This window comes from Bos indicus, chromosome 3 (assembly GCF_029378745.1).
Source record: "Bos indicus isolate NIAB-ARS_2022 breed Sahiwal x Tharparkar chromosome 3, NIAB-ARS_B.indTharparkar_mat_pri_1.0, whole genome shotgun sequence".
Classification (NCBI taxonomy): domain Eukaryota; kingdom Metazoa; phylum Chordata; class Mammalia; order Artiodactyla; family Bovidae; genus Bos; species Bos indicus.
Window position 1 is genome coordinate 108386595 of NC_091762.1, and position 120567 is coordinate 108507161.

The 120567-nt window shown below is 48.8% G+C and overlaps 3 protein-coding genes and 1 non-coding gene across 6 annotated transcripts; 3 read left to right on the forward strand and 1 right to left on the reverse strand.

Moving 5' to 3' along the window:
- Window positions 1-237: 237 nt before the first annotated feature.
- On the forward strand, window positions 238-340 carry LOC139182345 (U6 spliceosomal RNA). The gene has a single exon (XR_011566016.1). It is a non-coding gene; the product is annotated as a U6 spliceosomal RNA (small nuclear RNA).
- A 15974-nt stretch (window positions 341-16314) lies between these two features.
- Window positions 16315-59310, forward strand: EPHA10 (EPH receptor A10). Its single transcript, XM_019957807.2, has 17 exons — window positions 16315-16491; window positions 18623-18687; window positions 19396-20074; window positions 26292-26447; window positions 27055-27405; window positions 42053-42186; window positions 44564-44735; window positions 48558-48666; window positions 52234-52295; window positions 52861-52986; window positions 54002-54187; window positions 54645-54706; window positions 54942-55145; window positions 55373-55522; window positions 55769-55962; window positions 56592-56747; window positions 56896-59310. Exons 1-17 carry the CDS (start codon window positions 16386-16388, stop codon window positions 57008-57010), a joined length of 3027 nt encoding a protein of 1008 aa, XP_019813366.2. The 5' UTR covers window positions 16315-16385; the 3' UTR covers window positions 57011-59310.
- A 5467-nt stretch (window positions 59311-64777) lies between these two features.
- CDCA8 (cell division cycle associated 8) lies at window positions 64778-79881 on the reverse strand. Its single transcript, XM_019957808.2, has 11 exons — window positions 79768-79881; window positions 79479-79591; window positions 79211-79339; window positions 77349-77389; window positions 75251-75323; window positions 72936-73018; window positions 70270-70334; window positions 69303-69398; window positions 68122-68248; window positions 67271-67357; window positions 64778-66085 (listed from the first exon to the last, which is right to left on the reverse strand). The coding sequence occupies exons 2-11, from the start codon at window positions 79573-79575 to the stop codon at window positions 66041-66043; spliced, it is 843 nt and encodes a 280-aa protein (XP_019813367.1). The 5' UTR covers window positions 79576-79591; window positions 79768-79881; the 3' UTR covers window positions 64778-66040.
- Window positions 79882-80007: 126 nt separating this feature from the next.
- AIRIM (AFG2 interacting ribosome maturation factor) lies at window positions 80008-88312 on the forward strand. 3 transcript variants are annotated; one of them, XM_019957809.2, is made up of 5 exons: window positions 80013-80290; window positions 80477-80757; window positions 82661-82840; window positions 84902-85020; window positions 85190-88312. In XM_019957809.2, the coding sequence occupies exons 2-5, from the start codon at window positions 80483-80485 to the stop codon at window positions 85225-85227; spliced, it is 612 nt and encodes a 203-aa protein (XP_019813368.2). In that variant the 5' UTR covers window positions 80013-80290; window positions 80477-80482; the 3' UTR covers window positions 85228-88312. The 3 variants fall into 3 exon arrangements, with proteins under 3 accessions (XP_070642926.1, XP_070642925.1, XP_019813368.2); XM_070786825.1 differs by having other exon boundaries at window positions 80008-80290; window positions 80480-80757; window positions 84902-88312; XM_070786824.1 differs by having other exon boundaries at window positions 80012-80290; window positions 84902-88312.
- The last annotated feature ends 32255 nt before the right edge of the window (window positions 88313-120567 follow it).

The following is a 120567-nucleotide window of genomic DNA, read 5'->3' on the forward strand; positions in this document are numbered from 1 at the left end:
GCACAAAAAAAAAAAGTAAGAAAAGGGAAGGAGAATGAAAGAGCGAGGGGGCAAGAACAACTAGATTGGAGGAATCAGAAATAATTCAGCTAGCCAAATAAACAGGCAAAATGCCACCATCTAATACCTCAGAGATGTTTAATTCATAAAACAAGAACAGGATGGTTTATAAAGTGGGGGTAGGGGTGGGTTACAGAGCAAGAAAGAATCTCAGAAAATTAAAAACAGGAGAGCTGTGCTTGCCTCAGCAGCATATACCAAAACTGGAACGGTACAGAGAAGATTAGCATGGCCCATACGCAAGGATGACATGCAAATTCAAGAAGTGTTCCATATTTTTTTGATGTATGGCAGACACCAACACAACATTATAAAGCAATTCTCCTCCAGTTAAAAATAAATACATTTTAAAATAATAAAAATCACACACTAACTGAAGGAAAAAAAAAAGTTGAACTGAAATTTAAACTGTGAATAAAAAATTTGGAAGATAAAGTCAAAAAAATCTCCCAAGAAGTAGAAAGAGAAAACAAACTTGTGGGTGGAGTTTGGAAGGGAAAATGGGAAAATTAGAGGACCAGTCGTGGAGTTCTGTGTCTAATCCAAATTCCACAAGGAAAATATAGATAACATTGAAAGGAGAAATGATCAACTAATGCAAGAAAATTTCCTAGACAATGACTTTCTGGATTTCAGTAGCCCTCCCACTGAGAGAGAGTGAAAAGAGATCCACGTAGGATAAATCATTATGAGATTTGGGGGTACTGAAAGCAAATAAAAGATCCAAGTGCTTTTGGGATTAAAAAAAAAGGACTTGGAATTAGAATGGCACTGGAAACCAACAAGATGGAAGAATTGCCTCCAAAATTCTGAGGAAAAGTACTATTGAATCAAGAATTCTATAACCAGCTTTTAAAGTGTGAGGAGCGAATAAAGACACTCTTAGATAAACAAGGTCGCCATTTTTTTCTTTCTCCTATGCCCTCCTTCTCAAGAAGCCACCAAAGGATATAATAAGAGGATAACTTTAATAGGTGAGGGGGAACTTGGAATCTGGTAAAAAGGAAATCCAACAGAAGGAAAGCTCTAGTGGGCCCCAGGATAACAGGCCAGCTGACCTGCCTCCTGAGAAACCTGTCTGCAGGTCAAGTAGCAACAGTTAGAACCGGACATGGAACAACTAACTGGTTCAAAATTGGGAAAGGAATGCATCCAGGCTGTATAATGTCACCTGACTTATTTAACTCCTATGCAGAGTACATCATGTGAGATGCCATGGGTAAATCACAAGCTGGAATCGACACTGGTGGGAGAAATATCAACAACCTCAGATATGCATATGACACCACTTTAATGGCAGAAAGTAAAGAAGAACTGAGGAGCCTTTTCATTGGAAGGACTGGTGCTGAAATTGAAATTCCAGTACTTTGGCCACCTGATGTGAAGAGCTGACTCATTGAAAAAGCCCCTGATGCTGGGAAAGATTGAGGGCAGGAGGAGAAGAGGGTAAAAATGGATGAGATGGTTGGATGGCATCACGGACTCAATGGACATGAGTTTGAGCAAACTCTGGGAGATAGTGAAGGACACGGAGGCCTGGTGTGCTGGAGTCTATGGGGTCACAAAGAGTTGGACATGACTGAGCAACTGAATGATGAGGATGACAGCTGTGGAAGTCCAAAGAGCAGTCTGCCCCCAGAGGAGCAGGAAGACACCCAGGATGGGCATCTCCAGGAATGACTGAAATTACTCCTTTCACAGTTCTCCTCTTTGCTTGCTCCATGTAGTGATATTATTATTTTAGGTTGAGTCTCCAGTAAACTTCATATTTCATATAGTATTTTTCACTATTGTGACAAGTGTGAACTATGATTATACTTCCTTTCTTGTACAATTTTCATTTCTTCTGGTGTTAACAATTCTTCCTTTTTTCACCATTTGATTTGTTTTCCATATCTTTATTCATCATTGTTTTCCCCAAACTCTCCAACCCAAGATACCTTTGAATACTGTTTCTACACAGTTCCCATATTAGGCTATCAATCAATGAATTAAATGAAGTGGCCAGGTGATGCTCAGTGCTACAGAGAAAAGCAAAGCAGGAGTAGGGGAAGAGGGAGTGTTAGATTGGGGAAGGTTTGTAATTTTTAGTAGGTTAGTCAGGGAAGACCTCACTGTGAGCCTGACCTGAAGGGAGACATCAAGGACACAAGGCAGACATTTGAAGGATGAGTTTCAAGCAGAGGTGATAGTGAGTTCAAAGTCCTAGAGACAGGAACGTGCCTCATCTATTCTTCGTGCATCTACTAGCATTTTCCCTTGCATGTTTTACAGTCACTTCCATTACCCACTTCCCCACTGAAGGGCTCTCCAATCTCAAAGACACCCGTATTTAAACTTTAGTCACTCTTAGTGCACTTTTTAATCCTCAGTGTTCAAATGGAGACAAGTCACATCGACTCTGTTTGCCAGTTAGATTCCTTCTTTTTCTGTATTTCCACTGTCACTACATAAATTCTATAAGAGAATTATAGAGCATTAGGACTGAAAGGGTTCTTAGAGACTATCTAGGATAATTCTCGGAGAAGGCAGTGGCACCCCACTCCAGTACTCTTGCCTGGCAAATCCCATGGACGGAGGAGCCTGGTAGGCTGCAGTCCATGGCGTCTCTAGGAGTCAGACACGACTGAGCAACTTCATTTTCACTTTTCACTTTCATGCCTTGGAGAAGGAAATGGCAACCCACTCCAGTGTTCTTGCCTGGAGAATCCCAGGGACGGGGGAGCCTGGTGGGCTGCCTTCTCTGGGGTCGTACAGAGTTGGACACGACTGAAGCGACTTAGCAGCAGCAGCAGCAGGATAATTCTATGCTATGAGGTGCAAACTAAACTGCCTCTCTGAGAACTCTCTCAACCAGGTCTCTGGAGAGCCAGGCAAAGCTTGGTTACACCACAGCTGAGTCTGCCCGTTGCCTGAATTCAGTCCATTTGGCTGCTGCTCAGCAAGTGCTCTTTGCCCTCTGCCTCATTCCTGCCCATCCACCCTAAGGAATAACCTGTGGTCTACCCTGGCAGAGCTTTCCTCAGCTGCCTGTCTGACATGACCTCCTACTCCTGAAGAAATCCAACATTCAGTTACATCAGTCGACTTTCACTATTCCTCCAACACAATATCTTCATCTCTACCTTTAAGTCTGCTCTTCAATTCTTCTCTTTTCTGGAATAACCTTTCTTTTTCCTTCCTATTCAAATTCACCCATCTTTAAAGACCTCTTCCAGACCTAGTTTCTCTGTCTGATGGAATGGAGCAGAAGCTAAGTGTTAGGATACTTGGTTGCCCACACCCCCTTGTCTCTGCATCAGTCTTGCATCATGAGTATTGTCTTCCCATTTTACAGGTGAAGAAGTAAAGGCTTACAGAGGTAGAGAGTGGGGTAGGATTTGAGCCTATGTCTGCCTGTGCTCTTAATCATTGTGCAATACTGTCTCCTGAACTAGTGACTGTTAGCTGAATTGTTCATGAACTGCTTCATATATATTAATGGACTCATCACCCCCAATTGACCATGATCCGAAGTTTGTAGAGCAGAGTAGGAAGAAGAAAGAACCCCACTTGCTAAAGGGTCCACTTTGTGTCAGACTCAGGACCTTCTGCAGCAAATGTGAGGTAATACCAGGAGATACAACCAGAAATGTTGAAAATGGTTGACTCTGGGGGAGGAGACTCAGGGAGAGGGGAGGAGAGAGGCTGGGGCTTTCTATTTTAATAATAAGTTGACTTTTAACATTACATATAACTTTGATTAAAAACTGAGAGTGAATTTAAAGAAATTAAATGGATAAGTGAATGTAAATAACCCTTTTAGAATCTTGGATGGGAAGGGAAGAAGGAAATGTAGAGCAGTAGCCATTATATACAATTATACTGGGGCTTCCCTGGAAAACGGAATGGCAACTCACTCCAGTATTCATGCCTGGGAAATCAGAGGAGCCTGGCGGGCTACAGTCCATGGGGTTGCAAAAGAGTCAGACACAACTCAGAGACTAAACAAATACATTTGTACTGAGGATTAAATGAAAACAAGGTATTTAGCATATATTTGACATAGAACCAGTGACAAGTTTTGTTTTGTTTTTTTCTCCATCATCTCCTTTATTTTTTTTATTGGAGTATAGTTGCTTTGCAATGTTGTACTGGTTTCTGCTGTGCAATGAAGTGACTCAGCTATATGTTCACATATCTCCTCTCCCTCTTGGACCTCTCTCCCACCCCTCTCAGTCCAGTTCAGTTCAGTCGCTCAGTCATGTCCAACTCTTTGCGACCCCATGGGCTGCAGCATGCCAGGCCTCCCTGTCCATCGCCAACTCCCAGAATTTACTCAAACTCGTGTCCATTGAGTCAGTGATGCCATCCAATAATCTCATCCTCTGTCATCCCCTTCTCCTCCTGCCCTCAATCTTTCCCAGCATCAGGGTCTTTCCCAATGAGTCAGTTCTTCCCATCAGGTGGTGAAAGTATTGGAGTTTCAGCCTCAGCATCGGTCCTTCCAATGAATATTCAGGACTGATTTCCTTTAGGATGGACAGGTTGGATCTCCTTGCAGTCCATGGGACTCTCAAGAGTCTTCTCCAACACCACAGTTCAAAAGCATCAATTCTTTGGTGCTCAGCTTTCTTTATAGTCCAACTCTCATATCCATGCATGACTACTGGAAAAACCATACCTTTGACAGACAGACATTTGTCAGCAAAGTAATGTCTCTGCTTTTTAATATGCTGTCTAGTTTGGTCATAGCTTTTCTTCCAAAGAGCAAGTGTGTTTTAATTTCATGGCTGCAGTCACCATCTGCAGTGATTTTGAGCCCCCCAAAATAAAGTCTGTTGCTGTTTCCATTGTTTCCCCATCTATTTACCATGAAGCGATGGGACTGGATGCCATGATCTTAGTTTTCTGAATGTTGAGTTTTAAGCCAACTTTTTCACTCTCCTCTTTCGCTTTCATCAAAAGCTCTTTAGTTCTTCACTTTCTGCCATAAGGGTGGTGTCATCTGCATATCTGAGGTTATTGCTATTTCTCCTGGCAATCTTGATTCCAGCTGATTCACTTGAGTAGGTTTAAATATTTCTGATTGGGGATTTCCCAGGTAGTCGAGTGGTTAAGAATCTGCCTTGCAACACAGGGGATTCAGGTTCTATCTCTGGTCAGGGAACCAAGATCCCCCCTGTATCAGAGCAACAAAGCCCATACACCACAACTCCTGAAGCCTGTGAGCACTGGAGCCGTAACACCATTATCAGAGAGGCCGCAGGCTGCAATGAAAGATCTTAAATGATGCAAGGAAGATTCCATAAGCCACAACTGAGACCCAATGCAGCCAAACAATTAATTTTTTAAATAGCTAAAAATATATTTCTGTCTCTGGCAGACGGATCCTAGAGCAGTCCCCATGATTCCTGTTTCCTGGTGTCCATGTCCTTTTGAAATTCCCTCCCCCTGAGTGTGGGTGGGATCTGTGGCTTACTAGCCAATAGCCAAGACATTCTGGAGATGTAATTAAAGTCCCAAATCACTTGATTCTGTGTTAACTGAAAGGGAAATTATTCTTTATTAATTATGAAAAATCCCTTAAGAGAGGGACTAGATGCCCCCTGAGAGGAGAGACTCTCCTGTGGACATGAGGAAGTGAGCAGCTGTGTTGAGAATCTGACAGGGTAAAGAAATCCAGGCTTACAGTCAGGCTTCCCTGGTTGCTCAGCAGTAAAGAATCCGCCTGCCAATGTAGGAGCTGCAGATTCTATCCCTGGGTCAGGAAGATCCCCTGGAGAAGGAAATGGCAACCCACTCCAGTACTCTTGCCTGAGAAATCCCATGGGCAGAGGAGCCTGGCGGGCTATAATCAATAGGTTCACACGGAATCGGACACGACTGAGAATGCACGCACACGTGCATCGTTGTTTACAATGTTGTGTTAGTTTCAGGGGTGCAGCCAAGTGATTATATATCTAATATATATATACACTATTTTCAGAATATTTTCCTTTATAGGTTATCATAAGATACTGAATATAGTTCCCTGTGCTATACAGTAGGTCCTTGTTATCTGTTTTATATATAGCAGTGTATATCTGTAATTCCAGATTTCTAATTTATCCTCCCCCATCTCCTAGGAGTTTTGAATAAGCTAAAGGAAGATGCCATGTGGGAGAAAAGGGAAAGAAAAAGGGAGTGAAGGAGAGAGAGGGAGAGAGAGGTTGAAAATGGATATTTTAAAGACACTGCGAGATAACTGGGAAAGTAGAAAACATGATTTTTTTAAACATAATTTTCAAATAATGTCATATACCAAGAGAGAATATATTTTCCTCTAAAGATTTAAGGAATCTGTGTGATATAGAGAGCACTCACTAAATATTCCGTGGGCTTCCCTACATTTTCCATTCTCCTTATGTAATAGGTAAGAACCTTCATGTTCTATTACAAGTTAATCACTAAAGGGATGTTGCCTATAAGCTTAAATTATACTTAATAGCCCATCTCTGGGAACCCTGCCTCTCGAGTAATGAGTGTTAAGCTAAATTACCTTTATTTAGCTCACAGGAAACATCCTGACCAGGACCACATGTGAATGGCTGCAGGAAGGAAGAAAAGAACACACTCACTCTGGAATCTGGCTGGAACCAGGACTAAACTCTTTCCCTTTTAGAAGCCTGAATTCTAACTCAAGGGAGATGATTCTTTGAGACACTGGTCCACCATTTTCTCTATCTGTTGGCTTTCCAAATAAAGCTGCTATTCTTCACCCCAACAATATTTTGGCCTGTCCTGCGATAGGCAGTAAGAGCTTAGACTCAGTATCATTTGCAGTTAGGATGGGTCTATGTGGCTGGATCTAGCCAATGATCCATGAGCAGACATGACTTTCGCTACTTCTGAGCATTCACTAGTTAAGAGTTTGTGTGTCTCATCCATCACCTTCTTTTCCTGTCACATGTGCCCAGTGGTGCCGGGTCAAGGTGTCAAAGCTTCTGTCAGCCTCTTTCCCTGAGGACTAAATAAACAGAGTCCCTACCTTACCAGACACATAATGAAAGCTAAAAATAAATTTACTAAGTCACTGAAATTTGGAGGTTTGTCTGTTGCAGCAGTTGGCAGTTAAATTACATGGATACTCTTAGGCTATGTTCACATCCCCGGAGGCCCTCTGTCTTCCAGTCATTCCTCTGCACAAGTTCTTTTTTTTCCAGATTCCCAGGACTCTTAGTCCGCTGCTCTTCATATTGCAGACCTGGAGATGTGATATGTATGGCATGCTTTTATATTCTTTGAGGATATTGTGTTAGTCGCATACAAATTTAGAGTTGTTTTCTTCCTAGTTTATTGGCGTTTTAGTCATTATGCAGTATCTGCTGATGCTTCTTGCCTTGAAGTCTAATTTGTTGTATATTAGTTTAGCTTCGCTGATTTTCTTTGAGCTACTCCTTGTATAGTATGTCTTTTACAACCTTTAAGGTACCTGTATCCTTATATTTCAGATTTTTTAAAGCAATAAAAAGTTGCTTTGCGGGACTTCCCTAGTGGTTCCATGGCTAAGACTGCACTCCCAATGTAGGGAGACCGGGTTCAATCCCTGGTCAGAAAACTAGATCCTGCTTGCTACAACTAAGACCCAGCACAGCCAAATAAGTTAAAAAAATAATTAAAACACTAATTGGACACTTTTGTTCTTTAAGTTTATTCCACTCAAGTTTAAAATATGTACTTATACATTTGAGTTTCAAAACATCATCGTACTTGTTTTCTACTTGTCCCATATGTTCAGTGTTCCTTTTTTCCCTCTCTTCTTTTAAATCTTTTTAAGATTGTTTTTATTATTCCATATTTTCCTACATTCACTTGTTTCATATACAGGTATAGTTTTTTAAACTATTTTTCCATGATTGCCACTGTGATTACACCAGGCATCCTTAATTTGTTAAAGTTTAAGATAAATTAATTCTTGTACTACTTCTTGAACAATGAAAGAATCTTGAAATACTTTAATTCCATTTATCAGTTCCCACACTGTGTGCCATTTTAAATTTTCCATATGTTTAAAGCTCTGCCAGACACTTTTTGCATTATATACTCAGTGTTCATTTATTTTTACCCATAGGTTTACCTTTTATCTTGTTCTATATTTCTTCCTTCATAGTCATACTTCCTTTTGGGTTTATTTTCATTCTGCTTGAAAAATTCTCTTTAGCATTTCTTTTCGTGTGGGCCTGTTGATGAGCAAATTTTTTTTTCAGATTTTGATAGTCTGAAAACACACATTTTTCTTTCATTTTTGAATGATATATTCACTGGGTATGAAAGTTTATATTAACTATTATTTTCTTTCCACACTTCAAAGATATCGTTTCAGAGACTTCTCTGGAGGTCCAGTGGTTAAGACTCCACATTCCCAATGTAGGCGGCACAGGTTTAATTCCTGGTTAGGGAACAAAGATCCTGCATGCTGCTTGGTGTGGCCAAAAACAAACAAACAAAAAATTCCATCATCTTCTGAATTTTATCATTTATATTATAGAGTCAGTTGTTAGTCTTAATGTTGTTCTTTTGGAGGTAATATATCTCCCCCCAGGCCAACTGCTTTTAATACTTCGTTTTTGGTTTTCAGCAGTTTTACTATGAAGTGTTTAAAGTTTTCTTTGCATTTTTTCTGTGTGGGACTGAGTATATGTTTTTCGTCAATCAGAAAATTTTCAGCTACTCTCTCTTCAAATATTGCTTTTCTCACTCTCTCTCTCATATCTTTCCAGGACTCTAATTTATTCTATTTAGGCTTTTTCACCATGTCCCACATGTCTGTTACTCTCTATTTTATATATTTTTAAAATTTATTTCTCTTTCTATATACTTCAGTAAGGATGTTAGTTGAGAGAAGGCAATGGCACCCCACTCCAGTACTCTTGCCTGGAAAATCCTATGGACGGCAGAGCCTGATAGGCTGCAGTCCATGGGGTCGCTAAGAGTCGGACACGACTGAGTGACTTCACTTTCACTTTTCCCTTTCACGCATTGGAGAAGGAAATGGTGACCCACTCCAGTGTTCTTGCCTAAAGAATCCCAGGGATGGGGGAGCCTGGTGGGCTTCCATCTATGGGGTCGCACAGAGTCGGACACGACTGAAGTGACTTAGCAGCAGCAGCAGTAGCAAGGATGTTAGTTACTGATTTATCTTCTAGCTCTTTAGTCCTAAAATGAGCCATGTCTAATCTGATGTTAGGTCCATTTATTGCATTAAATTCATTGTTGTATGTTTGAGTCTTAGGATTGCAATTGTACTTTGGAGATCACCTAGCACTCTACCACAATCCCAGTGGAAATGCTTGCTGTTCCACACAGATCTGTCACATGAGCCAAAACAAAATTCTCATTTTTGTTTAAGCCAGTTTTACTCAGTTTTCCAGTTACATACAACTGAAAGTTCTTAAAGTGTTGAGATATTTCTCTTGATGATGTCAAGATGGTTGCCGCAGCAGCAGCAGATGCAGATGCAGATGTCAGATGCAGATATGATATAGAGAAGAAGTGGGATATTGCTGGTCATACATCTCTTTTTTATTAGGAGGGAAAACCTTTTCAAGAACCCCCATCAGAATATCTGGGTTGTGTCACATATCCATGTCTAAGCTAACCATGACACATGGAATGGGATGAAAATGATTAGCCAATAACAATCTTTACTCTTCCCTGAATTTAGTGAGAGGGTTGGTCATCTTCTCTGAGCAAAGGACTATAGAAGATGACCATCCAAACAAACCTGGGCCTCTCTCAACAATTGAAAACATGAGAGGAGCAAGGTCTTGGGCAGATAATCAATGCTGTTTACCTGACTAACAGATGTATTAGTGTGTGTGTGTACAGAAAATACCAGAGGATCTTCAATGGAGGTCCAGTGGTTAAGAGTCCACCTTCCAATGTGAGGGACTCAGGTTCAATCCCTTGTTGGGGAACTAAGATCCCACATGCTGCAGGGCAACTGAGTCCTCCCTTTGCAATGAAGAGCCCTCGCACTGCAAACAAAGACCCATTGCAGCCAAAATAAGATAATTTTTTTAAAAAAGAAAATACCAGGTAGAGTACATATTAATCTCTTAGCATGGTTTAAATTTTGAAATGGGACTCTATGGGATGGAATGAATGGATATTTTCACTTTTTACTTACAGCATTTTTATTAGTTTTTGTTATCTTGGTTATTTAAATTTAAAAGGACTGGAATTCCCTGGTGGTCCAGTGGTTAGGACTAAGTGTTTTCTAAGTGTTTGCTTGAGGCCCAGGTTCAATCCCTGGTCTAGTAACTAAGATCCCACAAGTCACGCAGCAAAAGAGAAAATGAAATAATAAACAAATAAATACATGTAAAAGGATTGCTTTGATCTTAAAATGGGCTCTAAGAAATGGAACAAGGATTTAAACAAAAAACAAACAAACAAACAAAAAGAGAGACAGAGAGAAGCATATGTTAGTGGATCCCATCCCTGGCTCTGGCCCCTGTAGAGTCACCAGGTGCCAGCAGCAGGATTATTCTTATCAGGGATTTGGAAGCACAAGGTTCTCAGAGCCTGATGCCATCAAATATTTGAACTATCCAACTCCCTTCTCACACACTCTCAAAGCAGCATAAATTGGCTTCCCATGCACATTTTCTACAGGAGAAGAATTTGCTGGACATGGCAATGTGAGCATTCTGACCCCCTTGGCAGTTCCATTTTTCATCATATATTAATAAATTGTTTGTTTTTTAATTTCTCAAATAGTGGGCTAAGAGCTGAGCTAGTATTATCAATCCCCCCCCCCCACACCCCCCACCCCCACCCAATATATGGGCTCTCTCTTAGCGCTGTTAAAGTCAAGTTTATGAGCTCATACCATGATGAATTCAGCAAGGTAAATGTCACCTCTGAGGCCACTTGGCAGCTGGCTAGCCAGTCTGCTCTGATGACACTCCTGTCTCTTCAAGCACATTTCCTTCAGACTCCTATGCTTTCTAGCCACATTCATCCCAGCCAACTCTCTGTTTATTTATCTTTCATTCTGTCTTTTCCTTTATGACTATCTCTCTCTTCCTACCTCACACCTAACCTTCCTTTACCCTTTCATTTTTTCTTTCTGTTTTTTTACTTTAATTAACCATGGAGTTGAATCATAAAATATACTAGAAAAATGTGCCAAGCCCTGAGCTGGGCCATGCATGTAAAATGTATTTTGACCTCACAATAAGTCTGAAAAGTGTTTTTATCCCTATTTCACAGGGAAAGTAGAGGCACATAAAAGCTAAGCACTTGTGTTTGATAATTTAAAGTTTTACTGCTTAATTTTCAAAGTCAATAAATTTAGTGCGTTATATTCTCTTTGTCTTAGACAATAAAATTTAAACATTATGTTTGCCTGGGTGTCCTAAGAATTCAACCTTTAGGTATGTTTATTTCTGGTCCCATCACTTCATGGGGAATAGATGGGGAAACAGTGGCTGACTTTATTTTGGGGGGCTCCAAAATCACTGCAGATGGTGATTGCAGCCATGAAATTAAAAGATGCTTACTCCTTGGAAGGAAAGTTATGACCAACCTAGATAGCATATTCAAAAGCAGAGACATTACTTTGCCAACAAAGGTGTGTCTAGTTAAGGCTATGGTTTTTCCAGTAGTCATGTATGGATGTGAGAGTTGGACTATAAAGAAAGCTGAGCACTGAAGAATTGATGCTTTGAACTGTGGTGTTGGAGAAGTCTCTTGAGAGCCCCTTGAACAGCAAGGAGATCCAGCCAGTCCATTCTAAAGGAGATCAGTCCTGGATGTTCAATGGAAGGACTGATGCTGAAGCTGAAGCTCCAATACTTTGGCCACCTGATGCGAAGAGCTGACTTATTTGAAAAGACCCTGATGTTGGAAAAGGTTGAGGGCAGGAGGAGAAGAGGATGACAGAGGATGAGATGGTTGGATGGCGTCACCAACTCAATGGACATGAGTTTGGGTAGGCTCCTGGAGTTGGTGATGGACAGGGAGGCCTGGTGTGCTGCAGTTCATGGGGTCACAAAGAGTCGGAGATGACTGAGCGACTGAACTGAACTGATTTCTTTCTTAGGCTGGAGAGTGGGAGATGGAACAGAAGAGGAAAGAGACAAACTGGAAATGTTTCCTTGAGCAGTAGGGGCCCCCACTGCTTTTTGCTCCTTCCCTGTCCTTTTTCTTGAGAGCAGGGCTTAACCCTGACTTCTCTGGAGCACTCTTGGTCCTCTTCATGAAGGAGATGATCTTCTGTGTTTAGCCAGGACAAATGTACTTTCTGCATCTGTGTAAAAGGAAGAGATAAAAATTTCAGCCCCTAGATGTGTAACTTTCAACCACTTGGAGGTGGAGGTTGCAGGGAAGTTGGATCTGCTCCCTGGAAGACCACTTCTCTATATTTGGATGTTGAATTAAACTTCTCAGCTCCACCATGTATTCTCTCAGCATCCTGGAGACAGTGAGGTAGAAGTAGAGAGAAGCATCCTTGCCATCATTACCTCAGATGGGATTTGAGAGGAGTAGCAGAGAAAACTGCCTCTTGAGAAATCTGTATGCAGGTCAGGAAGCAACAGTTAGAACTGGACATGGAACAATGGACTGGTTCCAAATAGGAAAAGGAGTAGTCAAGGCTGTATATTTTCATCCTGCTTATTTAACTAATATGCAGAGTACATCATGAGAAATGCTGGAATGGAAGAAACACAAGCTGGAATCAAGATTGCAGGGAGAAATATCAATAACCTCAGATATGCAGATGACACCACCCTTATGGCAGAAAGTGAAGAGGAACTAAAAAGCCTCTTGATGAAGGTGAAAGCAAAGAGTGAAAAAGTTGGCTTAAAGCTCAACATTCAGAAAACAAAGATCATGGCATCCGGTCCCATCACTTCATGGGAAATAGATGGGGAAACAGTGTCAGACTTTATTTTTGGGGGGCTCCAAAATCACTGCAGATGGTGATTGCAGCCATGAAATTAAAAGATGCTTACTCCTTGGAAGGAAAGTTATGACCAACCTAGATAGCATATTCAAAAGCAGAGACATTACTTTGCCAACAAAGGTCCGTCTTGCCAACAAAGGTCAAGGCTATGGTTTTTCCTATGGTCATGTATGGATGTGAGAGTTGGACTGTGAAGAAGGCTGAGCGCTGAGGAATTGATGCTTTTGAACTGTGGTGTTGGAAAAGACGTTTGAGAGTCCCTTGGACTGCAAGGAGATCCAACCAGTTCATTTCTGAAGGAGATCAGCCCTGGGATTTCTTTGGAAGGAATGATGCTAAAGCTGAAACTCCAGTACTTTGGCCACCTCATGTGAAGAGTTGACTCATTGGAAAAGACTCTGATGCTGGGAGGGATTGGGGGCAGGAGGAGAAGGGGACAACAGAGGATGAGATGGCTGGATGGCATCACTGACTCGATGGAAGTGAGTCTGAGTGAACTCCTGGAGTTGGTGATGGACAGGGAGGCCTGGCATGCTGCGATTCATGGGGTCACAAAAAGTCAGACACGACTGAGTGACTGAACTGAACTGGAAGGGTTCCAGGACCCTCCACTCTTATTCCAGGGAGTAAGGCTGATTGTCTTCTAGAGACTTGAATATTTGGATCTTGGTTATAGGCCGAAAGGGCAGGCAGAGAGACTTGGGCTGAGAATCAGTGCAGCAGCAGAAAAGTCCTATGTCCAGTTGAAAATAGAGGGTCCTGACCGTGGTAGGTTCAGCACCATGGAAAGAAACAAGACTGCCCTTAACCCTTGGTCTCATAATTAAGTACCATGGACAGAACCTACTGAAGCACCGCACCCTTCCACCGCCCCACCCCGCCAACAGCGTGCAGGCTTGCTGTTCTATGGAGGGATCTAACCCGGTTCCTGGTTGACTGCCTCTAGCACTTAAAGCTCACAATAAACCACAGTTCAGTTTCCATCTGAAGCCCTCCTGAATTTCTTTACTGAGGTGTCTATTCCACAGCCTCCTGGTGAGAGTGGAGTCGCCTTAGAGCGACTCTTATTAAGATCCAGCTGATTTGCATATATCTGCATACACAGGGGGCTTCTCCATTCTGCTTTTATTATAGATGAATTGTTCAGATGAAGAAAGACAAGGTATATTTCACTTCTTCTTTTCCTCTTCTTTCCCTTTTCTTAGGGTCTTGATCTGGTGATTTCCCCGAGAAGCCTGCAGGGGTGTGTGATAGGAGAGGTGGGAAACAGACTCCAGACAACCAGGGATTTGTTGGGTCATTCTGTGTGGTTTTCCTCGGATAATTTCCTCCATCTTCTTGACTTCTGAATGATCCTTGTGAGGATCACAGAAGGCTGCATTTTGTTTTAGCACATGGGGTCAGAACCTCTGGGTTGAAGTTCCTGGAGTTCAGGGAAGAAGCTGTGGCTGGAGCCTTAGAGACTGCAAAAAGGATGGGACCCCGTTTTGAAGAGAGGGATGAGGAGTGGTTGAGTGAGGACTCATTTTGAAATGAAAGGAGTCCTGGGTCTCTAAGCAGCTTCTAAAAATACCATCTCCCAGCGCTGGGGAAAGGGGGAGGGGAAAATCGAGCGTGTAGAGAATAAAGATGGGAAGGAGGTGGGGGTGTAAGAGCCCTTCTTCAGGTAGATCTGATTTCAGAGCCTCCGCCTGCATCCAAGGGCCGGCAGGGATGCCACACCTCCGTATGCTTCCTCAGAGAGCTTCGGTCTTCTTCTGTCTCCGAGCCTCAGCCTCTCCTGATGACCTTTCTTTGTGCGGGCTAAGGAACTCAATTTCTCCCAGCCTCTCTTCCTACTGTTGCTGTCCAGCAAGTATGTCTGTGAGTAAGCTTGTACACATACCACACACATACACACACGAAGTGACACATGAAAGTGGCTTGTAAATGACCAATGCTTTATGATGTCAGAAATTTTAATTCCGTTTGGTGCTCATGGAAGTATGGACTGTGCAGAGACAGGGCGATTCACTCAGGTATTCTCAGCACAGAACATGGCACCCGGTGAGTGTTGGCTGAAGGGTGTGGAGTACATATATAAAAAATGCACAGACATCCAGGCCATGCAGGACTCACATTCATTCTCAAGGCTTCTCTAGCTAATATAGCCTCCAAAGGAGAGGGGTTAGGCCCCCAAGAAAAGAGCTCTGAAAAGCCACAGGGTGGGTGGAGCTTTCTCTGCTCACGTTCAGTCCAGACGGTGGCGCTCAGTAGCCGCCTCCCTCATCCTGGAGGGCTCCAGCCCTTCCCACCATCAACGCCTTAAACCCTCAGCCAGCACATAAATGACCTTCACAAGACAGAGGTCGTGCTCCACGTTTCCTTTCGACTCCTTCAGGGCTGGGTGAACTCTGTGAGGATTACTCCTCCTCTCTCGCTGATGCCTGGGAGTCTGGCCGCTGCTTTCCTCACGAGTCCCCGAGGTGGGCGGAGAGCGTTTATAAAGGGGGGAACTCCAGGCTCTGAGCAGACTGGGGAAAGGGGTGGTCGCGGAGAGGGCTGCCTGTGTCCTGGCTGCAGAAGCAAGAACCTGGGGAACCACTCGTTCATGCAAAATCTATCAATCGCCCATCCCGGCGTCCACATGATTCCCCAGCCTCGGAAGAGCTGCTGGTAGTGTGGCACTGTGTCTTCCACTTTACTCTCCTTTCTCGTGTAGCTCTCGGGGTCGTGCTTGGCCTCTTCCTCCCCGGTGTGTGTGTGTGTGTGTGTGAGAGAGAGAGAGAGAGAGAGAGAGAGAGATGAAGGCGGGGAGAAAGGGGGCGGGGTGGAGCCACGAGATACCAAAAGCTGCAGATACAAGAAGAAGACAAGGGCTAGAAGATAGAGGAGCTTCCCAGAGCTTCGGGTCGGGACACCAGTCTTCAAAACCTCCTGCAAGTCCTGGGTACTAGGGGTCTTCCAGGTTAGCTCAGAGGCTGTTTAAGTGTCGCTGCCTCGCCGCGGTTTGCTCCTCCTTAAGCCACGCCCACATTGCCTGTTTCTCAGGAATGAGAGGCTAAGGTTCAGCGCTCTGGGCCACCTACGGCAGGTCATCCCTCTCCCCATGAACCGAACCAGGTCTCAGCGCTGCCCCACCCTCCATGGTTTGGAGACTGGCGGGACCCCTTCCTTTTCCCCCTCCAATTTGCTGTTCCGCCCCTGGCCTGTGAAACTCCACCTCTCCACCTTCTCCTGGCGGGGATTGGTGGACTTCCCGCGGTGGTACATAGGGATTGGTGCCCATGGATGATGGTCACAGGCGAGATCCCGCCCCACAGCCAGCGCTAGGGTCTGGGGGCACTGCTCAGCGGTGCTGGGGCTGGCGCGGCTTGAGCCGCCGCCGCACTGACAGCTCGGTCTGCGGACCATGGAGACCGGCGCCGGCCCACATCCACTGCGCCTGTTCATCTGCCTGATGCCGCTGTGTCTCGCCTTGCTTTTGGGGCCGGGGAGGCCAGGGACCGCAGAGGAAGGTGAGGAGACTGGTGGCTGTTTTGGAGGCTTGGATGCCAAAAGATAGGAAGCTGAAGAACCGGGGTGCTTGAGGAAGGAGTCGTACGAAGAGACTGGAGTCTGTATTGGGGTTTGAAGCAAGCGGACAGCGAGAAGCAAAGAACTGGAGAGAGAGGAAAAGGTGGCTAAGCAACGAAGAAGAGAGGAGCACTGAGGAGCTCGGGGGCTGGAGACCTGGGAGGCTGGGGAAGAAAGAGACCAGGAAGCCAGACGTGGGAGCCAGAGGCGACGGTTCAGGGGCCGGTGAGACGGACAGGCTGAGCAACTGGAGGTGGAAGGTGTGGGGGCAGGGAGATGCGGAGGTGAAATCTGAGTATAAGGAGATGGGATGGAGCCGGAACAGTGGGGAGTCTAGGGGACCACTGCGTGGCAAACAGAAGGTAGAGCGCTGGTGGGGCGACGAGGGCGGGCGGTCTGGTGGCAAATGTGGGTGAGAGGGCGTGGGGTGGGGGATTGGGGGAAAGAGTCTGGGAGCTGTCCGACGTGCTGACCAGAGGGAGCTGTCCGCAGTGCTGAATTTGGAGTGTAGCCTAACCAGCGCAATCTGCCTTGCCGGGTTCGGTGGTGCTCGCTGTACCAGAGACTGCGTTTTGCGTCTGACCCTGAATTTGAGGGAGCTGTACACTCAGTTAAATCCAGAGGCGTAATATCCAGGTGCAGGAACTGGAGGAGCTGGAATCTGAGGCGTTGGCCTCGGGGTTGTTCTGGGCGCTAGATCTCTGATGCTTTCCAATATGCAATTCCGATGTGCTGTCGGTTACACCGAAATCGGGAAGCTGTCAGTGGTCCTGCTCATTGTCACTGACACCTCTGGGGCCAACCCCTTTAAAGGGCTCACCTTGGAGCCACACCCCCTTGCTTAAGCTCCAGATGAGTAATCTTCAAAGATTTGGGGATGGCCTGGGCTTCTGGCTCTGAGCTGCTGCTGTGCTATTCTAACCAGTGTTTCTCTGGAACCCATATTGACAGCAGAATTCAGACTGCAGGTCAGATGCCTCATGGGGGAAGAAAGTGACCACATGCATCTCTGGTTTAGAAGGGGTCATGGCTTTATATATTAAAGGAATCCTGATAATCTTTCAAAAGCAGTGGAGATGACAGCCCCTGGGAAAGGGGCTGGTTGAGGAGGTAAAGATTTTTACTTTTTTTTGCTGCTGGCAGGGTCTCTCTACTTCATTTTCCCCAGAGGCTCTGGGAGTCAAACTAAAAAGTTCAAGTCTCCCCTATCCCTGGTGACCCCAGACCTCAGAAGAACCCATGAGTATGAGTGAATTCAGGAATGTGTACAAGAATTCTCGGATATGATCACTTTCTCCCTCTTCTTGACACTCAGTTATAATTTGGGAGATCTGGGAAGGTGGGGGGGGGTCACTGATCCCCCCATTTTAGAGCCAATCTTAGAGCACATGTCATGGATTCCATGCAAGGCTGAATAATGACTCTCCAAATATTTCCATACCTGAATCCCCAAAACCTGTGAATATTATCATAAATGGCAATAGACGTTGCAGGTATGGCTAAGGGTCTTGAGATGGAGAGGTTACACTGGATTATATGGGTGACCCGATTACAATCACAATGGCCCTTAGAGCCACAGAAGTCAGAGTTAGAGAAGGAAACAGGCTGGAATGATGTGTTTTGAAGATGGAGGAGGGGGCCACAAGCCAAGGAATCCAGGTGGCCACTAGAAGCTAAAGGAGGCAAGGAAATGGATTCTCCCATTTGAGCCTCCGGAAGGGACCAGTCTTTCCAACACCCTGACTTTAGACCAGTGAAACTGATTTTCAACTGCTGACCTCCAGAACTGTAATATAATAAAGTTTTGTTGTTTTAAGCCACTAAATTTGTGGTAATTTGTTACAGCAGTCATAGAAAACTAATACAGGCTCCTTCCCTAATCATTGTGGCTACCTTTCTTTAGACTAGACCTACTCATGCCTTATCATGGGGATATATGAAGTGGGAAAAACTTGTCTGTATCCTTCACCACATTCTCTGTTTTCTCAGTCAGCAAATTTCAAGTGAACTCACCAAAGGTTCTCACCCCGCCACCCCGAACTTTCTGACATTTCTGTTCTTCCCTCTCTCTAGTCATCCTTTTGGATTCCAAAGCTTCCCAAGCTGAGCTGGGCTGGACTGCACTGCCAAGTAATGGGGTAAGTGTAAACCTTTCCCTCTCTGTCCCAAGGAGCTCCTGGTGGTCCAGGACTCAGCCCCTTTATCTCTCCGTGGCTACATCAGATCAAAATGCTCCTGAGAGCATGTAGTCTCCAGCAGCCCTGGCTTCAAGCCAGAGTGGCCTATTAGAAAAAGGTTGACTCTTCAGTCAGACCGCAAAAAAAAAAAAAAAAAAAAAAAAAAACTGATAAGAGAACTGGGTGTGTCTAGGAACAGACAGCATCTGGATGGAACCAATGCTGGATGGTGCCTTGCACCCAGTAGGTCCACTAAGCAATGTTGTTGACTGATGGATTGACAGGATAAGCAAGACTTGGAATCCTAAAAGGGGCTTGGAAACTTGGGGTAATGGGGGGAGATGTGATGGTGTGACAGCAGCTTAGTGTTGTGGAAAGAGCATGGGGTGGACAGCAAGGAGACTTCTTACTTCTGCTACAAGAGGAAGTGTCTATCCACTCAAGTCACCCCTCTCTGGAGCCCGTTTTCCCTGTCAACTGGACCTAAGTTGTCTCCAAGGTTTCTCCCAGCTCTGCGTCTTATAATTTCAGGGGTGTGTATGGGGAAGGAGGGGAGAAGAGAATGCAAAATGATGGGGAATGGGGACTTCAGCCCCAGTCAACGCCAGGGCTCGACCTCTTGGGGGCGCCTTGGCTCTAAGCCGCCCACATGTTTGTTCTCTTCCCCAGTGGGAGGAGATCAGCGGCGTGGACGAGCACGACCGTCCCATTCGCACATACCAGGTGTGCAACGTGCTGGAGCCCAACCAGGACAACTGGCTGCAGACTGGCTGGATCGGCCGCGGCCGCGGGCAGCGCATCTTCGTGGAGCTGCAGTTCACACTGCGTGACTGCAGCAGCATCCCTGGAGCCGCGGGCACCTGCAAGGAGACTTTCAATGTCTACTACCTGGAAACCGAGGCCGATTTGGGCCGCGGGCGTACCCGCCCAGGTGGCAGCCGGCCCCGTAAGATCGACACAATCGCGGCAGACGAGAGCTTCACTCAGGGCGACCTGGGTGAGCGCAAGATGAAGCTGAACACAGAGGTGCGCGAGATCGGTCCGCTCAGCCGGCAGGGTTTCCACCTGGCCTTCCAGGACGTGGGCGCATGCGTGGCTCTAGTCTCTGTGCGAGTCTACTACAAGCAGTGCCGCGCCACGGTGCGGGGCTTGGCGGCGTTCCCAGCCACCGCAGCCGAGAGCGCCTTCTCCACGCTGGTGGAGGTGACCGGAACATGCGTGGCACACTCAGAAGGGGAGCCCGGCAGCCCCCCGCGCATGCACTGCGGCGCCGATGGAGAGTGGCTGGTGCCCGTGGGCCGGTGCAGCTGCAGTGCGGGATTCCAAGAACGCGGTGACATCTGTGAAGGTATCCAGCGCCCTGGGGGGTGTGGTGTGGGAGTGTAGCCCGCAGGTGGCAGTTGCGAGAGAGTGTGTCCTAGATGAAAGAGGCAGGAGGGGGAGTGGGGAAGTCGTGGGGTATGGAGCTGGGAGTCCTGACTTTTTGTGGTGCTCCCAGTGGGTGCAGCCAGGACCAGTGAGTGAAGTTAATGAGAGATGGATTTGACTGCATACAAGGGGTCATCAGGGACCTGTATTTCAGGCACCATGATAAACACCTCACACAGACCTTCTTATTTATTCACAGCAATAAAAACATCTTTATCCCTGTTTTGCAGATAAGGAAACAGGCTCAGAGAGATTAACACCTCACTTGCAGTTAAGAAACAGGGAACTGAGTTTTAAATCCAGATTTGCCCAACTCTCAGGTTCTTTCTACTACACCATGCTGCCTCCCCTGTGCATTGGAAAGAACTCTACAATAGCCCAGCTCTATTAGCTAGAAGCTGCTGGGATTGGTTACATCAGAGGGAGTGAGCTCCCTGTCACCAACAATATACAAGTCAGAGGCGGGCAGGAGGATTCTTGAGCTGGAGAGAGAGATTGGGAAATTGCACTAGGTCACTACTAAGATCCCACCCAACTCTCTGAACTAGAGTTACTGTGCCCCCGGGGGAGATCCTTCATGTTGGGGGTTCTGTTAGACTCTCTGGTCTGTGGGGGCACCAGGAACAGGTCTCTCCTTCTCTATCTGTAGCTCTGAGGACTGAGGGTAAGAATGGGGTGTGAACCATGTGCACTTAATGAAGAAAGACCAAGTGATGCTTTTTCTAAGCCAGGTCCTTCTCTTGGTGCCAGGGCAACAAAAATGAATCAGGCAAAATCTCAACTCTTGAGAAATTCATAGTCTAAGTGGAAAGATGTAAACATTTAAAAGTCACAACAGGATGATGTATGAGCTAATAGAGAGATTGATACAGTGGTGGGAAGACAGTGGGAGAAGTGACTAAACATGCTCTCATCCCTTTGTTCAGTCATCCATTCAACATGAGTTGAGAACACCTCACCTGCATTTATTGAGGGTGTGTGATATGTTTATAAATGAATGTCACCATCTTTTCCCTGGGGCTCTTGTGGTTCAGTAACAGACTTGGAGATAAAAACTTTTCTGGGCTCTTCAGGAAAGGTTGGGATCCACTTCTGGGTTCTCCAAACCTGTATTTCTACATCGTCTATTTACCCCATGGTCTGCAGTGACCTCTAGTGTTTCTATCACTCGACTAGGAACTTCTTGAGCTCAGACAATGGGTTGTATTATCTTAGCAGCTCCAGTGTCCATAATGGGACATATGGTAGGTGCTCAATGGAAATGTACTGGGTGAGTGAGCAGTTAGCATAAAGAGTGATACATATCAATAGAAATCTGAGGAAGCCTGGAGACAGGAGAACCCAATTCTAAGTGTAGAGAGAGATGTTGATAAGGCCTTTCTTCCAGGTAGCCAAGAGAATTCTGAGGTAAGAGACTGTGTATGTAGAAGCATGGAGGCAGGCGAGAACATGGCATGCTTGGGGCTCAGCAAGTCAGCATGGATACAGAAGAGGGCACTTGGGGATGCGCGGGTGAAGGGGCTGGAAAAGAGGAGTGGCAATTCATGAAGGGCTTGAGTGGGGATAAAGAAGGGATAAAGAGCTTAGACTTCATGCTTTAGACCATTAGGGAGAGTTTGAAGCAGAGATCTGACAAATTCAGATTTGTATTTTCAAAATATCACTTGAGCTGCTATTACAAAGAAAAAGCTGGAGAAGGAAGGATTAGAGGCCAGAAGTTGAGGAAGGATGATGATGTAATAGTTCAGGAGAAGGAGCACGGGTTCTGAACCAAGGGAGTAGCAGAGCTCACTGAGTGACAAGGATGGATGTAATAACAAGAAAACCTCCACAGCACTTGGTGACCATTGATTTCAAAGGAGGAAGGAGTCCATTTTGACTGATCTGCATCCAGAGGATGGAATGGACAGATGGTAATTCACTGGAGTAGAGAACACAGGGCATGAATACACATAAAGAATTGATGGTGTCCATGGTGCACTCAAATAGAGGTAGCTAGAAAGCGGGTCTGGAGCTCAGCAACAGAGAGATAGATGCAACTTGAAGCTATGGGTTTGGCTGGGACAGACCAGGGAGAATGTGTGGGGTAAGAAGCAAGGCGGCCAATGATGAAGTCTCACAGAACAGCAACATACAAAGGGGAGCTATAAAGAAGACTGCAAGGCAGTGATCAGAGGCTGGAGGAGAGTGTGATTTCATGGCAGCCAAGGATGATGGAGGGCTTCCTGGGTGGCTCAGTGGTAAAGAATCTGCCTGCCAAGCAGGAAACCTGGATTTGTTCCCTGGGTCAGGCTGACCCCCTGGAGAAGGAAATGGCAACCCACTCCAGTATTCTTGCCTGGAAAATCCCATGGACAGAGGAGCCTGGCGGGCTACAGTCCATGGGGTAAAAAGAGTCGGACATGACTTAGCAGCTAAACAGCAACAAGAGTGATGGAAGTTCCAGGAGGGGATGGCCTGCAGTGTTGGTGAGCCATCGGGTAATGCAAGGATTGGTCAATGTCTGCCTAGTGGCCCTGGTGAGAGCAGTTTCAGCTGAGTGATGGAGGTCTTACCAGCTGCAGCAGGTAAGAGGATGAAGGAAATTGAAGAGCTAAAGGCAGGGAATGTAAACACTCTCTGGAGGCTGCGTTTGAAAGGGGAGAAGAGGGTATGATGTCTTGAGGAGGACATTGGGTGGAGAGAGGATTTTTTTTACTGTAGATGAGAGGGAGCCTTGTTTACACAGGAGGTGGGGAGCCAAAGGGGTACCAAATTGGGGGAGGCCGTCAGCCTCTGGGGAAGAAGTATTTTATTACTGATGTGGATCAGAATTGCTGATGCATGCTGCTAACAAAAAGCAGGCCACGTTTTAGTCAGTTTTATTGTTTTTAAATACAGTGCCCTGCTGCCCATACCTTAAATGGACTGTTTTTATGGCTCCACTCCCTGTACTGTTACCGGAAAGAGCTGATAGAGAAGAGAATTACCAACCGATGGCCTCTCTTCTCTCTGTGGGTTAGGAGGGGGCACCTGTACCAGTGGACAGGGGAATCTTGCTCTGCTTTACTCACCTCTGCTTTACTGCAGCTCCAGAGCCTAGAACAGCACCTGGCTCATAGCTGATGCTAAAAAATTGTTGAATGAATGGATCAGGGACTTCAGGAGCGGATTTAGATATACATTCTAGGCAATCACAAATGGATCAGGGACTTCAGGAGCGGATTTAGATATACATTCTAGGCAATCACACACACACACACACACACACACACACACACACACACACAGACTCAGGAACCCAATCCCACTTCTGACTTTGGCTGAGACCAGACAAAGGCCATTTGTAATGGCATCAGCTCTGCCTTAGGGAGTAAGGACGTGGGGAGGGTGCCAGGCAAAGCTTCATAAGGGAGATTATTTTGAACTAGGATTTGGAGAAACATAGGCCTTTGCCAGGAGAGAAGTTGCATAAGACACTATGGGACAAGATGCAGAGGTGGAAAAGGAAAAGTTCAGTGTGGCATGGGTGGGGTAGGCATTGGGGAGCTGTTGGAGGGTTTCAAAAAGGGAAATGAAATGGTCAGGTTTGTATTTTAAAAGGGAAGGCTTTGCAAGTGTTTTCTGTAGCTATTACAGAGCCCTCTCTGAAGACAAACACACAGAGGCATCTCTCTTTAATGGCCATGACTCTTGTTGCTCCTCTCCCAGCCACCAGAGGAATTATTGAAAGATGCAGGGTTTCCCTTGGTGGAAAAAGTCAGAGTGTATGACTCGTGTCTTCAAATCTCTGTAGGACTGCCCTGGAGCAGAGGGACCCAAGCAGACATGCTGAGGCTCCACAGGGTACATCAAGTCCCTGCGATGGAGAGGCATGAGGCGGGTTACATGCAGAGAGGCTGATTTGGGCTCAGCATGAAGGCCTGCGTGCTCAGTTGCCAAGTCGCTAAGTTATGTCCAATTCTTTGCAACGCCAAGGACTGTAGCCCACCAAGCTTTTCTGTCCATGGAATTTTCCAGGCAAGAATACTGGAGCAGGTTGCCATTTCCTTCTCCAGGGGATCTTCCTGACCCAGGGATCGAACCTGTGTCTTCTGCATTGCAGGTGGATTCTTTACTACTGAACCACCTGGGAAATCCCACCACCTGCTTACTGAATGCCAATGTGAGCCAGGTGGCAACCTAACAGCTGTGACTTGCTATTCCCACTCCCCCACAGTGCCCCCTACAGGGGGCAGAGGCCTCAGATCCCAGCTCGCCTGGTACTGAGGGGCTGTGAGAAGTTACTCAATCTCTCTGGACTCCCCCTTTCTTCTTAGAGCTGGGGGAAAGTACCCTAGGGGGCTGCCGTGCAATTTAAATGGAAGCACTTTCAAACTGCCAGCATTGTTCAACAGAGGCCGCCTCAGAAGGAGATGGGGTCCCATTACCAAGTATCTGAGCAAAGACTGTGGCTCCTGCTGGGAAAGCTGTTGGAAGATGGGCCAGAGGGCATTCAACTAGAGGATCCCTGAAATTCTGACTCTGACCATGAGGAAAAGAGGAAGGGGTCTGGTTCTCAGGAGTCCCTTCCTGAGTCTGCCCCTCCATACAACCTCTTCTAAATAGAGCCTCTCAAAGTAGATATAAGCAATGCTGTCTCTGATTGGACCACCCACCTCTGGGACCCCAGACACACATACACACGGAGAAAGGAGCCTCCCACATTCTTTCCCTCCTGCTGTGCGATCCTGCAAACATGTCCCTCTCTTACTTCCGAAGGAGGTGGGCAGGCCATGCTTAGTGTTCGCATTTGTCTGGTTTCTTGAGGCCAGAGAGGCCTAGGAAGTAGCAAGGCTAACACTGGAACCCAGGCCTCCGGAGTCCCAGCCTGACTGCTGCTGCCCAGACCAGATGTTAGTGAGCCCCGTGCTTTGTTCCAAAGGCAGGGACTTCCAAAGGCTCCTGAGCTTTGGAGGCCCTGCCCAAAGCAGCCCAAAGCCCAGGGCTCTAAGCAAGAGGGACCCATCGCCAAACCTAAGCCTCCAGATGAGAACCCTCAGCCCCTACCCTCTGCTCCCAGAGAGCTGGAAGTTCTTCCCAAGGGCTAGTCTGCATCCCTTCTGTTGTAGTATGTCTTTTTGGGGTTGGAGAGCCACCAGTCTTCCACAAAAAGCTAAACCAGAGGAGAGGGATAAAGAAATCCTGGCAGGGACAGGGAACCTGGTGAGGACCACCCAAGCTCTGAGAGGAGGGCCAGCAGCCATTGCCTCCCTCCCTGGCCCAGCTGGTGAGAAACCTTTTAAAGTGGGTGTTTAGCTGTTTCCACTCTAGGCCTGTGCTGGAGGAAGAGTAATTACTACCATTAGTGTGCAAATATTGTCTGTACTGGGCTCAGCAGTTTGCATCTTTTATCTCAACCCTCCAACCACCTTTTTGAGGTAGGTATTCTATGCAAGGCTCAGAGAAGTGGACCAACTTGCCCAAGGCCACAAAGCAAATAAGTCGTGCAACTCAGCTGCAAACCCAGGTAGTTTATATATAAAAGCCTGTGCTTTTAACCACTGACTTCTAGGGGAGGTGAGGGAAGTGAGAGAAGCAAAGTAACTGAGGAGGTGTCAGAACGAAGGAACTTTCATGGTCCCTCTTCTCCCTCCACTTAAGAGTGGCAGGCTCCACTCCTAAATGGGGACCAAGTGCGTCAGTAGAGGATTTATGATGCATTAACCCTCAAACAGTGGAGGTGGGAGGATGAGCTCTGACAAGTGTGTATGTGTTTGTGTGTGGCAGTGTTTCTAATTGGGAGTGTGTGGGTGTCTGTCCTTTAGTAACTGGGAAACAACCCTCAGAGGCCTCTCCCTTCTGTCCTCACATCAAAACCGGAAAGCCTGGCTCCTTTTCTTCTAGTGGGCATTAGGGCAGTGTGGTGTGGGCTCTGAACCAGTCGGCTGCGGTTGGAATCCCTCCATTTACTAGCTGTGGGACATCTGGCAAGTTACTTAACCTCTCTGAGCCTTAGTTCCCTCATTTTTGAAATGAGGATAAAGTGCAAATCTCACAGGTTGTTATGAGCATTCAGTGAATTGCTAAAAGCAGCAACGCAGCCCCACCCCAATCAGGAAAGTGGAGGAGAGAGAGGCTGTGGTGTAGCCCCTTCCTCACGCAGTTCCTCCCCGCAGCCTGTCCCCCAGGGTTTTACAAGGTGTCCCCGAGGCGGCCCCTCTGCTCACCGTGCCCAGAGCACAGCCGGGCCCTGGAAAACGCGTCCACGTTTTGCGTGTGCCAGGACAGCTATGCGCGCTCGCCCACCGACCCGCCCTCGGCGTCCTGCACCCGTGAGTCCAGCTCCTGAATGCTTTACCACGGGCAGGGGGTGGGGGGCAGTCTGTAAAGGCGGAATCGAGGTGTGGTGAGGGCAGGGGCTCCACGCTGGGGAGCGCCAGGGCTCACGTGGGGGGCCTGCCCCCCAGACGGCAGAGTGGAGGGAGGGGTGGTCACCGCAGGCTTGGGCCTGGGGATGGAAGAACCAGGACAACAGAGAGAATCTAGACGAAGGGATGAGGTTAGGCTCGTTGGGGGATCACCCTGTGGGCCGCCGCCCACCGCTCCCGCCCTCACCTGTCTTAACTCTCCAGTCAGCAGGGGGACTCCCGCCCCTTACACTCTGTTAGGTCCCCAGATCAGTAACCTCATCCCCTCACTAACTTCCACCCACCCCATCACTGACCGCGCCCCACTCCCACATCCCGCCCTTCACCGGCCCACGGCCCTCCGCTGCCCTCCCCTGCCCGCCCACGCCCCGCCCTTACCGGCCCCGCCCTTCGCAGGCCCCGCCCTTCGCAGGCCCACGCCCCTCCCCTGCCCTCCCGGCCCCGCCCCCTCCCCCCTCTGCTCCGCGGCCGCCCACCCCAACCCCTGACTTCGCCCACCCGTCTCCCCCAGGTCCGCCGTCGGCGCCGCGGGACCTGCAGTACAGCCTGAGCCGCTCGCCGCTGGCGCTGCGGCTGCGCTGGCTGCCGCCGGCCGACTCGGGCGGCCGCTCGGACGTCACGTACTCTCTGCTGTGCCTGCGCTGCGGCCGCGAAGGCCCGGCTGGCGCGTGCGAGCCATGCGGGCCGCGCGTGGCCTTCGTGCCGCGCCAGGTGGGGCTGCGGGAGCGCGCCGCCACGCTGCTGCACCTGCGGCCCGGCGCGCGCTACACCGTGCGCGTGGCCGCGCTCAACGGAGTGTCTGGCCCGGCGGCCGCCGCGGGAGCCACCTACGCGCAGGTCACGGTCTCCACCGGGCCGGGGGGTAAGGTCTTCCGCATCCCGCGCGCTCCCCTGTCTCGCCCACCGCGAGCATCCCCACAGCCCGCAACCACCCCAAATAAACTGCTATCGCTGGTCTTACACAAAAATCCCCGACCCCGGCGACCCCCACCGAGGTCAGCTCCCCTCCCGAAGGCCAGGCCGGAGGGGCTGAAGATGCTGATGACTCTGTGCCTCCGGGCCACAGAAGTTACGAGTTTTCAGCGAGTCTGCGGGAGCCAGTGCCCACTCCTCTTTCCCGACCTCGGAGCGAACTTTTGCCCCACACTCAGCTCTGCAGTTCCCAGAAAAAAGAGGTGGAAGATTCTGCAGTCTTTTGCCCCCTCTGTCCAAAAATTTCAGTGGGAAGCCGAATCTTACCTCCTTATTTCCTATCTCAGAAAGAGGGACGCTGTGTGTGTTCCTTGGCCTCTACAAGGATTCTACTGCCTCACCCTCTTTCCTGGTCCTGGAAAAGAGCAAGGAAACACGGAGGGTCGGAGGGTAGGGTCAATAGAATTCACTGGCCAACATGTAACAGTCCCTTTTGGGAGTCTGGAATTTAGATGAATAAGTGAAGACCTGCACTCCTTTAATATCACACCTTCCTCATTCTTGACTTTTATTAAGACTTTTGATTTGCCTCACTCAGCTGGGGTACAGCTTCAAGTATCCTTTGCAAGAAATGAGTGTATGATTCCTGAGTCTTTTCATGTCTGAGAAGATAGGATCCTTTTATGACTCTGTCTTGTCTAATGGCAGCTGTGTTGCAGAAAAGTCTGAGGCCAGGGTAATTTTCACTGTTTTGTAGGTAACTTGGGTGCAAAGGTGTACACACGTAGATGTTTGTATAATTCTTTAGCCTACTGGTGAAAATAAAATCTAACAAGTATTGACCTCTTTTCATTGAGTTTGGCTATAACATCGTAAAACTTTCAATCTGTGTACCTCTTTTTATTTCTGAAAGTTTTTTTCAGTTATTACTTTGACTAGAACCTCTTATAACTCTAGTATCTCTCTTAAGAATCTTTCTACACCTTGAGTTGTACATCCATTTTTCTGATTCTCAAATCTTGTCACTTCCTTTGTCATTTTCAGCTCTCAGTCCATTTCCTCTGCCTTCTGGGAGAGGGTTCCCAACTTGTCTGGTCTTCTGGAAGAACAGTTGTTTTGTTTTTTTTTCAATTATCCCCATCTAACATTTGCTATTGCATTTACATTTAGCAATTTTTTTTCTGTCTTCTTTTTTTTTTGGCTGCCCTGAGTCATTGCTGTGTGTGGGCTTTCTCTAGTTGCAGAGAACAGGGGCTACTCCCTGTGGTGGCTTCTCTTGCTGTGGCATGCAGGGCTTTAGGGCCCTCGAGCTTCAGTAGTTGTGGCGCAAGAACTTAGTTGCCCCGTGGTAAGTGGGATCTTCCCAGGCCAGGAATCATACCTGTGTCCCTTGTATTGGCACTGGGCCATCAGGAAAGTCCTGCATTTACATTTTAAAAATTCAGTATAGAAAATGAAAGAAAGCACCCAGAATCCTGTTATCCAGAGATAAACACAACTACTAATATCTTGGAGTATATCCTTCCACATTTTTTTCTATATTTATATCCATACCAAAAATTATCTACTATAAATCCCCCTTTGCATAATATATGCAACACAAATTTTAATCTAGTATTTCCTGATAACAGTCATATTTTGATATAGATGGATTTAAAAATCATGTTAAGGAAATAATCTTCTGCTTCCATTTTATTAATAAAAACACTAAGCTTCCACTGATTGAGGGCTGCTCTGTGTTGGGTACCATGCAATATGATTTTCTACATTAATTCATTTAAATAGCATTATGATCATCTTTCAGATGATAAAACTGAAGTCTGAGAGGCCAAGTGAATTATCCAAAGTCAGCCAGAACTCAGGTCTGTCTATTACCAAAGCCCTGCTTTTATCTCCTTGGCCATATAATGCTTTTGCTTTAAAAAAGTCAGCAATGGATGTTAATTTTACAAAATGCTTCTTAAGCATCTTTCAAGATGACCACATGTTTTTTTTCCTTTGAACTTTTGATATGATGAATTCTACTAATGGATTTTACAATGTGATTTTCTGCATTCCTAGATTATACTGTACTGCAGATAAGTGTATTATTCTTTTAATATGTGCTGAATTAATTTGCTTATATTTTAATATTTCCCATCTACATTTATAAGAGAGATTAGTTTTTGTGTTCTTTGTCAAGTTTTAGCATTTTGGTAATGCTGGCTTTGAAAAAGCCATCAGGGATAATCTTTTCTTTTTCTCTGCTCTGGAATAGTTTAAATAGCATAGTTATCATTCTTTGGAGACAGGCAGAACTGCCTGGGAAACTGTATTTTTTTAGTGGGAAAGTTTGCTGATGGCCCAGTCTTTTCTGTAACTTCCTTTTGAGTCACTGTTGTTAATCTGTACTTCCACAGAACATCTTTTGATGATCTTTTTCTAACTTATTAGCCCAGAAATGTTTATTTAAAAACTTTCTATAGTATCTAGAGTTTACTTTCTCTTTCTTCATATTGTGCCCTGTGATTTCTTTCTTAAAAATTATTCTTGGAAGGAATTTATTTTATTGGTTATGACAGATAACCAGCTCTTGAACTCATCAATTCCACTGCTCTTTACTTTTGTCAGTTATTTTATGATTTTATCTTTCCTGATACCATCCTCCTGCTTTCCTGAGGTCTTTTTCTAGGTGAGTTCAGTGCTTAGCTGTTATAGTTTTAATATTTTAAGTCTAAGAAATTTCCTCTGAGTTTAGCTTTGGTCACATCTAGTATGTTTTTATACACTGCACATTGTTCATATTGTCATTTTCTTTGTAGATATAATTCACATACCATAAAATTTCACATACCTTTTAAAGTGTGCAATTCAGTCATTTTTTTCCTATGCAACTATCACAGACTCTCTAATTCCAAAACATTTTCATCACCCCCAAAAGAAAGCCCATTAACAGTCACTCCCGATTCCTCCCACCCACCCTAGCCCCTAATAACCACTAATCCACTTTCTGTTTCTATGGATTTTCCTATTCTGATCATTTTATAACCATGGAATTATACAATGTGTAGACTTTTTTTCACTTAGCATAATGTTTTCAAGGCTTGTCCATGTTGTAGCATGTATCAGTATTGCATCCTTTATATGGCTAATGTTCCATTGTGTGGATATACCACGAGTTTGTTTATTCATTCATCAGTTTATGGGATTTGGACTGGTTCTGATTTTTGGCTATTAGAGTAATGCTGCTATGAACATTCATGTACAAGTTTTGTGGAAACATAAGTTTTCAGTTCTCTTGGGTATATACTTAGGAGTGGAATTGCTAGGTCATATGGTGTCATAGATTGAATTATCTCCCCCAGATTCCTATACTGAAGCCTTAACCCCCAGTGTTACTATATTTGGAGATAGGGCCTTTAAGGAAATAATTAATGGTAATGAGCCCACCTTTGGCCTCCTGATGGGAAGAGCTAACTCTTTGGAAAAGACCCTGATGCTGGAAAAGACTGAAGGCAAGAGGAGAAGTAGGCAACAGAAGATGAGACAGTTGGATGGAATCACTGACTCTATGGACATGAGTTTGAACAAACTCAGGGAGATGGTGAAGGACAGGGAAGCCTGGTGTGCTGCAGTTCATGGGGTCGCAAAGAGCTGGACATGGCTTAGCAACTGAACAACAGTGAGACCATAACGGAGAGGCCGGAATCCCAGGGACTTACAAGGTGTCCTTACAAGAGGAGGAACACACACCAGAACTCATTTATGCCCTTTGTCCATACACAGGGGAAAGGACAGGTGAGGATACAGCAAGAAGGTGGCTGGGAGCGAGTCAGGAAGAGAGCCCTTATACCAGAACACAAATATGAACCTGCAAGCATCCTCTGGAATTTCTAGTCTTTAGAACTGTAAGAAAATACATTTTTGTTGTTTAAGCCACCCAGTCTGTGGTGTCTTGTTATGGCAGTCGCAAGGACCAATATATATGGAAACTTAAAAAAAGTCTTTTTGAGGAGCTGCTTAACTTTTTGAGGCATTGCCAAACTGCCTTCCAAAGCAACTGTACCATTTTACATTCCCACCAGCAATGTACAAAGCTTCCAGTTTCTCCACATCCTCACCAACACCTGCTTGTCTTGCCAATTACAGCCATCCTAGTCGATGTGAAGTGATACTTCACTGCGGTTTCAGTTTATATTTCCGTAATGACTACTGATGTTGAACCTCTTTTCAATGTGCTGGGTTTTCTTTTTGTCATTGAGTTATGAGTTTGGGGTTTTTTTTTGCCTAATATATATATATTATGGATACTTTTGTATTATTTCCTTGGATTGCTGTAACAAATTTCTAAAAGTTGGATGGCTTAAAACACACTTATTGTCTCACGCTTCTGGAAGCGAGAAGTTTGAAATCAAGGTATCAACAGGACCATGCTCTGTGTGACTGTTGTAGGGCAGAAGGGTTCCTTCCTTCTAGCCCTTGGAATTAGCTGGCAGTCCTTGGCCTTTCTTGGTTCATAGATGCATCTCTCCAGTCACATGGCTCTCTTTTCCATATGTCTTCATGTCATCTCCCCTGCATCAGTGTCTGTCTCTGTGTCTGAACTTCCCCCCTTTCAGAAGGACATCAGTCACACTGGGTAAGTCCCACCTAAATGACTTCACGTTGACTTGATTACCTCTGTGAAGACCATATTTCCAAATAAAGTCACATTCTAGAGGTACTGGGCATTAGGACCTCAATATATCTTTTTGAGAGAAAACAATTCCATACGTAACGACCATTGTACACATGATTTGCAAATATTTGCTCTGTGAATTGTCACTCACTTGCTTTTTGGCAATTGAGGCATAATTGACATATAACATTAATTTTAGGTATACAACATAATGATTTGGTATTTGTATATACTGTAGAGTGATCACCACAATAAGTCTAGAACATCCGTAACCATCTATAACCACACACAGTTATAAATTGTTTTGCTTATGATGAAATCTTTTAAGACCTACTCTCAGCAATTTTCAAGTATACAACATAGTGTTTTTAATTGTAATCACCACACTAGTTACCACCCTGTACATTACATTTCCGGGACTTATTTATTTTATAACAGGAAACTTGTCCATTTTGACCACCTTCACCCATTTTGCTCACCCCCTGCCTCTGGCAACTAGCTGTCTTCCACTTTCTTTTTTTGTCTGAGCCCTTGGCAGTGAAAGCACGGAGTTCTAACCGTTGGACCATCAGGGGATTCCCTGTCCTTCACTTTCTTAGTACTGTCCTCTGAAGCTCAGCATTTTAAATTTTGATGAAGCCCAGTTTGTTTTTTTAAGTTGCTTGTGCTTTTGGTTTCATATCTAAGACACCATTGCCTAAATCAAGGTCGTGAGGATTTGTACCTATGTTTTCTTCTAGTATTGTCCTTTTGACTAAAAGTGTTGTGGAGAATGTGTTTTAATTTCTGGATGACTTACTTTGTTATCTTTTTGTTCCTGATTTTACTGCTTCATGTTTGGAGAAGGAGGTTTGTACAGTGTTTACATTTTTATTTTACTTGTTTGCTGCATGGTTTGTGGGATCTTAATTCTGCAACTAGGGTTTGAACCCACGCCCTGGCAGTGACAGCACCAGGTCCTAACCACTGGACTGCCAGGGAATTCCCTACAGCGTTTCCTTTTTAAGGAACTGGTAGAGTTTTCTCTGTGGGTTACGATATGGTGACCATTTTAATGATTCCACGGCTGCTTTGAAGCAATGCATACTTCGCTTTTTTAAAAATAATTATTATTGCAGTGTTCTCACTCTCCCTCTTTCCTCATATATACTAAGTACTATATTATTCAATTTTTCTATTTCCTTCTTACTGTCTGCTTGATATTCCAAAGACTAAGAGGTTTAAGTTTCCCATTCTCCTTGTGATTTTGTTAAATTCCATGTGCTTATAATGACTTTTAAATATTTCAATTTTGCTAACGCATTTTTAGTTTCCCTACAAGCGTTTCTCACCTTCTCCACTTTTATCTCATGTCATCCTGTTTCTTTTTCTTCTCCATCTGTTTTCCCTTCATTGCCTTCTGCTTCTATTTCAAGAGGCTATGTTTTCTTTCATCTTCTTAAAGATGCCAAACAGTCTCCTTCCTTGTTCTTCTAACTGTCATATTAATCACCCTTCAAGATCTGTTCCTCCTGAGTTTTCAGAATAATACTTTTCTTTTTTTCGCTAATTAGAAATATTTTTTTCATATGCCCATCTTCTTAGTTTTTTTTCTCTTTACTTATTCTGGAACAAGGAAATAGCTGATATTTGCCCAAAAAAAACCCCAAAACCAAACCAAGACCACGACACATGAATTGTCCTTTGGATTGGTCTGTGAAGCTTTCAGCCACAAGTAACGGTGCAATTCAGTGCAAATGACCTTTGACTGAAATGACTCCTTAGCTAACCTAAGAAGAGTAAAATTAGAGCTTGGTTAATTCAGCAACTGAACACTGCTCTCAAGGACCCAGGTTCTTTCTTTCTCTGCAGTCTTCTGTCCTTATAACCTAGGCTGGCTCCCTTATGGTGGCAAGATGGATACAGCCACTCCAGACATCACACCTGCCATCCAGGGCCGAGAAATAACTGTTTCGTCCTTGTTGGTGTCTTTTTAAGAGCAGGAAGCCTTTCCCAGGCGCTTCCCTGGTGGTGCAGTGGTTGAGACTTTGCCTTCCAGTGCAAGGGGGTACGGGTTCCATCCTGGGTTGGGGAGTTAAGATCCCACATGCCTTGCAACCAAAAAACCAAAACATAAAAGAACAGAAGCAAAATTGTAACAAATTCAATAAACACTTTTTTTTTTTTAAAGTAACCTTTCCCAGAATCCCTCTTCCTCTTAGGTGGTTTCTCCTTTTCTTGGCCAGAATTAGATTGTGAATCCAACCCTGATCCAATTATTGGCAAGGGAAATGAGTGCACATGAATGCTTTGGGACAATCAGAATCAACCTGAGTCATCAGACAGTAGACCCTGAATCCAAAACTGGGCTTGGTCAGCAGGAAAGTGGGGCATGGCTGTTGAAGAGCCAGTGTCTGCTGGACTCTTGGCCCCACTCAGGTGCTGGTTGAACCACATAACAAATGTACGGTGGGAGAGCAGGTGCTGGGGCTCTGTTTTTAGCTTCGTCCTCAGGGTTTATCAGGCTTTCATCTAACATCACTCTGCGGGGCTGAAATGGAACCTTCTCCTATCTCTATATCCTGGCCATCTGATAACAGTCAGAAGATGTAGTTTTAAAAAATGTCATTCCTGGCTCTTTCCTATCTCTGCCCTCCCTCTGTATCTACAAGAGGTTGCACCCCTTCCTAGGATGTCTCATCGCCCCTCTTCCCTTTGTGCCTGCATCTTTTCTGGGAGCTGCCATCTCCAAGTGTATCTGGGCTGAGAGGCCCTCTCAGGGGATAGGGGAAGCAACTACACAGTGAAGTGACGGCTGTGCGCTCATTGTCCAGTCACAAAGACCTTGCTTTTCTTGTTTTTTAAAGGGTCAGACAGTGGGAAGAAGGATAAAGGATCTTTCAAGTTATTTTTAGGATGGGAGGCAATGTCACTCTGTGGGCAGCATAGCCTGGGGGTTCACTACAATTGTATTTTTCAGTCCAGTCCCACTGGCTTTATCATAGGTGGAAATATGCCACTCTACTCCCCATCCCCGATTCTGGCAGTTAGCTGTCAAGACTCGTTTATGGTGACATTTCTGTGTTTTCCATATATTTGGGTTTTATTTAGAATTTGGAAGAGAGAGCAATTAATGGGAGCTGTTAGATGGTGATCATTTGAAACTGGAAGCCCTGTTTATATACTTTTCAAATACAGCTCCTTACGCCCTTGTCTCCATTTCCTTGACTCCTTGCTACCTGCTGTTTTGTTGTTCAGTCACTAAGTTGTGTCCAACTCTTTGTGATCTCATGGACTGCAGCACACCAGGCTCCTCAGTCCTTCACTATCTCCCAAAGTTTGCTCAAATTCGTGTCTGTTAAATTGGACAAGGTGGTGCTATCTAACCATCTCGTCCTCTACCACCCCTTCTCCGTTTGCCTTCAGTCTTTCCCAGCATCAGGATGCAGTGAGTTTGCTTTTTGCATCAGGTGGTCAAAGTTCTGGAGATTCAGGTTCAGTATCAGTCCTTACAGTGAATATTCAGGGTTGGTTTCCTTTAAGATTGACTGATTTGATCTCCTTGCAGTCCAAGGGACTCTCTCAGGTCTTCTCCAGCACAATTTGAAAGCATCAATTCTTTGGCACTCAACCTTCTTTACGGTCCAACTCTCACATCTGTACATGACTACTGGGAAAACTATAGCTGTCACTATATGGACCTTTGTCAGCAAAGTGATGTCTCTGCTTTTTAATACACTGTCTTTGTCTGTCATAGCTTTCTTTCCAAGAAGCAAGTATCTTTTAATTTCATAGCTGCAGTCACTGTCCACAGTGATTCTGGAGCCCAAGAAAATAAAATCTGTCACTGCTTCCACTTTTTCCCCTTCTATTTGCCATGAAGTTATGGGACTGGATGCAATGATCTTTGTTTTTTGAATGTTGAGTTTTAAGCCAGCTTTTTCACTCTCCTCTTTCACTCTCATCAAGAGGCTCTTTAGCTCCTCTTCACTTTCTGCCATTAGAGTGGTAACATCTGCATATCTGAGGCTGTTGATATTTCTTCTGTCAATTTTGATCCTAGCTTGTGATTCATCCAGCCCAGCATTTTGAACAATGTACTCTGCATAGAAGTTAAATAAGCAGGATGACAATATACAGCCTTGATGTACTCCTTTCCCAATTTTGAACCATTCTGTTCCATGTCTGGTTCTAACTGTTGCTTCTTGACCCAAATACAGGTTTCTCAGGAGACAGGTAAGATGGTCTGGTATTCCCATCTCTTTAAGAGTTTTCCAGTTTCTTGTGATTCTCACAGTCAAAGGCTTTAGCATAGTCAATGAAGCAGAAGTAGATGTTTTTCTGGAATTCCCTTGCTTTCTACATGATCCAGCAAATGTTGGCAATCTGATCTTTGGTTCTTCTGCCTTTTCTAAACCCAGCCTGTACATCTGAAAGTTCTCAGTTCACATACTGCTGAAGCCTAGCCTGAAGGATTTTGAGCATAACCTTGCTAGCATATGAAATGAGTGCAATTGTACATTCAAAGAAAGTTTGAACATTCTTTGGCATTGCCCTTTTTGGGATTGGAATGAAAACTGACCTATTCCAGTCCTGTGGCTACTTCCTGCTGTCTGCTTTCTCTGAATGCCCTGAAGACACTAGAAGCCTCCACATTGTTAAACCCAGTGGCACTTTGAATTGTTTTGTTACCCGTCTTTGCTCTGCATATGACACTGCCAACCAGCATCTCCTTTTGCCGGTAAATGTGGTATTGAGTGCTTGTTCTATGTCAAGTGTTGTGCTATGCTCTTTATATGTTACTAATTCATAAAATTCTCAAAGCAAGTAAGAAGAGGTCATTATTGTTTCCCATCTACGTGTAAGGGGATTGAGGCTCTTGCTTGTGGACCAGTAGCTAATAACAGGAAGAGTCAAGCGGGAACCTTCCTAAAAGTTCTTTTTCCTGGGCTTCTATAGCCTCATTTGTTCCTGGTTTTTCTTCTCCTCTCTTTGGCTCCTCCTTCCCAAGCTCTTCTTTCTTTGCCTGCCTCTTAAGTGTGGTCATTTCTTGGGCTTGTTTCCTAATAGCTGTGGCTTCTCTCCCTTTCTGCATTGCCTTGGGCAGTTTCATCAAATCTCCTTCGAATGGCTCTCAGATCTCCATCTCCCTCCGGGATACCTTTTGTGAACCTTGGAACCACTTGTGGGGTTAGTCGCTCGTATCTGACTCTTTGCGACCCCCATGGACTGTAGCCCACCAGGCTCCTCTGTCCATGGGATTCTCCAGGCAAGAATGCTGGAGTGGGTTGTCATGCCCTCTGTCAGGGAATCTTCCCGGCCCAGGAACTGAACCCACGTCTCATGTGTCTCCTGTATTGCAGGTGGGTTCTTTACCAGCTGAGCCATCAGGGAAGCTCTTGGAACCACTTCAGATCAGATTAGATCAGATTAGTCGCTCAGTCGTGTCCGACTCTGCGACCCCATGAATCGCAGCACGCCAGGCCTCCCTGTCCATCACCAACTCCCAGAGTTCACCCAGACTCACATCCATTGAGTCAGTGATGCCATCCACTTACCCATCCGCTTTCCTAGCATCTTCGGTTGGGAAACCCTCTGTTCAACACACACTGGAATCACTGAGAAGCTTTTTAAAAAGATAGTAATGCCTGAATCCCACCCCACAGAAACTGATTTAATTGCTTTGGGTTGTGTGACCTGAGCATCACTATTTTTTTTTATTATGGTAAAAAACGTATAACAGGAAATTTACCAAATTAACCGTTTTTAGTGTACAGTACAGTAGCATTAACTGTATGCATGTCATCATACAACAGACCCCTATAGACTTTTTCATCTTGCAAAATGCAAACTATTAAAAAAAAATGAAAACTCTATACTTCTTGAGCAACAACTCCTCTTCTCTCCTCCTCCCAGACCATGGCAACCACATTCTACCTTCTAAGAGTTCAGTTACTTTAGATAGCTTACGTAGAAGTGGAATCATGCAGTATTTGTCTCTTTGTGACTGGCTTATTTCACTCAGCATAATGTCCTCAAAGTTGATCCATGTTGTAGCATACGACAGGATTTCCTTTCTTTAAGCTGAGTAGTATTCCGTTGTATGTCTATATCACATTTTCTTTTTTTTTTCTTTCTACCTTTTTGAGACATCATTGACATGTATGACATATTACATACATTGACATATGTAATTCTAAATTCTGTGTGTAATTCTAAATATGATTTGGTACACGTGTATATTGTGAAATGCTTGCCATGGGAAGGTTAGTTAACACATCCATCCTCTCACATAATTACATTTTGTGCATGGTGCAAACACTGATGATCTGTCTTAGCAGCTTTCAAGTACACCATGATGTACACTGCTGCTGCTGCTGCTAAGTCGCTTCAGTTGTGTCTGACTCTGTGCAACCCCATAGACGGCAGCCCATGAGGCTCCCCCATCCCTGGGATTTTCCAGGCAAGAACGCTGGAGTGGGTTGCCATTTCCTTCTCCAGTGCATGAAAGTGAAAAGTGAAAGTGAAGTCGCTCAGTCGTGTCCGACTCTTAGCGACCCCGTGGACTGCAGACTACCAGGCTCCTCTGTCCATGGGATTTTCCAGGCAAGAGTAATGGAGTGGGGTGCCATTGCCTTCTCCATGATATACACTAGATCCCCTGATTTTATTCTTCTTATAATTGGAAGCCTGGATCTTTGACTAGCATCTTCCCATTTCCCCCATGTCCTATCTCTTGGCAAAAATCCAGTCTATTCTCTGTTCTCTGAGTTTGGCTTTTCTAGATTCTACGTATAAGTGACATCAGGCAATATTTGTCTCTCTGTTTTATTTTGCTTAGCATAATGCCCTCAGGGTTCATCTGTGCTTTTGCTAATGGAAGGATTTCTTTTTTTAAAAAATGGCTGAATAACATATCATTAAATATATATGTATATGATTTTGTCTTTATCCATTCGTCTGTCAGCAGACACTTAGATTGTTTCTGTATCTTGGCTATTGTCAATAACGCTGCAATGAACAGGAGAGTGCAGTAGTCTGTACAAAATTGTGATTTCATTTCCTCGGGCTACATACTCAGAAGAGGGATTGCTAGCTCACACGGTAGTTCTATCTTTATTTTGTTTTTCATTAATATTTTTGTTGAAGTATAGTTGATTCACAACGTTGCGTTAGTTTCTGCTGTACAGCAAAGTGATGCAGTTATATACATTTTAAAAATGCTCATTTCCATTATGGTTTATCATAGGATACTGACCATAGTCCTCTGTGCTGTACAGTAGGACTTAGTTGTTCGTCCCTTCTCTGTATAGAAGCTTACATCTGCTACCCCAACCTCCCACTCTGCCCCTCTCCAGGCTCCCTCCCACCTTGGCAACCACCAGCCTGACTTCCGTATCTGAGGTTCTGTTTCATGGATGGGTTTACTTGTGTCATATTTTAGACTCCGCCTGTAAGCGCTAGCATATGGCATTTGTCTTTCTCTTTATGACTTACTTAATATGATTATCTCTAGTTGGATCCTATTTTTATATTTTTATAAGAACCTCCGTATGTTTTCCATAGTGTTTGCACTAATTTACATTCCCGCCAACAGTGCACAGGGTTCCAGTCTCTCCACAGTCTCACTAACACTTGTTATTTCTGCCTTTTGTTTATTTTTGATCCTAACAGGTACGAGGTGATATCTCATAGTTTTGACTTCCATTCCCCTCATGATTAGTGATATTGAACATCTTTTTATGTGCTTATTGGCCATTTGCACATCTTTGGAGAAATGTCTATTCAAGTCCTCTGCCCACTTAAAAAAAATTGTATTTATTTATTAGTTTTGGCTCTGTTGGGTCTTTGCTGCTGTTCACGGGCTTTCTCTAGGTGGGGAGAGCAGGGACTACTCTCTGCCGCAGCGTGCAGGCTTCTCAGCGTGGTGGCTTCTCTTGTGGAGCCCGGGCTCTAGAGAGAGCACAGGCTCACTAGTTGTGGTGCGCGGGCCTCACGGCACGTGAAGTCTTCCGGGAGCAGGGATCGAACCGGTGTCCGTTGCACTGGCAGGTAGATTCTCAATGCTGGACGACCAGGGAAGTCCCTGCCCATTTTTAAATTGGGTTATTTGTGGGGTTTGGTGGTGTTATTGCTGAATTGAAGGAGTTCTTTTTATATTCTGGACATTAACCCCTTATCAGATATGTGGCTAGTAAATATTTTCCCCCATTCCATAGGTTGCCTTTTCACTCTGTTGATTGTTTCCTTTATTGTCCTGATGTTTTTAAGTTTGTAGTGCCATTTGTTGTTTTTACATTTGCTGTCTATGCTTTTTGCTTTTTGTGTCATATTCAAGAAATCTGCCAAATTCAGTATCAGGAAGTTTTTCCTCTATATTTTCTTTTAGAAGTTTCAGGTCTTACGTTTATGTCTGTAATTCATTTTGAGTTCATTTTGTATGTAGTATAAACTAAGGGCCCAACTTAATTTTTTTCATGTGGATATTCAATTTTCCTACCACCATTTGTTAAAGAAGCTTTTTTGTTTTGTAATAAACTTAAGTAAGTGGGATTGCTTTCTTGATTTTTCACTTCATATTGTTCATTGTTAGTGGGTGGAAATGCGAATGAGTTTCTGTGATTTGATTTTGTATCCTGCAATTTTGGCAACAGTATTTTCTGTGGAACCTTTAGTGTTTTCTACATATAAGATTATGTCATCTGTGGACAGAGATCATTTTACTTCCTCCATTCCAATCTGGAAGCCTTTTATTTCTTTTTCTTGCCTAATTGCACTGTCTAGGACTTCCAGGACTGTGCTGAATAGAAGTGGCAAGATTCCTAATCTTCAAAGGAAAGCTCTCAGCTTTTCACCATTAAGTATGATGTTAGCTGGAGCTTTTCATATATGGCCTTTATTTTGTTGAGGTAATAGATGGGGAAACAGTGGAAACAGTGTCAGACTTTATTTTTGGGGGCTACAAAATCACTGCAGATGGTGATTGCAGCCATGAATTTAAAAGATGCTTACTTCTTGGAAGGAAAGTTATGACCAACCTAGATAGCATATTCAAAAGCAGAGACATTACTTTGCCAACAAAGGTCCGTCTAGTCAAGGCTATGGTTTTTCCTATGGTCATGTATGGATGTGAGAGTTGGACTGTGAAGAAAGCTGAGCGCCAAAGAATTGATGCTTTTGAACTGTGGTGTTGGAGAAGACTCTTGAGAGTCCCTTGGACTGCAAGGAGATCCAACCAGTCCATTCTGAAGGAGATCAGTCCTGGGTGTTCATTGGAAGGACTGATGCTAAAGCTGAAACTCCAGTACTTTGGCCATCTCATGCGAAGAGTTGACTCATTGGAAAAGACTCTGATGCTGGGAAGGATTGGGGGGCAGGAGGAGAAGGGGACGACAGAAGATGAGATGGCTGAATGGCATCACCAACTCGATGGACGTGCGTTTGGGTGAACTCCGGGAGTTGGTGATGGACAGGGAGGCCTGGCGTGCTGCGATTCATGGGGTCGCAAAGAGTCGGACACGACTGAGCGACTGAACTGAACTGAACTAATTTCCTTCTATTCCTAGTTTATTTGAGTATATTACCTCTTGACCAGACTATTAGAATAGTTAAGTAGCTTGTCTTCCTGCCTGCTGTGCTGTCTAATATCTCCGAGCCATAGAACATGTAGAAATAGCCTGGGGCAATTAGAACCAGCCACCTGAAGGGAAGCTGGAGTGTAGGGGGTGGGCAAGCAGCACGTGGCCTGCTTCTTTCCCGCTCAGAACCAAGGAAGCCAAGAGCTGTGGTGTCAGAGCTTTCCTCTAGCGTCATGAAGAGGCTATCCCTCAGGCCCCGCCCCTCAGGAGGCTCTTGCCCCACCCACAGCCCCTTGGGCCCTGCCCCATTTGGCTCCCCGCGCGCCCCGCCTTTCCAGCCCCCTGCCCCTGCCCCAGAGAACCTCGCATTACTCAACTTTCAGCGCCCTGGGAGGAGGATGAGATCCGCAGGGACCGAGTGGAGCCCCAGAGCGTGTCTCTGTCGTGGCGGGAGCCCATCCCCGCGGGAGCCCCAGGGGCCAACGGCACAGAGTATGAGATCAGATACTTCGAGAAGGTGAGTCTGGGTCTGGGAGGGACCTCGGGTTGCATTACCAGCTGCGGTCTGTCCCCCTCTCTTGCCGGCTTCCTTTTCTTTACAAGTCCCTCCCAGCATAAGTCCTTGCTTTGTTTCTAAACATCTCCACTGGCCCCCTGAGCGGCCTACCCAGCCGGAGTTTCTTCCTGGCCCCTCCTCACCGTGGACACACAGCTCTCCCTCTTTGCTCGGGTCTCCTTTCGGTAACCCGTCATCGTGTCCATTTTCGCCACTACTGCCTACTGTTCACAGTTGACAAAAAGCTTCCCCTGGGGGCTGATGCAGACTTTCTGTGGCTGGATTCTGTGCATAGTTTGCACCCTTTTTAAGAAAAAGAACGCAGAAACATATTGTTTCAAATTTTATGGAAAAGTACCACTGTGGGAACATGTTGCCAGGTCTGGTGGTGTGCCAGGGCTCAGCATAAATAATATGCTGATAAATGATGTACTGATAAATGTTTAACAGTCAGCTCTCACAGTAATGAATGTATGCACTCAAATTTTAATTTTACTGATGTGGAGACTGTGTAACCAATCATTTACAAATAATAATAGAAAGTATACAATGTTCCTTATTGTAAACTCTGTAGGGCTAGTTGATTCTCCTAGGTTACTTTTTCTTGATTTTGGCTGACTTCTTGTATCTGTGGTCAGCCTATGGTTGCAGCTCAAGGGTGGTTTAACAAGTGGAGTTAGGTCCAGATCCACTATCTCTTTCTGCCTAAGTTTATTGTCTGAATTTGATAGGTAATCTACAGTTAAACTGTTCTCACTTTGGTGACAATTGTATTCTTTAAAGCAAAACTTTGCTTTCAACTTAGCATTACATGTGTTAGGACTTCACTCCCTCCTCAGTGACTCCAGGGAGTTCTTTGCTGAATCAGATAACAGATTTTGAAAAGAGAAATCTGGAGAGCTGAGAGAGAGAGAGAGGAAGTTGGGGGCTTTCAACCCAGAGATGGTAGCTGAAGCCAAAGGACCTGAGGGGATGGCCAAGGGAGGGGGGCATGAGTGAGAAAAGCGGCTGGGACTGGGTTCTGGGGGTCCCTGACGTCAAGGAGACCACAGCGAAGGTTGCTGGGAAGGAGCCAGGCAGGCAGCAGTTGCTTAGAAAGGGCTCACTGAACTGACACTCAGGGATCAGAGCATAGATACAGTCCCAGTGCTGAGCTGGGTGGTTGCTCCCTGGCCCATAGGGAGTGTGACTTTGTGGGGAACCAAAACCCTTGAAAAGACGAGCCAGTACAAAAGGGGCTGTGTTTGAAAGCCTTCAGGAGTGTCTCATGGAGCCTGATGACCAGAAGCGTGGCAGGAATCACCAGCCCCTCATCTCTGAGTTCTCTCCATACCAACCCCGCCTCCTCTGCAGGAAGGGCACCTTGCAGCCGCCCAGGCTGGCAGCCCCTTTTCCCCTCCCCTCCCCAAGCCTGCTTATAAATTCTGCAGCCAGGGCCTCACTGTCTTTCCATGGTATGTTCAAATGCCCAAAAGTGGGATTCTGATTGGCCCAGCTTGGGTCAGAGTCTGCCCTGATTCCTGAATACCGGGCCCGTAGAAGTGGGGCCACAGATACAGGGGAGATGCACCTTTGGGGGCTGTGAGTGTGGCAGGGGCTCTAATCAGGGGGTGTGTGCAGAGATGAAATGATGGCAGCATGTCCAGCATGCACCGTGATCAGATGTGTTGGGGGCAGGATGACATAGTGCACAGAGCACAGGACCTAAAGGAATTGGGAAGATGTCACCCCGCCCCTTCCCTGCTGGGAGCATCACCTATACAAGCAGATAGGAATGTGTAGGAAGTCTGCTCCTATAGGGTCTAGCCCAGCAGCGGGCAGTGAATGGGCCCTTGGTGGGGGGCTGTGGGTGAGCCTCTCAGCCCCTCTGATCTGAATTCTTTATCTGTGAACCCACACCTTGTAGGACATTGTGAAAGTCCGGTGACAAGGGGAAGGAAAAGCCAACAAGGGCCGGGCAGGTGTCAGGGCTCATTTCCTCCTTCTTTCCTCTGAGGGGTCAGGTGCAGTTCCTCCTCTAGATGGCCAGGCATCGATGCCTTTCATCCTAGCATCCCCATAAGGCAGCATCTTCTCTAAAGTTTCTGTTACTCGGAGGTGGGGTTGTTCTCAGTTAAGGTACCACCGAGTATAGGTGGAAACTTGTGGTGGAGAAAGGGCCTGGGGACCTTCTGGAAGAAAGATGTGAGATTCCTCCAAGATGAGTGGAGTTATTCCAGCAGCCCGGGCTCCTCCCCCCTGGGTACCTCTGCCACCTCCCTAACCCTTCCCTCCACATTCTCCCAGGAGCATGGGGCCAGTCCTGGGTCTGGGCTCATGTATCTCCGTCCCTCCCCAGGGTCAGAGTGAGCAGACTTACTCGACGGTGAAGACAGGGGCGCCTGCGGTCACTGTCACCAACCTGAAGCCGGCTACCCGCTACGTCTTTCAGATCCGGGCAGCTTCCCCAGGGCCCTCCTGGGAGACCCAGAGCTTCAACCCCAGCATTGAAGTGCTGACCCCAGGGGAGGGTAAGTGACACGCAAGAGGAGAGAAGACCCAGCCTGGGGCTGGAGCATGGAGGCAAATTGAGGGGTTACCTGTGCAATTAAGGGAACCTGCAGAACAGTTCGGTTACAACCTAACAAACGAATGAGACTGGAATCCAGTAACTAGTGGCTTAGATTGAGTACCTGTCCTGGAAGAACTCACAGGGGAGGGATCCATGAACAGCTGGAGCCCAGGTCTCAGCTGGTGTCTCCCTCCCATGTCTCGAGGAAACATCCCCTGCCCTCTCCAAGATTCCTCTCTTTTCTTGGGAGGACTTTTCTTCTCCTGGTCACTTCTTGTCCTTGACCACTGACTTCTTGTTCCATCCTGCTGCTTTCTCTCTGTCGTGACACAGACTCAAACGTGGGCACCATCCCTCTTCCCGCTACGCCTTAGCGTGTGAAGTTGAGGGGTCGGCCCAGCTTTCCCTCTGGACTTCCAGGCCCTGAGGTCCATCATCCCTGCATCCAGCCTTCGCTGAGGGTTGGAGCACACCAAGGGAGTGTCACCTGCAGCAATAAACCAAGCAAAAACACCAGAAGTGGTTACAACTCCGAGCTTTCACTGCTGGGGCCTGGGTTCCGTCCCGGGTCAGAGAACTAAGATCCCACAAGCTGCGTGGTGTGGCCAAAAGCAAACAAACTAACAAAACACCAGGAGAACTGCATACTTTCAATGGGTGAATTTTATGGTGTGAGAATAATTTCTCAATAAAGTTGTTATCAAAACAAAGCAAAACAAGAACTGAACATCAGATATTCCTGATCCTAAAACAGTTCCAGCTCTCGGCCATGGTGTGGTACTACCCCTCCTGCCCTGGCTTCCCTGCCCTGGTTCCTCCTCCCCCTCCCCCAACCCCCCAGGACCCCTTCCGGATGTGCACAGAGCATTTAGTGCTTTCTTTTAGTCTCCTGCCGCTAACCCAGCCCTCAGGACCTCACCCCTATCTACCCCGAGCAGCTCATGAAAGTATTTTTCCTGGACAAAAGGCAGTTTGCCTAAGAGGCATCCTGGCACCAGCTGTCAAGATAATAATTCTTTCCAACCTGCTACACGAGTCGAATCCAGGATAGAAAGAGTTCTGAGCCCAGGGGGAGGTAGAGATAAGGTGTTGAGGGAGTTTGCCTTCTGGGAAGGAGTCAGCACTTCTTGCTCGAATGCCTGTCTCCGCCAGACCCCAGCCAGGTGCTGGTGAGAGGAGATTAGAGCTGGGTCTTGAAGGCTGGGGAACGTTGGAGTTCTCCATGGGGAGGTGGGCAGGGAAGGCATCTTGGAGAGTGAGAGGCGGCAGAACAAAGGCTGGTGGGTTGGGCTGGAGTGGATGTGGTGGAGGGTGGGCGCTGGGGGCCGGTAGCTGAAGAGGACTGATGACTTCTGTTACTCTGGTGCTTCTCAGTTGGTGGATCCCTGGGTCTGGAAGATCCCCTGGAGAAGGAAATGGCAACCCACTCCAGTATTCTTGCCTGGGAAATCCCTTGGACAGAGGAGGTTGGTGGGCTACAGTCCATGGGGCCTCAGAGAGTCAGATACAAATGAGCTACTGAGCGCGCACAGTCGGTAGATGTGCCGCTCAGCTCCTGGCCTCCTCTGTTGTGGCCCTGGCTACAGAGAGTGGTTCCCCAAGCGCAGAGCGCTTTTTCCAGTGAGCTGTGACCCCAAGTCAAGTTCACGAGGAGGACCATGCTGCACTACTGTACTAGCTAACCACTCAACAGCCAAACACAATATCACTCATTACCTCATGGTTTCTGTGGGTCAGGAGTATGCGCACGGCTTAGCCCTCACTGCAGTCCAGCTGTCCTCTGGGGCTGCGATCATCTCCAGGCTTAACTGGGCGGAGATGGAGAGGAGGGGAGGGAGGGAGTGAGTGCTTCCCTAGTTGGACTCTTGCTGGCTGCTTGCTGGAGGCAGGCACAAGACTCCTAGGCTTCTCCAAGGGCTGCTCATAACCCAGCAACTAGATTCTTCTAGAGACTGTGAGAGAGGGAGCAAGAGGGAGCCCAAGATGGAAGCCGATCTCTTGTAACCTAATCATGGTGGTGACATCCCATCACTTGTGCTGTATTCTGTTCATTAGAAGCGAATGACTGTGTTCGGCCCACGCTCATGGGGGAAGGAACACCAGGAAGCGGAGAATCCTGCAGGGCTATCTCAGAGGCCGCTGGCCACACCGATTTTCTCTGCATCCTCCATTTCCCTGTCCACCAGGACAGCTCATTTCAAACAGTCCTTGGCGACAGTTCTATCTTCCGCCACCAGCCAGGCCCAGGACCCTATTCCCCATCTCTGGAAATGAGGGCTCTGAAATCTGTTCTTTTGACCCTGACCTTGTTGACCTCTGACCCTCCCTTTCTCTGCTGTCGCTCTTCCTCACTTGCTGTGTGACATCCTAATAGCGGCTCTTGGGATCTGACCACATCTGTCGAGCTCCCAGCCTCTCCTGGCCCCACGATCATCTCTCCCCAGCTTCCGCGGACTCTCCTGGTTGAAGCGCTCTCCAGCCCTGCTGGTCCCCATTCCCCAGACATTATTTTGCACCCACCCCATTGTCCCCAGGACTGGCTCTCCTCCATCATCCCTCATCAAGGCTGCCTGCTGAAGTGTCTTTTTCTAATCCCAGTTTATTCATCAGGGCGCGTAGCATCTTCCCCATTCCCAACAGTTATCCCAAGCCTTTATCTCTTCCAAGCACCCCCTCTCTCTCCCCACTCCTGCCCTAGCAGATTCCCTCATTCCTCTCCTGGTGGGAAGGAACTCTGTCCACTGCTCTGGGCTCCCTGTTACCCTCAAGATAAAGCTCGTCCTCCTGGCCTAGCATTCAAGGCCCTTCTGGGTCCGTCACCTCCCCCAGTTCCCTTCATCCTCCTGCCTTCCAGCTTTAGCTCTTCATATCTTGCGTCTCTGCCTCCATGCAGCCTGCTTTCCAGCCACATGGGATGGCCTGTCGTTTTCCAGACCCAGCAAGTGCATCGAAGCATCATCAACAACCCTGTCCATCTTCCAGGTCCAGGGCAGATGATGCCTCTTCTGCAAACCTTCCCCATTGGCTTTAGGAAGAAATGATTGTGCCTCTGCTCAGCTCTGCTCCTGTCTCTGTTTCTTTTTTTTCATTGATTTTTCATTTCTGTCTCCCCTGCCGGTCGGTACACCCCTCCAGGGCAAGGATTCTGGCTCATTCATTGCCGACTCCCCAGGACCATTGCCATTCTGGTGCACGTGTTGGATGGATGAATGGGTGGATGGGGCTGAGGGCCTGGGGTCCTCTTGGCCCCTCTGCTGGGGAAATAGTTCAAAGCAGAGGCTTTGGGAATCAGGTTTGAATCTTAGGGTCACCGTTTATTGGCTTTGTGACCTTGGGCAAATTACATAACTTTTCTTGATGTCAGTTTGCTCAGCTGCAGAATGGAGACAGGACGTGACTTAGCAACTGAACAATAGCAAAAATTTTCGGTGACAGTTCTGGATTGGGGTTGGGGAGCTCAGAGAAAAGGCCATGCCCCTGCAGAGCCACCTTCCTCGTGCATCTATAAGGCAAAAAGGAAGGCCCGAGCCTGCCCATCTGGATGCCTGCTCCTCTCTCTCAGAGCTGAGCTGCAGTAGAAGTGACCCGCCCTGGGAAAGGACAAAGCTCCAGGTGCCTTTGTGGTTGGTGGGGGCAGCCTTGGTCCCCGGCTGCTGGGAGGCCAGGCCGAGGGTGGAGGTGCTATGGACATGCTGCCGTGGGGTGAGGACAGGAGTCTGTCCTGGGGCTTACCCGGGAGCCTGGTCCTCTGCCTCTCTCAACCTTGTGGTTTTCCTCCCAGCCACCTCCAGGTCCAAGGACCAGAGCCCCGCGGTAGTCGTCACCGTGGTAACCATCTCAGCCCTCCTCGTCCTGGGCTCTGTGATGAGCGTGCTGGCCATTTGGAGGAGGTAGGTGACTGGTTCCAGCCTGGCTGGCCCCTGGCGGGCTGTGTCCCTGCCCTCAGGTACCTGTATCTGTATCTGCATTTGCACATGTGCGGATTTGCACAGGCGAGCATACCGCTGTGTAGAGACAGGCCTGACTGGTGCTGTCCTGGCCCCTCCCCCCACGCCCTGTTCCTGCTCAGCTGCTGTGGGATGAAGGGGATTTAGCTCCTTCACTCATTAAATGTCAGAAGGCATCACTGTGGAGGGAATCAAGCTCTGGCTGCTCCAGTGTAATTGGGAGCCTCCCGAGGCGCTCAGAGGCCCCCAGCCCCTGCCCCCAAGGGATCTAGAGGCCCTTGAACACAGGCAGAGGGAAGAAAGGCAGAAATTGTGTGTGCGTGTATGTGTGTGGGAGCAGGGAGAACAGGGAGGGGAACTCATATGCCAGAAACCCCCAAGCCCCAGAGGAAGGAAGCTTGCAGAGAAAAGGGATGGGCAGAGAAAGGGGATGGGCGGAGGGGGAAAGATATGGAGCTTGGGTCTGGCTCAGCAAAGATAGAGTCCCTTTGGCAGAGGCACCCCAGGTGGGTTCCAGGCTGGGGCTGAGGTCAGCAGACTGGAAGGATTGGGAAGGCCGCATGTGACAGGCTGGAGTAGGGGGAGCAGAGGAGAGGAATGAGCTGGTCCGGGAGCCACACGTCAGCATCCTGGAACCGCCTGCGGGCCGGAGGGGCAGCAAGATTTCATCTGGCTAAGATGGGGTTATTTGCTTGGCCTTAAGTGACTGAGGAGGAGAGGATCTGGGAGCCAGCTCTGCCCCGGCCAGGTGAGTCAGAAAAGCAGGACAAGAGTAGAATCTCCTTGATCATGGAGCTTAAAAGGTCCACAGATGAGACCCATTGGAAAAGCAGAAATGGACAGGAGCTGGGAGCAGCTTGTGCTGGCTGTGAGCTCAGGAGCTCCGGAAGGCAGGAGAGGATGATGGAGAGGTGAGCATGAAGGGCATCTTTGGGCTGAGGCTGCAAGACAGGAGCGGCTGCCCAGGAGCACCTCGGAGACTGCTGCGCTAGAGCAGGCAGGGCAGGCCAGGCGTGGATTTCAAAACCTACTCAAAATCAAATGGCACCAACATGGGAATCTGCCAGGTCTAGCACTGATGGGCAGGGACACGCGTCTCCAACACGCACGCCCCAGCTTCCCTCGCTCATCTCCTCTGCTCCCCGTCTCTGCAGTCCCCCGCTCTGTACAGTGGGCTCCTCACCTCCACTTGCTCTCCCAGTCGATCCTGGCTCATCCCAGTTCTCACTAGGGTGTGTCATCATCAGGTGGAAGTGTCTCGCTTTCTCTGTCACTCCTCCAGCCACTCGGCCTTGCCCCCTGCATCCCTCCTCAGCTCTCCCGGATGTTCATGGATGTCCTGTTCCCACACTGGATGACATCACTAGCCATTGGACAACCTGCCCCAGTCTTTGGCCTCTGGGGTCTTTGACTTCGTTTCCACAGACCCTCGCTCCTGTTCCACCTCAGCTGCCCTCTCTTGTCTCCTGACGTGGACCAGGCCATCAGCCCGGTTCCGCTTGTGCCCTGCAGACTGCCGGTCCTCGCAGCTCACTCTCTCAGCTGTGTCTGCTGCACCTGCTCTTTACCTGCACCACTGAGTCTGCACACCTGCTTATCTCTGCATCCATCCTCTCCCTCTGTTTCCCTATAGGCAGTGCCATCCTCCCAGCCGGGATCAGTCCTACCTGTGACTGTAACCCACTGCTTCCTACCTTCTCAGGAGCCCTTACTGTTGATCACATCTACTTCTTCCCTATATGCTGACTAACATTTGTTGAGTGCTTTGTAAGCTCTTGGCGCCAGTGTGATCAGGCAGGGCTGTCTTGATCCTGATCTTATTAAAGAGAAAACCAGCCAGCTGATCCACAGACATTGAGGGAAGGATCTAGGGAGTTGGTCCGTGCCATCAGATTCCAGAGCCCATGTGGGGGACCGCCGTCATGACCACTCCATCCTGCATGACTGCCTCCACTGGTATCGACACGTGGCCATCTCTCTCGAGTCTCCCTCAGCTCTCCTCCATGAGTCTTCACATGACCTTGCTCTTCTGATCCTGTTTCCTTCCTTCCTTCTTGTGACATCACTGCCCCCACCACCTTCTGCCCCCGATTTCCCTTCTGTTTCCCTCCAGTTTCTCTGATGGTTCTTTCATAGTCTCCTCAGTGGCTTCCTTCTCTGTTGTGTTGTTAGTCGCTCAGTCTGACTCTTTGCAACCCCATGGACAGTAGCCCACCAGGCTCCTCTGTCCATGGGGTTCTCCAGGCAAGAATACTGCAGTGGGTAACCATTCCCTTCTCCAGGGGATCTTCCCAACCCAGGGATTGAACCTGGGTCTCCTGAATTGCAGATAGATTCTTCACCATCTGAGCCACCAGGGAAGCCCTCCTCTCCTCTTCCCTATCTCTAGATGGGGGGTGGGGCGCTCAAACTTGTTCCCTGTCCCACTTCTCAGGCTCCCTCCTCTCCCTGGACAAGGCCCCCAGCTCTAGAACTTGTATCTCCAGAGCAGACCCTTCTTCTAAACTGCACCCCCCACCCCCGCCACATATAGCTAACTCCCTGCTCACTGATGAGCCCTGCTTATCCCAGAGGTGCTGCAAACTCAAATTTCTAAACGGGAACTTGTCATTGCTTCACCTTTGTAAACGGTACCTGCCTCACTTCACTGGGCAAGCCGGAACGCTACAGTGCTTCCTACCTTTCGCCTCTCCCTTTCTGACCTCCAGCCTTCCCCAAGCCCTGTGGCCCTGTCACCTCAATGTCACTCTTACTTCTCTCCATCCACGGTCGCCCCATAGCCTGAGCCATCTCCTGCCGTCTCCTGCAGGGATAACAGCAGCAGCTGGGATGATGTTTCTAAAGTGCAAATTGAACCGTGGCACTCCCCTGCTGAAACCTGCCTCCCCCAGGGGCTCTCCTCTTCCCCACCCCCAGGATAAAAACCCCTGAAAAACCCTGCCTCAGGGGCCCTGGTTGCCAACCCATGACTTTGTTGATCGTGATGCAGTCCTTTGGCCCACGGTGGCCTCTCTCGGGAAGCCATCCTTGACGGTCTCAACCCTGTCTCAGCTACATGTTCCCACGGCGCACCGCCCTTCTCCTTTGCTCAGACCTGTGAGTGGGCTTGTGGTTCCTTCTCAAGGTCTGTTTTCTTGACTAGACCGGAAGTTGCCCCTGGGCGCAAGGCCTGCCTGTTGTGTTCAGCTGTAGGCAGGGAGGCAGCTTGGACTTGAAGTCAGGGCACGGATTTGGGTGTCTCTGAAGTTCAAGAATTCACGGCATCGCAAAGTGAAAATAACTAGGATTGCGGAGGGGGTGAGTGGTTAGGTCTGGGGCTGGGGTTACATGTGTGCTGGGGGGACAAGCTTCCAGACCCACAGGACAAGAAGGTCCTTCCCCTGGGGCACAGACCTTGTCCTTTTGGAGGGACAAAGAGGTGCCACCCTGGGTGCTGGTAAGATGGGAAGGGCTGGGACAGCCTGGCTCAAAGGATGACTGTGGACATCCCCACTCCCACCCCTACCCCAGGCCCTGCAGCTATGGCAAAGGAGGTCGGGACGCCCACGATGAGGAGGAGCTGTATTTCCACTGTGAGTTGTCTGGGCCTGGCCCGGGGTGGGGTGGGCACCACCTCACCTTACTTCCTCAGTCCTCTTCCTGACTCCCCTTGCTTCAGTTCAGTTCAGTTCAGTCGCTCAGTCGTGTCTGACTCTTTGCAACCCCATGGACTGCAGCACACCAGGCTTTCCTGTCCGTCACCAACTCCTGGAGTTTACTCAAACTCATGTCCATTGAGTTGGTGATGCCATCCAACCATCTCATCCTCTGTCGTCCCCTTCTCCTCCTGCCTTCAATCTTTCCCAGCATCAGGGTCTTTTAATGAGTCAGTTTTTTGCATCAGGTGGCCAAAGTATTTATTGGAGTTGCAGCTTCAGCATCAGTCCTTCCAATGAATATTCAGGAGTGATCTCCTTTAGGATAGAATGGTTGGATCTCCTTGCAGTCCAAGGGACTCTCAAGAGTCTCCTCCAACACCACAGTTCAAAAGCATCAATTCTTTGGCGCTCAGCCCTTGCATACCTCCCCTTTCCTACTCCACTGCTCCAACCACGGAGGCCCTTTTCCTCACTCCTGTCTCTTTCTCCTCATTGCCAGTCAAAGTCCCAACTCGCCGCACGTTCGTGGATCCCCAGAGCTGTGGGGACCCGCTGCAAGCCGTGCATCTGTTTGCCAAGGAGCTGGATGCGAAAAGCGTCACGCTGGAGAAGAGCCTTGGAACAGGCAAACTGGGCACCCGGGGAAGCCTTGTCCATGGGGAAGCCCTTCCTCTACCCACTGCCAGCCCTCCCTGGAAGCCCCTCCTCCACCCCACCCCACCTCTATCCTTTTAGCCTGCCTCCACCCCAAGTCCCACCCCCATCTCTGCAGGCCTGGCCTTCATCCAGTCCCCACGCTGTCCAGGAAGCCCCCACCTCCACATCAAGCTGGGCCTCTGCCCACCAGGGTCCAGGGAGGGAGGTGAATCTGTGAGCCTGCCTTCTTACCCTTTACCTGCCCCCAAGGTCAGAACTCTCTCCTTTCAGGCTCTTTCAGAGATGGTTCTGCAGACTGCCACTGGCAGAAGTTTGGTCCCAGGCTTTCAAGGCCCGATGGGGAGGGGCGTTTGCAAGATTGGGGTCCAGGCATACCTGAGTTCTAGCCCTGGCTCTGCCACTGACCAGGGGCTCGTCCATCTTCTGCTCCGAGCCTCAGCTTCTCATCTGTTAAATGGGCGTGATATCTGTCTCAGAGCTGCTGTGGGAGTGTCCCAGCGCAGCCCAGGGCCTGGCTCCTAGCGAGTGTGTGCTCTCTCATGATCAGCGCCCTGGCTTCCTTGCTTTGTGTCTGCAAGCCCTCCCGCCCTGTGCTGAGAAAGCAGCGCTTTCACCAGGAGCCCAACACTCTACCCCAGCACTGTTGGCAGACTCGCTGGGCAGAGGCCAGAAAGGGGCAGCGTGGTGGAATAGATGTCGTGGCGCAGCACGCCTTTGATGTGCTGGCACGTGCATAGTCCTCGCTTTGAGGCTTTGAAGTTTCCCACCGGGGGAGGCAGGGAGGACTCCGCATTTCACAGAGGAGAAAACTGAAGCCATAAGAGGGGCAGAGCAGATGGTCAGTACTCAGTTCACCAGGATTTGAACTCAGATGCCCCGAGTCCCAGGCCAGAAAGGGCCCTTGAGCCGGAATCTGCTCACCCTGCCCGGGTTGGCCAGGGCCGCGGCCTCCGGGGGGTGTCTGAGGTGCTGTTCTCCCCCAGGGCGGTTTGGGGAGCTGTGCTGCGGCTGCCTGCAGCTCCCGGGCCGCCAGGAGCTCCCCGTGGCCGTGCACACACTGAGGGAGGGCTGCTCCGACTCGCAGAGGCTCAGCTTCCTGGCCGAGGCCCTCACCCTGGGCCAGTTTGACCACAGCCACGTGGTGCGACTGGAGGGCGTGGTCACCCGAGGTAGGGCCGGTGCTCCACCAGCGTGGGTGGGTGGGGGAGTGGGGGAGGAGTCCGTGGTGTGGGAAGTGGGGTGCGCCACGCCCCCAGGCCCTCTCTGCTCAGTCTTGGGAGGGCGCCCCGACGTGGCCCAGCATGGGGAGAGGAGCTCAGCTCTCCATCACTGACTCAAGTGGCCTCTGACCCTGCGTGGTCTCTGGATGTGTGGTGACACTCGGGGAGTGCATCCCTGGTGATTTCCCCCAGCTAACTTGCTGCACATCCTCACCTTGGCCTTTGTCCCCCTCAGGCGCCACCTCTCCTGCTGTTCAGCAGAAGAGGGCAGGCAGGAGAGGGGCGAGACTCAGGGAGCTGGGCCCTCGGTCCTGGCCACCTTGGCATGGGGCGGGGAGTGGGGATCACGTGTGCTCACAGAGGGCAGCAGGTGCCTGAGCATATATGTCCCCCTCCCTGAGCACAGGAAGCACCCTGATGATTGTCACCGAATACATGAGCCATGGGGCCCTGGATGGCTTCCTCAGGGTGAGTGGTCTGGGCCCCAGGGGGTGCCGATGACCGAGGTTCTCTTGATCCCTCACTTTTCCCTTTGGTGGGACTTGGGGTTGGCCTCATCCTTTGTAGAGATGCCCTCTGGCCAGGCTGATCTGGCAGGTGACATGGCCAACTGAAGCCCAGAGAAGGCCATGACTTCCCTGGGGTCACAAAGCACCAGGGAAGCGAGGGTGCAGCCGGGCCTCCATCTCCTCCTCCCTCCCAGCGGCATGAGGGCCAGCTGGTGGCCGCACAGCTGATGGGGCTGCTGCCCGGCCTGGCGTCGGCCATGAAGTACCTGTCGGAAATGGGCTACGTCCACCGGGGCCTGGCTGCACGCCGGGTGCTGGTCAGCAGCGAGCTTGTCTGCAAGATCTCTGGCTTCGGCCGGGGCCCCCGGGACCGAGCAGAGGCGGTCTACACCACCATGGTGAGGGAGCCCTTCCCCGCATCCCCCTTCTCCCTGACTCCCGCCCCTCCCTCCAGCTGTCCGTGCCAGCATGGGCCTCGCCTGCGGTCCCCTTGTGGGTTCTCCCTTAGATGAGCAGCTGCGGGCATGGCAGGTGGGGTAGGATCCCGTGGTGCTCTGTGGGTGGGGAACGCTGGCTGCAACTCCGGCCCCTCCTGCCCCTGAGTGGCCGGCCCGCCTGCCCGCAGAGTGGCCGGAGCCCCGCGCTGTGGGCCGCCCCCGAGACGCTTCAGTTTGGTCACTTCAGCTCCGCCAGCGACGTGTGGAGCTTCGGTGTCGTCATGTGGGAGGTGATGGCCTTCGGGGAGCGGCCCTACTGGGACATGTCTGGCCAAGATGTGAGTGACTGTGGTGGCTCCAGTGCCTTGCTTTCCGATCCTGTTGCCCTCTGACCTCAGGCCCCAGCTCCTGACCTCAGCCCATGAACCCTTGACCTCTTAGCCCCAGGCCCCTCTTCACTGTCTATTGTTTCCAGTCCCTGCCTGGCCACCATTTGAGTCTTCCTGGGGATGGGGTAAGTGTGTGTACTGGGGGACCTAAAACCTCCTGTCTGCCCACCACTCCCCTCTCCCGCCACTGCCTAGGTGATCAAGGCTGTGGAGGATGGCTTCCGGCTGCCGCCGCCCAGGAACTGCCCCTCCCCGCTGCACCGACTGATGCTTGACTGCTGGCAGAAGGACCCGGGTGAGCGGCCCAGGTTCTCCCAGATCCACGGCCTCCTGAGCAAGATGATGCAGGACCCAGAGCCCCCGAGGTGTGCCGACACCACCTGTGCCAGGTATGGCGCCACCTCACCTGTGCCAGGTGCCTTCCCAACTGTACCGATACAGCCGAACCCTCAGCTGTCCATGCATGCCCTCCCACCCATGTACCACACCCACCTGTCCTACCCCACCCGTGCAGATATGACTGCTCGCTCAGGTGCCCCAGGCAGATCTAATACCCCACCCGCCTTAGGCACATACAGCTTTTCATCTCAGTCATTTCTGCTTGTCCTGGGTTTTGCCCCACGTATCCCGGGTCCAGTGACCACGTAAGTAAATGTGGTGATAGTCCTAACAAATCTGCAGTTCGGATAATACAAGTCACCTCCCCAGCTCACCTGCGTATATCCTACCCCAGACCGTTCCAGACCCTCCCGGCGCCTTTAGCTGGCTCCTGTACAGCCTCTCCACCTGCCCTGGTGTCGTGAACCCCCGCCTGGCTCTGAGAACACCTGGAACCCAGGCCTGCCCTGGGACTTGGTCATCTTCTCAGATAGCCTGTCCTCAGATGACCCGTCCGTTATCTTCTCAGATGATGTCGCCTGTCCTTTTTCAGATGGTCGCTCCTCAGGAGAGCAACTGGGTCTGAGCCCCAGGTCTCTACTGTCGACTGACCACAGCTCCTCCACCCCCCCGCCCCCAGGCCTCCCACGCCCCTGGAGGACCGTGCCTTCTCCACCTTCCCCTCCTTTGGCTCTGTGGGCGCGTGGCTGGAGGCCCTGGACCTGGGCCGCTACAAAGACAGCTTCGCTGCTGCGGGCTATGGGAGCCTGGAGGCCGTGGCCGCCATGACTGCCCAGTGAGTCTGAGGAGCCGGAGGGCCCTGCCCCTGCCTGCATGGGAGGCCCAGCTTGTCCTCATTCTGGGTTGTTTCCTGGCGGGGTGGAGTGGAAGGGAGAGAAGACGGTGGGGATGAGCCAGCTAGATCTGACCAGCCTTCTTCCCAGGGACCTGGTGAGCCTGGGCATCTCATCGGCGGAACACCGGGAGGACCTCCTCAGCGGGATCAGCGCCCTGCGGGCCCGGGTGCTCCAGCTGCAGGGCCGGGGGGTGCAGGTGTGAGCAGCCCCACTCTTCCGGCCAGGATCCCAGGGGGGCCTCCAGCCCCCGGCCCCACCCAGGACCCCTGCTGGCTGTGTTCCACCTGTGCAGAAGGGAGAGCCCAGAGCTTACATGGAGCCGCAGTCTTTCCCACTTCCCTGCCTGGTCCCCTCACTCCCCCTGGTCTGAGCACCTTGGCCGACTCAGTCCCCACCTAGAAAAAAGGTTCAACTCCGGGGGAGGACCCCTGAGGTAACAGTGGAAGGAAATACAGGGTCACAGAGACCAAGGTGGGCAGGGGCAGGGAGGAAGACGTAGCTTTAAATGGCCTGATTCAGGCCCTTCTGTCTTCTGCACCCACTGGAGTCTGGGGCCCACCCCAAAGGGTGCCCTCAGACCAGCGGGCACCATGGGTCCCCAAGGGATGGGCTGCTCTGGGACCTAGCAGGGACCACCCGTCCTTGTGGGCCGTGGCTCCTCAGCTCCCTGTGGTCCAGCTGGGCTGTGTCTGGACCCTGGTCCTGAGACCCAGGCAGGCAGAAGTGGTGCTGAGCTCAGGGGCTGGACCCTGAGACCCCAGACTCAGGAGCTGATTTCTGCTTCCCCCACCCTTGAGGCGACCATTCTGGGTGAGGGTCCTGGTGCTCTTCTGAGGTCCCATTAGGTGTCCCCTACTACTTTGCATTCCTTTTATAAACTCACTGGCCAGGACATCTGGGAGGAACATGAGGACAGAGGTTTTCTGCCCGGGACTCCAAGAGCTTTGCTCCCAGCCCTTGGGGATAGTGACTCTCAGAGAAGGAGCTTCTCTAATGGGCCAGTTCAGTCCTTACCGTACAGGCAGGAAAACCAAGGCTCAGTGAGGAGTCGGGGCCAGAGCTGGGCTTGCGCCCATGGGCCCAACTCCTGATCCAGAGTGTGGCTCCGGGGAGTCCTTGGTCCTCTGTATTTCACCAACACTCTTCCTAGAGGCAGCCCAGGGGTACTCCGAGGTGACCCCTCTTTTGCAAGCTTCAGCCCCTGTACCATTCAGCCCTCATGAAATGCCTCTCCCCTCTGGGTCCTCTTCTGCAAGGCTTTGGCAGGAGTGGTTGCGCTGAGCTGACTCCAGAGCTCCTCATCCAGGAGGGCTTCCTGGAGGTGGGAGTGATCATGAGGCCAGGGCTTTCGTAGGACAGAAGGCAGGCAACTGGCCCTGGAGAGGGTCACCCCTGACATACACCTGCTCTGGGGTGTGGCTGTGTGTGGGTAGGATGGGATGGGGTGGGAAGGGTTCAAGGGCTACAGGAAGGGGTGAAGGAGACACAGCTGGCCCTTGGAGGGGCCAGACGAGGCAGGGAGATGAGCTCAGGCTCCAGGAAGTAGTGCACGTCCCTTACTGGCAGACCTTGGGGCCTGAGGGCTGGTGGGCCAGAGGGGCAGATGGGCACTCTGGATGTGTGTAAATGGAGGGGTGTCTGGGAAAGTTCCCTGGCTGAGTCTGATACATCCATTGAATGGGACCTTGGAGGAGCTGGGTGAGGACTCTTAGGGTTGATGGAGGGCCTAGGACAAAAGGAATCCAAGCAGAGGGGCCTGCAGAGGATCCTGGAGGGAGGAGGAGGCAGCACATCCCTGGGAGTGCTCCGTGGTGGGGGTGGGGCCTCCCAACAGTGCCTTTAGCCTCATCCTGCCAAGCAGGGCAGGAGTCTCCCAGCCCGGCTCTCCATCTCCTGAGCACCTGGCTCGGCTCAGTGTCCTGGGGGTGCCAGGAGAGGCTGAGACACAGCTTCTACCTTTGACAGTGCTGGAGGGTCCCTTGCCAGTGCCGTCCAGACTCTGCCCCCACTGCCCCCAGGAGAGCCTGGAAAGGACACACCAGCACCCCGTCTTGGTGGAGGGAGCCTCGCCCCGTCTACAGCTGCATCAGTCATGCTCTGGGGGCCAGGGTGTCCCCCCACCACCAGCTGTTCTACAGAGTCCCCTGGCTGTGTTGGCAGGACTTCGGTGTCCAGGGTAGACCTCCCTTCCTGTGAGGAGTGAGGTCCCAGCATCCTGATGGGTCCCAGGCCTCAGCCCCGCACAGGTTGCCGGTGTGTTGTGGGCTGACGGCTCCCTGGGAGCCCTCTGCAGATCTATTTTTATATGGAACATAATTATTCAGTGGATAGAGAGAGGTGGCCTGCGACCTGCTCCCAGCACCCACATCTGAGCCCACCCAGGGAGGGAAGGGCTGGTTGGGGGTGGGGAGAAGGGTTCCTTTGACTAATTCTGGAGATGTTTTTATATTTCTTGGGATCTATATGCAGGACAAAGAAATAAAAACTTGTCTGTGCCTGTCAGTATGGTGCCTGTCAGTGACAATTGCTTAAACATTAAACTTGCGTGGGAGGGTTTTACACCACTACTCCCCCAGAAAATGTTTGTCTGTGATCTCTCAGCGAGAGACACATTTAAGAGATAGGGCGGTGTGACTGGGGCACCCGTAGGGGTGAGTACTGGATGGCTTCCCTGAGGAGGCAGCACTCCGAGGTGCCATTCCCTGAGAAGGACCACTTAAAGGGAGGGGAGCCAGGTGGGTAAGGGATGAGGAGGGAGCTCGGTTTTGGACAAGCTAAAGTGTACATCCGATACTGTGAATAAATGATGCCGGGGTGATGTCCTGTCACACCCTCCCCAAGAGCTAGCCCTCCACATAAATGACTTAACCCTTCATAGGGCCTTCCCAGGTTGCACTAGTGGGAAAGAATCCACAAACCAATGCAGGAGATGTAACAGACACGGGATCGATCCGTGGGTCAGAAAGATCCCCTGCAGGAGGAAATGGCAACCCACTCCAGTGTTCTTGCCTGGAGAATCCCACGGATACAGGAGCCTGGCAGGCTACAGTCCATGGGGTCACAAAAAGAATCGGACACAACATACATGCAACCCTTCATAAGGCAATACGTTTGCATTTCTTCCAACAGGCAGTCCCAAGTAGGGCTTCTGGGATGATCAGGGGGTCTGTAATGGTAAAGCATGACACTTACTGTTCACTGGAACCCTAGGATTCTTTGAAACTCCCCTGGTGATGGGGAGGCCGCCAGGCTGCCACCTCCTCCTCCTCCCTCAGCCCAGAGCAGCTCTGCTTTTTTCATACACACAGCAGAGGCTACAAAGTAAACTGCCCACAGGGATGAGGTAAGAATTCCCCTGAATGGGAAGAAGACTCTGAGGGTCAAGGAAAACTGCTATACAGCTCCTGTTGACTGGCCCCTGTTGCTGAATCTTATTTTTGGTGACTAGTGAACATTTTGAGGTCAGGAAGGGCGGCGGTAAGGAGATACCCCTCGTCCAAGGTAAGAAGCAGAGGCTGTGCTTTGCTGGAGCAGCCGTGAAGAGATATCCCACACCCAAGGTAAGAGAAACCCAAGTAAGACGGTAGGTGTTGCAAGAGGGCATCAGAAGGCAGACACATTGAAACCATACTCACAGAAAACTAGTCAATCTAATCACACTAGGACCACAGCCTTGTCTAACTCAATGAAACTAAGCCATGCCCGTGGGGCAACCCAAGATGGGCAGGTCATGGTGGAGAGATCTGACAAAATGTGGTCCACTGGAGAAGGGAATGGCAAACCACTTCAGTATTCTTGCCTTGAGAACCCCATGAACAGTATGAAAAGGCAAAATGATAGGATACTGAAAGGGGAACTCCCCAGGTCAGTAGGTGCCCAATATGCTACTGCAGATCAGTGGAGAAATAACTCCAGAAAGAATAAAGGGATGGAGCCAAAGCAAAAAGAATACCCAGCTGTGGATGTGACTGGTGATAGAAGCAAGGTCCGATGCTGTAAAGAGCAATATTGCATAGGAACCTGGAATGTCAGGTCCATGAATCAAGGCAAATTGGAAGTGGTCAAACAAGAGATGGCAAGAGTGAATGTCAACATTCTAGGAATCAGCGAACTGAAATGGACTGGAATGGGTGAATTTAACTCAGATGACCATTATATCTACTACTGCGGGCAGGAATCCCTCAGAAGAAATGGAGTGGCCATCATGGTCAACAAAAGAGTCTGAAATGCAGTACTTGGATGCAATCTCAAAAACCACAGAATGATCTCTGTTTGTTTCCAAGGCAAACCATTCAATATCACAGTAATCCAAGTCTATGCCCCACCCAGTAACGCTGAAGAAGCTGAAGTTGAACGGTTCTATGAAGACCTACAAGACCTTTTAGAACTAACACCCAAAAAAGATATCCTTTTCATTATAGGGAACTGGAATGCAAAAGTAGGAAGTCAAGAAACACCTGAAGTAACAGGCAAATTTGGCCTTGGAACATGGAATGAAGCAGGGCAAAGACTAATAGAGTTTTGCCAAGAAAATGCACTGGTCATAACAAACACCCTCTTCCAACAACACAAGAGAAGACTCTACACGTGGACATCACCAGATGGTCAACCAAAATCAGATTGATTATATTCTTTGCAGCCAAAGATGGAGAAGCTCTATACAGTCAGCAAAAACAAGACCAGGAGCTGACTGTGGCTCAGATCATGAACTCATTGCCAAATTCAGACTTAAATTGAAGAAAGTAGGGAAAAACACTAGACCATTCAGATATGACCTAAATCAAATCCCTTATGATTATACAGTGGAAGTGAGAAAGAGATTTAAGGGCCTAGATCTGATAGATAGAGTGCCTGATGAACTATGGAATGAGGTTCGTGACATTGTACAGGAGACAGGGATCAAGACCATCCCCATGGAAAAAAAATGCAAAAAAGCAAAATGGTTGTCTGGGGAGGCCTTACAAATAACTGTGAAAAGAAGAGAAGTGAAAAGCAAAGGAGAAAAGGAAAGATATAAGCATCTGAATGCAGAGTTCCAAAGAATAGCAAGAAGAGACAAGAAAGCCTTTTTCAGCGATCAATGCAAAGAAATAGAGGAAAAAAACAGAATGGGAAAGACTAGAAATCTCTTCAAGAAAATTAGAGATACCAAGGATTGGGGGCAAGAGGAGAAGGGGACGACACAGGATGAGATGGCTGGATGACATCACTGACTCGATGGACGTGAGTCTGAGTGAACTCTGGGAGTTGGTGATGGACAGGGGGCCTGGTGTGCTGCGATTCACGGGGTCGCAAAGAGTCAGACACGACTGAGCGACTGATCTGATCTGAAGGGAACATTTCATGCAAATATGGGCTCGATAAAGGACAGAAATGGTAGGGACCTAACAGAAGCAGAAGATATTAAGAAGAGATGGCAAGAATACACAGAAGAACCATACAAAAAAGATCTTCACGACCCAGATAATCATGATGGTGTGATCACTGACCTAGAGCCAGACATCCTGGAATGTGAAGTCAAGTGGGCCTTAGAAAGCATCACTACAAACAAAGCTAGTGGAGGTGATGGAATTCCAGTTGAGCTATTTCAAATCCTGAAAGATGATGCTGTGAAAGTGCTGCACTCAATATGCCAGCAAATTTGGAAAACTCAGCAGCGGCCACAGGACTGGAAAAGGTCAGTTTTCATTCCAATCCCAAAGAAAGGCAATGCCAAAGAATGCTCAAACTACCACACAATTGCACTCATCTCACACGCTAGTAAAGTAATGCTCAAAATTCTCCAAGCCAGGCTTCAGCAATACGTGAACTGTGAACTTCCTAATGTTCAAGCTGGTTTTAGAAAAGGCAGAGGAACCAGAGATCAAACTGCCAACATCTGCTGGTTCATGGAAAAAGCAAGAGAGTTCCAGAAAAACACTATTTCTGCTTTATTGACTATGCCAAAGCTTTTGACTGTGTGGATCACAATAAACTGTGGAAAATTCTGAAAGAGATGGGAATACCAGACCACCTGATCTGCCTCTTGAGAAACCTGTAGGCAGGTCAGGAAGCAACAGAAGTGGACATGGAACAACAGACTGGTTCCAAATAGGAAAAGGAGTACGTCAAGGCTGTATATTGTCACCCTGCTTATTTAACTCACATGCAGAGTACATCATGAGAAACACTGGACTGGAAGAAGCACAAGCTGGAATCAAGATTGCCGGGAGAAATATCAATCACCTCAGATATGCATATGACACCACCCTTATGGCAGAAAGTGAAGAGGAACTCAAAAGCCTCTTGATGAAAGTGAAAGTGGAGAGTGAAAAAGTTGGCTTAAAGCTCAACATTCAGAAAACTAAGATCACGGCATCCGGTCCCATCACTTCATGGGAAATAGATGGGAAAACAGTGGAAACAGTGTCAGACTTTATTTTTTTGGGCTCCAAATCACTGCAGATGGTGATTGCAGCCATGAAATTAAAAGACGCTTACTCCTTGGAAGGAAAGTTATGACCAACCTAGAGAGCATATTCAAAAGCAGAGACATTACTTTGCCAACAAATGTTCGTCTAGTCAAGGCTGTTTTTCCTGTGGTCTTGTATGGATGTGAGAGTTGGACTGTGAAGAAGGCTGAACGCCCAAGAATTGATGCTTTTGAACTGTGGTGTTGGAGAAGACTCTTGAGAGTCCCTTGGACTGCAAGGAGATCCAAGCAGTCCATTGTGAAGGAGATCAGCCCTGGGGTTTCTTTGGAAGGAATAATGCTCAAGCTGAAAGTCCAGTACTTTGGCCACCTCATGCGAAGAGTTGACTCATTGGAAAAGAATCTGATGCTGGGACGGATTGGGGGCAGGAGGAGAAGGGGACGACAGAGGATGAGATGGCTGGATGGCATCACTGACTTGATGGACGTGAGTCTGAGTGAACTCCGGGAGTTGGTGATGGACAGGGAGGCCTGGTGTGCTGCGATTCATGGGGTCGCAAAGAGTCAGACACGACTGAGTGACTGAACTGAGTGAACATTTTTGTGAAATCTCACAATTTTTAAATTGTTAGCAATTAATTTGGAAAAAAATCTAAACTGTGAAAGTATGTTTGCTGGAACTCTTTGATTTGGGGTCTGGCAGTAAGGCTGACTTTTCTTTGCAGCATCCCAGCACGGTGACAGTTCAGCCCTTGCTTTAAATCCTGGGAAGGGAAGCTCGTTCTCGTCTGCAGCCCTCACATGGGATAGACTGGTCCATCTTTGCCTATGACTGGTATTTACTCGGCACCTGTTACTACACATTCCCTGCAACTGGGTCCAGGCAGTGGTGCCAATGGAGTGAACTGGGGTGAGGTGGCCGTGAGTAAAGGCTGTTGGATCCTCAGTGTTTCCTTGATGTCAGGCTGTACTTAACCCTGCACCAGATGATGCAGGAAAGGGTAGAAGCCTCAGCTTTGGTGACTTGATCTCTTGAAATGAGTAACCGCTACTCTGAATGCTGTCATTGACTGAAGGGCCTTCCCCGGAAACTGTCACCACCACGGGCCTCCTAAACTGTGACCCGAGTCTGTCTGCTCTTCCACTGTGAGCCCCACCTCGATCATTTCAGTGAAAATGCCAGGAAGGCAGATCTGCCAGAGCCTGAAGCTTGGGAAGTGAGACGCCCCATCACTGAATCACTTGGGGCCCTGCTTTGTCCCTGGCTGACCAGACTTGCTGCACAGGTAAACTATAGATACCCTGGTTGTTGTACCCCCAAGATGTAAATTTCCAGCTCGTGGAAAGAAGGCGTTGGGAGAAAACTTCTTGGGCTAGATTACCATGCCCTGCTTGGGGAGAGGGCCCCCTCTTTAGGTATCAGAGAGATTCTGCCTGAAGTAAAGGCTTTCACGTCTGTGGGAAGTAGCTGTTTGTGGACCCTCTGCTCTAATAGCTTCAGTCCCCAAACTATCTTTAGTCCAGGTATAGCATTTTGGAGATGATAGGCAGGTGGAGTATCAGTTAAAAACAAATCCAAATCCACACTTTATTGAAAACCGGTATCTTTCGGTAGCTCCGATCAGAATAAATCAGCTTACAGATACCACGACTCAGGAAGACAATATGTACAAAAGTCTCAGGAAAGGGAGAAAAAACAACTTGAAAAGAACATATCTTGGACAGGACTGGATTACTAGGATGGTCGTGTAGCAAAATAGTACAAAGTACGACAAAGAACCACATACACAACACTGTGCTCCCGAGCTGGGGGCAGGAACTCTCGGCTCCCACGTTCCTGGACCACATCCCATGATTCTTCGGGGCAGAAGGGCTGGTTGGGCCGCAGGGGTCTCCGCGCCCACTGGACAACCCACACCAGGGCAGAGGCCAAACGCACGGAATGAGGCCCCCAGACCAGCTACACTCACTCCCCCGTGAACCCCTTGTCTCTAAGAAGAGAGAAGCGCTTGGCAAAGTCTACAGAACTGGCAGAGACTAGAGAGCTTTGAGTTCAACTGCAGCCAGTCATGTAAAAAACCCCACACCAATCTAAACCCTACAATTCCCTTATCCAGATTCCCACTAACTGAACTAACTGGAGAGGTAGAGGAGCAAGATATGGAAACTGCCCTCAAACCAAGTTTTGGTCTTTGGTAAACAGGGATAATACACAATACTGGTCCACAAATCAGCTTGAGACAAAACTACTGGGCATGGCAGGCATAAGACCGCAGAGCCCCGGCAGTAGCCACCGCAGGAGGGAGGGGATGGGCACGGGGGGGAAGATGTGTCCTGCTGGGGTCACAGCTGTGGCTGGTCCTGGCCCCATCCGCACAGTCCCTTCCAGCTTCGGAGCCGCCCTCTTGTGGAGCTCCCTTCTTGGAGCTTACAGCTCCCAGCCTGGGAGCCCAGCTGCACAGGGCTCTCTGGTCAGAGTGATTGGCAGTCCTCCTGAGAACATGAGGTTCCTCTGAGTTGGGGCAGGGCAAAGAGGACACGGAGCTGCAGGAGGCAAAGGCGGCTGCTCTAAGAGCAGGAAGGAGAATTCAGTTCAGAGAAGGGCAAGAAGTTTGGACTGTATGGACGCAGAGGCAGTGTCTTTGTCACCTGGCTTGGGAGGTGCCCAAAGCAAAGCTTCCTGAGTTCTCCAAGAGGAACACCACACCCTGCTCTGGAACTTCACACTCAAACAAACAGTAAGCCAAAAGGAAGAGGTTTCTTCAGGGTCCCAGAAGTGCCCACTAAAGGCCCCTCTTGTCCCGTCTTGGAAGAGCAGCTTCATTTTTGAGTTCGTATGGTGCCGCAGATTTGAGCAAGACGGTTCTGAAAGGAGAAGGAGAGGTCGTTCAGTGGGTGGTGCTGGGCAAACATGCCCACCCATCCTTTAGTCTATTCAGGGAGCACTGACTCTGGGGCTGGGCCGGTCTGACTGAATCTCAGCTCTCCATCCTCTATTGGTACGTGAACAAACTAGCCTTTCTGGAAGGCAGCTACGCTCACCGCTAGACCAACGCACACTGAACTAAACTTTCTGCATCTCTGTTTCTCATCTGAAGGAAAGCAGCAAAATGCCATCTCAGATGAGACAGTGAAGGCATCGTTTGGGAACAGCAATGCTGGAGGTCCAGCGTGATGAAGGATGTCACCAGGTTCGGGTGGCTGGTATGTGCCCAGCACCAGCCCGTGTTCCAAATGACACGTTTGAGAAAGCAGCTCCGCCCTCATCCGCTTCCTGGACATGCCCTTCACAGACCCTACCCCACCCCCCACCCAGAAGGGGGGCCAACAGCAGCCACGTTTGTGCTACATGTTCCCGTCCACCACACTAATCCAGCTGACAGGACCAGGGTGGCCTGTCTGACCAAAGCTGAGAACGGAATTGCAGATTCTTCCCCTTGAGAATTTAACTGAGGACTAACACTGGACAGCCCATGCTGGGCAGTGGAGTAGGGAGTGCGACTACCCAGAACCGCATGCAGACCCAAGGTAGGGGGAGGAGAACCAACAGCCTCATGGAGAAGGTGATATTCTGCTTAGCGGGGAAGGACAGGTGCAGGAGAAATGAGTGCTTGGGCCCCAAAGACAGAGGAGATGAAGGAGCTGACGCAGCAGAGCAGAGCCCCATCAGCCCCTGGCACTGTGGTCCCACTGCCCAGAGGGCCTGGCTGGCCAGCACGCTCTGATTCTGTGGGAGTCCTTGGAACAGGCTCCTCACCCTGTTCCTGAGGGCAACTGCTGTGCCATAACATACAGAAACCAACTGCCCGAATGAAGCAGAGTTTTGATTTTCTTGTAGAACTTCTGTGGTAGGCACTCTGGGTTGGATCAAAACTCAACATCAGTTTAGGGACAGAACTGCTGCTAGGTAAGCAGGAGAACCTAGCATCAAAATTCCTTGGGGGAAACAGTTGTAAGTGTAAAGCACCAGCCCAGACCCAAAAGGCAATCCTAAGAATGGCTAAACCCAGAAGGCTCCACCCTGTGTGTGGAGAGGAGCGTGAGACTTACAGAGAGCTTCTTAATGTTTCCCAGGGCCTCTGGATCCAGTTGTGCGATATCGATCCTCTGCAAGTCACTGGCCAATAACCGCATGCTCTGTGGGGAGGGGAGAGGGTTAAAGTGGCTGGTCCCTCAGAGCAGGAACGTCTGCCAGCAGCCCAGGGTGCCCTGGGGGGTCCCCTTGATGTCCTGCACTTGTAGGGGGTGGGTGGCAAGGCAAGCAGGAGGGGTGTTAGTCCCAAGGAGACAGTGATGTTGGCGTTTATCACTGGGTCAGTGGCTGGATCAGCTGAAGACAAGGGGTGCACGTTAGCTTAGAAATGCCCTGCAGACCTCATGTGAGATAAACCACCCACTCCGTCCCTGAGCGGAGGTCAGCAACTTGCTCTGCTCTGCCTGCTTCAGACTCCTCAAAGTTACACCAAGTGGAAGACCCTCGCACTCCCCTTTCTAGACTAAGCATGCACCCTGACAGTGCCATCCTTTGCACACCCTCTAAAATCTCCCTTACTGCACACATCACATGCTATGTTATTGTTCATTGGGAGCCTAGCTTGACTACCAACTGCTACTCAAGGGCAGGAATGTCTTCCACATCTTGAACCTGCTATTAATACAAGATAGGTGGGCCTATGTTAGCTGATGAACAAATGGAACCCAGAGCTGGGCAAGAATCTTCCCAGTCTGGAGCTCTACCCTGGGAGAGGGAATGGTTCTGAGTACTACAGAAGTGTGGAGATGACGAGCCAGGCAACCAAAAGACTTTGGGTTCCGGGAGAGAAGTGGGTGATGGACAAGAGAAAGAAATGGTGAGTAAGCAGCACACCGTGACCTGACCCACCCTTCCCTGGAACACTTACCTCTCCGCCTCCCACCGGCACAGTGAGGAATATCTCTTTGCTGTCGGCAAGAGGGCTGCCATTCACAGAGACATTGTAAATCCGCTCTCTGGCTGCTGGAGTACGCAGGCCCGGGGTCTTGAAGATCCTATAAAGTGGGAAAATCTCTGTAAAGATGGCTTGGCAGATTGAATGACACCAGGCGCTACGAGCCCTTCCAAACCCAATCTGGCCTCAAGCTGCAGTTTTCAAATCACACATTTCTAAGAAGGCATGTTCTAAATTTAGGGTTAAAAAGCAGTAATGACTCAACACAGCTGGAGAAAGGAGGCTGTAATTATCAAACATACATCTAGCAAAAGTAAATTCTTATCCATGTAAATTTTAGGTTCAAAGCTCCATGTGGAGAACAGTCACCCACCCATCCATCCATCCACAAAGCCAGAAACAAACAGTGGCTAATATATTTCCAAGAGTGGCTATGTGCTTCCATCAGGAGAAATTTTCCAGGGTCAAAGGAGGATGACTTTCTTGAGATCTTTAAAGTGCTTCCATCTCTTTTTCCCTAAATGTCCTTTGCTATACACTCATGAAAAAAACAAAAAAGTTAAGGAGGAGTGAGAATTAGAAGGTAGGTCTTCCTCACTCTCCCACTCCAGAGATAAGCACGCTCAGTTCCTTATGCGTCCCTCCAGAAACTATCAAATGGGATCACCTAGGACATGCTGCTCTGCCACCTCTTTGGAGAGGCTCCTGACCATGAATCAGCACATGCAGAGCCATTTATTTTTTAATGGCTACACAGCATCTCCTATCTAGTTGACCAGCACTGTAGAAGGGATTAATTTATGCTGTAAGAACATCCTTATTTATATTGGCCTCCCAAAAGATGGTGTTAATTTTCACTCCTATCAAGGGTATGGGAAGAGTACCTACTAACTTAAACTTAATCAGAATCAGAAAAGACCAAAATAGTCACTAGAGGCCTCCAAGTCATCAGGGACAGACTGGTCTCCTCCCTCTCATAAGATAAATGATCATTTTGCCACTGAAAACAGGCGAACCTGCTCTCAGGGGAGAGGCAAACATTAGGAAACACTCCTGAGTGAGGCTTTCCAGTATTTTCTTAAATACCCTTCTTTTCTGACAAATGTCAAGTATTGGGCTCCCATCAAAATCCAACCGCTGCTGCCAGTACTCACCTTGAGTCAAACCTGGGTGTCAGGCCCGGAGTTGGTTTCACCAGAGACAACTCCAGTCGGCCCACAGCTGGGGTAACGGTGGCGTAATGGCTTGACCTACGGGAGAGACATGGCCATTAGGTGCACCAACTCTCAGGTCCAATGACTGCAGCCGTAGAGGCAGGTAACACTGAGCATGTCAGAGCCTGTCCTGGGCGCCTTCCACACATTAGTTCGTGTAGCCTCTTCACCACCCTGTGAGACGCACCATTATCCTCATTTCCACATGCAGAAACTTGGGGATATTAGGGCAGAGCCAGAACCCTGAACCCAGGCAGTCTGCCTCCAGAATCTGACTTCTCAATCAAGCTAAGGGAACGAGAGGAAGGAGACAGCCCCTCTGCACCCTGTAGGCCCCCTAGTTGGAGCTCCTGTCCTCTTGCCAGACAGCTCCCACTGCCCAGGGAGAAGAGAGAGGAGCTCACTCTTCACAGACCCGCTCCAGTGACTCCTTTCCTGAGCCCGTTAAGAGGCAGCCCCCTCCCCCACCATCCCAGCATAAGAAATTCAAGTCCATGGTGAGTCATTGCTTAGCAGGACCAGGAGGAATTTTTCAAGAAACTAACCACAGGTAGGTGATAGCCACTTTGTGACTAACCATGTGGGTAGCTCTACACACGGACTGTCTGGCAACTGAACAAAATATGCAGTGCTTACTGTATGTTTTTGTGTCTTATTAATCTCCCTGTTTGCATTTTAAAAAAAAGGGTGGTGGTGGGGAGACAGAGAACATGGGCAGAAGAACCAGAGAAGGTGTTGGGTCGGACAGTTTCTAGAGGCCCCCCAAGCTCAGATACTGGTGGATTCGATGATGTGAAGCTCTACTTGAAAACAAGTCACAAAAGCCCCTTTACCGCCCATTCCTGCCATGATGAATGTGGCTCTCCAATAAAACCAAAAGCACATCTGAATTTGGAAAACCTGTTACCTTTTATTTTTGCCTTTCCCTTGTATGGACTGGGTTCTTTTCTTGGATGGAGGACACCTTTTAGCCTGAAGTCACAAACAAATGAAACTGAGGTTAAAAAAAGCCCCACAAGGGGGAAAGGTTAGGGAGAAGGATACCAGCTCTGGAAAAGAACTGAGTATCTGAACATCAGAAGGTATAACTTACAGAACTCACAGTGACTTAAATAATTCAGAGCAGAATTGGTCAACTAAGAATTATACTGCCTGAGTCTTCCAATTAGAGGACTTTGACCAAGATTAAAGGTAAGTGCCTTTTGAACTGAGTGCAGCTTGGTTGGTTGCCCTACCCTGCTCCCACCCCCTCATACAGCATTGCTGTGACAGTCACTAAGGGCACCCAGGTGCCCAGCACAAGGAACCCTCAGCAGCCCTCACCCTTGCCAAATCCCTGGAGGTACCTGACAAGAGTCACTTTTTACCTTCTGATGATCCTCCTCCCTTGTTCCAAAGATCGACCCACCACCCTTGCTTTCCTGGCTGGCCTTCTTCTCTGCAGGCTGCCTCACGAGCTCCTCTTTCTACCTTCCCTCCAGGGTCCACCCTCAGCCTCCCCTCCACATTCTCCCCGTACAACCTCACTGACCCCCCTGCTGGGACAACCACCTAAAGATCTGAGAATCGGTGTCTCTCAGTCTCTTACTTCTGCCTGAGCTCCAGGCTGAGATTTCTGTCAGGGCTAGACATGCTGGAGAAGTGTTACACACTCAGCAGGTCCAACAACTGGCATACTAACTGCTGCCCTTTGCCCTGGCCCAGCACCCCTCCTCCTCCCATGCCCCCCACCAGGGGGCGGTTCCCTAAGCCAGGAACCACCTGGTCGTCTCAGGTCGCTCCTTCCCTCCACCAATCTTGCCCACTCTGCTTTGTAAACCTTATCCCTTCTCTTTTCACAGGGTCAGGGCCTCAGTTCAAGAATTACAGCAGCCCCTGCATAGAAATCAATAAAGCTAGAACACACCCTCACACTGTGCAAAAAAATAAATGCAAAACGGCTTAAAGACAAACATGACATGCCACCTTAAAACTCTTAGAAGAGAGCACAGGCAAAACAGTCTCTGACATAAATTGTACCAATGTGTTCTTAGGTCAGTCTCCCAAGACAACAGAAAGAAAAATAAACAGATGGGACTGAATTTTGGGACTTACAAATTTTGCACAGCAAAGGAAACATTAAAAAAAAAAAACACAAACCTACAGAATGGAAGAAAATATTTGTAAATGATGCCACAGACAAGGGCTTAATCTCCAAAATATACAAACAGCTCATACAACTCAACCACAAAAAACTAAACAACCCAATCGAAAAATGGGCAGAAGACCTTAAGACTTTAACAGACATTTCTCCAAAGATGGCCAGTAGGCGTATGAAAAGATGCTCATCATCACTAATAATTAGAGAAATACAAACCAAAACTACGAGGTACCTCCTCATACTAGTCAGAATGACACCGCTAAAAAGTCTACAGATGATAAATGCTGGACAGTGTGGAGAAAAGGGAACCCTTCTACACTGCTGGTGGGAATGTAAGTTGGTGCAGCCATTATGGAAAACAGCGTGAGGCTCCTCAGAAAACTAAAAGCACAATGACATTCTAATCCAGCAACCCCACTCCTGGGCACATACCTGGACAAAACTATAATTCAAACAGATGCATGCACCCCCGTGTTCACGGCAGCACTATTCACAACAGCCAATGCGTGGAAGCCACCTAAGTGACCATCGGCAGATGAATGGAGGAAGATGTGGTACATACACAATGGAATACTACTTGGCCACAAAAAAGAACACCACAATGCCATTTGTGGCAACATGGATGCAACAAGAGACCATCATACTAAGTGAATAAGTCAGAGAAAGACCACATATATATCACATGTGGTATCTAAAATATGGCACAAATTAACATATCTGCAAAACAGAAACAGACTCAGACACAGAGAACTGAACTGTGGTTGCCAGGGGGGCAGCAGGTGGAGGAGAGGAGGACTGGGAGTTTGGGATTAGCATACATAAACTATTAGATGTGAGGTGGATAAACAAGGTCATACGTACAGCACAGGGAACTATATTCAATACGCTGTGACAAAGCATAATGGAAAAGAATATTTAAAGAGAATGCCTATAGGATATAACTGAGTCACTCTGCTGTACAGCAGAGATTTACACAACATTGTAAATCAGCTATACTTCAATTAAACAAAATAATAAAGCTTCCCAACTGGTTCCCTTGTCTCTAATTTTCTCTCTCTCGTTTATCCTGAATGCTGTTCTGAAATACCTATCCATCGTGTCACTTACCATGACCTATCTCATGAAATCACAACCTCTAAGCTTGGCTCACGAGACCACTGCTTTCCCCAGATTACCCTCACAGCTTATGTCCTTGCCACCACACCAAACCGCTTCCTGTTCCTCAAAGGGCACTTTCATACCTCTTCCTGGAATTCCCTTCCTTTTCTTCTCCAGCTAGTGAAATTTCACTCATTTTAAAAGCTGTGTCCTAAGAGGAATGGTAAAACTTCCAGGGGCAGTGGGGTAAGGTAGTGATAAAGGAGGTATACTATATTTTAAGTATTCCCTTGCCTGCTGAGAGGCTCCCGCCCCAAATGTGAGTGCCTACTTACTCTTGCAGTTTGAGGATTCTTATTGTTATTTTCTTCCTCTTCTTCTTCCACTATCATCTCATCCACTTGCATTACCTTCCGTGCTGTAAGAGTTTTAACAGAGTGATATTTCTCATGTGAATAAACTTTTATGCATTCACATTTCTTATAGGAAATAAAACTTGAGCAATCTTAGGTTGTAATCAAGAAAGAGATCCAAAAGAAAGATGATTAAAAAAAAAAAAGGATTTAGCCACACACAGACACACACACACATAAGGTCTCAGAGTGGTTAAAAAACCCTCTATGGTGCTTTGTGTGGGCAGCCCAGCATTCTGATTAAGAATGTAGACCCCAGAGCCAGACAGCCTTGAGCCTGAGGCCTGATCCTGCCTCTGACTATGCCACATGGTTTTCACCGCAACTCTCAATTTCTTCTTCTATAAAACGGAGGAGACACTTCATGGGGATATGACGAGACATGGAATGCATGCTCCACAAAAATGGCGTCTTTGTTACTCATCCCAAAGTCTAGAATTGTGCCTACAAGTGCTTATTAAATATTTGTGGGATGAATGAATGTAAAGTCCCTTGAATGATACTGAACACATTATAAGTATTAATGTTCAGTCGCTAAGTTGTGTCCAACTCTTTTCAACCCAATGGACTGCTGTATGCCAGGCTTCCCGGTCCTTCACTATCTTTCAAGATTGCTCAAATTCACGTCCATTGAGTCAGTGTTGCTACCTAACCATCTCATCCTCTGTAGCCCTCTTCTTCAATCTTTCCCAGCATCAGGGTCTTTTCTAATGAGTTAGCTCTTCGCATCAGGTGGCCAAAATATTGGAACTTCAGCTTCAGCTCAGGCCTTCCAGTAGATATTCAGGGTTGATTTCCTTTAGGATTGACTGGTTTGATCTCCTTGCTGTCCGCAGAATTCTAGAGTCCTCTCTAACAACACAATTCTAAAGCATCAATTCTTCCGTGTTCAGCTTTCTTTATGATCCAGCTCTCACATCTGTACATGAGTACTTGGCAAAGTGATATCTTTACTTTTTAACATACTGTCTAGATTAGTCATAGCTTTCGTTCCAAGGAGCAAGTGTCTTTTAATTTCATGGCAGCAGTCAGCATCCACAGTGACTCTGGAGACCAAGAAAATAAAATCTGTCACTGTTTCTACTTTTTCCCCTTCTAATTACCATGAAGTAATGGGACTGGATGCCATGATCTTAGTTTTTTAAATGTTATTACTATTTATTATAATAAAATACTATTTATAAATAATAAGTTATTACAATTATCATTTTAAAAGGGAAAGGAATATGAGGGATGTTTAAGATGGATGATTCAAGAGGAAGTAATACCAGTTTTTAATATTTAAGGGGTTGTCATATGGAAGACAGCTCTGCGGGACCTCAAAGAACAGAAGCAGTATCAATATGTAGATACCACAAGGAAACTTTGGTTCAAAATTAGAAAAAATATTCTAACCATTCCAGCTGTCTATCATTGAAAGGGAGTGTCTCATTGCTAAATACATTCAACCACAGGCTAGAAAATCCTAAGCAGGGATTCCATAGAGAAATTTAACTGAGGGGAAAGAGTTCAATGAATTTTAAGCTTTTTTTCCTGACACAAATAAGAATACAAATATATTTATCTTAAAAAAAAAAAAAAAAAGGTAAGCTGGAATAAACATTGAGTGGTATTTTAGGCCTGGCCCAGTAGAGAAGGTGCTGCCTGATGGGCAGCCTTAAGCCCAGAGCTTAAGGTCAGTGACAGCATGTCCCTTGGAGAGCCCATCCTGGCCTGAATCTGTGCTCACTAATTACAGTCAGCGTCCCCAAACTTTCTAAGATAGTGTTTCCCCGAGTGTGGGGCGTGTATGGGAGAGAATTTTTCATGGATGGGGCAGTGAACTGAGTAGCATGGAATGACAGGCTGAGAAAGTTGGTCCTTTCACAGTTCTCTTTCAACCCTTCTGCTCACATCAGGGAGTCTTGGCTGGCACTGCCACGTCTTGTCACACCTCTCCAAACCTTGCTCACCTCTCTCTCAGGGAAGGAAGTAGGCAACAATGTTTGGTTTCCAGCACAGCTTTTGTTTTTCTTCTTTCATTTTAGCTCACAAATTGGTCTGAAGAGTTCAGTTAGTTATCAGTCTTCATATAATTAACTGAATGCAGAGGACAAAATCAAATTTTTGGATTTTCGAGACTGAGGACCAGGCATTAGAGGGAAGAGACTCCTCCAAGGAGGCCTCCCCGAGCAGCCAGCCAACTACACTGGGCCTTCGCTCTCTCACTTCAACAAGGGGTTTTGAAAAGTACTCACTTTTGGCAAGTTTCAGGGGTGTCCGAGTAGCTTCTGCTGTTAATTTGTTTATTTCTGTGATATCCAAGTCAGCCTGTGCCAAACACAGTCCGAAAACACCAGGTATATTCCATCAAATGTGAGGAACAATATTTTAAGATTAAAAACAACTTAAAAAACCATATTCTTTGATACATACAAAAGATTATGTTACTTACAACACAAAATACTGAACTCCCATAAATCCACCATACAACCAAAGACCCAAAACACTGCCAGTTACTTGCTTCCGGCTATGTACTTTTCCCTGTACTATTTCTTTGCCTCTCCTCAGAAGGCGACTAGTGTCCTGATTCTGTCATTCCTTAGAGATAACCACTATCATTCCATTTGCCTGAAAGAAAGTGTGGGTGTATGTATATTTCTCCACAAATGTCTACGTGCTTAAACAATATTTTATTGGTTCTGCTTTTGACCACTGTTTGTGATTGAAATTAGTTTTCACTGCTATGTAATACCTGTCACAATGGACTGGTCCAGTCTCCTGTCAATAGTATTTTGCTATTACAAACACTACTGCTTTGAACTCTTATAGCTGTGTCTGATGCACGCATGTCCAGGTTTACTCTTGGCTGTATACTTAGGGATAGGGCATCAGAGAGTTGCAGGGTACACAGGTGTTCAGGCTTAATATTATGCAAAATTGTTTTCCAAAGTGATTGTACTTGTTTACATGCAAGGAGCAAACAGTACAAGTTTCAAATGACCCATATTCTCTACAACACTTGATGCTATGTCAGTCTTCTCATCCCACCCCCAGCTTTATTGAGGTATAATTGACAAATATGATTCTAACACATTTAAAGTGTTACGAGGGTGAGATGTATGGAGAGAGTAACATGGGAACTTACATTACCATATGTAAAACAGATAGCAAATGGGAATTAGTTGTATGTCTCAGGGAACTCAAACAGGGGCTCTGTACCAAACTAAGGGTGTGGGATGGGGAGGAAAATGGGAGGGAGGTTCAAGAGGAAGGGGATATATGTATGCCTATGGCTGATTCATGTTAAGGTTTGACAGAAAACAACAAAATTCTGAAAGCAATTATCCTTCAATTAAATAAATTTTAAAAATGCCTATATATATAAAAGAAGTGTTACACATACACATTGTGAAATGATTATCACAATCAAGTTAATTAATGCACCTATCACACAGTTACCTTAAAAGAATTTTTTTTTTAAGTCTAGAGGGCCAAATGTTTTTCTGCTATGCTCCTGTACCCTTCAAAAAGGCTTCCAGTCACCATTCTAATTAAGTTTATTCCCAATGGTAACTATCTATATGTATGGGAATAGCCAAAAGCAGGCATGCTTCACAAGCCTTTTCTTGTAGGGCACACTAAGTATCAGAATAGCCATTACAAACAAGGAACGACACAGTTTCATCTCTGGATTGGTAGAGACTACATGGAGTACTCAGACAAGGATTCTGAGGCTGTCGGGGCTTAGCAAGAAGCTGTGCCGTGCTAGAGAGATGAGGGGTGTCTGAAATGGAGGATGATTCAGTAGTCATAGTGGCTACTGAACAAATGACTCATGGCTAATGTGTCTGAGGAACTGAATATTTTATGAATTTTAATTAAAGTTACATGTGGCTGGTGGCTATTGTAACAGGCAGTACTGATCTAAACTCTATTCTGCCTCCCCATCATACTGCCTTCAGTCCTAGTAATCATGGCAGGGGGAAGAAGGTGAGAGGGGGTGGGGAATCCTGAGAGTCCCAAGCAAGAGCACAGCTTCTAGAGTATGATGTGAAAAGGCAACAGTCTCTTTGTCCCCTAGCAGGCCAGGGGTTTAAAGGAACTTGGCTTTCTACTTCACCTGCAAAGATCAGGGCAAAGAGCTGCAAGGAACCTGCCCAAAATAGGACTATTTCTCTATAAACCTTGGAACTACTTGGCCTTCATGTACTCAGCATTCAACAACTATAATCTTTTAGTTGACATCAGTAATGTCCCCTCTGGAACTTGGTCCACAGTCAGCACCCACCATTGAATTTTGTGGACGGACTAAACTTAAAACTAACCAAGAGTTCAAAAATAGAAGTCACTTACTGTTGCTGCTTCTTCCAGGGCCCGCTTGTTTCCTCCAAGGGCTTTAAAAAGAACAATTTGCTTGGTTACTAGATTTTAATAATTAACAAAATATCTTCCCTAATATGACCACTTATCTTACACTGGACCAGATTAAGTCCTTGGTCCAACATTCAGGAGCCTCTACAACCTAGTCTAATCTTTCCCCAAGCTTGACTGTTCCCTTCATGACTTACTACAAGTTCCACTACACCAAAGTGACTGTTATTTCCCAAATGTGCCACTGTCTCTCATGACTGAGTGTTCTGATAGTTATTTCTCCCGCCTGAAATAATCCCCTGCACTCTACAAATTTGGAATTCATCTTTCAAAACCCAGCTCAAACCCAAAACTCTGCTTATTTTTCTCTCACAGCAGATTGCTGCAATGTGTTGAGTTAGTTGCTCACGATCATCATATCCAACAACTACTCAAAGCTGTAGAAGTGCCCAGCCCTGCCTTGAACTGAACTCGAGGACAAAAATAATATCCACAGCTTCTGGTAAAAAATATGTCATCGGTATGTATGATGTAAATGTGTACTGAATGAAGAGATCTTCGCAAGATTTAGATGTAGAATAAAAACTTAGGTTAGAGTCCTCCTGCTGGAAGTGCTGGTAGTATCCTGTATAACAGTTAAGAACTCAGACTTTGGAACCAGAATGCCTACATTCAAATATGTCACTAATTGGCTTATGAGACTTTGAGCAAACAATCTCTGTGCTTTAATCTTGTCATCTACAAAACAGGAATAAAACCAACAACTAATATGTTTGTTTTGAGGATGAAATCAGTTAATATATGGAAAACACTTGGTTTTTCAGTTAACATTGGAAAACACAATGCCTGTCTGGCATAGAAAGCACTATATAAATGTGCTTAGTGACCACTACTTTATTCTCTTTTGTAGTACTTATAATTTTAAATATATAATCATGTCCAAATTTTTAGAACAAGTCTTCTCTACTAACTTGTAAGTTCCTGGAGGCAAGGATAATGTCTGTTTTATTTCCCAATGCATCTTCAGCACCCAATATTGTGACTAACACATGCTCAATGAATATTTATAGAAATGCAAAAATAGATTAATAAATAAAAGAGAAAGTCCAAAAGGATCACTAAATGACATCTATGTGAGCAGAACATGCATTTCTATCCAGGTAGCAGGCTACCTAGTGGGTAATTAATCATAAGAAAATAGTAAAAGGGTAACCCAGCAAAAGGACAGCCTCTTGCATTTCTCTGGACGTTTAACCAGAGGGTAGGGTAGGGAACAGGGTGGGGTTTTCCTCTGGCCAGGAAAACTCTTCGAGTCCTTGCACTTTGCAATTTGTTTGCCAGTGTATAAACTGGTGATTTCCATAAGCTGCAGAAAGAGCTGGTTGGAGTTATCCTTCCATCTGTGCTCTAGTAACAAATTATTCATTCATTCACTTTTAAATGGTTAGATAAAATACCACCCCCCTCAAAAAAAGAGTATTTCATGACACATGAAATCTGTCAAATTCACATTTCAGTGTTTCCATAAATAGATTTCTGTTGGAAAACAGCTATGCCCATTCATTACAGCTGTTTTGGAACTATAACAGCAAAGTTGAGTAGTTTGGACAGAGAACCTTCTGGCCTACAAAGCCTAAAATAGTTACTATCTCTTCCTTTAGAGAAAACATTTGCCTGCCTGCAGAGAAAGATGAGGGAAAGTGCTAAGCAGGGAGGTGAGACAGGGATTGGGGAGGAGTAGGACTGCAATTTCCTTCTAAGACCTCACTGAGAAGATAAAAGCTGCCATGGTAACCACAGAAGGGCTCCAGGCCGAGGCCTGGGGAAAGATCAGGAGCTCTTACCGAAGTATTCGAGCCAGTTCATCTCGCGCAGCGCCTTGGGGAGTCGCAGGATCTCAATGTTGTACAGGTTATCCAACTCTTTGAGGAGGTTCTGCCTGTCTGACTGAATTTGCTTGGATCGCATTTGCACTGCGAGAGGGCAGAGAGGACACGGCACGGGTCACCCCGCGGGGAAAAGGTTTCCGGAATCCCTGGTGCCCGAGTCCCAGTCCTCCAGCACCCCGCGATTGCCCCAGGTGACCGCGACCACCCGGGCTCCGCCCCTTACCTTCACGGTCGAAGTCCTTAAGAAAGGAGGCGAGCTTTCGGTTCCGCAGCGCGTTGGTCTTGGCCACCCGACTGCCGCCCTTCCTAGACGGAGCCATGGCGCTTCGATGGAGGCTGCGGGGAGCGAGGGGCGGAGGCACAAGGCGTCAGCAGCGGAGATGGTGAAGGAGAGGGGGCCGCAAGCGGGCGGGGGAAGGTGGAGGCAGGGGAGGGTGGAAGCCCCCCAGGGGGTTTGAATGGGGACCCCTGCCCTTCCGGGCCCGGGCATAAAGGATTCGCGAGGCACCCACCTGCAGGTTCTGAAACCCGGGCTGAGGAAAAAACCTGGTTGCTTCAGCTGAGAAGGAGAGGCTCCGAGACTAACGCGACGTGAGACCGCCGCCACCAAATTCAAACTGCCAAAGGCTGGCCAATAAATAGCCGCCGTCTTAGGAGAGTCTCACAACAGCCAATCACAGAGAAGCTTCGCAATCGGGCAGCCAGTCCACATGTAAACTACAGCACCCAGAAGGCATTGCGGTCTGCCCGCATATTTTTCGCGACTCTGCAGCCACGTCTGGGCATGCGCAGCGAAATAGCGGAGGCGTGCGGGGGTCTTGGAATTTCCTTAAACTTTTATTGGTTTAGTTTTGTTTTCCCGCTGGTTTAGAAGAGCGGCCGGAAACTTCAAGTAGAGGAGACAAGATTCTGGCTCCGGAAGCACGGGTCGGCCCAGTGAACCTTCAGTCTGAAACTGCCCGAAGCCAAGGGGTAGTCAGGAACCTTTCGCGAGGTGGGAAACGAAGGTTCTGCCTTCCGAGAGCCTCTCTGAAGGTAAGACTCGCGCTAGAAACACCTGTCGGGAGAGATAGACGGCCCTACCTGAGGAAACTTTGTTTAGCTGGACCTCCCCGAGAACGGAAATAACTCCCACCCGTGACTCGGTCCTTTGCCTGTCGACTTGGGACCCTAATGATATTTGTTTTTTCCTGGTTTTTGTCTGTGTTTTCACCCCCACAGTAGAAGATGACTGAAGATCAGCCTTTGCTTGCCGTGCAGGAGGCCCTGAGGAAGTGCTTTCCCGTGTTGGACGAGCAGCAGGGCCTGTGGCAGAGTGCTCTGAGGGACTGCCCGCCCCTCCTGGCCTCCCTCAGCAACCTGGCAGAGCAGCTGCAGGCCGCACAGAACCTGCGATTTGAGGATGTGCCCTCACTTCGGCCCTTCCCAGACTTACAGGAGCGGCTGAGGCGCAAGCAGCTGGCGGCTGGTGACACTATCCTGGACAAGCTGGGAGAGAGGCTGTAAGAGGCACAGTGGCGCTCTTCCTTGGCCTAGAGATGTTAAAACTGGGTATTTAATAATCTAGGATCAGTGAGAAGGGGGTTTTTCTCCTTACTTAAGAGAATGGTATTTGGGGGGGTGTCAACCTTACCCCCTTTCCGTCTGTTGCAATGGGACCTCTCTCTGTCAAAAAACCGTTTTCTGGCACTTCCCTTATCAGCTAGGCGTGACGGTTGGTGGACTTAGTAAAAGTTATCAAAGCAGAGCAGAAAAGCAACGGAGAAAGCTCATTGGCCCTCCACTGCAGTTTTCCTTAGGTAGAAAGCAGCAGGAGTTACACTGTAAACTTAGTAGGTGCCAGCAGCAAGGATTTTACATACATTATCTCAAAATCTTTTCAACAACTCTGTGACTTAACCTCACTTAATCCCATTTTTCAGGTGAGGAAACTGAGGCTCACGCAAATTGCCTGTGCTCAGGCAGTTAGTAAATAGTAAAGCTGGGATGCTAATCCAAGTGCCTGTGGTACTGGGGCCAGAAGCTCCTAACCACCGCTTTGTTCTGCTGTGCGTTGGTGTCTGAGCCAGGAGGAGCACCAATGTTAGGCCCTCGGTCTTAGAGTTACAGGTAGTTGGGGATGGAGAAGAGAGGGCACATATGGCCTTCCCTTAAGCAGGATGAAAGAAGGTTCTAGTGTGTAGGGTTTGCCATAGACTGATAGGAAACTCAAAGATGGGGGCCTTCTTTGTATTTATCTGTACTAAAAACATTAAGAACCTATGGGGTGCAAAACGCAGGTGCTAGGAATATAGTAGTAAGGCCGACTTAGTTCCTAAGTTGAGTTAAAGAGTCAATTAAGTTAGGTCATTACACATTCTAAGGTAGCGAACTTTTATTTCAGTTGATTACATGTTTTTATGTGGGTATTGGGCTGTTATTTTTAGCCTAGGTTTTCATTGTGAGTCACAGTCAAACTTGAAAGCTGCGGTTCTAGGCTAGGGAGTGCCTTGCCCTTTGGGAAGTTGTAGCCTTCGTCTTGGTGGCTGGACCTCTTGGAGTCACCAATGGAATAATAACTTTTTAAATAATTATATAATAATTTAAAAAATAATTATGTAAAAATAATATAATAAAATTTGCCATAAGCTAGGTACTTCCCTAATGGCTTAATATGCATTACTGTATTTACTCTTCACAACAGTCCTTTTCCTTCATTGGACAAACGTTTGTTGCTTTGTCTGTCAGTCTCTGTTTTAGGTACTTAGGATGCACAGTGAACAAAAGAGACTTGTTTTTGTTCGTGATTGAGAATAAGTAACTTTCCTGAGATCCACAATAATCTGTGTGTGTCAAGAGCCCAAATTTTACCCATTCAAGAATTCACTAGGGTGGGACACGATATAGCATGAGCACAATACTGCTCTATTGCTATAGTTCCCTCTTGCTTATTCCTTTCACATACGTGGCATTTGACTACGTGTGAACATTTCTTCTCCTTTATGGGAGTCCCAGAAAGCCTGCTTGGTCTTTTCTGTCTTTGGCAGCTGGGCCCATCACACAGCTTTTGAGAGTGATGTAACTTCAGCCTCATCATCTTTAAGTCAATTCTTAATTGTTAAGCCACCCCTCCATCCAAGGCACCTGGGACCAGTAGATCTCCTTCGGAGGCAGTTTTTCCCATTGGGATGTGTGGCAATATCTGGAGACATTATTGGTTGCCACAGCTTGAGATGGGTGGGGACAGTTTGCTCTTGTCATCTAGTAGGTAGAGGCCAAGGTTGCTGCTGAACAACCTATAACGCACAGGGCAGCCCTCCACCACAAAGAATCATCAGGTCCAAGATGTTCTTGGTACCGAGGTTGAGGAACCTGGCCGTAGGCCTTTCTCATCATATTGCCTAATATCAGACTTTCCCCCCGCAGAGCCACCCTCCTCAAGGTGCGTGATGTGGTCAGCAGCCACGTGGAGCGCGTGCTTCAGATCTATGAGCAGCACGCAGACACGATCGGCCTCGATGCTGTCCTGCAGGCTTCAGCTGCAAGCCCCTCTGTGGCTGAAATGTTGGAGTGGTTGCAGGACATTGAGAGACATTATCGGAATTCATATCCTTTGCACACGTTTCACAGAGCTGTTCTAGGAAGTCTTGTTAACTTCAGTTTTCACCAGATTACATACAAATACGTAGTTTAAGTCAGTTCTCTTTGGATTCCTCCTGTATTCCTTTGTACAGTCATTCCTCAAATCATTTATTGAGCAGATGCTACCTTCCAGCCTTTATTCTAGGTGGTGGGAACTAGGCATTAAAAAAGGGAAAATATATAAAATGTCAGATGATATTAAGTGCCTTGAAGAAAAATAAAGCAGGGAATGGGGAAAGCAAGGGTTAAAGGCGGGCTTGTAGTTTTAAATAGGGTGGTCAGAGCAGGCCTCACTGAGAAAGTGCTGTCTAAGAAGACATGAAGAGGGTGAGGGGAAGAATCGTGTGGATGTTTGGGGCAAAGAGTGTTCCAGGTAGAAGGAGCAGCAAGTGTAAAGTCCCTGAGGTGACAGCGAGCTTGGTCCGTTCAGGAAATAGCAAGGCATCCAGTAGGGCTCGAGCCAAGTGAAAGGGGCTGGTCTAACAGGTGGTGCTGTCAGGAGACAGGGCTAGGGCTGGGAGGGCCTCCGAGGTCTTTGGAAGGATTTGGGCTTTTATCCTGAGAGAGACAAAAGCTGTAGAAAGTTTTGAGTAGAGGAGTAATCTGATCAGACCTATGTTATCACCCAGCTGTGTTCTGAGGGAAGGCTTGGGTGGAAGCCGAAAGACCGTTTCATTGGAGTCCTCTCCCTTTTTCTCTCTAGTCTTGCCTGATAGTCGCGTCTACTCTCTGGCTGGAGTTTCTACCTTCATTTACTCTTGCCTCTAGTTTTTTTCTTCGGTTTCCTGCAGCTGCCTCCCAACTGGAATCTCATGGAACTGCAGGCTCAAATGGATGGAGATCCATCCCCCCACCAGCCTCCACCCCATCAGCTCCCTTTTTCTTCAGTTGTAGCGTCAACCCTGTCTGGTCACCTAGTCTGTAAACTTGAGGGTTGTCCCCCGAGCCCACTGTTTGCTGGCTGCGTGGGTGGCAGCAGTAGCTGGGCTGCGCTCGCGGAGCACCTCCTGTGTGCCGGGTGCTGTTGTAAGGGTGTTGGCTCCACTGTCAGGTCCTTCCGTTCTGTTTCCGTGGTGTTTCTCGGAGATCCCTTCTGTATCCCCACTGCGTGCGCCACGGTCTCACTTGGACCCTTTGCGCATGCCGTCTCTAGGCAGGTTTTTCTGACCCTGGCTTCTTTCCTTTGAAGGAAGAAGCTACCTCCAGGTAGTGGCCACACTCTACAGATTTATCTTCAGGAGGTCCTGTTCTGATCCTACTGGGTAGGGCTTCTCCGTAGCTTCTTGTGTCCCTAGGGTGAGACCCCGCGCACTGGTCTGTCTTCTCCCTCCACCTGCCTGCTCAGCTGCCTTGCCTGCTCCCTACACACTATTCCATTTGGCACCTCGTTGGAAGATGTACAGTCCTGAATCCATTCCGTGCTTCCCCTCTTCTTTGTCTTGGTTTAAGCTCTTCCTACCAGCCGGAATCTTCCTACTGTTCTCTGAAGCAGCGGTTCCCCACCCTTCTTGGCGCTGGGGACTGGTTTTGTGAAAGTCAGTCTTTCCACAGTCGGGGATGGGAGGGATGGTTCAGGTGGTAATTCGAGCAGTGGGAGTGGCAGAATCTTCACTTTCTGGACCACTGCTTACCTCCTGCTGTGAGGCTCAGTTCCTAACAGGCCACAGACAGGTACCAGAGATTGGGGACCCCTGCTCTAAGGGGGATGAATTTATCCTGTGAACTTCCACTGAGTTTTTTTATCTCTTCCCATTTAGAGTCTTTTCAGTTTCTGTTTTGTTTTGTTTTTCCACCATAGCGAGTTCCCAGTTTGCAGGGGCAGTGTTTCATCCCTTCCCTGTAGCCCAGAACCTTGTGTATAGAGGGACTCGGTAAAGATCTCTAGCAGAGGTGAGCCTGCCCACCTGGTAAACGTAATGATAGCTGTGCTGTTGCTTTTCTAGCTCCTGGGAATGCTCTCCAGGGTATTTTCTTCCTTCAGCACATTTCATTTTCTTTTTGAGCACCTTCCTTAATTCCCAGAAAGTACCTGAAGAGGAAGTACCTCCTGTCCTCAATCCAATGGGAAGACTTGGGAAACATCCAAGCTTTGCCCAGAGCCTGGGACCGAATCTCAGAAGATGAATACCCGGACCTTGTACAAGGTGCTGGTTTTCATGTAGTCCCTCGTGTCTGCTCCCCTCCTTTCTTTGTCTAGCCTCTTTGGAATCACAAAGAGTTTCCCCCTCCCGGTGCCTCTAGCTTTTACAAATCTGGTGTTTTGTGTTTTCTGAAGAGCTGGTATGCCACATGTTCTCTCTCTTCCTGTTCTAGATGTCATGTTGAATGTTTCCTTCTTCCTGGAAGAGTGAAGAAGCCGTGTGTTTATCGGGAGACTAGGGGCACACAGGTGAAGACCGACATTGCTGCCTTCTTCTATGTCTAAAAAAATGTCAGTACTGCGTCCTGACTTACTGGAAATGTCAGTGCCCAGCGCCTGAGGACTGGCTCTTCAGCGGATTCTGCTGGACATTCCTGATGTTGGTGCTGCTTCATGCTGGGTCGTGGGTGAGGGTACATGGTTACCTCTTGCCCTTCCCTAAGACTCAGGAGAATGGACAGAGGCAGATAGGATGCAGGAAAGGCGATGCAGAGGAACACCAGGGACAGAAGCAACAGCCACAGAAGTGGTAAGGAACAAAAGGGCCAGGGTAGAGAGTTTGCACCACCCCCAGCATCGTCCAAGGCTCTGAGCCTCGTTGACACCAGGTCCTGATTTCCTCTCTTTTTGTCGGTACCTGACTCCTTGATGGAAAAAAATGTGGCTTTGATGATTTAAAGAAATGGAGGTGATGTTGATGGAAAACATTATTTTCCAGTTGCAACGGCTCCTTATCATCAGGACACTTTCTAGAGCCTTCCACCAGGGGGAGGTGGTGTAGCATGAATTCTGAGTGTTTTGTGTTTGGATCTGTTCCCTTGCTGCTCTTACTGACGGTAAGTAACTGGGGATAGTGGGGCTGTTAAAATAACAGGGTTTTCTTTTTACCAAAGCCGGCAGCCAATTTGCTACAGGCCCCTGATCTTGGAGTAGCTGCATGGATGGGAGGTCCCAGTCCAGAGTCAGGCAATCAGGATTGTTTCTGAGGCCCAGTGCCTTCATCTGTGAAATGGTTGTGGTCCTTGCAGACCTGTCAGCTTCCTGGGCTGGTTAAAAATCTTGGTTATTGGATGTAAAGGGACTTAAGAAAGAATGTAGATATTTTTCAAAATGAAAATGACTTTTTAAGTTATAAAAGTGATGATACGCTTTTTAAAAAATTATAGAAAAATTATGGAAAACATTTAAAATGTAGAAAACCGTAAAATGAACTCCATCAGAGATATTTTATATGTATCTTTTCAGTGTCCATAGTCACAATTTTTTTAACAAAACAATTTGGGTATCATTGATACATACTGTTATTTAAATTGTCTTTAAAGAAACACCTTTATATAGTTGGGCTAGTTTTTCATACCTCTCTCTGTATATAGCTCAACGCGATTGTATACCATTCTATGGATTATTATAGTATTATGTTTTACATGTATTTTTTAAGTCTTCATGTTTTTCTACCTGTGCGTGCATGCTAAGTCGCTTCAGTCGTGTCCTGCCCTTTGTGACCCTGTGGACCATAGCCTGCCAGGCTCCTCTGTCCATTGGATTCTCTAAGCAAGAATACTGGAGTAGGTTGCCACTCCCTGCTCCAGGGGATCTTCCTGACCCAGGGATTGAACCCATGTCTCTTGTGGTTCCTGCATTGCAGGTGGACTCTTTACACTGAGCCACGAAGGAAGCCCATCATATATACAATAATTGTAAATAACCTTAAGACTTTTAAGTATTAGGTCTTACAATGTACTCTGGGGACAGAGGTAAAGGAGAACCCAGAAAGATTTATAGTTCAACCAGGGAAAGATTTAAACCAGTATTTCTCAAGCTTGAGTTCAGTTTGGTTCAGTTGCTCAGTCATGTCCAACTCTTTGTGACCCCATGGACTGCAGCACACCAGCCTTCCCTGTCCATCACCAATTCCGAGTTTACTCAAACTCTTGTCTGTCGAGTCGGTGATGCCATCCAACCATCTTATCCTCTGTCATCCCCTTTTCCTCCCACCTTCAATCTTTCCCAGCATCAGGGTCTTTTCTAATAAGTTAGCTCTTCGCATCAGGTGGCCAAAGTATTGAAGTTTCAGCTTCAGCATCAGTCCTCCCAATGAATATTCAGGACTGATTTCCTTTAGGATTGACTGGTTGGATCTCCTTGCAGTCCAAGGGACTCTCAAGAGTCTTCTCCAACACCACAGTTCAAAAGCATCAATTCTTCGGTGCTCAGCTTTCTTTATGGTCCAACTCTCACATCCATACATGACCACTGGAAAAACCATATCTTTGACTAGATGGACCTTTGTCAGCAAAGTAATGTCTACTTTTTAGTGTGCTTTCTAGGTTGGTCATAGCTTTTGTTCCAAGGAGCAAGCGTCTTTCATGCCTGCAATCACCATCTGCACTGATTTTGGAGCCCAAGAAAATAAACTCTGTCACTGTTTCCATTGTTTCCCCATCTATTTGCCATGAAGTGATGGGACCGGATGCCATAATCTTCGTCTTCCAGACCCTGATGCTGGGAAAGATTGAAGGCAGGAGGAGAAGGGGATGTCAGAGAATAAGATGGTTGGATGGCATATAAATCACCAGTATCTTCTTAAAATTTAGATTCCTACTCTGTAGGTCCAGGGTGGGGCCCTGGACTCTGCATTTCTAACAAGGTCCCAAGTGATGCTGATGATCCAGGGACCAGACTTTTAAGTTGAAGAGATTTACATTGTAATACAATAGTGAAAGTGTATTTGCAGTCAGACAGAGTTCTGTGGGAGAATAGAGGTGACAGCCAGCTGCTTGGGGGACAACCTCACAGTAACCGTGACATCTCAGTCCGGCCTCGAGGCTTGGAGGAGTGCAGGCTGCTCCACAGCCAGGGACAGTGTAAGCAAAGGCAGTGTTGGAGAAGGACTGGAAGCTGACACCTCCGGGAGTTTGCTGTGTGCAGGCGTCGTGCTTGTGGCTTGTATGCCATAGAACTGGAAACATCAACAGTTGAGTATAGCAAGTCACTGGGGTTCACAGTGGGGCATAAGAGTGGCAGGTAATGGGTCTGTAAGGGCGGACTGGAATGAATTTGTGAAGAGCCCTGAATACCTTGCTCGAGAGTATGTATTTTGCAAATGGGAGTTGCTTGTCTGTGTGTGTGTGTCCATGATTATAGTAAAGAACTTGTTAAAACCTCCCTCATTTAAACAAGTAATTATGACTGAATAGCTACAAGTATGTTTATGGTGGTAAGTAATAACTATGTATTATTTAAGTATAATTGTTCCTTCTTAGCCATTCTTATGGTATTAAACTGCTATCTTCTAATTGTTCTTAAATTTATAATTAATTTGGTTAATTTTTAAAGTAAGTGATACGTTCACATTGTACAAAATTCAAAGGGCATAGGTGCATATTCAGTGAAAAGTTCCCCTCTCCCATTACTCAGGCCACCTCACTGGAGGCAACCAATGTTAAATGTTTCGCGTGTCCTTCCAAAAATATTCTTCACCTCTATGAACACAGGGGGTGAGTATCCTCCAAGATAGCCCCCGTGATCCCAAGGACCCACGCCCTTGTATAGTCCTTTCTCCTTCAGTGTGGGCTGCCCTTACAGACTGCTTCTAATGAACAAAAAACGGTGGAAGTGGTGGGATGTCATTTCTGGAGGTAGGCTGTGAGGAGAGGCTGTGGCTTCCATCAAGGGCACTGCCCCTCACTCCCTTGGGGGAAGTCCACTGTGAGGCTGGGAGGCAGCCCCATGGTGACCTCATGTGGGAGCTTGATGCCTGCCAGAACCCTGCCTGAGCTTGGAAGCAGACCTTCTCCCCAAGCTGAGCCTTTGGATGAGCCCACAGCCTCAGCTAACAACTGACTGTAACCTTGTGAGGACCTAAGCCAAAGGCAACCCAGCTCAGCTAGGCCCAGATTCTTGACCCATGGAAACAAGATAATAAATGTTTAAGTCGTTTAAGTTTGGGGGTAATTCGTTCCACAGTGATAGATGACTTACACAAGCAAATAATGTTGTATTTTCTCCATAACTTCCTACAAATAGTAGCATACTGTGTATCCAAGTTTATACCTTGTTTTTTCCACCTACTTTATCTTAGAGATCATTCTTTATTTAAAGGGCTTCCTCAGTTTTTTCTGTAAGAGTTCCATAGTTTTCTGTTGTGTGAGTATAACATAATTTATTTAGCCCCTTTGTTGTTATTTAGTCACTTGAGTTGTGTCCAACTCTTTGTGACCCCATGGACTATAGCCTGCCAGACTCCTCTGTCCACGGGATTTCCTAGGCAAGAATACTGGAATGGGTTGCCATTTCCTTCTCCAGGGGATCTTCCTGACCCAGGGATCGAACCTGCGTCTCATACATTGGCAAGTGGTGGGGGGGGGGTGCGCGCGGCGGGGGTTGGTTTTCTTTTTAGCCACTGAGACACCAGGGAAGCCCCATTTGGCCCCATACTGATGGCCATTTAGGTTGTTTCCAAAGCCTTAATACCTGTTAGATTTTGGCAGCCTTCTCTCTCATTCCCACCACTGCTCATGGTTTTTTCCCCTGGAATTTTCAATTAGCTAATACCACCCTATTCACTCTCCCACAGTAAAAGAAAAAAAAAAAAGAATTCTTGATATTTTTACTGGAATCGTATTAAGTTTATAAAGTAATTTAGGGAGAATCATCATATTGGGAATCCTAGCTCTCCTCCTCCAACCATGCCACTGGCTCATTGGTTGAAATATCAAATGTGAGTTCTTTTCTCTGTTTCCCTCAGGTGGGGAAATAGGCTCTTGGTGTTTGGAACCCTCTTCCCTGTCAATTAGACAATCTATTGGGACGGAATGAAGAATTTGTTTTTTTCGTGCCCCTACCCCATCCACATTTAGCGTGGACTTCAAGATTCCTCTCTCAGGCAGAGTAGGGCATCCTGACTTCGCTCAGGCAGATTAAAGCATCCTGACTTTAATCAAGGTGATGGGGGCTGGGTACCATCTCCAGCTTGTTCAGCCATTGGGGTGTTTGAAATTCCTTCTCCCTGTGAGAGGGCAGGCATAACGCACATTTGGAGGAGCAGATTCAGGGATGTGGGGGAAGGAGCTAGGATGCTGATAACTGGCTCAGGTGAAACCTTGCTGAATTCAAGTGGCCTGGACCAAGTCTCAGGTCAGCCTCTGACTAGCCAGGTGATCTTGGGCAAGTTGTTTCCCCTTGTCTGAGTTTCAGCTTCTTCATCTGTGCAATAAAATAATGATGTATGTCCTTAAAGAGTTGTGAGGCTCAAGCCCACAGGTGAGGGCTTGTGGTAAATTTATGAACATTGGAGGGGCTGAAATTCACTTGAAACTGCTTAGTCACCTACTAAGTGCATAGGGTTATTGGAAAAGATCCTGATGCTGGAGAAGATTGAGGAGGGCAGGAGGAGAAGGGGGCCACAGAGAATGAGATGGTTAGATAGCATCACTGACTCAACGGACATGAGTTTGAGCAAACTCTGGGAGATAGTGAAGGAGAGGGAAGCCTGCTGTGCTGCAGCCCGTGGGGTGGCAAAGAGTTGGATACGACTTAGCGACTGAACCACAAACAACAACAAAGTGCGTAGCTTTGGGCTTTGCCCTTTTAACGTCTTCCTCAAGGCTTAACAAGCCATGATACGAGTATGCTTTATGAGATGGTGAGTTCCCCGAGTGGCCACAGCTTACCAGTGGCATTGCCAGTATTCGTACCAGGGTTTTCTTGGTTCTGGTGAAAGGGGTCTCTCCCTGACACACGGCTGTTTCCTCTCTGCCACAGAAGGCAGAAGCACCCGCTGACACTTCCTCGGCTGTGACAAGAGTTGGTTTTCCGAATGCCCAGCTATGCCTGGGACGTGAGTCCTCCAGACGCAGCCATGAGTGCGGCACTTCGCCCATCTGGCTTGGCAGGGCACACGAGGCGGCCAAGGCTCAGGGCGCTGCAACCTTGCCAGTTACCCTCCCTTCTGATCCCAGAGCCAGGAGGGCTGGAGCGTGTCCTGGGGCTGCCTGCCAGAGCCTTACACTTTTGCCCCATATGCCAGGGGCTGGGAGGAGAAGCCAGTCCTTCCAGGCACTCTCCCTCCTCCCCATCGTTCCTGGAAGTCTCCTTCTTGGTTTCTGCCGGGTGCAAAGGAAAGTCACTTTTTCTGAGACTGGTACCTGGTACAGCATAGGAGGGTGCCCCAGAGATTCTGATCCAGTATGTGTGGGCAGGGCCAGGGTAGCTGTATCTTCATCAAGAACCCCCTCATTTTTTTGCGGGGTCATTCTTGAAGAAATAGCCTTAAGCCTAAGAAAAAGGCAGCAGCATAGAGAGAGCTGGGTAGGATGGCTACAAAGATTGCGCTGCTCTAGGAAAGAAACAAGCCTTAATAACTTCCTCATGGCGCCTCCTCTTCCCTTTTTGTAGCTGGCCCTCAATTCCAACAGGCACCTCGGCTCTGTTCCCCCAACCCCTCTGTGCTGTTCGGAACAAGGTAGCGTCACATGTGTACATAGCACCTTATCTGCCACATCCATATTCTTTAATTCGGAAGTGTCCCTGCATGCCCAGCACAGAACAAACTGCCGTGACACAAAGATAAACAAGAGACGTACACAGTAGGTCTGCAGATACATAAGGCCGCTGTGATACATGCTATCACAAAGATGTGCTGGCAATGCAGTGAATGGAGAGAGATGGACCCTTTCTCTGGGCTCTTGTGGGAGGCAAGGAAAGTGAGCGTAAGAATAGGTGATGTTCTCCAGCAACTTAAATTCAGCTTCCCCGTGGTCTGTAACGGAGTGAGTGATGGGGGAGGGAAGGGGCTGACCCAGCCCGTTTGCCATCATATGAAGCAGGGAGCAATGTCTTCCCGGTTCAGATGTGTGCAGTACTTCTTAGTTTGCACAGAGAGCCCAGACTAATAAATCCACCACTCAATTGCAATCCCCACAGTGTGTTTATAGGCAGCAGCTGACTTTTATCAGCTCGTTTGTTCTTTCATATAAGCAGAGTTTTATGAGGGTCTCCTGAGCTGGCTCGTAATGCGATGAAACGGCTGCAAAACTCAGCCATAAACCCCCGGCACCTGCCAAGCAGAGGATGCTGTTTTCCAGGCACATTTTGTCCAGCTGGCGGCTCTGTCCCCTTGCCCAGTTTGCATTTTTGCACTTGTCTCTTTAAACTTGAGTTTGTTTTTCAGCTCTCTGTGGCCTCTTTAAAGGCAACTGAAAAATGAGGGGTAGGAAAAAGAAACTAGAAAGTTAACGTCTGTGCTAAAAATTACGTCTGGCTTATGTTGCCCTGAAAGCTGGTTTTGATCCCACTGCTGAAATGGAGACCAGGCTTCCCAGCCACACGAACCCCAGGGCCAGGGACTGGTGGACGGTGCCAGCCAAGCCTGTTAATACTTTGATTCTCTTTTGGGCCATTACTGTTTGTGCTTGCCAAAGGCCTCGATCCTCCATTGTCGGTTCTGTAAATGCAAGGAACAGCTCCAGAGGCCTTTTCCCCAGATGGTCTCCAAGCATGACATCTTTTTCCAGCATTTCTAGAGCTCCCCCAAGACAGGATATTTGAATGCCCTCTCTCCAATAAGGCAAGACCTGGCCTTTGTGAGGATGCTGGTTGACTGAGGTGGACTGGGTCCTTGGGAAAGCTTACAACTGCCTCCACAGAGCAGGCTGTCTGTCTAGAAAATGCCTCGTGGCCCCAGGTTGCATCCTCAGAGTTACTCACCTTTCCGTTTACAAGGTTTTGGTCAGGAGACCAGTAGGCCCAAAGATGACCCCTAGGGCTGCCCTTCATGTGGCCCCATCTCTTACTCACTTTTCCTAGGCCCCCACTGAGGGTGGCTACCTGGGTGTGTGACCTATGCTTACAAGGGTCCTCCAACTCAGCCTAATGCTCTGCCATCACCCTTTAAATTCCTAGTAGTTTTTGAATAATAGTCGGGACTTTGATTTCACCTGGAGCCCTGCAAATGACATTGCCAGCCTTGCTTTGCTTCTCTCTGGGCCTAATGCAAGGAGCTGCCCCAGAGCTGTGGACAGACCCCCTTTCTCCTCCCAAGTCCCAGTTCGAGCCTGTGGAGAGCAGGTTCTGTGCCTGTCCATGAGGAATCTGGCCATACTCCACCCCCCAAGGCTCTCATTACCCAGTCTTCTGGTTTCAGCCACTCCTCTCTCTTGTGACAGCCATCTCTAAAAGCCCGGAAGAGGTCTCTTCCAAGCCTAACTCATTAAGTGTCATCACCTACGCCTGGCCCTTCATCACCTTCCAGAAAAGATTTTGGATTCATGCACACTGCTAGGAGGAAGCTGCCTGCTCTGATGGAGGGACTGAGGCCTCTGGTGGAAAAGATGGCTGCTCACCCCCACCCCCTTCCCGAATACAAGATACGGTTCCCTGCCACAAGAAAGGGAACCCACCTTTCTCCAAGCCCAACTAGGATACCATCTACTCCACAGTGTCCTCTTATTCTTCTACTCAGAACAACCCTTCCTCAACCAGCGTGTTCCTCACGTTGACCACTTCATTTCTTTTTTTAAATTTTTTTTCTTTTTTTTTAAATTTTATTTTATTTTTAAACTTTACATAATTGTATTAGTTTTGCCAAATATCAAAATGAATCCGCCACAGGTATACATGTGTTCCCCATCCTGAACCCTCCTCCCTCCTCCCTCCCCATACCATCCCTCTGGGTCGTCCCAGTGCACTAGCCCCAAGCATCCAGTATCATGCACCGAACCTGGACTGGATATGGAGGCTGAACAACACGCTGCTGAATAACCAACAAATCACAGAAGAAATCAAAAAAGGGACCACTTCATTTCTTGTGTCCATCCTTCTGTCTCTACCGGCTCAGTGAGAGGATCAGCACCTCTGGGGATTGAACCGGGTGGCAGAAATGCTGGGGAGACCTTGGCATCTTCCTGACCTTGAAAAGGTGGACCTACTGTGCCTGGGGGCTGGGGGTGGAGGTGCAGGGAGTGGGGGTGCTGGTCCTTGGCTGGCCCCTGGTGGCCATGGCCCCTGGTAAAGACACGGTGTCCTGGAAAGATCACGAGCTTTGGCAGAATACTGGCTCTACCACCTAGGACCGTGGGGCCTTGGCTTTACCTCTCTTTCTGTGAAATAAGGACAACACCTCACCGGACTGTTATGAAAAGCACGTGCGTGCTAAGTCACTTCCGTCATGTCTGACTCTTTGCAACCCTGTGGACCATAGCCCACCAGGCTCTTCTGTCCATGGGATTCTCCAGGGAAGAATACTGGAGTGGGTTGCCATGCCTTCCTCCATGGGACCTGTTGAGCTTATTTCTTCAAAGCACAGAGAAATTAGGCCCAGCACACAGTAGTTTCTTAGTAACTGTCAGTTTTATTCTGCCCCCCTCCACCCTCTGAACAACTTGAGGCCAAGGCCTTTTCTCCTGTTGCATACCAGCTGGGCTGAGGGTATGGTCCCTGGCTACTCGGGCCTGGGAGCTGCACTGCTGATGGAAGTGGAACAGGGCAGGAGTGGACCCCCACCCCAATGACACAGAGCCACAGGCCAGGCGAGGCAAAACATCCTGCCTTCCCAACCCTGCCTGGCTTGGGTTCCCAGACCCACCCGGCATTACCACACCAACGGAAACGGTGGTTGCCGTATGGTGGTTGCTATTCCAGCCAAACCCAAGGACTGTGGCGACAGCCCTAACTGGGCCCGGCTGCCACATCAAGGACACAGCTCCACCCTCTTTTCTGCACCCCCTCCCACCTCAGGCTTCCCCGCCCTTCTCCTTCCCAGAGAAGCCAGGGCGGAGCCTCCCCCTGGGGCCGGGGTCAGCCTCTGGCCCCTGTGGTTGCTGCTACTGGTGCTATGGTAGTGGAGAAGGTTCTGGACAAGGAGTCGGGACATCTGCCACTTGCCCCAGTGGGACCTGAGCAGGTGACACAATGTCTCAGGCCCCTAGTGTCTCCATCAAAAAAGCCAAAAAACAGCAGGGTGGTAGACAAAGTTTCAACTTCACAAGGATTCTGCTGCTGCAAGAATTAAATGGGCTGGACTTCCTGGGTGGTCCAGTGATTAAGAATCCACCTGCTGGGCTTCCCTAGTGGCTCAGTGATAAAGAATCTGCCTGCCAATGCAGGAGACACAGTCCGATCCCTAATCTGGGAAGATCCCACATGCTGTGGAGCAACTATGCCCGTGTGCTACAGCTACTGAGCCTACACACTGCAGCTACTGAAGCCCATATGCCCTAGAGCCGGCGCTCCACAGCAAGGGAAGCACTGCAGTGAGAAGCCCACGCGCCGCATCGAAGTGCAGCCCCCGCTTGCTGCAGCTGAGAGAAGGCTAGCAGGCATCAACAAAGACCCAGCACAGCCAAAAATAATACTTATTTTAAAAAAGAATTAGATGGGCTAATAAATGTAAAAGAAGTTCAAGTCATGTACAAATAGAAGTGATGTTTCTCTGAGGAGCAGCAGGGTGTGATGGAAGGAAGAGGGATTTGGGACTCTACCAAGATTATACTATAGTCACTACTGAGCAGTTTCTCCGCTTCAGATTTATGTCTTGTGCTTTCAGATCCGTTACAACCATCTGTGAGGTAGATATATGTTCCTGGTTTTACAGATAAGGAGACTGATTTAGACAGGTCAGGTGATTTTGACTCCCCAAGGTCACATAGCTGATCTGGGGTTTAATCCTTGAAGAACTCCTGCGTTCCAATTTGCTACATAGCCATCTGAGACAGCCCTGGCCAGTGTCCTTAGACCAGTCAAGGAGATCTCTCTGTGCCTCAGTTTCCTGCTCTGTGCAATGAAGACCCTTCTGTTCCTCTGATGGGCACTGGGAGGAAGTGAGCCCAGGAGTGGAGTGGAGCTGGTCCAGAGCAGGGCAGGAGGGATGCTGACTGCTCCCCACGCCCCCCACCCCACCCCAGCAGTGGTTCCCAGCAAGGCTTTTGACTCCCCATTGCAGGCAGGGGTTCCGGGGACCGCTCAGTGAGGGAAGTCTGGCTCAGGTGGGAGGTTTGTCATTTCCTGGCTACACTTGGCAACTCTTGAGAGGCAAGACCAGTGGATGTGAGCCACCCAGCTGCCCAGGGCAGTCTGGGACCTGCCTCACTTCTGTCTCTAGTCACTGAAATCAGCATCACACTCCATGAGTCAGGCAAGCACCAGAATTCCACACCACTGCTTGGAGGAAACTGTGCCCAGTGACAAGCCCCATAGACCTGTTTGTGAGAATAACCAGCACCTCCCTTGGGAGTTGTGGGCCCCAGTGCACTAATCCAAGGCTCAGGGTCTGAGCAGGGAGGGCACTTCTTTACAGCCAAGGACCCCAGTCCAGCACAGTAGGTCCCCTACATAAATTCCCCTCTTCAAGTTGCAAACTTTGAAAGATGTGAACGTGTCTAGTCACATAAGTTAGTTCACGTGTCTGTAAGATTGCTATACTGTAAGATTAAAAATGTTTATTTTGTGTGTCTGTTTTTGATCTATTTATTTGTGTGAAAAGTATTATAAACCTGTTATAGTACAGTTCTATATAGCCAACTGTGTTAGTTGTGTGTGTAGACTTTGTTGGACTTATGAACAAATTGGACTTACAAACATGCTCTCAGAATGGAACTCGTTTGTATGTAGGGGACTTAATGTAGCTTCCTTCATCTAGTTGGCCTAGCTGCTGACCCGGAAGGAGACAGGCAAGAGGTGGAGTGGCCATCCTTTAGATCCCGTGTAACTCCAACCAAGCGAGGAATAAGCTGTTTCTCCCTCAGGATTGAGACCAGTGGGTCACTTGGGGAGCTTTATAAAGTACTGATGCCTCTGCCCACGCCCAGATTCTTGTTTAATTGGCTGGGATGCAGGCGTTGTAAAAGCACCCTCTCCCCATGACTTTAATATGCAGCGAAGGCAGAAAACAGCTGCTTTGATCCAGTTCATTCATTGAAGAATCTTGTTTTTGAGTGTCACCCTGTATCATGCACTGTGCTAAGCTCTGAGTGAACAAGAGTCTGGGTCTGTACCCTCACGGGTCCTGCATTCTAGTGGGGAGACAAAGTAAGCAAGCGAGCAAGTGGATAATGGCAGGTGGTAATAAGTGCTGTGAGGGACATGCATCAGTACCGCAATGAAAGAAATGGGTTTTATCTGCGGCTTCAGTTCTCAAAGTGTTGTCTGGGGACTCTGAGACCCTGTCAGGGGATCTGCAAGGCGGAAACATGTTATAACACAGTGGTCCCTTGGTACCCATGGGGGATTGATTCCAGGACCCATGAGGGCACCAAAATCCACAGGTACTCAAGTCCCTTATATAAAACAGCATATTATTTGAATATAACCTGCTCACCTCCTCATGTACACTTTAAATCATCTCTAGATTACTTATAATACCTAATACGGTGTAAATGGTATATAAATGGATGCCAGGGAGACAAATTCAAGTTTTACTTTTTGGAACTTTCTGGAATTTTTTTCCCCAACTATTTTCAATCCTCTGTTGGTTGATTTTGCAGATGCAGAACTGTGGGTACAGAGGGTTGATTATACTAAGATACTGTTCGCCTTTTCTACTCTCACACTCTTCCTAGTGTGCAACAGAGATTTCAGATACTCTGTGTATAATGACCTTCTCACTCTGACAGCTGTGTTCCACTGTTTTAAAACATTCTTATATTTAATGTCTCTTTTGGCAGATGTTGATAGATACAAGCCATGTGAACACAAACACAAGCTCTTTGGGGTCCTCAAATTTTAAGAATATAATGGAGTCATGAGCTATTTAAAATCCTAAAATATGATGCTGTTTAAGTGCCGTGCTCATTATGCCAGCAAATTTGGAAAACTCAGCAGTGGCCACAGGACTGGAAAAGGTCAGTTTTCATTCCAATCCCAAAGAAAGGCAATGCCAAAGAATGTTCAAACTACCATACTATTGCACTCATCTCACATGCTAGCAAGGTAATGCTCAAAACCCTTCAAGCTAGGCTTCAACAGTACATGAACCAAGAACTTCCAGCTATACAAGCTGGATTTAGAAAAGACAGATGAACCAGCGATCAAATGCCAACACCCATTGGATAATTGAAAAAGCAAGGGAATTCCAAAAAAACATCTACTTCATTGACTACTCCAAAGCCATTAACTGTGTGGACCACAGCAAACTGTGGAAAATTTTTTAAGAGATGGGAATACCAGACCACCTTACCTGCCTTCTGAGAAACCTGTATGCAGGTCAAGAAGTGACAGCTGGAACAGGTCATGGAACAATGGACTGGTTCAAAATTGGGAAAGGAGTACATCAAGGATATACATTGTTACCCTGCTCATTTAATTTATGTGCAGACTACATCATGTGAAGTGCCAGCCTGGATGAATCACAAGCTGTAATCAAGATTGCTATGTGAAATATCAACAACTTCAGATATGCAGATGATACCACAGATGGCAGAAAGTGAAGAGGAACTAAAGAGCCTCTTGATGAAAGTGAAAAAGGAGTGTGAAAAGGCTTGCTTAAAACTCAACATTCAAAAAACTAAGATCATGGCATCCAGTCCCATCACTATGGCTAATAGATGAGGAAAAAGTGGAAATAGTGACAGATTTTATTTTCTTGGGCTCCAAAATCACTGCAGATGGTGACTGCAGCCATGAAATTAAAAGACGCTCATTCCTTGGAAGGAAAGCTATGACCATCCTAGATAGTATATTAAAAAGGAGAGACATCAATTTGCTGACAAAGATCTGTCTAGTCAGAGATATGGTTTTTCCAGTAGTCATGTACAGATGTGAGAGTTGGACCATTAAGAAGGCTGAGTGCAGAAGAATTGATGATTTCAAATTATGGAGTTGGAGAAGACTCTTGAGAGTCCCTTGGACAGCAAGGAGATCCAACCAGTCAATCTTAAAGGAAATCAACCCTGAATATTCATTGGAAGGAATTCACCAATGAATGATGATGAAGCTGATGAAGCTGAAGCTCCAATACTTTGGCCACCTGATGTGAAGAGCTGACTCATTGGAAAAGACTGATGCTGGGAAAGATTGAGGGCAGAAGGAGAAGGGGGCAACAGAGAATGAGATGGTTGGATGGTATCACCAGCTCGATGGACATAAATTTGAGCAAGCTCCGGGAGATGGTGAAGGACAGAGAAGCCTGATGTGCTGCAGTCCATGAGGTTGCAAAGAGTCGGACATAACTTTAGTGACTGAACAACAACAACAATGATGGAGTCATGAGACCAAAAAGTTTGAAAACTGCTGACCCAGTGGACAAGGCTTCCAGAGGGTGCCGAGGTGCGGGAACCAGCTTGATATGTCCAAGAAAGAGCAGAAAGGCAAGGGAACTAGGGTGAAGAAAGAAAGGGGTTGTTGGGAGATAAGGCTAGAGGGTGAGATAGAGACCAGGCATGCAGGGATCTGGAGGGAGGAATACTTCAGGCAGAGGAGGACTGGGATGCTGTCCAGGTGTGAGATAAATGATCGAACTAGGATAACAGCTATGGAGATTGAGTGAAATTAATTCCAGAGAGGGAAGGTGGAGTTAATGGGTGTTGTGTTTGTCGTTCAGTAGTGTCTGACTCTTTGAGACTCTGTGGACTGAAGTCTGACAGGCTTTTCTGTCCATGGGATTCTCCAGGCAAGAATACTGGGTTGCCATGCCCTCCTCCAGGGGATCGTCCCAGCTCAGGGATGGAACCCATATCTCCTGCATCTCCTGCATTGGCTGGTGGGTTCTTTACCATTAGCACCAACTGGGAAGCCCTGAGTCAACAGGATCTGGTGATAAATGTAGAGCATAGAGAAGGATGGCTCTGGCTCAATGGCCATTCATGAAGGCAGGGGCCACAGGAACTGGATGAGTTTTAGGGTGGGTGGTGGAGGACAGGGTTGGGGATGTCCCTCTGGCTTCAGGAGAGATGGGTTTGGATGTCGCTGGAGGAGTCAGGACTACAGTGACCAAACTTTGGGAGAGTGTGTGCAGAAAGGAGACAAGGTACCTGAGGAGCTTTGCTGGGGAACCCCAGGCTGCAGGACATGGCCCAAGTTTATGTCAGAGAAAGTCAGGGGAGAACTAAAAGGTCCTGGGGACCAGGAGCCAAAGAAGAAGACCACTTCAAGAAGGAAGGAAGGTCTGGGCTGGGAAGAGTGCAGAGGGGTCATGTGGGATGAGGCTGGCTGGGTAGGAAGAACTTCTTGGGTTGGGTTGGGAGAAATACTAATTTGCAGCAGGGCTGAAGGATGAAAAGATAATGTGGAAGTGATGCACACAGAAAGACTTTCAGGAAGGAAAGGAGGAAAGTGGCCTGAAGGAGATGCAGAGGGGGTCTTTTAGGATGGAGGAGACAGGACATTTTTGTGTAGCCTGGGAGGGGATAGTTGATGGCACCAAGTCCCTGATCTGGTGGCAAGGCTGGTTCAGGACCTGGGGAGGGAAGGACAGAAAGAGTCACAGTGAGTTGGGGGGAGGGTGGCAAGTGGAGGGAGGGTCATTTGGGTGGCAGGCAGCAGGCAAGGTGGTTTGTGATTAGGTTTGTGAAGGGCCAGTTCGGCAGGTGGTGGGTTGGAGAGGGAAGGGCAAGTTTGGACAGCCACCAAGGATGCTGGTTGAGGAAGCTGCTGGGCTCAGCAGCAAGGCTGGGCTTGAGACTTCTCTTCCCTCACCCAGAGTGGACCCGGGGGACTCAGGAAACACCAAATAGGTTGGCTTTAAGCAGTGATTCCCCTCTAAGAGCGCCTCATACGTTTCCCCAGATGTTTCCCCATTATTTTCACCATATTGAGGGGAAAGACACAGAAGAGGAGTGGGAATTAACATTCTGACTTGATGTGGAGAAAGAACAGAGAAGTCCTCAAAACGCTTCTGAGAGCAGCCAGGATCGTAAGGCAGAAACCCTGGTTCCTTGAACCAGACCATCAGGCGGCAGTGACTTGATGGTCCTACACCTTCCTCCCCACCCTCATGGCTCTCTTCCTCCCACCACCAGCCTTGACGCCTCCCTCTCTTCTGCCTTCTGGTCCCCCTACCCCTGCCCCGGCTCCAGCATCTCAATCCCCAAGATGGCGGCACTGTCCAGGCCTCTCACGAATCTGTCCTTGCCCCTCCTTCCTGACTGCCGGGACTACTGCTGGCCTCTGCCTCCAGCCTCTCCTTCCAGTCCACCCTCTGCCAAGAGGCTTGGTCTAGAATATATGTAAATCTAACCACGAATCTTCTGACTCCTGAAGTCTTTCAAAGATTCTCAGGGTGTCTAGGTAGAGACCCAGACTCTTCAGCACAGTGTTCCAGGCCCCTCATTGACCCAGAGCTCCTCAGGTCTCCTCTGCCCCCATGCTTTTGTTTAAGGGGGTTCTCCTGAGGGAGAAGCCCTGTTCTCTTTTCCCACATTTCAGGGCTCAGCTGAAACATCACCTCCTTCGTAAAGTCGGCGTTGCCACCTAGGCTGAGTCTCCTCCCTCATCTAAGTCCCTGTAGTGCCCTGTACTCCAGTAGCACCGCCCCTCCCAAGTGTGATAGCAGGCTGTTCTTACATCCGTCTCCTTCCCCTGGACAGGGGCCAGGGTGGATCCTCTGTTATGTTCCAGCAAGGAACAGAGTTTGGAGCCTTGTGGGCGTCAAAATGAATGAATGAGTCAATATTCTCCTGGATCTTGTGTCATCAGTGTGGGAACCACTGCTAATAGTTCTCTTTATTTTTCTTACTGTGTCATTCAGTTTTATACAACCAAATGCACAGGAATTCAAAGACCCAGGAGGTGGGCTTTGCAGAGCATGTGGAAAAGGATTCTTGGGAGCCTGCGCCGGGGACCGCCAGCACCTGGCTTCCCGGTGTGCCTGCAGAAGCTCTCCATGCGGCCACTCACCAGGACCCCTGCCGCTGGGTCTCTGGACAACCTGGGGCCGAGAAGCACCGATGGCTGGGAAGCTCGAAAGAGGTAGCCATCAGTCACCGACTCAGGCTGGCCCATGGCTGCCCTGCCCAGAGGCAGGGGACTGACTGCATGAAATGAATCCTGCTCTAAGAGGCCCTGGCTCCCCGTGTCTGCGTGACAGCCCAGACCGTTAAGATGGTTGTGCATAGTCACATCTGCAGGTAATTTCTGCATCCATCTGCATTGGAACAGATCTCATTCAATTAATTAGAACAACACCCACTGTCCCAGCGCCATCTCTTGGGTAGGAGGGGCCCTAGTATCCCCGGACAGCACATTGCTCAGGCTGTCGGAACCCACACTCTTCTAGCAGGTTCTAATTGCATTAGGAGTAACCATGAGGTCAGCGGGCATGCTTGTTATGGATGGCCTGGCCTCCAGCCGCCTGGGTGCGTGCACAAGGAGCCCCAGGGCCGTGCTGCCTGACATTTGCAATCGTTTAATGGGAATAAGTTCCATCTTTGAGCTCTGCTTAGCCTTTCATTCAGCAGCCAAACTGCCCACCCCGGACAGGACATAAATCCTGTTGGCAAGTCACTGGGCCAGCTCTCCTCCTTGAGTTGCTTCTTCCCTGTAGCTTGCTAGGGGCAGCTGTTTGCACCCCAGTTTGGGAAAGACCCCAGGAAACTGATGGGGTGCAGGGGAGAGAGACCCCTGCAGTAGGAGCCAAATTCCAGAGGACTAGTCCAGGTTGGGTGAGTTACTTAACTCTCTGAGCTTTGGTTTCTCACTTGTCAAAAGGGGATGATACTTCTCTTAATTATTCTAAGAATTAAAGGCCTTGACTGTGCCAGACACCCTATAGGTACACAGAAAAGTGCTTCTTTCCCACTCTGAACTAGCTGTGTGAACTTGGGTGACTACATGTAACCCCTGGGCTTCACTTTTCTCATATGTAAAACGAGACTATGATAGAGCCCATTTCATATGACCGCTGTGAGGACTAAATGATGTAACCTGTGCAAAGTGATTGGAAAGGGGCCTGGCATGTGGTACTCCGTATCTGTCAGCTGTCATTGTTTTTACTTCTTTGTGGGACACAGTTACAGGGGAAAGGTCTGGTCAATACATCATTTAGGGTGCTTTGGAGGTTAATCCTCTTCTTGGAGTCTGAGCTACATCGCAGTTTGGGAGGAGAAACAATGAGTGGGAGGGCTGAGTTCCAGACCGACCAAATGTCCTGTGCGTTTAATGAATATTTATGGAGGTTCTACTATGTGCCAAGCACTGGGCTAAAAATACAGTGTTGATAGGAACGCCTACACAGGTTTCTGTCGTTTGTGTGGTCTGGTGATTTTCTCTTCACCGGGTTATTCATTTAAAAAAAAATCATCAGTGAAAGGAAAGAGGCTCTTTGACACCACCCTAGGTGAGTGTTTCTGGGGGCATTTCAAGGGACTCGGGTCCAGGGTGACTACTTTCTAGGATCTTCCTCTGTTTATGCCTTCCTCTTTTTTCCAGTGGTAGCTGAATTCGTTCAGGAATGCCGTCCTAATTCCCCTCTGGACTGGATTATGCGGCCTGTCCTTAGCTCCTGACTCTTTGTCTGTCACTAGCGATGCATATCTTGAAGTTGCCCAGTTCTTTGTCCGTGACTGAGGAAGGACATGCCCTATGTCTCTTGCTTTCTGCTCTTCTCCAGAACCTAGTAGATGCCCAGTGTGGAATAGATGCTGGACAGATAATTGTCAAACAGGAGAGTGAGGTATGGACTTTGGGCCTCTGGCCAGATGTAGGATTGGGGCCTCGAAGAGGTAACCTACCTCCACTTTGGATAGCTCCTTGGCCTCCCCTCTTGCCCAGTCCCTGTAGAATGTCTCCGGGGCCATTGATTTCACTGTCTTCCTCTGGTTCCCTTTCCAGATGCTAAGCCCTGTTGGTCAGGAAGTTCTGACCAATGTCTGCCTAAATCTCTAGGAATAACTTAAGCCTGTTGTCCCAGAGCCAGGCAGCTCGGGAAGCAGACGAGTGTCTTCCCCAAATGTCTCTCCTTGCTTCCCGAAGGGTAAGACTGCACAAGGGACCAGAACAGGAAAGGGGCTGGGGGTGGGGGTTGGAAACAGGACTGACAAATGTCAAGCACATGTTCCCGCGGAAATAGGATGTAGTTGTGGTGAGCAGGGCTTGGCAGTGGGGGGCCTGCATCTGACCAGAATCTTAAGAGCTTTCCTGGTGGAGAGGCTCTGGCAACGAAGAGGGGTGAGCTCTCACCATTTGGGGGTGGGGCATCAGGGATCATGGAATGCCTGCCTGGTGGAGTCTGGCCGGGTGTCTCCAGAGACTCAGGTTTTCCCTGGCGTGGACCAGGACAATTTGCCACCACCCGGCAGGCAGCCTCTAGCAGGGCTAACTCTGTAAGAAGGAAGGGGCCCATTCTCAGCCCATGCTTGGGTGCATGCTAAGTCGCCTCAGTTGTGTCTGATTCTTTGTGACCCCAGGGACTATAGCCTGCCAGGCTCCTCTGTCCATGGGATTCTCTCGGCAAGAATACTAGAGTAGGTTGCCATGCCCTCCTCCAGGGGATCTTCCCAACCCAGGGGTCAAATCCACGTCTTTCATGTCTCCTACATTGGCAGGCAGGTTCTTTACCACTAGCGCTGCCTGGGAAGCCCCATTCTCAGTCCAGGTCAGTCCCAAAAGCAGAGCCCCCCACCCCCACCAGCAGGACCTCAGACAGGACACTGTGTCCTCTCCTCTCTGCCCTCACCCTGGTGTTCACTGTCGCCTCCGCTGCACAGGCCTCATGCAGCTCAGAGGGATGAAGCCAAAACCTCACAAGGGCCCAGAGAACACCAGCCCACACACTCCTTCCTGCCTCTTCACATCCTAAAGGGCTGTTTTCCATCTCTCTCTGGTTTTCCCAAAGTCACACTAGTTACTCCAGCAGAGGGTGGAGGGACAGCTCTGGGCCAGGAAGCAGGTGACTTGCAGTCAATTTCCAGCTTTCTGTGACCCTGGGCCACAGTCTCTTCTGTCTGAGCCTTGAGTTATTTCCCTGCACAGAGTGGCCAAGGACAAGGATATTTAAATGCTTTTGGTTCTTTACAGTAATGGACTCTTCAGTATTTTGGCGAAAAATCTGAGCTGGAATGTCGATGTATAAAGCACATAAAAGCAAAACTGCTCTAGTTGGAGTGGGGGAGGGTCTGGGGTCCCATCCACTCAGCCTCCCACAAACCCAAGACCGAAAACCACGGGACCACGGGACCTCTAAGAGAATTGTTGCCCTCGAGTTCCACTGGGGCTCCTAAGCAGGTTAGGACTGGGAGGTATAAAGGCAGCATTATCGACTGGAAAGGTGTTGACAACTAGTTCATCTGCAGAGATGGGGGAGGCTAGGCTCGTTGTACTTTGATTACAAAACAGAAGTAGCTTTCTGCGATGGTCCCAGCTCCAGCTAATGGAGCATTAGAACAACCCGCCTTCCTCCTGAAGCTAGGCACAGAAGGAGACGAGTCCCCAGGCTTTCCTCCGGAGGGGCTGGGGACACACTGCCCGGAGTCAGGAGATCAGTCTGATGGCCTCCCAGGGGCCGGCGCCTTCTGTGGACATAGCAGGCGTGGGGGAGAGCGCAGGGCACGAGTGCCCCTAGCAGACGTGGCTCGAGTGCTCAGTCCAGCCTTGCCCTCTCCAGGGGGACTGACTTTGAGACACCCGACCAGGCCCTGCCTCCAGCCTCTGCTCCGGAAACCCCCTCATTCTGCCGTGTCTGCTTAATCCCTGTTCACAGCAGGCTGACCTCCCGCCTCCGTGGCCTCACACTGCGCCTGCCCCAGAGTCTCTCAGGCCTCCTTCGAAAAATAAATAAATACTTTCTCCATTATCCCATTAACGGCTTCACAGGTTTTTCTGCTATTAGTTCCCAACTCCAGTGAAAGTGGAAACACGTGTCCTGAAGAGCCTCGCTTGCCCACCAGCCGCTATGGGGCTGGTGCTAAGCTCCAGGTGCGTGCTGTACCCGTCCACCTGCAGCCGCCCACTGCGGAGAGGTGGGGTCAGAACCCACTCTGCTCCCCCAGCCTCGAGTTCTGCCAACCTCAGTATATAGCAGCCACCCCACTCAACACACACACACACCAGGTATGCCACAGCTTTTGTGCACTGTTCCTCAAAGGCGGTGCATCTTCATACAAAGCTCTGTACCTCTCTGGACCTCAGGTTCTTTTTTCTTTTTGTTTATTTTTATTTATTTATCTGGCTGAGGCACATGGGATCTTCAATCTTCACTACGGCTCGCGGAATCTTTAGTTGCTGCATGTGGGGTCTAGTTCCCTGATCAGGAATCAAACTGGCCCCCCTGCACTGAAAGCTCGGAGTCTTAGCCACTGGACCATTAGGGAAGTCCCAGATCCTTTTTTCAAAGGGAGCTTATAATCCCTGGCTTGCAAGATTGGAGGACCAAAATAACCTGAGAGAACAAAGTGAAGTGAAAAAGTCGCTCAGTCGTGTCCAACTCTTTGCGACCCCATGGACTACACAGTCCATGGAATTCTCCAGGCCAGAATACTGGAGTCGGTGGCCTTTCCCTTCTCCAGGGGATCTTCCCAACCCAGGGATTGAAGCCAGGTGTCCCGCATTGCAGACGGATTCTTTACCAGCTGAGCCACCAGGGAAGCCCCCTGAGAGAACAAGGCACGGTCTTAAAAGTCATAGAGTGCTTTACCAGTTGGTGGGGTGTTTGGGAAGTATTTTACTTTTCTGATCTTCACTGCTACAGGTTTAAAAAAGGAGGTGGCCAGGCCTTCCCTATAGCTCAAGGCAGGCCTTTGGTAGCTCAGACTGTCTAGCTTTGGCTCATCTCCCTTCCCTATGTATGAAGTAGACACCTCAGTCTACTTCCTGTGGCCAGAGCTCTCTGAGAAGATTCTAGGATGCCGGATCATCACTCCTCAAGGTGGGGTAGGGAGCTGCCCAGAGGCCTCATCGAACACCCCCACAATGCCCAGGACAGGCCCTGGTCCAGAGCAGAGTGAGGCTGGGAGCTGGGGGTGTGTTTGTCTCTTCCTTCTATCTCTTGGCCCCTTTCTCTCCTCCTCTGCTTATGGCCCCAGGGGAGGGGGCCCAGGGGAGCTAAGGCTTGCCCTTCAACCCAGGTGTGCAAGAGTGTGGGCTGTTTCTGGCTGCCCTATTCGTCTGGGCAGAGCCTGTCAGCAGCTGGCATCTGTCTGCAACGCCTGTGAGGTCACTGCTCTGCCTTCCTGTTTCTAATAAACTAGGACTAAGTCTGGCTCAAGTCATCTCTGAAACCCTCTGTCCCTTGGCTCCCACTCTAGTGCCCCTCCCAATCCCTCCCAGTACCCCAGCCCTGCTTCAAGTCTCTCTTTTTTTTTAATATTTATTTATTTACTTGGCTGTGCTGGGCCTTAGCTGTGGCACATGGACTTTTTCTTTTTTCTCTTGTTGTTGTTGCAGAATGTGGGATCTAGTTCCCTGACCAGGGATCGAACCCGGGCCACCTGCATTGGGAGCATGGAGTCTTAACCGCTGGACCACCAGGGCAGTGTCCTGCTTCACTTCTCTTGACTTTGAGCTTCATGAGACAGGGAGGATGTCTTGTGATCCCTAGGCAAGTGGTGTTGCCCGGGCCTTGGAGTCAGCCATGCTCCATCCAGTGCCGAGTTTGAATTGCGGCTCTCTTCGGGATGAGCTGTTTAGCCTTAGACAAAGGCCCTGACTTCTCTGTACTTCTAATTTTCTCATCTTTAAAGTGCAGGCAGCACATTGGTTTGCTGCGAGGATCCAGCGAGATGATGCATTAACAGAGTACCTGGCCCTTTGCAAGCCCTCTGAGGAATAAGCTGTTAGTTACTTTCTCCCATCCCTGCAACTCAGCCCAGGCCTGGTGGAGTGAGCAAATGTCCCATCCCAGGCCCCAGCTCCCCAATTCCCCAGCCCCTCCTTCCGATTCCCGGCCAGGTGAGAGATGCTGGCAGCTCTGCCAGAGCGTGGTTCCTGGCCCAAGGTTTCCAGACACCTGGGAGCAGCGGGATGACTATGCCCAGGAAGCCTCTCGGGCACGGGCTCTCAGCGGGCACAGGCTCTCAGCAGGCAGGACCCTTGGGCTCATTCCTGGATGGGGAGCTGGATATACCCACCTGCACCACTAAACTTGGCCTCAACGTCCTGTCTGAGTTGGCACACCTTACCAGTGCCCTGCTCCTCACTGTGGGTCCATGCCACCTGCACGGCAGCGTCCAGCCTTCCTTTCCCTGCCTATCAGAAGTAAGAGGTCCCTTTTCACCATCAACCAGCCACTCTTGCCCCCTTGGTTCCTCCAAAAGTTGCAGGACCAGGGCATTGAACCAGGGCATTCTGTCACCTCTGAGCTGCTAAGCCCCTCTCCATGTCACCGTTGGAGCAGGTGAAGTGAGGCTGGGGACTGGCTGAGGGCCACCTGTAACCCGCTGTCTCTTGTCTTGGCCAATGTTGGTCCTCACGGGAGCAGGTGAGGGCTGAATCTTATCACCCTGGGATCCTGGGCTCTGCGATCAGGGGCTGGGGGCCTTTGGGGAGGGTCTTGGGGCCAGCTAAATACTTTGGCCTCAGGTCCCATGCAGGCCAGGATGGGGGTGGGCAGGCCCAGCCCCCTCTTGCCAGACACTGGTGGGGGGCTGGGCTTGGCCTTGTGGGGGAGCTGGCCTGAACAGAGCAGAAGCAGGGGCTGGGCCACCTGACCTCCTGTGAGCCCAGAGGCTACAATTCCTGAGCGCCTCTCCCCTCTGAGCAGCTCTCCTGGGAAAGCTGGCAGGTCTGGGTCAAGGGGAGGGAGTCTGGTATGGACCATATTCAGGGGCGGATTAGCTGAGGGAACTGCTCCCACCAGCAGGGAGGGGAGAGATAAAGCCTGGGAGCTGGAGAAGGGGGGCTCAGCACAGAGACATTCCCTCCCCTGACCCCAGGCCCGTGCAGAGCCGTGTCTGTGTTGGGGGAGGGGGCTGCCCCCTTTCCCAGGGTACTGGCCGGCCTTGGAGCCCAGCACTTTCTCAGGCCCTTTATTAAATTTCTCAGGAGCAAGAGGGGAGGTTATCCCTCCCCTTCTTCCCCAGACTCCCCTCCTTTTGTCTCCCTCCCCAGGAGGGTCGGAAAGGAGCTTTTCTCATTATTGTGGTTATTAAAAAATAAATGAGCCAGGGACAGAGACACACGCACAGAGACAGAGAGACTGAGAGACAGGCAAGCAAAGAGAGACAAAGAAAAGACAGACTGATCGAAGAGGGAGCTGGGAAGACAGAGACAGAAGGAAGTTGGCACAGAGACCTTGAGAGCCCGAGAGAAATAGATGGAGAGATCAGGGCTGCTTGGTGTAGGAGGGAGAAAGGAGGCTTTGGAACTTTCAGCTGCGTTTCATGTCACACCTGTACACAGCTGTGTGTCCTGGGGCAAGCTTCTTGACCTCGCTGGGCCTCACTTATCTCATCTGCAAAATGGAAATAATAACTTAGTTTGTAGCATCACCTTGAAGCATAGAAATAACATCTGTCGAATGCTGAGTCCAAAGCCTAGAGCTTAGTGGGTGCTCAAAACACGGCCTTATCTATGTTACATGTTCTGTGCATATGTATGGGCTGCGGGACAATGGCAGAGAGAACTAGGTGGTGCCTGGGAAAGCGCCCAAGGTCCATGGGGCAGGACTGAGCGTGTTAGAACACCTCACCCAGGGAGTGACCATTCAGGGGCCCGGTACCCACTCCTTGTTCCTCACCTCACTCCTCTGAGCCAATTCTTGATTCCTAACTGGGAAGGAAACTGGAATCAGAGACCATCCATCTCAAGCTGTTTTCCTTTCTCTCCTAAATGAAAAGCTCTGGAAGCAAACAGACCTGGCGTCAAATTCCAGAAATGTACTGTTAAGTTTTTTAAGGGCAAAGGGCTAATAATGTTTGGGTTTTTCTTTTTTTTAATTGAGTTATAAAATTCTCTTATAAACCCACTCACTTTGAGTGTACAACTCAATGATCTTTAAGTAAATGTACAGGGTTGTGCTACCATCACCCCAGTCCAATTTTAGAACATCTCCTTCACCCCCAAATTATCCTTCATGCCTATGTAAGTCTCTTTGAACTCCAGGCACCTACCAATCTGTTTTCTCTCTCTATGAATTTGCTTTTTCTGGATATTTCCAATGAACAGAATCATACAGTGGGTGGGCTTTGGTGTCTGACTTCTCTCACTTAGCATCATGTTTTGAGATGCATCTGTGTCGAAGCAGGTAGCGGGCTTCCCCCCTCTTCTAACTGCTATGTAGTCTTCTGTTTATGGGTACACCCTGTATTGCACATTCATCCACCAGCTGATGGACGCTCAGGCTGTTCATAGGGTATTTTAAGGGTTAAATAAGATAGTGTATGTAAAATGACTAGATCAATGAATATCAGATCATTTTAAATAGATTAAGAGGAGAGAGAGAGAGAGAGATTTCCTTGCAGGCTTACCCAGCAGCAGTCAGAGGCGGGAGCTTTTTGTAGTAACTTATTCTCACTTCACCACCCTGGAGTTATCCTCTCTGCTTTAGGGAGAAGAAAACCACCCCCTTGGAGGACTGTCTGTGGTCACACCCAGTAAGTGTAGAGCTGGGACTGTGTGAAGCCGGGCTGTGGGCCCCAGCCCTGCAGCAGCCACTCCACTGTCCAAGACCTGCCCTTGGGCCCCCCAGGGAGCACCAGGGTAGGGCTGGCATTCCAGCCAGCCCCAGCTCTCAGCACCCATCGTGCCCAGCCCAGCGTGTTTACTCCACCCACCGGGGCCTGCTGCTGCTTAACCTACAAATCCCTGTCCCCCCACCCCACCCCCATGTCTCCTCTCTCCTCTCCGTCTCTGCGGAGTCTCCAAGCATGGCCCATCTGCTGTGTCGGGCACTGCTTCACCATCTACTTTCTTTAATCTTCCACAACGCTTGAGTATTGGTGTGAAGGCTCAGAGAGGTTCGGAAACGTGCCCAAGATCACACAGTCTGTGTGCAAGTGGTGGAACCCAGATTCCAGTGTCTCCGTCTGTTTGATTCCCAAGGCCATTCTCTCTCTCTCTCCCTCTGCTCCCCTCCCTTGCAGAGGCTGGAGCTCCACATCTGGCTCCCAAATGACCCCCCGAGGAGGGAAGGCAAAGGCCTGGGGACCCAGTTTGCAGGGAAGCAGGGAGGGGAGGGGTGGGCAGAGAGACAGAACTGGCCTTCTTCCCTCCAAGTCGGCTCAGAGGCCCTGTCTAGGGTGCCCAGGCGCTGAGCTGCCCTCTTCTGTCCTCCTAGCTTCTTTTGGGAGGCAATGTGCTTCTCATTAGGCTGGTGTTGCGTTTTGCAAACCGCACGGTCTAATTGTGAAGCGTTGGGGGTGTGAGTAAGTGTGCATCTCGTGTGAGAAGAGCAGTCAGGCCTCTCCCACCTCTTGCAGAGGGGGGCTCCCAAAGCACTGGACACAGCTGTGCCCCAGCCCTCACGGAGTGCCAGCCCAGAGGGGCACGGAAGGGGCTTCCTAAGAGAAAGAAAACCTTTTGAGCAGGGGCCAATGGGGGCGACACCAGGCCCACAGTCTTCATCTGCATCCACCGGGGGATGGAAGAGACAACCAGCTCCAGGCTCCTCTAGTTACCTCCCCTCTGATTAGGGCTCCCCAAGGTTAGGGCTGGGCCCCCTCAGGACAGTCTTCCAGCCCTGGGGCTCCCTCCTCAGCCTGTCCCCACACCCAGCAGGAGGGAAGCAAAGGGGCTGCACCCCCGCCCTGTTCCGCAATGCTGGGTTCACAGTGGAGAAACTGGGTAATGAGCATGTAACTGAGTTAGGCCCACGGGAGCCTCTGAAGGCTCTGGTTTCCTCCCCACCCAGCGGGTCTGTCTGGGTGATGGCAAAGGGGCCGTGGATGCCGCCTCCTCAAATGTTCCGAAATCTTCTCTGTGAGTGTGAGCCAGGCCCCCCTTCCCTGCCACCACCCCGCCCCCCCCACTGCCGGGGGACCAGGCAGAGTGTGACTGTTATGCTGCCGGAGCTCGCATCCCTTCCCACAGCACACACACGCCTGTCCCAGCCGCATGAGCACACGGAGACCCATGTGAGACCCTCAGTCCCAGTTCCTGACATGCACACACGCAGACACGCACTCACAGACGTGATCCCCCAGACACACAGATGTCTGCACCTCTATCACACACACTACCTAGACCCCCTGTGTAGGCGCTTAGAGTCACTTACACACTCAAACACACTTCTGGGACATACATTCAGGCATGTACACGTCCATAGGCACACTTGCAGCTACACACACGGCCAACTGTTTGCAGACACGTGCAGGAATGTCCTCATTTTCAGGTTAGGATTTCATGCAAGGAACCCTGGAATTCTAGCCCTGGAAAGGCCCTTGAAAATACACTTGCCCAGGGCCCCCACCCCCACCCCGGAGGCCCTCCCCAGTGGCTACAATACCACCCATGGAGAGACCCAGCTCTTCCTCTAGGCTCCAAGGTCAAGGAGTACTCATGACATCTGAGGTGTGGTCCTTTAAGAATCACTTTGCGGCAACTCAAAACCTCAGGTGCTGAAGCCCAGGGGGCTAGCTCTCAAAAGGAAGGGGTTCTGGTGGGAGGTGGGTGGGGAGGAGGATTCACAGGGGGCCTTGCCAAAGAGAAGGATTGGTCTGGATTAGGGAGGACACCTTGTCCCATCCAAGCTGAGGACATTGGGCTTGTTTGTTTGCTTGGACCAAAGGAGGAGGAGGAGGAGCAAGGAGCCCAGGCCCCTGTCTCATGATGCTGTCAGCAGACATGGCAAGTGTGGGGTGGGGACCAGGCAGGGGCAGGTCAGCAAACCTAAGCTGGATGGCTGGTGTGGCCCACCCCTAGTCTGGGAAGGATGGCTAGGAGGGGAGAGGCAGGGTACAGGCTTTGAGGGAGTGGGAGGGAATGGACCAGGGTTGTGTAAAGGAAGAGAGGCCCCACCTGTCTGAGGCCAGAGGGACCGGAGGAGCACCTTGCGTGTGATCTAGATTAAGACTTGCCTTTACTGGGGCCCGAGACCTGAGCTCCAGGGCACCTGACTTTCTGACTTTGTGTGCGTGCTCAGTTGTGTCTGACTTTTTGTGACCCCATGGACTGTAGCCCGCAAGGCTCCTCTGTCCATGGAATTTTCTGGGCAAGAATACTGGAGTGGGTTGTCATTTCCTCCTCCAGGGGATCTTCCCGACCCAGGGATTGACCTGAGCCTCTTTGCATCTCCTTCACTGGCAGGCAGGTTCTTTACCGCTAGTGCCACCTGGACAGACACCTCTGCTCCATCCATTACTCCCCTCCTTCTTTCCTGGGTTAGCGCCTTCCTCTGGGCTCATCCCATGGCTCCTAGGCTACAACTTATCTCTCTGAATTGTAACCAGTTACCTGCCTCCTCACTAGATGGCGATCATATTTTATGTCATTCATTCATTCACTTGTTATTAGCTGCATAACTTGGAGTCCTTCATTTTCTTCTCTAAAAGATGGATAATGATAGCACCCTCCTCAGGATTGCTAAGGTCAATTGAGTTATTATCTATGTAAAGTTCACTTAATATCACCTGGTACAGAGTAAGTGCCATGTAAATCCAGCTTAAAAAAATGTAGAGCTGCACACCAGACGCTGAGGCTGGAGACACAGCAGTGAGTAAGGTGGACACAGAGCTCAGTCAAAACCTTGCCATCTTAATCAAGTAGTCACAGTGATGTTGAAGAGCAAGGCAGGCTTTTAGGGGAGCACAAGTCTCGGGGTCCTAACCTGGGCAGAGGGTTGGAGAGGGGCCTCCTGAGGCAGGGACATTCAAGGAGATACCCCAAGTGTGAGTAGGAGTAGTCAGGTAAAGAGCCGAAGAAGGGTGTTGCAAACAGAGGGAAAAGCTGTGCAAAGGCCTGAAGGCAGGATGTCTAGATCCTTATAAACTCCAGGGTTTCGCCCCGAGCCTGGCCCAGGGTAAACCCTTGGTTGTTATTTGTTGAATGGAGCACTGATCTTTTTCTAGCTCCTGGAGTGGACACTCACACTTTATTCCCTGGAATCTTTGTGGCAGCCTAGCAAGATGGGGGCTAAGGCACCCCATTTCACAGACAGACACTGAGGCCCAGCAGCTTCAGTGATATGATCGGTGGCCCAAGTCACACAGTGAGTCGTGACTCAGTGACAGACTCAGGATGCTTTATCTTTCAGAGGGCTTTGGCGAGTCAGGGGGATATTTCTCTGATGCTGTTGCAGAGGATCCCTGAACAAAGACCCAGGCGTGAATAGGCAGGCTGGGGACAGGCCTCCAAGGCCCTCACCGCTGAGGTGTAGCCCCCGGGGCCTGAGATCAAAATGCCTGGAGCCCAAATTTCTGTCCACCTTTGTCCATCCTGAGCCTGTGGTCTGACTTTCTCGCATACCCAGCCTCTCGATGGTGTGACCTGGAGACCCCAGCTTGGGGGCCCACCCCTCCCATCTCTCCTTCCCTGGAATTCCTGGGTGCTGCATCTGGCTCCTGTCAGAACGAGGCCTCTGGGCCTCCACTCCCCGGGCAATGCTCAGGAGCTTGTGTCTGTAGCTGCAGCAGATGTCGGCCTGGGATGGAGCCATCGTAGGGGTGAGGGTGAGGCCTGCCAGGACACTGCACATCCGGTGCCCTTCTCCAGGCCCCTGCCTGCCCGCACCAGGCCTGCTGTACTTTTCTTATCAGATCCTTAAACGGACACAGCTGGGCACAGGCAAGACACTGTGTCTTCCTTTGGAGAGCTCAAGTCCCAGAGGAGGCCTTGTCTGTGCGGTGTCGGGGAGCAGAGGCCAGGCCCAAGGACTGCAGGCCCAGGGGCCAGGGTACCGGTGTGTCTGAGGGCTGCTCAAGCCTGGCTGATGGCCCTCAGCCCCATGCCTGGCCAACTGTCAGCCTGCTTCCAAATTAAAAATGCTTATTCCTTAGAGTTCCAGGTTTCTGACCCCAGAAAAAACTCCAAGCCCCCTACACAGATAAGAAAACTGAGGCCCTGTGGAGCTTGGAGGGACCAGGGGTAGGCCTCTCTTCCCATCTTCCTGGGCAGAGGAAGGGGGAGGCCTGTCTGTCTGTCCTTCCACGCATCCATCCTCAGGCCACTCTCGACCCCCAACCCCTCTAAATGCTCCCCGGAGCCTGTCCCCAGCCACCCCCTTTCAGGGAATGTGATGAAAGCCCTATTTATTATACTTCAGCTCGGACAGTTGTTTCAGATGGTTCCAATTCGTTAGCCTGCTCACACATCTGTTCCTGGTTGAAGTCAGAAGAGAAAGAAAAAAGGAAAACTCGACGCGTTTCACACACCCTCACTCAAATGCACATGGACTGGCATTACCCCCCTCCCCCTGCCACCACAGCAGACCTTCACAATCCACCCCCGCTTCCCTGCCATACTTACATCCCACTCACTTTCACTCCCCTGCTCACACTTGCCCAGCTTCCACAGATGTGCTTGCACTCAACATACCCAGTTGACACACACACCCCAGTGTGCACGCTGGTGCCTACACAGCCCTGCACCTGTCCCTCCCCCCGCCCCCCCACCACTGCCGCAGGTCCTGCGCTGTCTGTGCACCTCCCAGGTCAGAGGTAAACCTCACAGCACCAGATGGGGGGCCCCGGATCAAGTCTTGGCCTCCAGTCTCGGTGCTGACTCTCTGAGTCCAGGGTCTACGCCTGTCCTCTGGGCCTCAGTTCCCTTGTTTATAGAAGAATCTTGTCTCCTTCCTAACCTCAAGGGCTATCATGCTGGTTCGGATTTTGCTCAGAAGCACCCAGCCTGATGCCAGGCAGTGAGCTGGGGCTCCCAGACCAGAACACGGGTCCTTTTTACTGAGTCTGCTTCTGTCTTCCCTACACACACATCCTCCCACACACTGATCTGCTCCTGTGCAGAGTACGCAGGTACGGGGTGGGATGGAAAGCTTTCCAGGGTCCCTAGGAACCTTGAGGTCCTGCAATTCTTGACACTCGGCCTCCAAATGTATACAGTTGCGTGTGCCTGTATGCTCAGCAACCCAGGACAACACACACACGCACACACACCCAGGTGCAGGGGTAAACAAAGGCAGGTGCACTCAGAAGCAAAACCTCCCCCATACACAATCCTTAACACACCCACACTTCCCTACACACTCACAGGCACACCACCACCCCCCGCAGGGCACATTTCCCTTCTCAACTGATTCACACATTCACACCCAGCTCGGAACACTGGGGGAAGAGCCAGGATCAGCTGGGAAGGGGCAGGCCTGGGTTCCTAGGGACAAGGCTGGGTATCTGGGGTGGAGGCTGAGGGAGGAAGTCAGTCTCTCCGCTTCTGGGCAGGCTGGGGGGCCCTACTGCAGAGGGGAAGGGAGGATAGCCCCACCCAACTCTAGGGACCTAGGGTGGGCAGGGCGGGGAGATGATCAGCACCTCTCTGATGTGTGGCAGTGCTGGGCTGTGACTAAGACCCCCCAACACACACAAGTGCTGAGCTGGCTTCTCTGGGCTCATTGAGGTCTAACAAGGAAGGCCCTTTTTCCCCCCTGCTTTGGGGTCTGGGTTGAGTGAGCAAGGGGCTGTGGTTCACAGCTGGAGGTCCAGCTTGCGGGAAGTGGAAGGAGGCAGGGTGGGCCTTGGAGACCCCCTTCCTTGCTTTCTGGTTGTCAGAGCTCCTCTGCCCCACAGCAGTCCACCTCCATGCCCACCCTGTGCACGGCCCAAGGGATCTGGTGGAGGGGTCGGCTAAGCCCACCAGACCACTGGTCTGGTCTGGCTGAGCTGTGATGGAAGCCACATGTGGTTGGTGGGAAGTGGGGTAGATGAGAAGGCAGAGAGAGAGGGGTTCTTATTTCCAAGTTCATGGCCCAGATCTGGGGGTTGGGGTTGGTGAACAGGAGGTGCCAACCAGGGGACCATTTGGGCTGAGGAGTCATTATCCTGATCTTTCATCCCATTCCCTGCCACCTTCCTTTCACCTGGCGCTGCTTGAGAGTTCCTTCAGAGGTGGGGGGACTCCAGAGGGGCTCCTCCCTTGCTCCTCACCTAGAAATTACATCAGGTGGGAGGAAAGAGTAAGAAGTAAATATTTATTGAGTCCCTACTGTATGCCAGGCCTTGCCTGAGGGCAATGCATGCATTAGTCTGTACCTACCAGAAAGTATCTCCGCAAGGGTAGATCTTTATCTTAGTTTCATTCAGTGTTACAATTCTAGTGTCTAGCACGGTGTGTGCCGTGGGGTAGACACTCGGTATATATTGAAAGAATGAATGTGTACCTGTCACTGTCTCATAACTCTATGAGGGAGGTACAGTTAGTATCTCCATGTTACATTATCTTCACCAGAGGTTCAGAGAGGGTAAGCAACTTGCTCAAGATCACACAGCCAACTAAATAGAAGAACAGGGCCTGTCTTGCTGTCAGTCCCTCGCTCTGTCCCCTTCGTTCGTGAGCAGGTGCAGGGGATCACAGTTACCCTGTGTGCACAGGCGCCCAGGCATGGGGCACTTTGCCCCTCTAGTCCCATGGACACGCGTAGACATCCTTGTGCGTTCTGGTGCCTCAGGGTACCTGTGAGGGCTCCTCTGTATGATCTGCACTCAGAAACCCGCCTCTCCACCTGCCCCAGCATCCGTGTACCTGGACACCCACTGAAGGCGGATAGGGATGCGTGATACAGGACACTGGACGGGGCAGCCAGGCCTCCTGGGGGCACACTGGACCTGGCCGGCTCTTCCTGTCTCCCTTGGACCAGCGCCCAGAGGATGTGAACGCCTGTGCATATTTGCACTTGTACCTGGTGTGTGTATGTGTGCAGACACTTCTGTGCATACGTGTATCAGGTGCGTGTCTGTATGCGAGTGAACCTGAGTTGCTTCTGCCTCAGGGACCCTGGCCTGCCCCGCCTCAGGGTTCAACTCTTCACAAACAACATGAGGTCCTGGGAAGGCTGAACATAGAAGCTGGAAGAAGTCAGCTCTTGGCCTGGTGCCGCTGGGTGGGAGTGTGTCACGGAGCGGGCAGTAGGGGTGGGCACGAGCCTGGGGAGTTGGGGAGTGGGGAGTAGTGTTTGGGCTGGTGATTAGGAAATTCCCACCCTCCTCCCCCATCCCAGAAAAGGAGGACATCAGTGCTAGAGTTATGTGAGAACACATACACACATGACATGTACACAGACATATGAACACACACACTGATACAAGCACACAACCATAACCACTGATCCCCATACAAACAGATGGCTTCACAGATGGGACGCACAGGTGTGCCTGGACATAACTCACTGGCACAGCCTCCTATGCACACAGACACTTGCACACACACACATACCTGATGAGCACACAGATCTATAGACATATGTGCTACAACAAGCAGATCCAGTCTCATCATAAGAGCTCCTACCTGGTCCCTCTACCTGGCCTGTTCACCCTCTCCCTCTACCCGTCCCCTCCTTTTCCCTGAGCTCACTTGAGCTGGACCGAACTGAACTGAGGGTTCACTCGGCAGGCTGAGTGAGGGCTGTCTCTCCATTGCCTGTCCACTCCCCAAAGAGTCCAGGGCCCGGAGCACCTGAATCTCATTGGCTGTCCAGCCTGCTCTGTGTAAGTCCACCTGGAGCAGGCTGGCATGGAGGGGACAGCCCTCCGTGGACTCAGACTTAGGCCCACCACCTGATACTGCTATGGAGCATCATCTGTCATTGCGCCAACCTCACAGTGTGCACTCAGCCACTTCCTACTTCCTCTGGGCCTGTGATGATGACTTACCCTCCACTTTCCCGGAAATGTAATTGCTGCCTAACTTGTTCCTCCTGCCCTCTGGACTGCCCGCAAGGACAGGAGCCAGATCGTTCTTATCTTTCACTGTTTTCTAGTTTTATTTTGTTTTAGTTTGTGTGCGCGCTCAGTCGTGTCTGACTCTTTGTGACGCCATGGACTCTAGCCCACCAGGCTCCTCTGTCCATGGGATTCTCCAGGTGGGAAAACGGGAGTGGGTGTCATGCCCTCCTCCAAGGGATCTTCCCCACCTGGGGATCAAACCCGCATCTCTTATGTCCCCTGCATTGGCAGGTGGATTCTCTACCCACTGAGCCACCTGGGAGGCCCTTGTTTTAGTTTGGAACTTGACATATAGTAAGTGCTTCGTAAATACTAATTGAATACATGAAATGAGTGAATGAATGAGTGAGAGCTTCAGCCCAGTCTCCCAGACATTCTTGGTTTTGCTTGGAGAGGCTGGGTGATTAGAAGGTGGGACCTTTAGCTGGGAGTCGGGACACCTGGCTTCTAATATCTAAGTGACAGAGTGACCTTGGGCAAGTCACTTCCCCTCGCTCGGCCTGGTACCCTCCTCTGTGATGTGGAGGAGAGCTGATGGCCAGGTGCTTCCTGACGTCTTTCCAGCTCTGCCACCAATCGTGGGCCATGCTGTCTGGGTGGCCTGGCTCTTGTTTTCTGGGAGGGGCAGGGACATGAGAGGAGAATCTGAATATCCTTTACTCTAAAGAATAAACTCTGACCCTGGATTAGCATTCAAGGCCTTCCACCATCCAGTCTCAGTCCCAACTTCTTCCTTATTTCATTCCCTTCCCTCACCCCATACAACACTCACTGTCTCTCTCTATCTCTCATGGACATTGGGCAAAACAACACACTCACAAGAAAAAGGAGCTTGGGCCTGTACCTGCTGTCAGCATCTCAGTGTGATGGAGGAAGTACCGGCCATCAAGTCAGATGATTTGAGTTCAGATCCAGGCTTGAGCACTAATGGGCAGAGCACTTAGCCTTTCTGTGCCTCAGTATCCTCATCAGAAAGTTGTAAACAGTAATATCTTCCCTGTGGGGACGCTTCTGATCCAAAGAAGCTAGTGTCTGTGAAGCATGCTGAATGTCGTGTGACCCTGAAGAAGGAATTATTAGAAATCTGCCTTGTGCTCAGTCCCCTGACAAAGAGCTGAGAGATTTGGGAAAGTTGTTGCCAATTTTGGGGGACTCATGATCTAACCAGAAGGATGGATGCATGGCCAGGAATCCCACGGGAAAAAATAATGTAATTGGAAGTAAAGGGCAAATGACAGGCTGGGGGAAATAGTTGCAATGGATATGACAAGCAAATAATGAATATTCTTGCCATCTATCAATCTCATACAACCTAAGGGGGAAACTCCCTACAGAGACCTCAATAGATTAACGGGATACGGATACAAAATTCACAGGACAGAATATAATACTGTATATCAACTATTACTCGATAAAATTTTTTTTAACTCACAGGAGAGAAATTGTAAATGTTTAGTGGTAGACATTTGTAAAATATATTCCGTCCATGTCAGTCATCAAAGAAATGCAAATTAAAGCAATGGTAACACTTCTGCCGATCAAATTAGCAAAGTTTTTTTTTTTTTTTTTTCCTTTAAAGAGAATACCCAGTGGAGGTAAAATCATAATGAGGAGAGCCTCAAACACAACCACCTTTCCTCTACTCATCATTCAACACTTCTCAGGCACACGTGGCATGCCGGGCACGGTTCTGGGTGCTGGAAAGCAGGTTGACAATATAAATGAGGGTCCTTCAAAGCAGGCGCACCAGCCGCGCGGTTAGAACTCGTGTGCACAGCACTGACTGACAGTTGAGCTGGGTGGCGAGTCACAGAGAGGTGGATGCAAATCTGGGTGTCTTTAGTGGCACCTGAGCAGAGCTGCCT

Excerpts from the sequence above, each read along its gene's own strand:
- AIRIM (XM_070786825.1), top strand. The coding sequence starts at position 80,483 with ATGACTGAAGATCAGCCTTTGCTTGCCGTGCAGGAGGCCCTGAGGAAG. Across the intron at positions 80,758-82,660 it reads GACAAGCTGGGAGAGAGGCT|AGCCACCCTCCTCAAGGTGC; the intron begins GTAAGAGGCACA and ends TTCCCCCCGCAG. Across the intron at positions 82,841-84,901 it reads GAGAGACATTATCGGAATTC|GTACCTGAAGAGGAAGTACC; the intron begins ATATCCTTTGCA and ends AATTCCCAGAAA.
- EPHA10 (XM_019957807.2), top strand. The coding sequence starts at position 16,386 with ATGGAGACCGGCGCCGGCCCACATCCACTGCGCCTGTTCATCTGCCTG. Across the intron at positions 26,448-27,054 it reads GCCCTCGGCGTCCTGCACCC|GTCCGCCGTCGGCGCCGCGG; the intron begins GTGAGTCCAGCT and ends CGTCTCCCCCAG. Across the intron at positions 27,406-42,052 it reads GGTCTCCACCGGGCCGGGGG|CGCCCTGGGAGGAGGATGAG; the intron begins GTAAGGTCTTCC and ends CTCAACTTTCAG.
- CDCA8 (XM_019957808.2), bottom strand. The coding sequence starts at position 79,575 with ATGGCTCCGTCTAGGAAGGGCGGCAGTCGGGTGGCCAAGACCAACGCG. Across the intron at positions 77,390-79,210 it reads GAACTGGCTCGAATACTTCG|CCCTTGGAGGAAACAAGCGG; the intron begins GTAAGAGCTCCT and ends TTCTTTTTAAAG. Across the intron at positions 66,086-67,270 it reads GAAACATTAAGAAGCTCTCT|AACCGTCTTGCTCAAATCTG; the intron begins GTAAGTCTCACG and ends TTCTCCTTTCAG.